Source organism: Pantherophis guttatus, chromosome 1, assembly GCF_059756535.1.
Source record: "Pantherophis guttatus breed Tessera chromosome 1, ASM5975653v1, whole genome shotgun sequence".
Taxonomy (NCBI): Eukaryota; Metazoa; Chordata; class Lepidosauria; order Squamata; family Colubridae; genus Pantherophis; species Pantherophis guttatus.
The window spans coordinates 96502075-96630450 of NC_142063.1; the positions used below are offsets into that span (position 1 = coordinate 96502075).

Genomic DNA, 128376 nt, shown 5'->3' on the forward strand with positions numbered 1-128376 from the left:
CCTTTTGGCAGCCCTGCGTGCTCGAGCATTGAGGAGAGGCTCCTCCACTTTGCTCTCTCCACTTGAAGGAGCCTCTGGAGGTTCTGAAGGCCCTGGCTGAGTCTCTGGCACCACATCCTCTTTAGCCTCCGCGCTGTCCAACGTGAGCGCCGACCGCACCGGCTGCTGGCGCGACACCACACCAGCCTCCTTGTCATCGGGATCAGCCACGATCCGCGCAGGCCGCTGGCGGGCCACAACACCCGTAGCCATGGAGTTCACTAAGTAGGAAAGAGAAGCTGCAAACAAACAAAAAAAAGTCCATAGCCATTTACCAGTACTTCAGTGGTTCTTATTTAATCTTCCCTTTCTTCACATCAGCCTTTAGGTCTGTAGTTTTCAAAATCAATCCTACTAATTGATTAGTAGGCTAATCCTACATAGAAGTACACTATTTTTAATATATTTATCTTGCTGAACAGCAAGAAAAATAATTGATATCATAGGTTAGGCAGGGTTGGTCCAAAAGCTTTCCTCAACTTCAACAACAATTAGAGAGAGAGATCCTATATAAAACAGATCTTCAATTATCAGAGAAACATGGCAAATGTATGCATTTAGGTAAACATGAATTTTAATAGATCTGAAATCTACATTTGATACAGAAATGAAGCTGTTAGCATAATAGTATGTTTTTCCTATATTTTTTCAAATGCAATAAATATCAGATATAATCTATAGGTTCTGTTGCATATTACCTTCATAGCAATAATATATCTCCATGAGAAATATAAGGAAGGTTCAATTTATGTAAGCTATGTAATGCTTGGGTATGAATATTATCAAACAACTGCATGTTCATAATATATATTTTTATAATATAGAAATAGCTCTTCAGTTAAAACATAACTTGCAAGAAATATATCCACGCATTTTGCAAAATCACAGAAAGCACCTTCAATTGTCAACCACTTGTAGATTTGAAAATGGAAGGAACTCAGTATCCATGAGTCATTTGTTGATCAAATACCTAGTTTGTAATTTTGATCAAAATGCACTTCAAAAACTTCATTTTGTGGTTTGACAAGTTCATAAGAAAACACAATTAACAAAATCACAATTTGCAGAAAGCACCTTCAAGTTAGGCAATGCACTCGGGATGTTCAAGCATGGATATTATGGATATATAGGCTTCCTCCCCCTTGTATCACAGGGGCCTATTTGCCAAGAACATACAGCTATATATCTAGCCCATCATCTTGAACCAAGAGGAAAACATAACTCTTGTCTGATGAGAAACCAGGTGCGTTTGTGCTATGTAGTCTCCTTTCAGAGATACAATTGACAAAACTTCTTCAGAAATATATCTGGGAAAATGAAGTACATGAATAGAGTGGGTTGAATTCCACTTCACTTTCTTAATCTAACATATATGTAGATTAAGCTGCTGCAATTCTGCATAACTGAAAGTTCTGCTTTCACTTAGAACAGGGGTCGGCAACCTTAAACACTCAAATATCCACAAAGGTCCTAACCGGCAGCCCCCATTCAATTCTGGAGCTGACCGGAAGTCCACTTCCCCCACCATAGAGTCTCCTCCTAGCACGGCGTCCTTTTTCCTCTACCTATCCTAACCGAAAGCCCTATCAATTGTGGAGCCGACCAGTGACAGAGAGCTGCAGCAGAGGGATGAAAGAGCGACATGCGGCTCTAGAGCCGCAGATTGCTGACCCCTGACTTAGAAACTCAAATTACAATATAATACTGTTTCCACACATACACACACCAACTACTGGTTTCTACGTGGTCTGATTAGAAATGGAAAGATGCTTTTTGGGTTTTTTGGTACAATTTTGCTTACTTTACTTTTTGCTGACTAATTAAATTTTTTTCAAGAATTTATCCCTTTAGTGGATAAAACACAAACCTTATTTATAAAACTAAACAGTTAAGTTGTATCCAATAATAACAAGGGATGCTTATTGTTTCATTTTTACATTGAAAATGTTATCCTATTATGAGAGAATTGATTTTTTTTTAAAAAATTGCTTGTTTGCATTTTGTGTAAGTTGGCTAGATTGGCCACAAGAGTTCAAGTTTGTCACTGTTGTGCTTTTTTTTTCTTTTTTTTTTTTTAAAAAGGATCATAAATGGTTGGCATGATGTAACTTCCCCCTTCCCCCTTACTTAGCATAAATAATGACTTGGTGAGGAATTGTTGCTTTTCTTGGCTATTCCAACCTTTTCCTCTTCACGATATTAACTTTGATTTTGCAATGTAAGCATTCAGCATCCAGCTTTTCCCTGGAGCTTCTGCGAAACATGTTGGTGTTCAAGGAGGTTAAATCAAACTGAACATAAATCCAGAATCCAATATCCAAAAGAATTTTAGAGAATGGTCACTTGCTGAGCTAGGGTCTACTCAATATCTCTGAATCTTAAACATAAAATCCTGTCTCCTGACAATGGGCAAAGTTCAAGGATCAAGAATTCATAGAAAACTAGTCCCCTTCAACATATCATAAAATAGTTTAGACACATTTTATATATCATCTATATCACAATCCTCATTCAAGGAAAAATGGCATGCAACAAATCACATTCGAATATATGAACAAAGGTTTTACTTGGGCATATAACCGCTCAAAAACAATTCTTATAGTAATTTGAGCAACCCTCTAAAATACCTCATGGCAAATTTACTACAAGTGAAGTTTTGGATAAAATTGGATCTGGGCCCTTGAATACTGTCTCAGCTTCTGGAAGGCAAAAGGCATGACCTTATATCACGTGAACAGTTTTCTTTGAACTACAAAAACAAAGTTACTGTGTAATACCTAAAGACACTAAATGAAAGATCTATTCAAAATCAGAATCTAACTTTATAAAATATGTAGAGAGTATTATTTTACATTTATCATTTTCCACAGAGAATACATTTTTAAACTGCTCTAAAATTTCAGTACAAAATAAGTGTAAATCAAGTTGAATAAAAATATATTATACTAAAAATTTATACTTTTATCTGTATATAAGCTAATTCTGTTGCTCAAAACCAACAGTACAGCATTGTCTGGTTTTCTGTAAATGTTTAGAATTTCTCATTCATCTGAGGTATTCAGAAAACAAGTTAAACATAAACACTTCTCTTTCTGAGTTTTTGTTATTTCTTTTGTATTTCTTTAAACCTTCTATCTTACTATTATCAATTATATTCTTTCCTTTTCATTAAGTAAACAAAGCTTATTTTTATTTTCTTTCAGTACCCTGGCAGAACTAACCCTATTTATATTTCCAATGTTTATAGCACCGTACTGACTGTCTTGCTGTATATTTTCCACACTTTTAAAGTATGTACATATTTCGTACCTCAGTCTTTGCAAGTAAACAAGAGTATTTTACCACCAAAGATACTATACTGTATATTATTTTAAGTGCACAGTTGCATATATTCATGCAGACTTTATAGGAATGAAAAATATGTGGAATGTATATAATGGGAACAAAAAGTTGGCCCCTTATAGTGACACAAGTTGTTTTATTTGCATCATCAAACTATACACCGTCTCTCTCTCTCTCTTCCTTCCCCTCCTTCCTTCCCTTCATATCCTTTGAATCATAAATAAAATGAATCATTTGTCCCAAATAAACATTTGGCATGCAGGGAGGAGGGGGGAGAGAGAAAGAGAGAGAGAGTGTACAGTAGAATCCATAAATTAATTAAACTGACAAATTTCAACTTATTTCATTCTACGGACCATCTACACCAGTGGTTCTCAACCTTCCTAATGCTGTGACCCTTTAATAGAGTTCCTCATGTTGTGGTGACCCCCAACCATAAAATTATTCCTAAAACCATTGAAAATATGTGTTTTCCTATGGTCTTAGGCGACCCCTGTGAAAGGGTCATTCGACCCCCAAAGGGGTCCCGACCCACAGGTTGAGAACCACTGATCTACACCTTAAAGAGCAATTTGTGGCATGAATGCTAAAAGTTTTTGGGTGCTGCTATAAGTAAGGGGGGCATTATTCCTATCAGTCATGACCTCTGTGACTATAAGGGAAAATACTATAGACTAGAACACTGTTTCAACTCCAGTACTGATGAAAAAGCCCAATGCGGTCAGAGTCTGGGTTTCTAATTATGTCTTTAGTGTGGCAGGGAGGAACCCTGTGACGAAAGAGAGAAGCACTAGAGAAGCTTGGGCAAATGAAACAGTGTCTTGCACAAGGAAACAGACCCTCTACAGATACATAAAAACAGTGTGCATGAGGTTTCCTCCAAATAGCTCATTGGAGCAGATTCTTATTTCTGTTTGGCAGTAATTTAGCTTAGCTTGGTTGTGGATCAGGATTTGTGTCTGGTGCTTATTCTCTAAGAAATTAAAAGACAGTTAAAACCAAGAGTTAATTCATATAGCAACCTGCTTTTTCCCAATCAAACCTATTACTTTCCGGTAGATTTCACTTTCTAATATTTCTGAATTCAAATTGTCCTAATACAAATATTTAAATTTAACAACCAAGAACATTCCAAGAAACAGTGCCCTTTCTTTTCAAGAAAGCGTAGTGTAAATTGAGAATGACTGCAAAGAAAGGAGAGCTTTTTTTGTTGTTTGGTTCCAATTTTGCCACCCGTGGCTTCCTGATGTGCTTTTCTTCATTCCAAGTTTCTGTATTTGGTGAACAGATTGTAGAGCACTCTCAGTGTTGACTTCAAGTCACAGTTGACAATGTCTAAAAAGAAGGAAAAGTGGGGGAGGGAAAGAAAGGTGAGCTTTTCAAATAACCTGAAATCACAGTGAGCAAATTAAAAGGCCCACATTGGGAAGAAACATAATCACACATTTGTATTTATAGGCCAAAACTGCAGTTCTTCTATATAGTAAGACTACTGAAAGCTATTTGATTTTAATAGAGTTTTAGCAGCCAACCTACAGGATTATAATAAAAGCTAGCTATAAGTGACAAGTGCATTCCTTTGGAACAGGCCTTTGCAGCTTTGGACCCATGAAACCAAATGCAACCCACCAACTATCTAATTATGGCTCACTAAGTGGGCGATAGACCTTCTGGTTTTGCTGCTCACGTGGGATTACAAGCATATGGGGTGATCAGGCACTTGGCAGGCTACAAGTGGTTCAAAAGACGTGTTAGACTCAGTTGGTCAAGTTGTTCTGTAGCTCTGATTTTGTTAGTACAGCTGAAGCTGAAAACCTAGAAACCCGAACATTTCTCAGGCTTCTGCGTGGCCTAGGAGGACTTTTTGACTAAGATGAGACAACTGCTCTAGCTGGACTGCCACCATCCACTGACCAAAACCAGACGTTTAGGCTTAACATGTCTTCCATAAGCCATGTCACTCATTTTCTTGCTGCTACAGCAAAAAAGACATTGTCAGGGTCCTCCAAAACATTTGCCAGCTCTCTCATTGAGCTTCCAGTGTGTGGTTTTGGCCAGACATGGCTCTCTGCAATGGTCACCAGACTCAATACCTCTTACTAAGAATTCCTCAGAGCTGTGCATTGGAGAGCAGGCTGCCACCAAAGGCTGCTCTGAAAATTCTTCAAACTGAAGTAAGTATGGAGTTAGTTGTTCCTGGCAGTAGGTTTGGAGAACTGTGGGAGGAGCCTAATTCCAACCTGCCATTCTTGGTTTGCCCACTGAGGCTGGGATGTATGCTGAATGTGAGCCAGTCCTGCAACTTGTCTCAAGCCTTATCTTATCTCAGTGAATATCCATTTGGTTCTGAATGTCAATACTGAACACAGGATTTCTAAATGGACTAGCAAGTCCTTTTATGCTCTTCGGGATACCATAACGATTTACTTTTCAAGAATGATAGAATCTAAACTTGCAGCCCTGACTCTGCAAATTGGACAACTATCTTCAGGGAAGTCTTTTGGCAAACCATACAGAGATAGTTTACATTCCTCCAGGAATGTAATGTCTCATTGTGCCAGTTTCACCTACAGCTCTGGAATTTCTTATTGATCTCCCAAGCAAGGATTAACTAGATCTGCCTAAGTTTGCCCAAGATCTGCCCAAGTTTAAGTTTCTGAGATAGACTAAATTCAATTGGGTTTGCTGCTCAGAAACAAGGTAGCATTAAAATCAAGAAGAGGTATTTTAAACATTTGAACAAGAATTCAATAATGAGTCTAATTACTGTACTCAAGATTGAACATTTATCAGAAACCAAACAAAAGAAAAAAAATAAACTTTGGATATTTTGAGTGGGATAGCAACAGCATTTAGGCTTATATACCATCCTATAATGCTTTATAGCACTCTCTTGGCAGTTTACAATGCAGGAGTATTATTTGCATATTGCCCCCCACAATCTGGGTCCTCATTTTAGCAGCCTCAGATGGATAGAAGGCTGAGTCAACCTTGAGCTCTGTCAGGATTGAACTCTACGCTGTGGACAGTTAGCCTGCAATATTGCACTTTAACCACTGCGCCGCCACTACCATGGATAACAGCTGGATTTAGTTTATTTTTGGTTTTAGCCTCATACCCTCATGATGAGTAGGCTGACCACTTCCCAAATTCCCAGAAATGGTCCAGGGCTAACTGAGTATTCTGGAACTCTCAGTCCAATTCCATCAGAGCACTTTCTGGGCAAGCATGAAAACCAAATGCTATTTTAAAGACCACCATTATATTTTTTCTCTCTTTGGGCTCCATGCACACTACAACATATTCATACTATGCATCAGGCCGGTACTAGGGAAAGATTCTAATTTATTGTGTGTTGTCTTTGGCAAATACATTCTATATTAAGATATTAAGAAGAACTGAATATGAGATTGGATCTGCTGCCTTGATTGCTTTCGAGACCGCTTATGTGTTTAGAACACAGATTAATACAACATTTGATTTATTCTGTCAGTTGCAGGTGCACAGAAGGCATTTTAAAATAGTTTGTTAAATGACCATTATAGCTTCAGGTTATTTAAATATTGGTTATTTCAAAACCTTGACAATGAGATCCCAAGGGCAGCTTGTGGAAACTTCAATGCCCCCCCCCCTTTTGTAATGCCTGTCAGGCTTTCTGCATTATCAGATTATCTTTTTCTTTTAATCCTTGTTTTCTTAAAGAGAAGTGGTAGGATGAAATGCTCCAAAGCAAAAATGCAACCCTTCAGCATTCCTCTTCCCCTCCCCTCCCCGAATACTTCTATTCTCCATAAAAATGAGGATGAATGTGTGAAGAACAGTGCAATGTCTATCATTGAGAATTGGTGCCCATGAAGGGGGGTTGGTGTAATGGACTACAATGAAGCAGCAGTTTCCCAGGAAGTGGGGAACACATTCCAGAAAGGGGGGTGAGACAAGAGGTGGCACAGCCTGGAATTGGTTGGAGACAGAGGAAGAGTTGAGATAGCCATTCCCTAGAATCTTCCGGGATATATTAGTTAGGGCGAGAGTAGAATCTGGCAAGATTCTGTCTATTGTGGTGTAGGCTACTAAATAACTAAATTCTGGCTGAATCGCTCCTCATCATTCTTGGGCTTAGCCTGACATAAAAAGGATACATGTAAGCCATACTAGGAGCACAGAGTGGCATTTCATAGTTTGGACACACACACACATCCACACAACTAGCTTTTTAACTGGTTATGCCAACAATTTCAACTTGTAAGGGCAACTCTCCCGCTGCAAACGTTTTATAAGAATGGCCAACACACTCTTAAATGTCCTACTGGGCCAAAAAGGCCAAGGGCTCTGCTTTTGTCAATCATTCTTGGTAGAAAGGACAATGTTACAGTTTTGAGGAAAGATATTGCTAGATATTGAGTGGCAGTAAAAATAAATGATTTTTACACGGTTTACAAAAAACTTATGCTGAACTTGCCTCTTTATTTATAAGAATTTGCCTCTTTAAAGCTGCTTGAATGCTGGGTGAGGAACATTTTATTTCATTGGTGACAAAGGTGCCCGTTCTGTTCTAGACAAAAGATCTGATATCCAATTTCTTATTCTGTTCCTGTTCCTAACTATTTTTTCATTCAGAAAAACAAGGGAAGAATTTAAAAGCTATTTTATATGCACTCCGCAATTATTAAAATGCTTTTCAATACACGGGTGCTTGCTGGAAAATTTAAGCATAGGCATTGTGCCCAGATGTAACAACATATAAAACAGATGTGTTTTTCCATTCATATTGAACAGGAAATTTCATATTAAGCATGTTAATAATTGTACATGAATGCTGAAATGTCTGTATGGTTTGATTTATACCAGAGGGGGAAAAATCAACCATTTCTCTAAGCAATAAGTACCTGAAAAACTGAAATGCTGTAATAACATTAATGGGCCATAAGGGATAGGGAATCGTAATGTTTCTCCATTTTCAGCCTAACTCTACAATTCCCACTCTATCTTCACTCAGTTGGACTGATGCCACAAGGCAAACTTGAATCCATAAGTAGATAGATAACACAAAGTAGCTCCTGCTAATCTTAACTCGCAGCGTTTCTATTAGTTGTTGTTTTTAGGACATTTTTAAAAATCCAATCCCCCCCTCCCCCCAACACCTTTTAAAGGAAAAAGTGATTTAGGGTGAAATAGTATTAAAATAGCAAATCCTAGAGGACAGGTAATTGTATTTGCCAGAGAAAATGGAGTGAATTGTCGTAAGTTATACCTAAGACAAAATACTACAGCAAATAGATTAATATAAGTGATACACATTTTGTCCCACTTCTACAAAGTGCCATGTCCAGATGGGAAATAGTATATTCAGGGTATGCCCTATTCTATGCTGACAAACTGTAACATTTCCATGGCTATCAACAAAGTCACTGAATCCTAATCTGAGTTGATGTTGAACTTCATAGAATCCCACAATCCCGAATGGTGATTTCAGTCATATTAGAGAGCTGCACAAGGATGAGCAGAACAGCCCCTCCCCCAAACCCCCCCATGATTTCTGGAATTACCCTTGCCACCTATGTGTTTGGCATTAAATTCATCAATGGAGCTCTTGACAGATTCCGGAAAATAATTATTTCAATCACCTATATTCTGAATGTATAGGTCGTCCTCAATATTATAACAGAGTCTGCTCAATAATCAAGTGATGATGGCTGTAAAGCAGGTTGGTCATGTGACCAACCCAATTTTAATGACCTATATTGTGCAGTCACTAAGCAAATAACAATAGCACTTAGACTTATACACTGCTTTACAGTGCTTTACAGCCTTCTCTAAGAAGTTTACAGAGTCAGCATATTGCCTCCAACGATCTGGGTCCTCATTTTACCCACCTCGGAAGGATGGAAGGCTGAGTCAACCTTGAGCTGTTGAGACTCGACTGCTGGCAGCTGGCAGTCAGAATTAGCTGCAGTACTGCATTCTAACCACTGTGCCACATGCTGCAGTTGTTAAGCAAATGCCACAATTGTTAAGTGAATCGACACTTTGGTGCCAATTTTACTAAAAAACAACTGCTTCTTTTGACAAAACAATCATAAAACATGGTCACGTAATCGCAGCACCCTGTAAGTGGCCATCAATGGGGCCTGGTTGCCCAGCACCTGAAGTGCAGTCATTGGACCATCAGAACATGGCATATGGATTAGACTCCAGGTAGGTCTGTTGGAACTTTGGTCGCTAAGCGAATCAATTGTAAATTGAGAATTTACCTGTATCAGTTACCTGTGGGAAATCTTGTGATTATGGTAGGATTATGATAAGTAAATGTCCTTTTAAAAGTCTTATAAAATCTGTATTTACAGAAAGAAGATCATTGATACTATTTCTGGAAATCATCAAAGCTATTCTAAAGATAAGATTTGGAAATTATCAAATTTCTTCTGGGCTGAAAAAAAAAGAGAAACTTTTAAGATCTACTTAAGATATTAGAATTTCATTTGTTTGTGTTTCTAAGAACATAACAAATAGCAGTGGAAAATTAATTAATCCTCATAATTAGGAGACTATCAAATGAAAATAGGCATTTATTTCCTATGAAACCTTCCCTAAAATTTTAGGCGGCTTCATCAATGAAATGCATCCTCAAGACATTCAACAAATACCTTCTGGCCTTGGTTTTGGTTTTTCCAGCCCTCCATCTTGCATTAACTCAAATGCAAATGAGACATTGAGTACCTGATGGGTTAATTAAGAGAAAGCAATTATTCATAATTCTAGACTTGTTTACTAATACGACATAGCATAATGAAGCAGAATAATACTATAAAAATAGAAGAGTGACATTCATTTAATCTTTATTTAAATCAAGTGTTATTGAGGTTTTTTGTGCAGTGCTATGAACTCTTTTAGGATGATGACCAGTATAAACATAAATAGCCAAATTAATTCTTCTTTAAATGCATAAAAGTTTACCTTTTGTTCAAAACTGTCAGGAGTTAGAAAAAAGCTGTGAAGAGGCACAAAATAACCTTCAAGAAGACCCATCAGCAGCACCAGGTATACACCATCTGCAAACTTTTAAAAATAACACTTTTTTAGATCTAATCTTGTAAAGATCACTCTTTGACATGATAAAAAAGTAATTTCTTGTTTTTAAAGTTTTGTAAGTATAAACAGTGATGCAACACAGACATTCCTGTCATTAAGAATGGTAGAACTCAGGTACTTATAAGTGGTTCAGAAGGGCTGAAGCACCTGACCAAGGGAAGCTCAATCATATTATAAATATCTGATATGACTTCAAGCAAACCAAGTTTCTGTTGTCCACGTTACATAAAAAGTATTAACATATGTGGCATCCTAGCAAAAGATTTAAAAAATAGCTTCCTTTGAGCTGAATTTGATTTCAAATGACTTCTGCAGACACATCCATACAATTCTCTTGGCTTGGTATGAAAATGACTTGTCATCACCTTTTTTTCTGGTTTTGTTTTATTTTTATTTTGCAAATTTAGCCACTAGCCCTGGATTTCCTATAAAATAGTAAGCAGGAATACTCCTGTTTTTTAGATCAGCCTAGGTCCATTACGAAGTGCTACCATTTGCTCAAACAGCAATTCTACCTGAAAGCATTTTTAATACACAAGACAAATCACTGCAGGTTTGCTGGCATGCTTTAGATTGTTTTTATTCTGCTTTTATTATTTTTCTAAATAACTCAAGGCAGTGAACATATTTAATGTTCCTTCCTCCTCATACTTTCCTGACAGAATTCAGAATTTTCCTGAATTCACTATAAACTGAATTCACTGCCATTCAAAAGTCAAGGGATTTTTTTAAAAATACGGTACATGTATTGTTTTTTTCTATATTTAATGAAAGAGAAGAGACAAGGCTCTTTGCTTTAATTTAAAAGGAGCAGAAATAGGAAAAAACGACAACCCTATTGTTGTATTTTAGCATACAATTTGGACCACATAATAAACCAGAGTTCAGGGTAATGCTCAAACTATGTGTTATATCACCATAGTCATTTTCATTTTAGCACCATTGCTTACCATCATCAGTTTAACCTCCTTTAGTCAGATCCTAATTATTTCATTCCTCTGCCACAAATCCTCTTTCATTTTAAATCCCCATTATTGAAACACTGCCTTTCAGATGTTATTGACCCTTAGCCTCTGGCAAAGCAATCCATCTCTCCATTCGGCTAATGCCACTTTCAATAGCATATTTTGGGGGACTTCCAGTAGATTTTGAGTCAGAAAATGACAATTGGGTAAACAATGTGACATGTCAACCACCAAAACAAAGGAACGTTATTCTTTTCCCATTTGAATATCACAAGATTGTAATTTTCCTCAGTATCTTATTTTTTTTCTCCTCTTCCTAAATGCATACAAATTTCTTTATATGTCACAGAAAAAGGAATACAATTCCTGCCAAAACTTCCTTCCTATCACCAGCTTTCACGCAGATGGTTTCATGGGAAAAACTTGGGGTGGGGGTGGGGGGGGGGAAACGACACACCAATGAAGACAATGAAAAACTGTGCCAAATATAATATGGCTGCTGGACTTTTCACTGGGGTATTCAAGAAGAGGGGCTAGTTTTAGATTTCTAAATTGGATTAAAGGCATCATTGTTTCTTAGGAGGCAAATATTTTACTGCTTTTATTTTAAAGCAGGGCATTAAAAAAAACCCTACAATACACAGTAGCTCTATGATAGTCTCAACTTCGGCAGCATAGATTCATGCTCTGGTTAAAAATGGCATTTTCTTCTCCATGGGAATTTTCAAAACTTTAACTCCAATTATTGTTTTTTTGTTTTTTTTTTAATGGAGAAATCAAGTGTAGATATGGTGGATTTTCTAGCAAATGCAAACAAAACAAGATTTTTGTGATTCTATGAATTTTCTTTTGATACAGTGAAGAAAAAGAAGGTGTTCTCTATTATGGAATATTAATATAAATGCACATTATGACATATTTTCTCCTGGTATATTCACAGAACCTGGCAGATCAAACAGCCCAGTCCATTATTGTTACATAAAACCAAAAGGTTCTAGTTTAGCCATTCCATACTTGGTCAGATGGATTCTGTCATCTAGCCAGCAAACATATTCAAAGTTTTCTGACTTTTTCATATGGATGGCTTAGCTTTCATTTAATCTATTCTTACCACAAATATTTTAGTCATTCTATTATGTATCATGTTATAGCTTTGTTGTTAACCAACAAGAGCCCAATTTGATTGTATCCTTCTACAAATTTAATAAATGAAAAAGTATCTAACAATAGCCATAGTTTCAGCTAGTAAACATGATTTTTGTTTTGAACCCATGATATAATTGTAAAAAAATGAAGGAAGGACAAGAAAATAAAAGATAATGCTCCAATATATTTTCACCTCCATTGATTACATGGTACAAATTGGAATAATGTTAAGAAACTCTTCTACTTTTCTAAATACACCTATATAATCCTACCTGGGTTTCTAGTTCCGTAACTTCCAGATTCAGCTTATTGAGGTGCTTATTCACAAAAGTAATAAGAGTCTAGAAATTAAGAACATAAGCTTTAAAGTTTTTAAAAACAGAGTCCTGTAAAACATGCACTCTGAGCTTTAAAATAATTTAGCATTTAGTAAATCCGCTTGTTTGTTGGCTTTTGAGAAAGAGGAAAATGCTATGGAACTCCATCCCAACTACTGAATAAAGAATGATTACATATTGCTGGGAAATATTTATCACACACACACACACACACACACACACACACACACACACACACACATATATATATATATATATATATATATATATATATATATATATATATATATATATATATATATATATATATGTTTTCTCAGGTTTTCGCGGGTGTTTGTATGTAGGTCTTTGGTTATTCGGGTCTTCTCCCACGTAAAATTGGAAGTGTCTTGGCGACGTTTCGACGAAGTCTCATTCGTCATCTTCAGGCTGGTGTTCTCGGCTTCGTGCTTCCAGGAGCAATATTCCAGGATTGCTCCTGGAAGCACGAAGCCGAGAACACCAGCCTGAAGATGACGAATGAGACTTTGTCGAAACGTCACCAAGACACTTCTAATTTTACGTGGGAGAAGACCTGAATAACCAAAGACCTACATATATATATATATATATATATATATATATATATATATATATATACACACACATACACACACACATATACATATACATATATATATGTAGAAGAAGCGATAGACATCACGATCTCCGGAACGTTTAGAAGTTTAAAAAATTATATATATATATATATATGATATAAAGGTATTGTTGCAACAGGATAATACTTCAACAGAATAACTGAGGAAAGAAAATAACATTTGAGCCACAAATAAACTGTTGTAAAGTGGAATGCCACTGTTTTCTCTTCAAGGAAGCTGTGCTGATCTAGATCAACTGGAGATCATATAATACAAATGTGTGAAATGGCAATTTCGGTATTTCACTCCTTTTCTATACCACCTTTCACCAGAAATAATGTACAGAAAAGCATTTGCATTTATATTATGAAATACTTATTTTATGTAGTGGGGAAAACTGGTAAGACTTCTTAGATTTCAATAAGGTGCTCTTTCATATGGCGATTTTCTTTTACACTACCTCCAGTGCATATTCAGAAGGATCAATAGGAAGCCAGAAAGCCAAGAGAGAATTGAAGTACTTATACGGAGGGAGATATGATGGGAGGCAAGAGGCAAGTGGTTTCCAGGGAAACATTGGAAAACTGGTGCCAAATATTTCCTCAGCCCAAATCCTAGGTACCAGAATGCCGAAGGCCTTGATCTGAAACTGACATTGCTGAATGGCACATCCATGTGTAGTATAATCAGGTCCTCTACATATGAAGGACAAAGTACACCTGGAATGTGTTGCTGAAATCTAGTTGGGCACAGATGTGGGGGGGAGTCCCCTTGTCTAAGATGTACCTGGCTATATTTTGGCTATTCCACCAGTCCAAAGTCTAAAGCTTTAGGAGTAAGAATGGGAATGATCCTCCAAAATACAATAGTGACTAGATACTGTGCTGCACTGATAACTGGAGGAGAGAGTGCACGTCTATGTAACTTAGCATCAGAGATAACTTGTAGTGCCTATTCTACTGCCTAGCACCCTCCCTGCTTAAGCTGTTTGACATTATGGCTGACTCATGGCTGATTTGCCTTGATTTTTGGGGCTCTGGGATTTTAATATCCTTGACTTGAAGGTAGGTTTGGGATTACATAATTTCTATAAAGTATGGGATTTTGTTTGCAAATCACACATACTATAGAGGCCCACTGGGTTAGCCTTTATTTAGAGAAGTAGGAATGTGATCTGAAAATCAAAGACATTACTCCCAGTTCTTTGCCACAGTCGACTCATTTCCTGGCTGATGATGCCAGTTGGCACCATGGATTAAAATGGTCAGATACAGACACAGTATGGATACTACTGGAGCAATAGCAATTGCTGGGAATTTTCTCAAAAGTTTGGATAGCAGTTCAGCTATGCACTTAGTCAATTAACTTCTACAAAACGCAGAGATTATTTCAACTGCTGTAATTTGAAAGAGTATCCTTTAGATCTTGAGGAGCTGTTTGGTTAATCATGGAACTTCATTGTCTAATGATCCTTCAGCTCTATATGGTAGCAGTAAGGTTGGGAAAAGTGTTAGTACTTTCCACACTTAAAGTTGGAAAAAGTGTTAGTACTTCCCACCCTGGTGATTGCTATCTAGCAGTCTTATTAGATAGTAGTTACCCATTTCTTTTTGCAAGGTGTTTGGTCAGAAAAGCTTCCCTATACTTTTTTTGCAAGGTATTTTGTAACCCAAATAATTTTGAATTAGATGCCACATGAACAGAATCCAGTGAGATGACAGTGGCAGTATCTTGTGAACATATCTTGGATTTACTCAAAATATAAATATTAAAGAAGTGGACAATGTTCTTGGTTACAGGTCACCTTTGGAACTGATTCCTGCTTCACCTAACTAGTGTAAATTGGGGGTTGGGTTCAAGGTATTGTGAAGGTTTTTTTGAAGAGGGGGTAATGCCATGCACCTTGATATACATATATGGTGGTGTATTGTTCCTCAAGAGACCATCCCTCTTGGCCTCAAGTTGAGGAACTTGAAATGTACATACTTTGCTCTGTACCTAGATGACACACTGCAATTAAAAGCATACAACAAAAACTAACATGTGGAATGTCTTGGCAACATCAAAGTTTAGTTCTAATTACATTCACTGAGTTTCTAAGACAGTTAAATTGCACGTGTCAAAAACACTTTTGACTCACCTTTTTAACAACATTGAGTTTGTCTGGAGCATGGTCAAACAGTGTGTCAAATGCATCTCGTTCTGCAATACAGTTGATGAGAACAACCTGCTAAATGCTACATTACTGAAGCATAGGAATTTCAAAACCAGAAGGTCATCGACAGTCATCTACATTTAGTAAGAAATATTTGGTCTAGCCAAATAATCCTTGGCCATTATTTACCAAATGCACATTCACGTCAATCTATTTTGAATGTTCTCTAGCCATGCAGATTAGAAAGTATAACGAAGTATTGATTTAAGAAATGTAATTATTTTCTAATTATTAAGAAAGTATTCTTCTTTGGAAGAAATGTACATTTACAGATCAATTAAGAAAATTCAGAATGTGAACTTAATTGACTTTGAATTATATAATATTATTAGTTGGAGAATATTTACAAACATCTACAAAATGTCGACAATCAATGTGTACTTACCATGCCGTCCTGACATTGCCCTATAGAAAAGAAATAATGCAATTATTTGTATGAGTTCTCTTAAGAGTCATTTAATACATTTTGTTCAATGCAGAAATAGGCAAAGCAAATTAAACATGCACCTGCTAATTACATTCAAAACAGAAAAGTTTGACTCTGAAAATTCCATTAAAACAAGCCACAGAAGGCTTGAATGACCAAGGAGTAGGAGGTCTATAAATCTGGTGCCACTAACTAAGAAAGCCCTTACCTGAATTGTTTCTAATTGGACTTCTCTCTAAGTTGGCACTCACAAAAACTCCTTAAAACATATATGGGGAAATTACCTTCTTGTTTAAGGAATTACTTGATTTTAAAGCTTCCTACATTGAGAACATCTCCACATCTTTACATTATTTCTATTCTTTATTATTTGGAGTGAAGCCTGTTTGAAATTTCCATTAATGGAACCCGTAATCTACAAGGAAGATTTGGTAAAGCTGGCATGTCTTAACCTTACTTGACTTACTCAGTATTGCCAGTTATTTCCTCTTGGATCTGTCGGGACTGGAGGATTCCTTCTCGTTTCTGAAAAAAATAACAATAATTAGCTATAAAATAGACTATATTTAAATTGTAAGATTATGTCCTCTCTAGTTTCTTTCCTTATTTATACTTTTATTAACTATTAATTCTAAGATGGGAATCTTCCTGAAGGAACCCTGACTCATGTATATAAGGATAGCTCAACAGGAATTTTTGTAAGTTAATGGCAAGCATTCCTTATGGCTGAATATTCATGTTACTCTTATACCTATTCTAGGGGAAGGTCAGAAATTTTAAATTGGAAACAGAAGGCAGCATAAGATCCATGATACAAGATGGGCCGAGAAGAGACTAGATGGAGACCTATATTTTAACCTCATGGAGAGTGGGGATAGACGACTATTTTTACCTGGTCATTACTGTGAATGTATTCATAACTCTTCTCCCATTTCCACATTAATAAATGCTTTTTTAATTACAAAAAAATTCTACATAAACATTCACGTTTAAATAGTTTTTTTTTTCTCAAAACCTGGAATTTCTAACATGCTTTCTGTCAAAGTAAGCATTTCCAAGTAAATTTCCAAATAATAATTGGAAATTGGTTTGAAAATCGGAATAAGCATTTTGATTTAGTTTTGAAATAAGAACAACAAACTCCAACAGACAGACACATTCTATTCTGCATTTTTTTCCTGGAAGGTACACTTCACACCTTGTGGAAATGTGCAAGAAGCTTTACATATTCCTACACCAGTGCTTTCCAACTATGGCATATTCCAGATCTGGGGATTTCAGTTCACAAGAGCGTTGATTGCCAAGAATTCTGGGAGCTGCATGCCACAACACTGCCAGTTGCTAAGTCTGGAAAACTCTGCCCTACCCTTATAAGGATGGCAGTGGTGAAAAGGGAGATTCTCCAGAAGCAAAATTCAGAAGAAAAGCCAGTTAAATATCTAAATAAGAGAATTTATAAGGCTAATTGAATTAGTCTGAATACATGTGCAGCTTCCAAAAAGAAACAGTCCAAAGCCAAGGAACTACAATAGTTTATTAAGATGGCTTTGGGGGCAAGGGAAAGACATGCTGCCTAGGGAACAATCAGGAGAGAGAGAGGGAGAGAGAGGGAGAGGGAGAGGGAGAGAGAGAGAGAGAGAGAAAGAGAGAGAGAGAGAAAGCTGTAGTCACTTAACTGTCAGAGAAAGAAATTTAGGAAGGACTTGCCCGAATTGGTGAGATGGTTAAAAATGGCAGTGGGAAGTTAACACTTGCAGATTTCCAAGATTCTGTTAATGTAGCCTTACAATAAAGTGGAATTAGTTCATCTTGCTGTGTTTCCTGTCTGGTTTACTTGGGAGTGCTGACAGAAATGTTCTCAACACACCGAGAAGCAATAGCAGGGAGAAACAGAGCTCATTCCCTGGCTGAACAGTCAATACTTATGTCTGTATATATTGAATGCATTTACCTACAGTGCAGTGAATATATAAAAAATTGTGAATATATATAAAAATTGTGGCCTGGCATGACAAAATCAGGATCCTGACAGTAGGCAGGAATCTGCTATCACCAGGGTTCTCTCTGAAATTCCCAGTTTGCTTCCATGTGGCTTTGTGACATGCTTCCATGTCCTCTGCCTTTTATAGAAAGAAGGACTTCAAAGTAGGGTGATTATTCACTACAGTGTTAGGATAATAATGGAAGCTGGTTCTATTACTCCTAGTGTAATTCTACAAATGTGGCATTTTGTCCTACTCATTTGGTGATGTATTCTCATATTTTTTAAGTCTTAACTACAAGAATCAAAAGGTACCCCCCCCCTTCCACTTGAAGTAATTCTTGAATAAAACCCAGGGAACTACTTTCAAGCAGGTATTGTTGCATTTGTTTTCCAAACAGCCACAAGCCAGAAGCCACAATCTCACTTGTGTATGGTTACTTATAAGAAATATAAGCTTCTTCTGCCTGTTATTTTAAGGAGACAGAAAACAGCTGGTCTTAGAAATATTTATCACAGAAGCTAGAATATTCACAGGCTCTTTCTCCAGAAAAAAAAAATATCTGAAGAACTGACAAGAGCAAATTCAGTAAAAATAATAATAATTTTAAACAGTGAATTTGAAATCGTACGCAGGTCATAGGACTGGCAGGCATTCACGAACTGATAGAAAGATCTATATTATTTGCCAGGTTGAACATGTAATATCAAAAGAGGCATTTATTAAACTTGTGTTCAGTGAGCAAATACAAATATTTGAAGTAGAAAGTAGAGCCATGCAAATCCTTTGAGGGAAATGCTTTCAACCCAGGGGAGCATATACAAAGCATCTCTTTTCAAATTGCAAAGCAGACGCCTCTGTTTCCTGGCTTTTACAAGCTGCTTTCCACATGTGTTTGCACAAGTTGCCACTTCGTTTCACATTTCCCTCGGTAAAGCAAAATGCATGTGCACACGTATGCAGACAGAGTTGGGAACAGCTTCTGAAGCAGCAATGTAAGCCTGGAAATTGGCAGACCCTTTTGTGATTTGAAAATTTTGATTTGTGTGCATATTCTTTCAGAAGATTTATGTAGTCCCAGTAGAATGCCACAAATGGAGCAAGACAACCAGAAAGGTGAAAAATATTAACTTTAGGACTCTTGCATGACAACCACAGTGTTACAATTTGCCAAAATCTGATTTAACCTTTACTATATTAATGTTACCGTTCCGCTGTTATGCTATCAGTAATGACAACAGTGCACTCAGCTCTAAAAAAGAAATGCTGTGCTTTTGACTTTTTTTCTCACTGAAGAAAGTTCAACCAGAAACATGCCTTTTTTTCCTTATACTTTCTCTGGTTTCAACAGGATACAGAAATACATTCATTCATTCATACCTGGACAACCACAACTTGAATAGACACATGATCTGGCAGCCTGATGGGGGCCCGAAAATACTGCGACAATGCAACCAAAAGATGCAGTATTGCAACCAGGCTTTTTGCATGGACAGCTGAAAGAGAGGAACTGAAATATTTACTTCCCAACTGCTATATCAGTATGCAGACTATTTTATCCTTTAACACTTTGCCCACTAGAGATTAATCCAAGGGTATTTTTGTCTGTTTCTCTTTCCTGCCATAAATCAATGGATCTTATAAAAACAACTAAATCAACATTGTTCCAGTGGGTTAGGTGTTGCATGCTCCTTGTGATTTAAGAGGTTTGGGCAGCTGAATTAAGTACTATCTATGGATACCTCGGTAACATTCCTTTATCTGCACTATTCCAATGTTGATTTATAAAATATGAGAAGGATATTTTTTAATTCATAACATGCACTTAATTTAGTTTTAAGTATCATAATGTCTGCAGGAAGATGAATGAGTCCATTTAGCTCGTACCCTTGAGCAATAATTTACTAAACAGAATGACTCAAACATTCCTCACAAACTTGTTAAAAGATCTTTCACAGCAGGCTTTGTATATGTACTCAACACTAACAGGGCTGCAAGGTATCAAAAGACTTATTATAGGAAATTTCTAATCTGCAGCCATCAAAAGAAATAATTCATAACTATATTCCAGCACTATTATCATTATTATTCTCTTAACGGGATATCCATGAATGCCATGTCAAAGTATTTGATGTTAAGCATGCTTCAATTTAAAATTAATCACATGTTATTGAACAACAATGTAACAGTACTAATGATCTATTCAACTGTATTGTTTGTCTATCTTTGATAAAAGGTCTTTTGCAAACTACTGTGAAATAGTTCCAAACAATAGATTTATTTTTTTTAGGCTACCTATAGGACAAACATGCTTAAGCAAAACAGCCTAATGTATATAGAAGTAATTTCAGTCTTTATGGACGATGATCCAGCACAATATTTAGGATAAAGCCTGGAGTATTGTCTCATATAAGGAAGTCCTTGACTTACAACCATAATGAACCCAAATTTCTGTTATATGTCATGATGGTTGGAAGCTGAGGCAGCCACATGATATTTTTTGCAGCAATTGTTAAATGAATGTTAAGTGATCATTAAGCAAATGTGGGAGTTGATAAACTAGCCCATTGTCCAGTGCTTTTTGCCGAAAATCAGAACAAAACACTGGTTTCTGGCAAAAATGTTGTAAAACGTAGTCATATAACTATGGGATGCTACAAATGGTCATAAATGTGGGTCAGCTGTCAAGTGCCCAAAATTCAATCAAATGGCTGGGGGGAGAGGCAAAGGCTGCCATTAGAAATTTGGATATATATCTTTTGGGGGAGGGGGGGAGAATCCATCATAACTTCAAATGGTACTAAGTGAGTGGTCTAAGTTGGAGATTCTCCTGTACTTGATTTGGATGAAAGAATTCTAGTGTTAATATCCTTTTAGCCAGGAATACTTCTGGGAAAGTCATTTTTTTGTCAACCTAACTCAGCTAACCAGGAATTGAAAGGGATAAACAGAAGCATCTCTTGGACATGTTTATAAATTCTTTGCGAAATTTAAGGAGGAAAATGTATTAAAGGATTTGCTCCAAAATTTGTGAGAAAATTCTCTGGGCAACAGACAATACGAAAAATAACAACATTACATAGACTAGACTTTTTATTTTCCTGTGAATCAACTCCTTTGGATTTTCTTGGATATAAGTCTTTTTCGCACTTATTATTCTACAAAGCCCCATAGCAAATTATATCAGAAACCAGAAAAAAAGACCTCTCCAGTTTTGAACAAAATATTCCTTGACGAATGCAACACTTTGCCTTCATTCATGAATGCTACATGGCATGTACAATTGGAATTTAAACTTATCAACATTTTTGTACAAAACATTTCTGGCTTTTTTCTTATTTAATAAATTTAACACAATTTTAATGCAATATGTATAGTACAAATTCTACTGTAAATAAATAACTTACAGTCCACATTCCATTTGATGCTCCTTGGAGGAAGCTTAAGGGTTTCATTGATCTTTTCAAGTACTGTCTGTAGCTTCTGTTTCTGAGCTATTTCAGACTGTGTGACTTCAGCCACATTGAGTTTCTCACTCTCAAGCTTCTCTGAAGTGATAATGGAAGAAAAAACAAGTCTTTGCCTCAACTCCATGTACCAAGTTCAATGTGAAGACATTCTGTTCCACATATTCCAAAATGGATTTTCTATAGAGAAACTAATTTAAAATTTCAAAAGTAACCACTGACAATTCACCTAGCAAATCTAAGTACAGTAAGGAAAACCTTTCCTTCTATTGCAGATTTCAATACTTTTAATAAAGCACAGTTATTTCAATACATTTTACAATTATTTCTTCTAAATATCATATCTGACAGTATTGACTAATGAGGTTCCTGGATAAAACAATCTAGAATATTTTACTAATGTTAATTATAGTAACGCTTTTTCAAAACTTTATAGTATAGTTTTTCTCAAAAACGGCCTATAAATCTGAATGTCATCATTAAATATGGTAGCACTACAGAAAGACAAATTTCAGAATGTAACTGAAGTTTTCAAGTCAGAGAGGTCTAATTTAAGATGCTGAGTAAAAATAATTTAAAATATAATACATGGCATATAAAGATAATGGTTATTTGCTGTTTAGACATTGTGACCATTCATTGGATAAAATCTGTGAAAAGTAGGAACAAACTATTCTTAGGAAACAGAAGGCACCTATCTTTTCTTATTTCTTGGGTTTGTTTGTTTGTTTTTAAAACCACTCTGTATAAAGGCAAAATTTCATCACACTATGCATGAAAATAAAATTAGTTCTTACCAAAGAGTTTTTGCAGTACTTGTCCATCATACATGTCTTCAGCCAGATCTTTTACAATTATTCTTTCTCCTACTAATACATCGTTAATCCAGTCTATTAATACCTTTGTTAAGAGACCAAGATTTAGCATTATTACCTATGCATCATCGCAAATGTATATTGTTCAAAAGTATGATGTTCAAAACAATAGGAAAAAACTCAACATAATTTACCAAAGATGCAGTGTATCAAGTTAAATACAAGAATTAAAATATTGATATTGAAATATTAATATTTATGACTGGTGTATGTTATATTGTATCAAATGTGTTAAGCTACATTAAAAAAAAAAGCTACCCATTTTTCAGTGTCCCAAATATTGAAGTTACTTTTATAGCAGAATCGTATTTTTCTAATCAATTATCAGTAGACATTACATCTACTTAATGATGATTGCTGGATGAGAAGTTACTGGGTAAGACTGGGTATTTAAGCATGAGGTAAAAGGTAAAGACATCCTCAAGTCACGTTCGGATCCTAGTAATCAGATGAACACAATTACGAAGGGTTTTTTTGGCAATGATTCAGAAAGGACAAACAACATCAATTTTTTTTTCAGTTTTCCAATCAGTACTAAAGATTAATATACAGTAGTTAATATACATGAAGTAAACAATGAAATAAAGAATGTTCTTCACATTCCAATATTTGCTCTCTCAGCAAATAAATCACTTACAGTAAATTCTATTTTTAGCTTTTTTTTTGTTCATAGAAGAAAATGTTGGACTAATTATTAGTCCAACTAAAATTTAGTCTAATTTTTCAAGGAGATACACTTTCCGCTATTAAAAAGCTATATGTAAGTTTTGAATAGCAGAAAAAACTCTCTTTCACTTTACGCAAAGTGGACATGGAAGTGTCTTCAAAATTATCTCAATCTCAGTAGTGAAAACTTTTGGAATAGGATGACTGTTCTTAAGCATATTGTTAGAAAAATATTAATTGCATAGAATTATTAGAACTATCATCTCTAATTTCAGCAGTGCTAGAAGTTTAGTTGATCTTTCTTTTTTCTTTTTAATCTTCAAAAGTCACTAATATTGGATTGGATGAAACGTAGGTGGTCCATTGATTTTATTAAATTCCTATCAGGCTCTCAACTCACCAAGAAAAACCTGCTACTCGTCACATGAATTAGAGTTTAGAAATTATGGTGAAACTCCCTTTGGCCAACAAAATTAACTAAATCTTATTTCCGCTTACAAAATGGGCACTCCATAACAGTTAATTTAAGGGAAAGATGATTTTCAGGAATTTCAACTATCTTTTGTAATCCTCCAAAAATCTGTTCTAGAAGCTTGAGGGTTCCCAGGAGCATATGGGAAGGACTGCAGAGTATAGGAAAAATTGGCCAAAATAGTTTCTCTATTTTGTTCCTTATTTTAGTGAATTAAAATGAAATGAAATGATCTTCCATTGATGGGATATTACTTTTTCAATTTCAGTTTATACTGTGGCATTCCCATTAAATTTAAAAATTACCTATTGTTTCTCTTAAAAACTTCAAATATGTCTGGTTTTAAATAAATTGACATTCAAACCTGGGAAAAAAACCCTCATCTCTGAAGAAATGGAACTGCAATACGCTCTTTTCTTCCCACATGCTAAAGAATATTAATTTCACAAGTCTTTGGTGCCTATGATTAAGGTTTTAAAAATGCAGATTGTTGATTTTCGGTCACTGGGTATATTTTTAATTCTGCCATAACTATGAATTATTCCCTTTTTGTTCAGCTTATTATCTGTTGTTGTATTTCAGGTTTATTTGTTTATATCTTGGAAAGTCTAACAGAGTTAAATAGCAAGATTAAAACTATTTTAAATAAATATCTAACCCATTTAGAAAATAAAATGTCAGGGAGCAATCAGTGTTAAAGCTATAATCCGCAAACTATTTTGTGCTAAAGGAATCCAGTGATTCACAAGCCATTTGACTTTAAACACAGGAAATATGTTTTACAATGAGTAAAGTCTTGAGTAAATGGTGGTAGGAGAAGGCTGGATGTGATCCAGTAACACAAAAATAAAGTTCAAGAGAATGAAACAGCTTACTTTATTTTGCCTGAATTTTATAGACTACTTTCAAAGTGAAAGAACAAGTATTACCTTCATTAGCTCCTGTAGTTTTGGGTCACTTCTTGAATTGGGATCAATCATTGTTCGAACTTCATTTTCCTCTTTGAAAAAAAAAATGGAAAGAAATGAAGAAGGAAGATTCCTCATAAAAAAAGGCATATTTATCACCATCTTAAATGAAAAAAAAAAGTATTTCAAATTACCTAACATAGTATCTTCAGGATCTAATTCAAAAGGAATTGGACTGAGTGGTAAATTTATGGCATTTATTCCTTCTTCCTGTAGTTCAGATACTGAAAGGAAAGGGGAAAAAAAGGTTAGTGAAATTTAATTTTTTTTCTTGATATTACAATGCCTTTCGGTAGTAATAACGAGTGCACTTTATGTTCTTATCCAATGTCGAGACATAATTGTAAAGTGAAGTGAGCAGGAAACAAAATGCGAAACTGAGAAATAAGAGTAAAAAGCAAAAATCATTGAGGACTTTCATGACTGCAACTTTCTGCTAACTTCCAACAAGTAATGTTAGTGGGGCTGGAAGTTGTAAATCCTGGAAAACTTGCAAGCAGACCAGAGGACTTGTGGGTAATGGCCACTGATAAAACAGTTCTATTGCAATAATCATGCAAAGAATGCATGCACCCATTAAATCATACAAAACAATGTGTTCTATACAAGTGTTTTGAAAACTGAAACCGCACCACAACACTCCCTCCTCAACCCACATCCACTCATGTGGCACCGCAGCAACCTCTCCCTAGCCTGAATCCTCTTTCCACAACACTTTACTCTGCAGTACCCACAAGTCCTCTGTCCTGCTTGCAAGTTACTCAGGACTTACAACTTCCAGCCCCACTGATATTGCTTGTTGGAAGCCAGCAGAAAGTTGCAGTCGTGGCAGGTCTTCAACAACCCATGATTTTTGCTTAACAACAGCAACAGGGAGTGTGGGATTGCAAGCAGGCCAGAGTTGTTAAGCAATACGGTCACGTGATATCTCATTTTATCATCATTTAGCTGCATCACTTAGCAATGGCAATTCAGTTCCCAATTACCCTTGTTAAGCAAGGACTACCTTAAATGTTGCACATCTAAGATGCCAGTTCTGATTTACTTCAGAATTACTGCAGAAAGAGTGCCAACTCTTATGTATGTGTAGATTTCTGCTAGGTAGATTATGGGGGATGGGGCCCAGGGAAGATATGCAATGTTTTGCAGGAATACCAATTCTCTTGCTCCCTTATATCTGTGGAACTCTTCATATTTATGGAATTGAATCTCTAATCATATTCAGCAGTAAAACTATCCCCAATTTGAAGAACCTGACACAAAAATCGACAATGAAGAATACATTCCTGTCCATCACTAATCTAGAAGCAGCTTTCTTTCCCCAAATAAAAGTATATAAATAAATTCTGCCCTTTAAAGCCCCTAGAAACTGATGAGTCTATCGGAAAGCATAAATAGCAGTGCCTGCAAGGTTTAAATTAGCTTAATTTCTTTAGTATATGCAGGCATGTCCTCCATGCTGTGCTTTATTAGACTTTTTCATGTCTTTTGATGCCTATTTATATTTCCTTTCATTAGTGATTTCAAACATTCCACCTTGAAGGCTTCTTACTACTTTATTTCAGATTATAGGGAAGAAAAAAAAGAGGAGAAGCTGCTACTAACGGTTAACAACACACTGTGCTGTTCAACAGTTATCGTTTTTTAAAGCCTGGGAAAGTTGGGGGGACAGGTCTATGTTTGCTTGGGCAAGCAATTACTGATCTTTCCTAACTAGAAAAAAGAAATGAAAGAGGAAGCCACATATATTTTCCTAATTCTGTAAACATAATCCTTATTGTTTAGGCCTTGGGTACAATGGGCTTGTTATTTGTTTAGCACAAATCTGTACCAATGTATAGTTTCGGTTTCCAGGTGCTCCAAAGAGGAGTTAATATACTTTAATTAGAACACAAAATGGGATTTGTCAAAAGCACACCTGACCACCTAAAACCTACACAAGAGCACTGAATCCAGAAGCATCCCGAAAATGCACATTGTGTTTTTAGGAATTGTGTAACCCCATCAACATCAGTGACATTCCATTACTCAAATAATATAATTTTCAATCCAAAGAAGCATCCAATTTTTTAGTATAAAGTCTGCTCTCCCTCATCCAAGAACTGAATATGTGTGGCGATTTATAAGTTCCATAGACTCCAAAACGAAGAATTAGTGGAAAATAAAAGCAGTGTTGTCTATAATGCACAAACTGTTGATAATGAGATTCATAATACAAATGGCTTATTTCAGTGGTTTACATTCAACATGTGTGCCCATAAACACATCCTCTGAGGATTATCAAACTGTGGAATGAAAGTGAATCACACAATATTACTTAGATAGACAAGACTCCTAATGTGCCTCATAAATCCAAGCCAGAAAGCTATCATAAGGGAACATCATGATCAATACTATCAAACACCAGTGAAAAACATACACGATTATTCTAGCCACATTTATTGATCAGACATACAAGTCTCCTTTCATCTCCAAAGCAGGACATACAGTAATCTAGGCTGGAGAGATCTAGGTAAAATGCTTCGCTCCAAAATTATAAAGAGTTGAGACCTTTCCTTTTTCTAGCTCATAAAGATAGTTATGAATAAATGATAGGCATTTCTAAAGGTGTCTATCAGTAAGGATTGGGCATTGGTATTTTATGCACATTACAATTATTTAATGATTTGGATGCATTTACCTGCCATGGTTCAAAGTATCTATATATCTACAATATACCTGCTGTTTTAATATTGACCTATATTGACTAGGGCAGTGTTGGCAAACTTTTTTGGCACTGAGTGCGAAAATGGGAGTGCGCGTGTGCACGCTGGAAACTGGAAGAGCAGCCGCTCAGTGCGCATGTGCACCGGCCAGCTGGTCTTCACGCACGCACACATGCCAGAAACAGGAAGACCAGGTGGCTGGTGCACATGTGCATGCTGGAAACCGGAAGAGCAGCCGCCCAGTGTGCATGTGCACGTTGGGAAAATGATCTTCTGGTTTCCAATGCGCATGCAGCTGGCCTTCACGCGTGCATGTGCGCCAGAAACTGGAAGACCAGGTGGCCGGTGCGCATGCACATGCTGAAAACAGAAAGACCATCTTCTTGGTGCATGCACGCGTGCCGGCCAGCTGCTCTTCCGGTTTCCGGTGCCTTCGCATGAGTGAAGACGACCTGGCCGGTGTGCCGGAACCTGGAAGAGCAACTGGCAATGGCTCGTGTGGAGTGCCACTTCCTGCATACCATTTCCGGCATGCATGACATAGGTTCGCCATCACGGGACTAGGGCAGCTGAACATGAATATGAATAATACTGTCTAAAAGTGGCATTGGCAATAGGTTAGTCAGACTAAGTGCATAAAGCCATCAAGTATACAGACTAACTCTGTGAACATTGAACAGAGGTAACTGTGGGAAAGAAATGGAATCCACACTGCTTAGTTACGGGAGTAACATGCCTCCAGTCCCCCCCTCTCTTCCTCCCTCCCTCCTTCCCTCCCTCTGTGTGTGTGTGTGTAAAATACCACCTCTTTTCCTATTCAGTTTTTAGAAACAATTATGCATGCAAAGACAGAATTTTATTTCATATAGGTGGAACACCTTGTGGTTTTGTTTTTTAATCAAGTTTAACAATTATTGTTTATTAATACATATTTAAAAAATAAAATAGGATGAATAAATGTTATTTATTAAAACCAATGTACCATTCTAGTTTCAAAAATAAATATATTGTAAATGTTTTATTCAGTGATATTATTATTATTATTATTATTATTATTATTATTATTATTATTATTATTGACCCATAAAGGGAAATTAATTTAGACCAGTCCCCAAACCATGCAGGCTCACTATAAAATATAGAATTAGTAGTCCAATACATCTGCAAAATATCAAATTGGGGAAGTTAATATATAGCATACCTTTCATTTTTATTGATCCTATTACTTTTTCAGAAAATGTAAGCAATTCAATATTTAAATTTGAAAAAAATCCCATGATTGACATCAAAAGGAAGTAGCAATGAAGATAAGTAAAAAAAATACTAAGAAAATGATACATATTTAGTTTGCATGAATACTTGTATGCGCACATTAGATTTCATTTAGTTTGTGTAATTTTAAAAATATAAACACAATTGTGTGACATATGCACACAATACAAAAACTGTTTTGAGCTTAGCAACAAAATGCTAACAACTGATAATTAAATGTGTAAATGTATTATTGGGAGCAAAATAGTTATTTCACAGCCTCCATAGAAATATATTTGCAATTACACAGATGGCTGTTTATGAGGTGTTCATTCAAAACAGTATCTTCAGAATGTAAACCATACATTGTTAAACAATAAATGTCCATTCATTCTTAAAGGAAGGAAGAGGAGATGTGTTTACAACTGAAAATATTTTTCAGAAAACCATCTGTACAGAGCTAAATCCCACATCCATTAATTGCTGACTCCAAGCCAATCGCTTCTAAAAGTGAATACAGTATGCAAACAACAGGCATCAATCTGATGATGATGCATTACTACTTATTCTCAGAAATGCCCATTTTCCATGGTTGCATAATTTCTCTTTTAAATAAAACATAACTAATAAGAAGTCAGAAAAACAACAGCACAGAACTGTTTGGAATATAATGCAAATTAAGGACCTGGCACCTTGAATTTTTCTCAACTGCTCACTATTTTATTCCATCCTTGTTTTGTTCTACTTCTGATTATATGGAGCAAATTAATGTTACAAAGATATTGATTAAAGGAAAGAGTAACATAAGATGCCCACTACATAATTATTGTTCTGGCAAACACAATTAATTTTGTTGTCATTATAACGTCGATACTACTTTTATACTTGTATTTTCGCCTGAAAAGAGAAAAACAAAGTATGACTTGTGTATAGCAACCCTCCTTGTTTCCCAAGTTGTGTGGTCATATTTATTATGTTTCTATATTGCTGGATTCAAAAACAACTCCAAGTAGTTTACAACATATAACAAAATGTGGATGGTTCTTGTATGATTGCACAATAAAGTACTGATCCAGAGGCTTGAAGGGGGCAGATTTTGATTGGGGGGGGGGAGAAAGCACAAATAATTGATTGACTGACTGACTGACTGACTGACTGACTGATTGGGGTAAATACACCACTTCAATCCAAGCGGTTTATAGCCTCTTGCATGACTAGATTCTCAAATGGCAAAACTGGCTGGGTTTGGGTGAACTTTGGGAAGAAGAGAGAAGAAATCCTAGATAATAAAATAGAAAAGCTGGGTTTATAATGTATGCATGTATCTTTTAAACAGAAAACCTGAATCTATAATGTGCAGGCAATGTTTCAATGGTCTTAAATATTAAGGATGAAAGGAGAGCCAGATTCAAAGGACTAAATATAGATTGGATTTTTCATTAGGCACATAGACAGCACCTGACCTAAAAACCAATATCCAAGTACAACTTTTCCTGGGGTTGTGCCTCATCTGGGGAAAGCAGCAGTGTGAGCCCAAGAAAAGACACAGCTGGCTTTAAGGTGGTTCCAATAATGTTACACAGGCAGGCATGTGTCTTCTGAATCACATTTTGTGTTTCAGTCTGAAACTCTGGCAGTCCTACTAGGTTGTATTTCTGTGAATGGGAATGCTGGAACAAGAGCTGTACTGAAGCAAAGAAGAATTCGATCAATTTTCCTTTTACTCTGCAGCCTTTTGTACCACTTCTCATATTCTCTGGAGGACCACATATTCCACCAGGTCAGCACTGGAAGAAGATGGGATTGGCAAAAATTACCTTTTCCCATTTCCAGTAGGACAGCCCATTTGGGAAGTCTGCTCATGATTTGCATCCAACCCCACTGTGATTCTGAAATAATCTGAGTACACATATTCAGCACATATCATTTAAAGCCAGTAGTAGAACTGTTATCACTGTCAACTATTCTCTTTCTAGCTAGGAAATTCACTCTTTAAAAACTTCAGCTTTAAATACCATAAACATGCATGTACAATGATATTAGTTTATGCCCTATATTTTCCTCATTTATGTGTGTGTGCGGGTTAAAACTTGTAGGACACATGCAACTGTTCACAATAGAGGCTCTTGAACACATTCAAAGGAGTTCCTGATCTTCACATTGGGAAACCTCATCAAACACGTTCAGAAATAATAATGCACAACTGTGAGAGGTCAGCTATTCCCAGAATAAAGAGGACCTAAAATTAAAAAGTGATTTTAAAAACAAAAGTTGTTATTCTAAAACATGAAGCAATTTTGACTGAGTTGGGAGGGGGCTGCATTATGAAAAACATCTATTTCCAAGTTTCTTTTGTATGGCCCTGCATTTTAGTTATTGCTGATCTGAGATTGTTGGGATTAATATTCCACATTTCTTTGGAAAGGAAAAAAACCCCACATTTTTCAGTTTATTTGAGGTAATATCATTAAACTGTTGACCTCAATAGCTGTTACTACCACAATATCACAGCAAGGTAATGCAACATATAAACAGTATTAGCTAGCAGAAAAATTAAAATGTAGCAACCAAAAAAAAAATATCCAAATCCTTTGGGCAGATAATCAGTCACAGCAATAAGCCTGAAAAAAAAAATCAGCAAGCACTGCAGCATCCCTTACCTTTGAGGCAAAATGCTCCACATCCCATTGTACACTATCCAAGTCATCATTTTAACAGCTAAGAAATCCTCTTCTTAACCGCTCTCTCTTTTGCTGTCTTGCATAGCTGTATTATGCATCCGAATCCATTTCTTGACAGAATACTCAATGCATATTGCACCTCTAAGCTCAATGCATTATAGAGTTGACTGACTGCCTATATAATTTAATATGATACCACAAGAGACTCGTACACCATCTGCAGAGCAAACAAAGTTTGCCAGTCTCATTTTGGCAAAATTTCATTCTGGAAAGCTGAACGTTTGACATACTGTGCAACATCGTTTATCCAACTAGCTTACAGAATTCTTCAGTCATTAAATTTTATTAGGATGAATATTATTATAGCAGCAGTGAAGGCTGGGAGTGCATATACTGAGAAACAAGGGAGCAGCACAAGGTAAACTGCCCCCTCCTTTTCTCTTCAGTTCTCTTTTCACTGCTTGATCAATAGCTACCCTCATAATACAACTATCAGAATCACCCATTTCTTCTTTCCTGGATTGCCTGCTTTTTTTCTCTTGCACCTACTTTGTTTTTCTCCTCTCTATTTCCTATTTATGCCCTCACACAGAAGAAGAGGTTTAAAAGTACCTCTCTCTATTTAATAGTTTCAAACCAATCTGCAGGTCTTCACACTGACATTCGGGTAAATATAAGTCAACTACATGCTATACATGACTGATTCATGTGCTTTGGTTTAGTGTGATGTTTCAAGCATCCCTAATGATTTAGATTATGTGTGGATTATGGCTTGCTCAAAAAAATTGATTTATATCTTAACCTGCATAGTCAATGAGTACTTTGATTGTAATGTAACTTTTGGGCTCTATCTTTAGATCCTGCTCCTGCTCTTCTCAGTTCTCACTCAAAGACAAATAATGGACAAACCTGCAAAGTGGAAGGGAAAACTGATAACACAATTTCCTGCTTTGTCTTCTCTTTTCAGAAACAGGCAACCTCTCTCGGAAAAGCATGTTTATGAAAAATCTGAAAAAAGCTTCAAGCATCTCTGAGATTTCCCCCCCTTTTCTGTATTTGTCACACATCATTCTCAACAATGGAGAAATCATGTGATAGAGTCAGCTGAGTCCTCCCCCCCTTTTTTTTCTGTAATGGTGCCAAAAGGGAGATGGTAATCTATGACAGGCACCGGAGTTAAATGGTTGAGTATGTTTGGGAGGGTTGGGGGAATGAAGGTTGTGGAAGGAGCAGAGAGGATCTTCTGGTAATTAGCAGGAAGGATAATTGGTGCCTCCAGAGCAGTTGGGGAGGAATGGTCCTGTGGGAGACCATTCAAAATTAGAATAAAAAATGGTCCAAGAGCTGGAGAGGAAGCTAGAGCTGGAGCTGACTGACTAGATCCAGAAATCAGCTCTTGCTGGTAACCATAGCAATGATACCAATGACCATAGCATATGCTGGATTGGAGCCACCCATCAGCTGCTGAGTGCTGGGCTGCCAGGTGCTAGTGTGGTGGTAAGGAACTTGTCTGGTGGTAGAAGCAATACTTATTATTGACTGGTCTCTGGGGTGATGGAGGCTATCCAGTATATCCAGCCTCAGTGAGCTGGAGTACTGGTAGAAAGCAGGGATTGGAGCAAGACCAGGCTAATGCGTGAGAAAACTCTTCTTCTATGTTCTGCCTTTTCCAATGTCTTACTATATTTCATTTTCAGTTCGTATTTTAAGGGATTAAATATATAACAATATTACAAGTTCTAAACTTCAGTTAAAATTGCAGAGCTCCATAAGGAGGGCTTTTTTTAAAAAAAAAGTCTGAATTTACCACCTCCTGAACTACACCATAGCAAATCAATTATATAATCAGTTCCAAAACTGAAACATCCAGACCATCTCACCTAAAATTTCAGAGGAGTAGAATTACATTTATGATGTTTGAAAAACATTTCAATTTCCTCTATCACATTTATTTAGGGTACAAGATGTTCCTGTGATATCCCTGTCTCAGAAAAAAACAGAAGTTCTCAGTCTTACTTGAAGTCTGTTCTTTCCATTTCTTATATGTTTTTTTCCTCCCATCCAATTAACATCTTAATTAAAAACTGAAACTTTATCAAGAAGGAATGAAAACTTTGTGAGATGGTTTTGGTCATCAAAAGTTCAAAGGTAACGTAACACTAATAGGTTAATTTGTGAAAATTGACGAATACAATATCTGCCGTATAGCACTTTTAGTAACATAACAAATAAATATAGAAATAGGACTGGAATGGTTGGTTAAAAGGTTTTGTTCCTTGAAGAGGAAATTGAATTAAACCATATAATGCCAATTACTGTCATTACCAATTATATTATGCCTTCCTAGAAATAATGCAGATGCAAAATTCTAAAGTTACCTAGATGTTTGATGTTAATAGGATAAAATTATCTAGGCCATGAGAAAATCCAGATAGTAGTGGAAAGAAAATACATTTCCCCCTCAAATTATGTATTTTCCAATTGAATAACTACATACTTCAGAGCACTAATTGTACAAGAAGCAATGTGCCTCCAATGTATATATAGCAATATGCCCATTTAGTATTTTTATTATTTTGCAAATAAAGATTATTTTAAAGAAATCTGGCAATTTTTCTCTTTTTGAAATTTATCACAACAAATCAAATCCACAGTATTGTGATACTTTTAGCCATAAAATTGTGAAAATAAAAATTATTTTAGGGAGGACATAAAAAATATTTCCTTCCTTCCTTCCTTCCCTTCCCCTCCCCTGAATGAATTCTGAAGATGGTTCTAATACAGCAATGCTTATGCATAGTGTTTTCTAATTTCTTCGCTAGTTTGACTAGGGTCAAATGATGCATCAATATAGGTGATACCTTTGTTCAAGAGAACAAATTTCCAATATGGTTTTGAAGACATACATTAGCTACAGTGGTAGGGCCTGCCTTCTCTTATCATTTTAAACATAGTGTTATATAGTAAACATGATAAGAGAAATACCAGTAGTACTCTACAAGCAACTGAATAAATCTATGAAACCTTTTCACCTGGAAAAGGGAAAAGTAATAACTAAAAGAACTGCATTTACAGAAAAATTCTCACAAGCAAGGATTTAATTTGTCTTTATAAATATTTCCTGTAAGTACAACACTTTGGTAAATTTTATTCTTTTTCTACTCTTACAAATCATTTCATTTTTTAAAAGTTTAGAATATAAAAATATGTACCTTGAAAATAAGCTTAAGATCTACATTTTGGAAATACAATTAGTCAATTGATACACTTGTATATAGTTTATACTATTTCAGTGCAAATAAATGTTATTTCTAGTTATCATGGCTAATAAATAACTAACTTCTTATGTGTAATACACTGCATTTTGTCTCTAAAATCAGATTCTTTTGGCTTGTTTCATATGTACTCTGCCCCTTGTGGCAAACATTAATGCCCATGAGGACTATGTATGTATAAAATCTGAAGTTAATTTTGTAGGATAGTTCTTGTTAGCAACAAACATAAAAAAATCAAGGTGGGGGCCACAATTTCACGATTGAAATCCTGCTCTTATTTTTGGGTGTTACACCTGCAATCCAAGTTAAAAGGCTGGGGCTTTGTATACTTGAAAATGGCCATTGTAAACCCTCTCCCACTGGCTCTTGCCAGCAAATTTTGGTCAAAAATTTAGATCATTGCAGTGTCTTTCCTACAAACCCCAGAATAACATTTTAATTAGATTCCTCATCACTTTTATTGCCACATCAAGCCCTGTTTTAGTCATATAATTTACAAGCAATCTTATTTTAAATTCTGTATGCTGTATGAGTGATTATAAAAAACAAACTAGAATATAAATGAGGTAGAGATAATGGGCAGAGATGAGTACTGGAATATATTTAAAGTGCTGTTAACAGGCATGTCATCTTTCCCTTAATTTGTCATGGAAGAAGTATAATACATGATTTGTGGGTTTTTCAGCAAGTAACAAAGAGACAGCTTTTTATTAAAGCTATGAAATTAAAAAATATGATTTGTTTAGTAATCTTATCCAGGAAATACACTTGAGTAGGGTAGGGGACGCCGTTGTTAGACTAGCCTAACAAATGTTAGAAAGAAATGACAGATACTTCAGACCTCATCTGTTTCTATCTCTTTCTATGACCGCTCACCCAAAATAGAATACAAAATCCTAATTTTTTTCCTCAGTATGTCCATATAGGACAGCAATTTGGAAAGCTCGTGGCTCCTCTACTCTAGGTCTCCTTTCTCCTTGTTTGTCACATGCTTATTACATATTACATATATGCACATAGATATTACATAGAGACAAAGATATGGCCACTGCTGGTAAACAGGTTGGAAATAATTCCAGAAACCATATTCCATCTGTTTTTCCAATCTTGTTCTAAGACTGCATTTGGATCTTTCTAAGTTATTGGCAACTCCAAAACCTTCTATTTTTTTCCCTAAGGATTACTTGTTTCTCTTTTGCATACCTTCCTTGTTATGGGTCTACTTTGCTTATTTTTTTATTCTTCCCAAATCAAGTGAAATCCCAATAATTCTGGGAGATTGCTAAAAGGTCTGTTTGTCCTGCTACCACCACTAAACCCTTTTTTTGGTTTAAAAATTCTTTTCGTTTGTCTTTTGTTTCCTTTTGTTTCTGAGGCAATGTGACCAGGTGGAACATGCAAAAGATATAGAAACAGTAGAGTTTTTGTGTTGACATTTAAATGAACAAACAAATTACTGGTTAATTAAATGTTTTGTCACTTTTACCCCACATTCTTTCCTTTATTCAGACAGAATTTGTCATGGGCCAGTATGACAAGATCCAGTATTACAGGATCACAACCTATTTATTGATCTCTGCTCCTAAACAGTTTTGTGATTTATATAGAAATATTTGTATATCATTGTTGTCAGTGTCTTCTAAATCTAAAATGATGAATAGGAGGGGAGGGAAAAGCCATAAAATTAGAAAGGAAAAATTGCACCTTGCCTCTAGCAACAGTCTTATAAAAATGTATCAATATTCTAAGTGGTATTAATAATTCAGCATGTTCAGTGAATGTTGAATTGGAGAAAAGCTTTCCCTTCATGTTTTGCATCTAACGTTTTCTCTGTGCACACATAAATATGTGGCTGCCATCTCAGCAATGAAAAAGAGTCAAAATTTTAGTTAGACTATGTGCATTAGCTCAAACCTTTAATCTTGGCAGCAATCTGAGGCTGGCTAGAACACACGTGCGAGTTATTCTTGATATAGGAAGATGCTCTCATCAAATTTCTATTATGTAAGTAGACTTTCTCTAGGAGTTGTTTTTTTTTTTTTGATAATTTCATTGTTGGTGTCTGTTTGCTCATGGTAGCAAGGCACAAGGGAATATAAACATCACATTCATCCAATTTCATGTTGTAGCCATATGAAACAGCTCCAAGAATGAGATGTTTCTCAGATATCTAAGCTGTTTTGGAACTGCTTGATATAAAACAAAGAATAGTACAATACATGCAGTATATAAGGATAGATAGATTTGGAACTTTATCCTTATTTACTATATATAATTATGTAATTAGATTATGCTATTCTTTGTTTTATACCCGCCTCTATCATCCATCCATCCATCATCCATCCATCATCCATCCATCCATCCATCCATCCATCCATCCACACACACACACACTTTTGATGGAATGCATTCTAACTTTCTTTGAAAATGGATATATTGATAAATAGGTGTATATACACATATATACAGGTAGTTCTCAATTTACAACCACAATTGAGCCCCAAATGTATGTTGCTAAGTAAGACATTTGTTGGGTGAATTTTGCCACATTTTATGACCTTTCTTGCCAAAGTTGTTAAGTGAATCACTGAAGTTGTTATGTTAGTGACATAGTTGTTAAGTGAATCTGACTTTATCATTGATTTTATTTGCTCAGGAGGTTGCAAAAGGTGATCACACGAATCACATAAATGTAAGTAACAATTGCCAAGAGCCTGAATTTTGATCATGTGACCATAGGGATGCTGCAATGGTTGTAACTGAAAAATGGTCATAAATCACTTTTTTCAGTGCCACTGTAACTTTGAACTATCACTAAATGAACTGTTGTAAATGGAGGACTATCTGTACAGAGTTCACAATTCCACATACTCTAAATAACTCAAGGTGGATTATAATCCATAAAGTAGGTAATAAAATAAAGTGAAATGAAAATCACAATATTTAATTAAATGTAAATAACTATAATAAATAGAGACATCGGCTTTTACAAAGAATAATAGGGTCCGCTAACTTTTAAGTTCTGATTGCAAAAATAATACCTGAGCTTTCTCCTAGTACTGAAATGAAACTAAGACTGATGATAGCCAACTTCGTGAGAGAAACATTCCAAAATCAGGATATTCCTCTCCTAAGTAATCCACTGCAGATTTCTCCCCTGCCTCAGTTTTCAGACCATAATATTTTGTTAGGTACAAACTGGAAGAAGCATTTTCCCTCAAGCATCAAGGTTTTTTGTATGGGCATCTCTGAGCAGGCAACCTTCTACATTAGAAGATACATATATAATCGAAACCGCCTATCTTCTACTATTCTTGGACAGTTGACCAAATTCTCAGATGCAATTTCCACCTCCTTTTGAGGTTAAATAGGTAGAAAAGATCTTGCTAAATGCTTTTCTTCTTGGAAATTTCCTGGGAGTAGTGTGGCAGTGAGAAGGCCCATTTCAGGATAGAATAAAATCTTCTAAAAACTTCTGTCTATAATGTAGTAAGTAGGCAGAGGGATACTGTGTGTATATATGTTATTTATCCTGGATAATTCAAAGTGTTACTCTGATATCTCTCAATTAAAAAGGAAAAAAAGGAGTTGGTGGTAGTGCATACCAGTGAAAGCAATCACTGTTGTGTTACTTGGGCTGGCCAGATGGTGTGTGAAACCCTTACAAGTTTAAATGTCATTACTAAAACCAGATACTACATGGTTTTCAGTTCCTAACCTTAATTGCCTATGGCCTAGAAACAGGTTATCAGGTGCAGGAAATAAAGAGACAGGATAGAATTCAAAAGCAGTATGAGTTTACTCCATGCAACCTTATACACAAGAGTCTGATTTACTAATGATCAAGGAAAATTGATGCCACATAAGAGTAAATGAACTTCATGGAGGGGGGCTGGACTTTGGTCTCTTACAGGGGCATAGAAACTCCAAACTGATGATGAATGTGACCCCAACCTCAGGCTCAGAAGGGTCATCTGTTACACAGATGGCCTTCCAGAGATTGCTATACAACACTTTAGTAACAATGGAAAAGAATATATGTAGCCCAAGGTTGAACTATGGAATTCTTGGCAATTTCTGAGCTTGGTTATTTGCTTGCACTGATGATGTTTTTATTACCTAGTCTAGTAATAAAACATCTGCAAGCAAATAACCAAGCTCAGAGAGAACCAAGGACTCCGTTTTAGTAACATCAACCAGCATGCTGGAAGTTGTAGTTTAATACTAATAGGTGGTCCACCAGCTCCAGCTCCTTGAATTTGGGAAGAACAGATCGTTTCCAGACCAAGCAACTTTTGTTATAATAGAGGGGAAAATATTTATTTCCAGAGTGTTTTCACAGAACATGTAAAATATATAAAATGCAAAGTGCCTACCATTTTTAAAAATATCCTCACAACTCCCAGCTTCTTAAGTCATCACCCAATGAACATAACTAGTATGTTAAAATAACACTGACAGATGACCTAAAAATGTTTGCAAAATCCTGTCCCTCTCTAGAGGGTACAGAAAACCCAACAGGAACCTGCAAATGACACAAAGAAATAGCTGAATGGTAATGGACGCAAACCAAGGCAGCCTGCATCTGAGAAGATTAAGGGTTTTAAACAGAAGGCAGGAAAAAGTCAAAAGAACAAGTTAAAATAGCTAATAGGAAGTAAAACAATGGTGAGGTAGTATTTCCCTCTTTATGATGGGTAAAGAAGAATGAGTGCTCTGGGAATCACTGAATCAGAGTTGGCCTAGTTCAATCTAGTATGCAATGAAATAGGCCAATGTGTTGAAAGTGAAATTATTTGGGAGTTGGTCTACATAATTAACAGATGGTTTGACTACTGTAAAAAAAGGATGTTGCAGCAGTAAAATTATATTAAAAAGAGCATGTCGGTGCATAGATTTCCAACTACATTTGTTGCCTTGATTCTAGTGTCTTTAGCTCCTGGTTGATCTTCTAGGGATTAATCATTTTTATTATTATTATGCTTGCATTGTTTTATTCACAAAAAATCATTGTGTGCTACGTTAAATACAGCATATTAAAATGATTATGATTAGGAAAAAAGAATAGTATTACAGATTTAAAAAAAAAAGATGCTCGAAGCACCATGGGAACACGAAAGTAACACGTGTCTGTGTGAAACTCTCTAAATGCACATTTTCTTGGGATTATGGGCCAGTTGTAGCAACCATGCAACCCCAGGAAAAGGTGTGATTACATTAGGGGGTTAGAGGCAGGGGCCACATTTTCATATACCCCCATTCTGAAGCATCTTTTTGCCCTTCTGAAGCACTTCCAAGCTGTGCTGTTTTCACTTATGCAATAGTCTTTTTATTAGCTCAGCTTTAAAAAAAAAAACCAAGGCAAGAAATAAAAGTGTTTACAATAAAAACAAGTTAAATGGGAAATATTTTGGCTTCTCTCAGACATTGCTATTGAGTTTTGATCCTAAGAACATTTCTTCTGGAACAATTTTCATTTAATCCTCTTATGATTCACATATATCCCATGTGCCTTGATTTATAATATGCAGATTGGCTTACTTTTTTGAGATATCTGCCTTGTTCATAGATGAAGGTTTGGTTTCTGAATGGTGCTTCATGCCTGGATAAATACAAACAATCTGTTTAGCCCTGCGGTGAGAGATTCTCTCATTTAGTCTCCATTTGCTTATGCTCCCTTGGGATTTTCACCCTCAGTTGCTCTTGCCTCTGAAAGAAGTTGATAATTTTGGCCGGAGCAACTCCCAAAGGGTTAGGGAAGTTTGAACAGCTGGGCATTCGGAGGAGCACCTGCATGCAAATGCAGTCCAAAAGGGAACCCTCCAGCCAGAAGTAAATGACCTGACATTAACCATCAGTAAGTGGAAGGAAATGAAAGATATAAAGGAAAATGATAAGAAACAAAAGGACTTTACAGAACAGAGTGCACAGCTTTTCATTTGTATTTCTCATTTACGCATTTACAAATCGCAGAATCGAGGCTTGATCCCATCTAAGGGAGAGGGGAAAAAACCCAGTTTTATTCAGATAGGTTTTTGAATTTATAGTGCTAATCCAGAGACCTATGACTAAAAATAAGCAACAGTCTGCCTAATTGGTTTGGCACAAGCTTAGCTTCTGATTGAAATCAAAGCTATATTAATAGCAGGTGTATGCTTTCTGTTAGACAGCACAAAAAGAAAAAAAAAATCCTGAACCCTTTCTTTTTAATTAGGAACTGTGCTTGAAGTCAATACACTTGGCTTCTCAGCCTGCCTACTTTAAAAGGGGCAAGGGAGAAGGATAATTTATGTAAGGTTTATATGAATCATGTTCTATACACACACACGATGATGCATAAAGGAATGAAGTGGGAAAGCCTGAGAGTGAAACAAATCACATCTGATTTATTTCAGACCTAACACTTAAGTTCAAGGCTCTAAAGCAAAGACTTAAATAGGCAATGTTAGAGAATTCTCTTGCAGCATCGCCAACATTTCAGTATTCGCTCTTTATCTGTGGGATCAAGTCTGTTAGGAAGGTTTGGTAAGTGTTACTCAGCTATCATTCCTGGTTATGTACATCTGTGGTCAATTTTCCACGCTTTTTCCCATAAAAGGTAAATTAGGCGCTGTACTTGCAACACGGTAATCTAAACAATATGAACAATGTTACAGTTAAAGACCATCTGGCTCATCTAGTATTGCTCCGAATGTTTAACTCCTTGGAGTAAAATATGAACATTCAATAAGAGATGTTTTACTTGTTCCAATAGTTTCCAGGTAGCCAGAGTGCATGGTTTACCAGGACCTTTTGTCCTTACTTCTCTTCTCTCTTCCTGTATCACCCTATCAGCTGCTAGAAAACATTTATTCAATTCTTTTGGGAAATAGTATCTTGGCTCCTTTTATAGGGAATGTACTGTATATTACTGCAGCTTTATAATTAAAAGGAGTGAACATTTTTTTTAGGTAATCGTATGGGTGAAAAGAAGACCCAAGTGAATATTTCTCTCTCTCTCTCTCTCTCTCTCTCTCTCTCTCTCTCTCTCTCTCTCTCTCAAACTACGATCAAACTGTGGCTTGTTGTCACATCTCAATCTGCGTCAAACAATTAAAATACCGTAATATAGATCACTGGAGTCTTTGTTTCAGAAACGCATAAGCCCCATCTGAACAGAGGCACGTTACAGACCTTCTTTCTAATTTTGCAAGAAAAGAGTTAAATGTTATCTCCACAAATCATGCAGCTGTACAAACTCTGGCTGCCTGAACAAAAGAGCAGAATTTGGCTCCAAAGACTCCTTTTCTCGACAACTTTGTTAAAGAAAATGAGAAAGCGTATTTCGACCGTTTCATAACTTCTCTTTTTCCTATTTTTTTTCCCCAAAATGAATTTTGTTTCAATGGGGGAAGAAGCAAGGGGTTAAATCTAATCTTATACATTTTGTCTGAACATTAACTGGAATACAAAGGGAATTTTCACATTCATTGGGCTTGTTTAGCTTTAAGTCCCTATGGCTACTTTAAAAACACAAACGCGGCCATATCTGGTTTCCACATAAACATTCAGCTTAAACCATCTCTTTTTCCACCTACTGATTTTTTCAGTGTTAATGTTAGCTCTCTCCTTCCTTTTTACTAAATGATACTTATATTAATCCCCCCACACCCAGATGTTAACTGAAATTTATACAATTGTGTGTGTGTGTGTGTGGCCTCCAAAATGGATAAACAATTTGCATTTGAATATATGTTTTACAATTATAAATAAGAATTGTAGTTTCATCAAAGCTTCACTTATTATTATTCAATTTCAAATTTGAACTGATTTAACATTTTAAAAGTCATAATTAGGAATTTCTTTATTGAATGGAAAATGTGAGGAGATTTACAGGTAGCCCTCAACCTAAACCAGCAGTCACCAACTGGTGGTCCGTGGACCACTGGTGGTCCACAAGTAAATTTTGGTGGTCCGCAGAAAAATCTTTGCATTTTTGCATTTTTTATATTGCACTAAATCAGGGATCCTCAAACTATGGCCCTTGGGCTGGATACGGCCTACCAAAGCAATTAATCCCACTTGCTGATGGGATGGGGTCCTTCAGGTATTTACCTTGGCTGCCTGTTTAGTAGCTCCCTCCTTGGGAGTCCAGGTGCTTCAATGAGCGGTGCACGAAACTTCAGCCAGGCTCTTCAAGAGACAGAGTTTGCAAGGGGGGTGGCATCTAGTGCCCGGCTGGCTACAAGACAAACATTCATTCTTGGTCATATTTGAGATTCCTAGCTGCAATGGACAACAACGCTAGGGTTGACCCCGGGTGTTTCTCTTTGCTAACAGGCAGCCACACTAAGTGCCTGAAGGACCCCATCGCGTCACTAATTCATATTAGTGGTCCACGGGATTGAAAGTTATGAATTTAGTGGTCCCTGAAGTCCGAAAGGTTGGTGACCCCTGACCTAAACAACCACTTGTTCAGTGACCGTTCAAAGTCACAACAACACTGAAAAAGTGACTTAGGGCCATTTTTCCACTTAGAACCACTGTAGCATTTCCATGGTCACGTGATCAAAATTTGGATGCTTGGCAACTGGCTATTTATGACGGCTGCAGTGTCCCAGGGTCATGTGATCACCTTTTGCAAACTTCTGACAAGCAAAGCCTGATGGGGAGTTTTAAGGGTTAAATTTTAAATTTTTTAGATTTTATTTTGTATTGTGGCTTTTGTTTTTATTATTGTGAGCCGCCCTGAGTCCATTGGGAGATAGGGCAGCATATAAGCCGAATAAAATAAATAAATAAATAAATAAAGCCAATGGAGAAGCCAGACTTACTTTACAATGTTACTAACTTAACAACTGCAGTGATTCACTGAACAACCGTGACGAGAAAGATTGTGGAATGGAGCAAAACTCACTTAATCACTGTCTCATTTAGCAGCAGAAATTTTGGGCTCAATTTTGATCGTAAGTCCTTCCAAGTGGTATTTCATTATAATTAGAATTTTAGATCATGTCACATGCTTATTTGAAATTAGTAAAATACCACTTGGAAGATAGAAAAAAAAAACCCACCTCTTGACACATTCTTACTTTATATGTAACCATCTATGATTCATCTAGAATTAAAGTACTTACATTAAATTTCATGGAAATTTGCATTTGTCATGACTAATATTCCACTGGTTTTTATGACAATTAAATATGATTAACACCACCTGGGAATAACCCATTGTATTCCAGTGTATACAAATCACATATGATTACTCAATACTACCGGGTCTAACAACTATGTATTTCACTGTTATATTCCTTTAATGGAGTTGTATCTAAAATATTTTTTTCTTGTCTTACCACTTCTTGGCTTGTCAAGAATTTTCCGTTCCTGGATGTTTCCTAGACTTTTTCCCAGGAGAGATCACTCTTATTATACTATTTTTACATTTTCTAAATGTATTTTTTTGTCTAACTTGAATACAATTGAATTCTGCCTCTCTAGAAGCATCAAAATATAGATTTCTCTCTCCCATTCCTTACGTAGTGTCTGTATGAAAAATTGTCCTGCTCATATCTTTCATGGTGAACCTAATACTCAGTAATTCAATAACTTTTGCTTATTTTTAATTTCAAAAACTATGCAAAACTTGTTCTGTTGTACTTAACTTTAAATAAATGCACTATTATATTATAGGCAGTGTGGCTTATTCCTTTCTAGAAGTGTAATTTTGTGTTTTAAAATGGAAAAAAAACCATTTTAAACTTAGTGTCAGTACAATGCTTTATTTTGTTTCCCCTTTCAAAGACTACTTCAGTCCGTATTTTGACATTCCGATTATTTAATGACATTTTTTTAAAACAGACCCCAAGTGTATGAGTGAGAAAGATTATTGCCAAGAGAATATTGCAGCTGATTGGCTGTCTCTGGATTTAGCATTCATTATTTAAGTTAAATGCATATTATAAAACCTTGGATATTATATTGACTCATCCTCTTTAATTTTCAATTTCCGGTAAAAGAATCCATTAGTTTTTGGCACCAGATAAGTTGCATCAAAAGGGAAATGACTGTGTTTTTTCTTCTATTTCTTTTGTTCTACCGTAATCAGAATAACATTTATAAATACAGAATTTCTATATATGTTTATTCCATAATCACCACTGTGTTCATCAGGGTCCAATGAGGATATGATTGCAGGCTAAATTTATATCTTGACTATTTCTGTAAGACTCTTATTTAAGATTTCTATTGTTCCATAAGCAAGGACACAGATTAACAATTCTTGGAATTATTCCTGTATGCAATCATATATCAAAAGTAAAAATAAAATGAATGTTCTATATTTTTAGTGATCGAAAAAGGTGGATGAAAAAGAAGTTATATATGCTCTGAGAGTATTGAGAAATGGTAAGGTATAGATGATACAACTGAAGAAATATTGACTCTTGGATAAAATTGACATTCAATTAAGAAATTGGTCTATATGTTTGAGATTTCCTTGGATCATCCTCTTCTTTGTAAATCAAAGTATTACATGCTTCTTCCTGTGTAATTTCTTTTTGTCTGTTGGATGTTGTTCATCAGTCTTAATAGAAGCTCTAACAGTTCTTCTAGATCGCTTGATTTAGGGAATATATATAACAAAATGAATAGCCTTTAATTATGGAATGTTTTGCTTGGCATGGGATTGAAGGTGGCTTACTGAGTTCAGTAAGAATAGTATAAATGGAAGAAAAGCATGTATGAAATTAAATGGGATGTTTACTGAATGGTTTGCCACTGAGGATAGAGTAAGAAAAGGTTATATGATGTCACCTTAGTTTGCTGCATAATTATATATGGAAAGTCCCAAAGGTGCTTTTTCAAAAGGCAACTGAGCTTCCTTTGTTTTTCCTTGGAATGGGGTGTTGGTCCTACCTGACACACTCCTTCTTGGCATGTTGGAAACAGCAGTCAGGAATGGGTTAACTCCATCTGTCTTCAGCTGGACTGAGTCTGCAATTTGTTAAACCATGCCTCTTCCTGTTGCCTCCCAGCTTTTGACAAAGGCGTCGATCCAGACCGACATGTAAATCTGTAAATAAACACAAACAGCCCTCCCTGCCTCCCCAGGATTGGACATCAAAGTGGGTGGGGCTGACTGCTGTTTCCAACGTGCTGAGAAGGAGCATCTCAGGTAGGACCAATGCCCCTTCTCCAGAATGGTTGGAAACAGCAGTCAAGAATGGTGACATACCAAAGCTTGCTGTCCTATTGGGAGGAAGTAGGTCAGTCCTGGGTTCCCCGCTCTGTATGAACTGTCTGGAGCACCCGCCTGCCAAAGGCAGCCTCAGCCAAGGCATAAGCATCTAGCTTATAGTGGCAGATAAATGGTGATGGGGATGACCAAGTAGCAGCCCGGCAGACTTCCTCTAGGGAAGCTTGAGTAGCCCAAGCAGCCGAAGTGGCTGCGCTCCAAGTTGAATGCACTGTAATGCGTCTTGGAACCAGCAAGGCCTGTGTCTCATATGCCTGAGCAATGCACGCTCTAATCCACCTCCACAAGGTAGATGACATGACCTTATACCCCAAAGTGGCTGGTTGGAAGGATATGAAAAGGGATTCTGTTTTCCGTATGGAAGCGGTCCTTTTTACATAGATGTGAAGAGCCCTCCGCACATCCAATGTATGCCATGTGCGTTCCAATCAGTGTACCAGCTCAGGACAAAAATTGGGCAATACAAGTTCCTGAGCCCTGTGGAACCATGTGTTAATTTTCAGGATGAAGGTTGGATCCAGGCATAATATCACCCTGTCAGGATGGAAAATACAAAGGTCCTGTCTGATAGATAGAGCAGCCAGTTCCAATATTCACTGGGCAGAAGTGATGGCAACCAGAAACACTACCTTGAAGGACAAAAAATGGAGACTGACCTCCTGCAACGGCTCAAAGGGAGCCCTGGTGAGGGAGTATAAGACTCTGGTCAAGCTCCATGTGGGGAATCAGTATACCACGGGAGGCCTAAGATTAGACGCACCTCTGAGAAACTGCCGTATCACAGGGTGCTATGATCGGGAATTCCTAGTTCCACATGTCAAAATAGAGGACAGGGCTGCCACCTGTCTCCTCAGAGTGTTTGGAGCTAGTCCCCTACCTAATCAATGGGAGGGGAGGGAAGGCATAAAGCAGGCTGGAAGGCCATGGAATGCATAGGGCATCCACTGCTCAGCCCCCAGTTGGAAACCTGGTGAAATATCTTGGCAGTTGGTGATTGGCCTGGGTAGCAAACAGGTCGACTATCGGGAGGCCAAAACGGTCCAACAACTCCTGGAACAGGGACGGATGCAGATGCCACTCTGTGTGGTTAACTGACACTTGGCTGAGCCAGTCTGCCATCACATTTGTTACCCCCGATATATGTGTGGCTCGAATGGACTGCAGGTGAGTCTCTGTCCAGAGGCCCAGATGTTTGGCCTCCTCCATGAGTGGCCTGGAATGGGTCCCTCCAAGGCGATTTATGTGGGCTTTGGCAGCCACATTGTCAAAATCAGGATGTCCTTGCCTGAGACCACGTTTCTGAAGTTCCAGAGAGCTAAGTGAATAGCTCTAAGCAGCCCCCTTTGGGAGGATGGGATGAGTAGTCATTTGTAGCACCTGAAAAGACAACTCCTGCCACCCTGAAAGGACCTTTTGGGTGGGTACCTTTGTCCCTGCCTACCCTGCCTGTCTTGTTGTTGACCTTGCCTGGAGGTATATTGGCCTTGTGACCTTGTGACTACGGCCCACCAAAACCGCTGTCCGGCCCTTGAAAGGGCTGGGGACGAGAGTATGGCCCCAGATGGGACTCAGCCCTACGGGCCAAGCTAGGCAGGGACTTTCGTTTATCTATGGACTCTACCAGAAGTGCATCCAGGGACTCTCCAAACAATTAGTTTCTGGAATACGGGGCAGAAACCAGTCTCCATTTACTCCTGGCTTTGGCTTGCCACTGGTGTAGCCAGAGGAGATGCCAAGTTGTTACAGAGGAGCCTATGGATTTTGCCAGAAACCTGGAGGCATTCAGCGTGGCATCAGACAAAAACTCCATATCTCGCCATGATTTTGTTAAGATCGTGATGTGATCTAGTGTCATCAGCTGGCAGTTGTCGTTGTAGTTGTGGTAACCAGAATAGAGAAGCTCTGTTAAAAAACGATGCTGCTGAAGAGGCTTTAACAGCCCAGGCGGCTGCCAGATGGGCCTTGACCAAAGACTTTTCTGCTCTCTTATCCTCTGGATGGAGGATTTCCTCAGGAGGGCCTGTTAAGACTGACTGAGATGTCAGAACCACCACTGGGGCATCAATAGAAGGGACTTGAAGCGCCCTACTAAGCTCAGTCCTAGAGTTGTATAGGATTTGCCAAACTACTGGGGTTGGGCCCTGACCCTGGAGGGGTTCACTGCCTTTGTACAACATCCAGAAAAATTCTGGGTGCTGAAACCTCCTCTGATTCTATGGTGGGTTCCGCCAATAGTGGATTTGCAGGGTCAGCTGACCCCTGTGCAGGCTCTGGAGAAACCTGAGTAATGCCCAGCTTGGTGGAAGTCTTGGCCTTGTGGAGTAAAGATTTAAATATATGAGGGTGAAACAACCTCACAAAAGTAGGCTGGTCTGACAAAAGACAAATCCTCAGACAAATCAAGATCACGAATGCATTTCCTTACCCGACAGGGAAGCTTGACTGGAGGATGCCTGGGAATATTCCAGATTGTGGTGGAAATCCCAAGGACCAGGAAATTCAGAGACCACTAATTCTGCTTTCTGTTGAAGCCCCGCTGCAATGCCTTGTTTAATTGCTTCAGAAATCAGGGCCGCCATGCTGACTGGGATTAGTGGTTCCGAATGCACTTGTGAGTGGAGTCCTGCGGATGTGGGTGTAAAGGTAGCCTCAGCAGAAGAAGCCCTCTATGTAACAGGCTGTAACAGGCTGTAACAGGCCCAGATAGATTCTGGTTCTAGCGCAGTGCCAAACAGCAAATCCTTATTGTCAGGAAGATTAGGGGCCAGTTACCCTGGTTCATCAGGAGACCATACAGCAGTAGAGGTCCCCTCAAGAGAATCATCTTGCTCTGGGGGAACTGAAATGATCAGAAGAGAAGATGCCTGCTCCATATCCTGGAGGCTTCTGGCTTTCTTCTCCACATCTCTTTGAGCTTTTTTGATAGCTCTATGGCCCTGGCCTTCGTTCCTCAGCCTTGGAAGGCTTTTTGCGAGGCTTGGAAGAAAGATGAGCCTCCCCTTTTGAAGGCCTAGCTTCCGAAGGCTCTACTGTTGATCCTCCTCTGGGAGCATACGCACTGGGCTGTAGTAGAAGCAGTAGATTGAGGGTCTTTAATCTATACTTAAATGAAGTTTAAGTATAGTCTAGACAAGCGGTCCCCAACCTTTCGGGCATAAGGGACTGGCATAAGGGCATAAGGGGTGGTTTTGCATGCTGCCTGCATCCTGCGGATGGGGCTTTGCCTGTTTTGTTTTTTTTATTGCAAAAGTTTTACAATTACATTTTCACCCCTTTTCTCCCCCACCCCCCCCAAACTTCCCAACCTCCCTAACCCTCCCTAACCCTCCCCTCCCCCCAGACTTCCCTATAATACTCATACTCATAAAGAACCCTAATATAACACTTATATATAAACTTGAACCCCTCCCTCCCCTGTATAATTTTTCTCTTTACCTCATTACATTAAAAAATTTCCAATACATTATTTTCAAATAAAAGCTATTTGATACTTTCTAGTTTGATATTTGTTCTGAACATATTCTATCCACTTTTTCCATTCCCATTCATAAGTCTCTTGTGAACAATCTTTTAAATATGCTGAAATCTTCGCCATCTCTGCAAAACTGGCCATCTTCAAAGTCCATTCCTCGATAGTGGGCAAAGCTTCATTCTTCCAGTATTTACCTATCAACAATCTTGCTGCTGTTATCATATACAATATCAATTTTGTTTCACCCAATGTAAAACCCTTAACTATACCCAATAAAAACAGTTGTGGAGAAAATTGAATTTTTTTCTTCAAAACATTCTGCATGACCCACCAAATTTTTATCCAAAAAGCCTTAACTTTCCTACAGGTCCACCAAACATGATAATACGTAGCATCCAAACATTCACATCTCCAACATTTTGGCTGAACATTAGGGTACATACATGACAACTTTTTGGGATCTAAATGCCATCTATAAAACATTTTATAGAAATTTTCCCTCAGATTCTGCGACTGTGTAAATTTAACATTCTGAACCCAAATTTTTTCCCATGTTTCCAGCATCACTGGTTCTTCAAAATTCTGTGCCCACTTAATCATACAGTCTTTAACTAATTCGGTTTCTGAGTCTCTTTCTAGCAAAACATTATAAAGCCTTTTGATATGCATTGGACCTTTCTCTCTTATATGTCTAACCAATTCTTCCTCATGCAACATAATACCAGTTTTTTGGTCCTCTTTCCATCTCAATTGTAATTGATTATATTGTAGCCAAGTTAAATTAATCCCTTCGTCCAACAGTGTCTGCAATGTCTTCAGCTGCCATCTGCCCGCATCTGTAAAAAGAACCTCTTTATATAACCCCCCCCCCCCCCGAGTGACATTATATTTGTATTCCACAAAGTATGACCAAGATCCAACCATAGCGGTATTTTATAATCCCATTTAAGTCGGTGCTTCTTCCAAACTCTCATCAAAGAATCTCTAAGTATATGACTTTTAAATACTTTATCTACTTTGTCGTCGTAAAATAAGTAAGCATGCCATCCAAATTCAAGATCAAAACTTTCTGCATTCAATATTCCAGTCTTTTTCCTTCCAAACCAATCACTTGTTAAAGTTAAAGCTGCTGCATCATAATATAACTATAGGTTTGGAAGTTTAAGACCTCCTCTTTCTGGAACATCTTGCATAATTTTCAATTTCACTCTCGGCTTCTTCTCGTTCCAGACAAACTTATTCACTCCAGATTGCCAAACTTTCAATTGTTTATCACTTTTAAGCACCGGAATCATTTGAAACAAAAAAAGAAATCTTGGCAAAATGTTCATCTTAACTGCTGCTATTCTTCCAAGTAGAGACAGCTGCAGTTTTTTCCAAGTCTCCATATCTTTCTGCACCTCTCGCCACAACACCTCATAGTTATTTTGAAACAATTTCATATTTGATTCTGCAACCTGAACTCCTAGATATTTTACCTTAGGTACAGTCTCAAAACCTGCCCTCCTTTCAAGCTCATGTTTACGATCTTGTGTCATGTTTTTAGCTATCATTTTAGTCTTTTTTGGATTCAATCTAAAACCTGAAACTTTACCATAGTCTTGTATAATGTCCTTCATCAAGATTATTGATTCCATTGGTTGTGATAGGGTAACAACCAGATCATCTGCAAATGCCTTTATTCTGTAATCCTCTTGCCTAATCTTTATACCTCTCAAGATATTAGAGTCCTGTATTGTATTTAACAAGACTTCTAGTGTTAAAATAAATAAAAGTGGGGACAGCGGACATCCCTGTCTTGTTCCTTTTTCAATTTTAAACTCTGTTGTCAGACTTCCATTAATAATGATCTGTGCCTTTTGCTCTTGATAAATTGCCGAAATCGCCTGTATAAATTGATCCCCAAAGTCCATCTTTTTCAAAGTCTTTAATAGAAAATTCCAATCCACTCTGTCAAAGGCCTTCTCTGCATCCAAGAAGACCAGCACTGCAGGGATCTGTTTATTCTTCTCAAGATATTCCAATAAATCTATTACTTGCCTTACATTGTCCTTCATATATCTGCCCTCGATAAATCCCGCTTGATCATCATGAATCACCTTCTGAATTACTGGCATCAACCTGTTGGCTAGTACTTTCGCAAAAAATTTATAATCTGTATTCAAAAGAGATATTGGTCTATAGTTCTCTGGTTTTTTAGGACCGATTTGTTCTTTTGGTATCAAAGATATGTAAGCTGTTGTCCATGATGGGGGTATTTTACCCCCTTGCTGAATATTGCAAAATAAATCTCTAAGTTGTTCCACCATTTCAGCTTGCAAAGTTTTATAATACACTGCAGTCAAGCCATCCGTGCCAGGAGCTTTGGCTGTTTTTAACTGTTTAATTGCTACTATTATCTCCTCCTCTGTTATAGGATAATTCATTCTTTCCTTTTGTTGATCAGTAATTTTTGTAACTCTTTTATCGTTTAAATATTTTTCTATAAGTCCATTCTGCACCTCCTCTTTAGCATATAATTTAGTATAATAGTCCACAAAAGCTTCTTTAATTAATTTTTGTTGAAAGATTTCTTTCCCTCCAATATCAATACTATCAATAGTCCGTATACTTTGTTTTTTCCTCAATGTGTAAGCCAGCCATCTGCCCGGTTTATTAGCGTTACAAAACGCTACCCTCCACGCCGGTGTTGCACCCCGATCTGGCAGCCGCCATTTTGAATCTAGTTAGGCAGACTGGGCCCAGAGGCCTTGGAACAAAAAGGCCCCTTGTAAAGCAGCAGGTGGAGCCTCCAATCGCTCCTACTCACTCACTCGCTCGATCCCAGATCCGAAGTTGTTTGTCCAAGGCTGATGTTCCCAAGGGCCAGCGGTTCAGAGCCTAGCTTGTGAGTGCTGCCCTGTGCCGATTACTGTGGCACTGATGGGAACAAGGCGGATAAGCAGGGGGCCCATCTGCCTCACCCCACTGGCTTGCGAGCCCCAGGCTCCTCAGCAAGTGTAGTAATGGCGCGGAATGTGCTTTGTGCTTCAAGGCTTGCGCCATGGAGCAAGCTTGTGCGCGCCGCCCTCGCCTCTGCTGCGATTCCGCAGATCGATGACAACCAAAGGAGAGTGGCTGTAGAAATGATCCCCTGACCAGTGCTGCGGAGCCGAAGCTCGTGAGCGCTGCCCAATCGGCCTTGCCAGCTGGCAGCCGGCCTTGCCAGCCCTCAGAGATTTTGGGCTAAGCCCTACATGCTGGAATCAGATGTAAAGGAATTCTCTACCAGCCGAACTGGGAGTTGTTTGTGGAGTTTTATCTTCTGAACCGTTGGAAAAATGGTAATCAGGAAGGATTAGATCTTAAACACATCTTGTCCAGACGGGACTGAGTCGAATGCTGGGAGGCAACAGGAAGAGGCATGGTTTAACAAATTGTAGACTCAGTCCAGATGGAGTTAACCCATTCCTGACTGCTGTTTCCAACCGTTCTGGAGAAGTTTCGCTTCTTACTGGACTGGAAATGAGATTGTGATTTTGATATGCAGATGATATGCTGTTGGCTAAAACTCAAAAATGATTTGCAGTAAATATTAAACTGTATAGTTTAACATGTGATGATATGAAAAACTGGGAATATGATTATGTGTATTTAGATATGCAGATGATATCATGTTGTTGGCTAAAATGTGTGGATATATCAGCAGAAACAAAAATAAGTAAAATGTGCTGGGAACCAGAAATTAGAGGGTCAAGAATGGTGGATGATTTAAGAATGAGAATTGAGTAAATTAAGGATAAGAATTGAATAAAAAAGGGAGTGTCACTACATTTGAGTGTTTTGCTCATCCAGAGAGAATGAACTGTGATCAGACTACAAAAATATTATATGAAAAGTAAACAGGTAGAGAGAATGGGGTAAACCAAGTCATGCATGACCAAGTGATACTATTTTTTTCGATAGGGAATGCTCTTATCAAAATGCAAAAGTATTATTTATAAAAAAAATACAAAATATACCAATGGGAGGCAAAGATAGTCACAATTTAGTCTCCAACCCAAACACAGACAAGCTATATAGTTTCATTCCAACACAGATGTTTTTGTGGCATATTTTCCAAGGAACAAGCCAAAATATTGCATTGGAATCAGTCCTTATAAACATGACATGTTTATAGATATGCACATTGAAGTCTGTCATACATTAATTTTCTAGAGTGGTATTGAGATCTAAAAAGCAGATGTGGTATTTTTTTAAAAACACCAACTGTTTTATTTATCAATAAAAATTCCCTACTTTGTGAATTTTCAGTTCTTTACAATATGGCATAATGGTACAAATAAGAACTTGCTTATCAGCTACGTTTCCACAGAGCAGCGATTCCTACATGAACTAAGATTAATAATTTTCTCCTCGAATATTTCTTTATCTATGGGAATTATGGTTGAAGCATAAATCCTGTAGTTATAGCACGCAGGAGAATATCAGAATCAAATGGATGAACCAAATTAATGTATATTTCTACACATAAATTACCTACCCAAATGGGAGTTCCTATACGAGTTGGTGGCTAGTAGATAAAATAAAACAATCCATATAGTACTACAGATACCATAACCGTACAGGATCATAGTTATGGAGAAGTAGCTTCTTATTATTCCAAATAAATCTTATGAGAGCATTTAGAACTTAAAATGACATAGATAGGTCCTGTTACTCAGGTCCTTCCTGTCCATAATAAACAGAGGGAAATAAAAATGGGGACAGATTTCAATTGACATTTTTATTATGAATCTATCAAACATAATTTTAAAAAGTGAAAAACAAATATAACATGAAGCCAATTTATAAATCTTAAAAATATGTGTATGCCCCAAACAACTAAACTCTTTCAGAATAAAAATTAACTTGTGTTGTAAGAAACTTTCCATTCTGTTGTATCAATATATGAAATAGTTCAAAATTTTAATTTGATATGTTCATCAGAAAAACATAATGCTTGCATTACGTTACCTTCAAGCAACTATAATGTACTGTAGTGTTTCAATATAAATTTAGATGCTGTAGCAGCATTAAGTCACTGTACTGATTAGAAACTGAATTAGGAGCAGTAAGAGAAAGAGATCAAGTCCAGTTTCTACCATTGAAGCCTACTGATTGACTTTCTTTTTGTTTAATCTCCTGTGTAGGATAGCTGTTCTGGAAAAAAATGGAGTACAGAATTCTATGTAGGTTATTCTGAACTACCAAACATTATAAATTTAATAAAGAAAGAAATATCAGTGGGTGGTTTATGCATGTTACTATCTTTATCCCAAGAACTCAAAACATGACAAAAGGAAATATTTAGATTAAGTAACTCAGCAGGTAATCTGCAGTTTGCTTTAGCTGTTATAACAGAACAAAATGAACAATCTTTTATACTACTAATACATTTCTACTACACATACATTTACTGAACAATAGCATTTAACTACAGGACAACTTCAGTGGACCAGTGCTTAGCAATCAAAAGATTTATTCTTTTTATGAAACAAAATACAAGAATGTCAAGAAGTATGTTTAAATTGCAACTGAAAATATATGGGTATGAAAGGAAAGCATTCCCCTGTTCTTTTTCCCATGACTCACAGACTCCGGTTATACCTACGGATTTTCACAATGCTTTAGATTTATGATTGAAGCAGTAGATTGAGGGTCTTTTATCTTCAGGTTAAATGAAGTTTAAGTATAGTCTAGACAAGCGGTCCCCAACCTTTCGGGCATAAGGGACTGGCATAAGGGCATAAGGGGTGGTTTTGCATGCTGCCTGCATCCTGCGGATGGGGCTTTGCCTGTTTGAACGGCCTAATTTCTGGCATGCCGTGGCCCAGTGCCAGTCCACGGACCAGGGGTTGGGGACCCCAGTCTAGACTAATCCAATTTTCCAATTTGCTGGCCTGTGTTCTCATAAGCTCAGTATATAGTCTAAGCATTTTTAAGGATAACAATGATCTTTAATTTGCAGAAGTATCTCCATTGACAAACCAGTTGGTATCTCCCTGTCCCCCGTAGCGTTAAGACTTATTAAAAAGCTTTGCCCAACAAGATGGAAGCCAGCTAATTAAAATTAAATTAAGTTCCAAATCTACCCAACAGATTTTGGACAAGGCACTTCCAGATCCACTGTTTGGTTAAACTCACAATTCACTTTTTATCATCACTTGCATCTTTTTCTTTAATTCCCAAAAGCAGCAAAAGGTTTTGAAGACATATTTTCATGTCGTGATTTCTCAGGCAGAAAATGTTAATAAATAGTGAAAAACCAATACGAACTGCCAAATGCCTTACATTCTGATGCACGACACATAAGCCAGAATGGCACCCAAATAGTTGATTCCTGTAAGATCTTTAGAACAAGTTCACTTTAGTATGCTGTCTATCATTGTATCAAACAAATTGGATATAAAAAAATAGACAAGTTCATGTTTTTACCTGCATAAATAATAAAACTGTAAGAAGAGGAATAAAATACCATTTGCCTGAAAGCAACAACTGGTGAGACAACAAAATAAACAAAGTGCTAGAAAAGGAAGAAGTTAAAGTGGTCTGGGACTTTAGAATTCAAACAGACAAATACCTGCCATATAACATCCCAGACTGGAGAACTGTCAATAAGAATGACAAAAAAGTCTGAATAGTGGACACTGCAGTACCTGGGGACAGCAGAATAGAAGAGAAAGAATTGGAGAAAATCACAAAATAGAAAGACCTGCAAACAGAAGTAGAATGACAGTGGCAAAAGAAAGCAAAGCTAGTACCAATACTAATAGGTGCCCTGGATGAAATTACAAAACATTTGGAGCACTATTTGTCAATGCCGATACCATCGGTGTTGACAAAATCACCACCAGTCAATTGCAAAAGTCAGCTGTACTTGGGAACAGCTTGCATCCTACGACGATACCTTCAACATCATCAAACAACATCTGCCTATCCCAGGTCTTTGGGAAGGGTTCAGTGTTCATTTTTCAGTGTACGTGATACCACTGTTCCACGAGCTGCATTGACTTCCAATATGCTTCCAGGTGCAAATTCAAGATACTGGTAGTTACCTTTAAAGTCCTTCATGCCTTAGTATTTGACTACTATAGGATCATCTCTCCCCAATTGTTTCTATCTATCCAACCCAGTTTGGCAGAAGGAGCATACTCTGAATGTCAGCTGGCAGGGCCAATGTGGAAGGTCTTTTCTGCCAGGGGTTCCACCCTGTGGAACATCATTCCATCTGAGATTAGGTTAGCCCTGACCCTGCTGGTCTTTCCCAAGGCCCTAAAAACCTGGTTTTGTGCCGGGACCTGGAGGCCTAGAAGTGTGACCGAGCCCATATCTTGTCTTCATTGACATTTTTTTTATAAACGTCAGCTGTTGTGTACTTTTATTTTATATTATTTGTTTTTATCTATTTTATTTTAAACTGCTACACATGAGAGATGGGCAGCTATTGAAATCAAATAAATAGAGACTTGTTTAAGGTGACCAGAAGCCTATCTCCTGTTTTGATTCCTGCCAGAAGCTCCAAACTGTGCTAACTTGATTCGTCTGTGCTGCAGCACAATGCAGGAGTGGTCAGTACTTAAAAGAATTTAGCCACATCATGCAGAGCAAATGTTTTCAGGTGTAGTAGTGAGAACCACCATGTAATTTCATGTGCAATTACCTGCTCTTTCCCCTCTTTGTAAGAAAAAAAATCAAAAGAAATGAACGAAATCTCAAAAATCCTGTCTGTTCCCTCTGGAAATCTCTGGAATTCTCAAGTGAGAATGTGAAGATGTTAGGAAACTTTGGCCATTTAAAGATTAATTTTGGAGGTCTGATAGTGCCATTTTACATGCTTGTCATGGCATGTATAGGCCACACACTGACCATTTCTGCAGTACTAGAAATTAGGAAGACAAGGAAGTTTTCAAACAATGGTAATCTCCTTCGTTCTAGGCCTTGGACACTGAAAATCTCAAGATTATAGTAAAATGCTGGTAGTAACTCAGAATTCATACAGTTACTTTGCTGGATCTACCCACTATACTCATGTATGGACATGAGATGATGGTACACTCAGTAGTCCGTTCCACTTACCTTCGCTACCAGTTCTGAATTGGGAGTGCATGTGCATGCGCTTGCTTTGCTCGTGCGTGGCACTTCTGCGCATGCGCAGTGACCATGATGACATCCGGGTGGGTGGGCAGAGCTACCCACCACCACCACTACTGGTTCGCCCAACCTGGGGCGAACCGGTACAAACCCACCACTGGTACACTCAACAACTACTTCTGAAAAATATGGAAGAATGGGAAAGGAATAGGTGCCGCTTTCCTGGAAGTTCTTCTTTTCGCTATATTTCTCTTCACAATTATAAGCATCCAGAATTATCTCTTAAAATAGCAAAAGAATAATGTAAAATAGAAGCAAAGTCATTCATTTTAGAAAGCAGATTAGAATGTTGAATCTTATGATACAGCTTTGCATCCTTTTTAGGTTAGAGAAAGAACAAGCTAGGCCTTTGAAAAGCGTTATATGATTCAAAAGAAAGAAAGAAATTGACAACAGAGAGCTAGGCAGAAACAAAGCAATCGATATAACCAATGGAAAACCAAAGTGAGAGAACTGAGGTAGTTAGGTGAGAGATGATCAATTATTATTATGGAATCAGAGAAGAAGAAAAAACATACTTCTCAAATTTTATGAATGAAAAGCAGCAACTTTATTTGGGCAAAGACTGGTAAGAATTAAAACCCAACACAAAATTGTTGAATATGTTCAACAGAATTTATGTCAATAGATAGGACAAACAAATGAGACAGAAAAACAAGACTTAGTGGAAAGTATATGTGAACATTAGTCTTGGCAACTGTTTGATACAGTAGTGAGTCATCTAGCAGAAATATCCGACAGCTAAACAGATAATGAAATGGTTACATATAGGGGGGGAACATCTGGGTTGCATATGATATGATACAAGAACAATGAGTAGATCACAAAAAGTAGCTTTATCATGTGTCATTAATGTTTTAGGGCCGTGATGGCGAACCTGTGGCACGTGGAGCCATATCTGTGGGCATGCAAGTATTGCCCTACCTCAGTCCAGTGCGCATGTGCACGCTGGCCATCTGGTTTTCAGGCCCTCTGGGCCCACTGGAACTCAAGAAATGGGCTGTTTCCAGCCTCCGGAGGGCCTCCAGGGGGGTGGGGAAGGCCGTTTTTGCACTCCCCTGGCTCCAAGAAAGTCTTTGGAGCCTGGGGAGGGTGAAAAATGGGCCTACCATGCTCACCGTGCCCTCGTGTACCAAAAGCGGGGGAGCGGGGGGATGTCAAACGCACATGTGCGGGGGGACAGGGTGCATTGAATTATGGGTGTGGGCATGCGGGCGCTCGATCCCCCACACTCCCCCCGCTTTTGCCACGCGAAGGCAAAAAGGTTAGCCATCACTGTTCTAGGGTTTTGGATCTTCAGTATTCCAGGAACAAAAGCATGTTGTAAGGGATGGAGGAAGGTTGGTGGGGGGAAGGGTTTGGAATTGCCAAGCTGTGAGCTGGTGGTATGAGGGCAATCTCCAGGACGATATATTGGTGGTCTCCAGTAAATGAAGAGCTGGACAAGATGGTGCAACCAAACAGCTCCTTCTGGTAGCAAAATGTAACCAAAGCAATGCTCCTGATCAGCTGTTTTGTGTTGCTTGGCATTGGGTGGAGGTACACACCGTTAAATATCTAAAGGTGCAGCTACAGAGCTGTGGTGATTCCCAACAAGATAACAGCAAAAGCAGTGTGTTCACTAGAGGTTGACCTCCCTCCTGAGAGACAATGGCAAAGCAATCCCAAGAGGTCTGTCAATTCTTGGCATTTCAGAGGATGTAGGCATCTCAGTGATGACACTCAGGGGCAACAAGAATGAGATTGGGATAATGGATGTATTGGAGAGCTGCTACTAGGTTTGTAACACTGGGCATCATCTAGCTTCTTTTCTGCAAGCAGTGACTGGATTTAGAAGGACAGGAAAAAATACTGTGTATTCCATCTATCAGCAGTATGTCTCAGGAGTGTGGTCACCTATGATATTAAAAAATCTGGATTGTGGAAGGAAACAGATTTTTTAGACAGAAGATTTCAGAAAATGGTGTTGAGGTATAATAGCTGTTCTCCCTCCTGATTGGGGGGTGGGGCAGCATTGGTGATACCTACTTGCTGTGGTTTTGGATTAAGTATCATTAAACAAAATGGAGCTTTTGAATAAATACCAGATATACTGTACAATACTTAAGAAGAAGTTTATACAGGTAATATAATTTAGTTATTAGATGTACGTACTTTAGCAATTTCATCTTAGGGTTGTTGTTTTTTTTAGAAAATTAGGAATTTGAAGGCAACATAAACAAAATACTAAAGCAACTCAAAACCAAAACAAGCTCATATAACAACATTGCAATAACACTGTAAATTGTCAAATCAAGCAATTGACAAGGAGAACTTTCTCTTATTCATATCACAATCAAATATAGTGTTTTTTCAGAAGCCTGTAAATAATTATTAACAAGTGTACCTCTCCATGACTATACATATTTAATCATTTCTTTAAAAATCTGTTCATCCATTATTGTCACCAAAACTTACCTTGTTGTGCTGGTTACTGGAGCCACCTGGTGCCCTAAGGAGCACCTGCAGCTTATAAAACTTGAAATTAGAAAATTTACTGCAGGACAAGCTCATTGGTAGCAAAAATGGATCAAATTTCTACATTTGACAGATTCCATATCCATAGTTTTAGGAATAATGTTTCAGTGGGCAATTTATTAATGTACAAAGATTTTGTTATATCTTTAGAAAAATCTTATTGCATGTACTATTGGGGTCTACTTGTTGGTTTTAGGATTGCATATTTCTTTACATAATACTGAATAATGAAATTTTATTATTAAAAAGAGACAAATTAATTAACGGCTTTTTTAAAAAATGAAGATACATTGAAATTTGGTATGGGAGAAAGTCCCTGTGAACAGACATTTAACAATTTATTTACCATAGATTTGGCATTGCACTACCAAAATCTCCACCTCCTAGAAACTTGGAGAAAATTGTAGCTTGGAGTTATTTTAAATACACTATGATCAATATGTTCTGAGAATAAATCATAAGAACAGAACGATCAAAACACAACTACTCTACTGAGTCAATTTGATAACTGAGAAATGTATATTAAGCCCATTCAGTCAATGCCTAATTCCCTTATCCTATGATATGAAAATCTAATGCTAGAAATGAACGATTTTGACTCCATTTTATGCAAATTCACTCTTCAGATCTCAGTCTTGCAAGATAATATGTCCTGAGGATATAGCAATTCAACAGAAATACATAGTAAGCAGCCACAAAACAACCAAGATCATCTTAAAGAATAACACTGTTGAATAGATTCAGAATTTTTATGGATTACCGTCTATTTTGTCTAATGAATGTAGCATAAACAAGGTAGTACAGTCATATGAATGGACTAATTCAAGGGAGAGGGTGCCCGTTATTCATAAATGTCCATTAAATGCTACAGCATATTATTGCAGCAACTTACATCATTTCCATAATGACATCATTACACTAATAATACCAATTATATCATTTGCATCAATTTGTATAATGATGTCTTTACCAAAAGATGCAAATCATTGAGGAAATTATTCCATTGCATGCATGAATAATAATCCACTGTATCAAAGTTTCATTGTATGATACATTAAGACTCTGCAAATTCTTTTAAAGAATTGCTTATGTGAATTTCGTTGTATGGGTATACTGTGTATATATGTACAATGACAATAAACTTTATATATATATATATATATATATATATATATATATATATATATATATATATATATATATATTCCTGTTTTAATATCCGCTTCCAAACTAGGCAATTTCCAGAGTTGCAACAATTTTTTTTTTCCAGTTCTGCAACAGCTATGCTAGGATTGTAGAACTCCTTGCCAATTTACTACATATTATCCGGAGGTATTTCAGACTCTTCCCTCGAATTCTCAGTTTTAAACTTTATTATATATATATATATTAAAATTCAACACAAAGATGACTTTTTGTTTTGCAATGAGTTATTTTCCTATAACTTGTTATACTCCAAAATGCTGGATTTCAAAGCCTGTAACTCCCTATTTGGATCTACAAAAAATGAAATTTAAAGTACCAATTTGCCTATTTACAACATGAATGATTTTATAACTTTTTATAAAAGTTATATTCCTTTTTAAAATATTATATTGCTCAGGGATCAAAATGTATCCATTAGAGATATCCTGTATTCTAAAAAGGAGGGGGGGTATAGATTGTCAGCATTTCAGTTGTCTTATAAGTATTGGCAATTTTTAACCTAATTAAATCATTGACTTCGTGTATTCTCCTCATTCAATGAGGTTTACAATTAGTACAGCACAGTTTACCACTAAACCTTTTTTTTTTTTTTTGGATAAACCTAAAATGATTTTACCACTTACTAGTTTCCCTGGCATTCAGCCATTTGGCTGAAAATAATATCACTTCCCAGAACATTCCCCCTAAACACACCTTTGAAAAAAGGTTATATAAGTTTGTTTTAGATATAGCATGTGTTATGCCTTCCTTTTAATAGACATAGTTAGACACCATTTTCAACAGCACAGCAATAATGAAGCCATGGCAACAAATACAATCATTTAAATCCCCTTATTTTCAATGGTTTTGGAAGTACAAAGCTGGTCACTAAATTGTATGCCAAACTACAATTACTAAATTCTAAATTACCAAATTCTACCAAACTAAGTACAGATGGTTCTTACTTAACAGCCACAATTGGGACTGGCAATTCTGTCAATAAAGCAGATAAATCACATGACCAGAATGGACTTATGATGTCATTTGGTTATTAAATCAGGTATCACATGATCACAACATGTGACTTTACTTTCATGTTCTCCATTAATTCTCTTAACACTTAAGAAGCTTGGCTAGACTTGTTTGAAAACACTTGGCTACAATGTAATCTCTACTGTAGCCAAGAATAGGAAACCTTTTCCTATTCTTCCAAATTTAGGTATCCTTGGAGCAGCATCTGCTGGCTGACAAACAGAATATTCAGAAAGCAACAGTTACTTTTTATTATATTAATTTATTTGCCAACAATTTCAATCTAACATTCCCTTCTCTACTGAAATAGAAACATCATTACGTAAATCCAAATATTTATATTATTTACCCAGGGTATCTACTATTAAAAATATTCAGGGCAAATTTTATTAAAGACTTGGATTTAATAAATGAAGATTTTTATGTTCAGACTTGGTATTTATGACAGTGAATCAAAGATTACTGGGAAACATAATTATATTTAAATAAGTTATTTCAAAAACACATATGGCTAGGCTACTTGTCAATCTGCACTTTTCTATCTTCAGGAAATAATAGATACCACTTAACTCATAAAAGCTGGAAACTCTCCCAGTCTTGATGGCTATCCTGTGAAGCAATATAGGACATACATTTTTTTCTCTGCATACAATGAAGGTTTATAATGCTGCTTTCCAACATGAGACTGTTTTCAGTTTCTACTAATTGTGCAAGCCATTATCCGATTTTCGTGATATACACTGATGCCAATGTTTTGATAGCAATCCTGGCATGTAAACTATAGATAGCCTTAAATTATCCATCCTGGGTATTTTGGTTGCATTTCATTGGATGCAGACAATCTTTAATATGGCATAGTTTTAGAGCTGGTTTTGCCAAATATAAATTTCCTTTTTTGTTTTTAAGAAAGAGGTATTCTAATTCCTTTGCAGGGAACAAGTTATTTTCCTATCAAGATTCTCATGAAATTATCAGAGGCTTTTCTTCTTATATTTAATTTCATACACACTAGCCTGTCTAACCAGGCAGTCAAAGGATATTTTGGGCATAATGAAAGCAGTTGAACACTTTGTTATTATTATATATTTGGGAGAATGTTGAACCAAAGTAAAATTTTGATCCTTATTCACATCATAACTTTAAACTTTAGGTGAATTCCAGTTTGAAAACAGGTGTATTTTAAAGTCAGGGGGTAAAAGGATTATTAAAATTTTAAATTATCTTATAATTTTAAACTACTTGAGCTGTGGCAAGAGGAAATTAAAAGTAAAGGTTTCCCCTCTCCAGTCATGTCTTACTCTATGAGGCAGTGCTCATCTCCATTGTTTAGCCAAGGGAGCCAGCATTGTCCGAAGACGCTTCTATGGTCTATGCTATGGCTAGCATGACTATAGGACAGGGGTCAGCAACCTTAAACACTCAAAGAGTCACAAAGGTCCTAACCAGAAGGCCCCGTTCAACTCTGGAGCCAACTGGAAGCCAGTTTCCCCACCAAAGAGTCTCCTCCTAGCACGGCATCCTTTTTCCTCTACCTGTCCTAACCGAAAGCCCTATCAGTTGTGGAGTCAAATAGCAACAGGGAGCTGCAGCAGAGGAATGAAAGAGCCACATGCGGCTCCAGAGCCGCAGGTTGCTGACCCCTGCTATAGAGTGAGGCATGGACCACGGTTACATTCCCACCAAAGTGGTATCTATTTATCGACTTGCATTTGCATTTTTTGGCAGATTGGCAGGAGCTTGGGCAGGAACAGGAGCTCACCCTGTCACACAGCATTTGGGTCTCAAACCCAGGCTGTCAGTTTTCCAGCTGACAAGTTCAGGGTCTTTAACTGCTGAGCCATCACTTCCCTCAAGAGGAAATTATATGGTCTAAAACTACGGAATGGCAAAATATTCAATGAAAACAACTTTTGATTTCACAGTTTGGTCTAGGACTATCTACTGCATCCAAATCTTGGAATTACAATCTTTATTGAAATGAGGGAATGAGGTTGAAAGCACCCTTAGCCAACCCATAGTGTGAGTGGGGTAAGCGGAAGAAGAGGAAAGGAAGAGACAACAAGCAGACATGGAAACACAGAAGTGGAAGGCACCTCAGAATTCTTCTAGTCCAAACCCCTGCTCAAAGCAGGAGCCTTACATCGTTGTAGTCAAATGGTTAGCCAGTCTATTTTTGAAAACCTCTGTGATGGAGCACCCACAACTCTAGGAGGCAAGCTATTTCATTGAGTAAGTGTTCTCACTGTCAGAAAATGTCTCCTTATTCTAGATTGGATATCTCTTTAACAAGCTTCCACCCATTACTTCTTGTCCTGCCCTCAGGTGCTTTGGAGTTCTGAATTCTGTTAATCCTTATCAATAGTGCTGTTACTTGACTAGATTCCCGTGCATAGACATGAATAATAAATCAATATAACTGGAACTTAACATATGGCCCTATTCTTTCATGGCTGACAACAGCCAGTTTATTCAGCCTTCTGATTATCTGATATTATTTGCAGATTACAATACCAGATTTACCTGTTGGATAGGGCAAAATGCAGCATTTTTCAGCTGCACCAGCAAAATAAGCAGCCAGGCCAAAAAAACATATGAAATATTACAAAAGTTCGAGCCAGAGTAATTTTTCTTCTACTATCAGAATCAAATAAGCCTATGATAAGAGTGGGCAAATTATTTCAATTGAAGTCATATCAATTGGGGATACTGTCTGAGGCCGTATACTACATCATAATTGTCCTCCATATAATTTATAGGGCCAAAGTGTCTGTTTTTCATCTGTTCCTACATCAATTTAAGCAATTTTGATCTTTGCTCTCCCTTGGTAAATGTATCACAGCTTTCTAAGACTGTCAGGCTCCAATTGTTAAGATCCTCTAAGGCAGGTTATTACAAGATGTGAATTTTTGATGTCTGCCAGTCAAATCCAGAAATGCTGAAGGAGAAAAATGAATTATGGCTTTACTTACCCTGGCAAACTATAATATAACATAATGAAATACTACAAGAAAGGGGAAAAGGATAGAGGAAAATTATTTTCTTCTACCATTATCTCAAAGACTTCCTTGCTAATGATTCTAATATCATAAAGAGATTTAAAGTAAACTGTACCTCTAAGTATCCCAAAAGATCTCTGCAAATATCATGGTTTCATAGATGTATATCCTCTTCGTAAGAGAATTGAGAATGTGCTAATCACATGTTATGAATGCATGAATAACTCTTTCTATAATCATCCTACTTACACAGCAACTCCGTTAATTAATACCAGTATTTGCAGTTATATTCCACCCAATACCTGCTCACTATATTTATTTGTAAATGAGTAGAATACTTCATGAAACTACCAAGGTGACTTCAGGTCACAAATGGCTGTATGGTAATTAAAATTAATAAGATATTTATGTTGCCGTGTTCTTTAAGGTGTTTTAGAATATAGTGGAAGTGACCAATTAGCTTAAGTAATGAAAACATGGACTCTTCATTTATTTTTAAAGTATTTTATACATTACTTTTCATACTGCTTTGATTATAGGATACTGTATAATCAAGCTTAATGTAATTATGTAAAACACAGTAATAAAAACAGATTCAGAGTTAATATAACATACTGTATATTGGATAGCAAAAAATGTATTTGCCTGTACACAAAAAGATTACAATAATGATATCAAATAAATCACTAGTGTAGACAGTCTGTAATAACTACTATACTGCTAAAGGAACCATTATGAAATTGGAAAGTAGATGCTTAGTTTAACAGTCTCTCAGAGTTTATAAATATGACTAGCTGATAATATGGATGGTCTTTGAATCAAATGCAATGTAACAATTATTTTAAAACAATTTCAATAAACTGAATAGGAGTGACATAGGACATATACAGCTCCAAAACATTTTATTTCCAAGAAAATACATGTTTAAAGACCTGGTAGCAAAAAAAGAAAAAAGACGGCTAGTCTATGAATTAAAGCCACTGATGGATTTTGTTAAATAAAAATTCCCAGTGCTATCTATGGAACCTGTAATTTTCAGGACAATCACTAGAACCATCTGTGAGGTGAAGCCTTCTCCAAATCCTTGCATTATCAGAGTACAAACACTCCCAAAATTACTCCCAAAGTCTTCAAAATCTTTTCCTTATTCCTTCATATTTATTGATCCAAGGTAGTTTTAATCATTTTTTGAACTAAGGCTGTCATGACACATGACCTAAATAACCCTTCTCCAACCACCTGTGAGAGGAGATGTTGAGGTTTAGTGATTAAGACAGCATTTCTCACCCTTGGCAACTTTAAGATGTGTGAATTTTAACTCTGAATTCCCCAGCCAACATCCTCAAATTACAACCAGAACTGGGACCAGAATTTCCATTCCTAAACAAAGTAGTTATTGAGTTGCGCCCAATTTTACAACATTTTTGCATGGTGATCAAGCGAATCTCTTGTTAAGTGAATGTTGCAGTCCTTAAACGAATCCAGTTTCCCCCATTGACTTTGCTTGTCAGAAACTGCAACCATTGTAAATATATGCCAATTGCCAAATGCCAAAATTTGGATCATGTGACTGTGAAGATGCTGCAGTCAAGGGTATAAGTGTGAGGACCAGTTATAAGTAACTTTTTTCAGTGCCATTGTAACTTTGAATGGTGGCTAAACAAACGGTTGCAAGTAAAGGATTACCTGTTTTCTTTTTACATATTAGACATACCCCACATTACAGTTTAGGCTAGGGGTGTCAAATTCGTGTTGTCACAGCAGCGTCACATGACGTATCAGGACTTTTTCCCCCTTCACTAAACCAGGTATGGGCGTGGCCAGCACGTGACGCATCCGGCCCACGAATTTCACAGCCCTGGTTTAAGTTAATCCTTTTCTCCTCTCACATGTTGCTTTAAACAGCTTGGTAGCTGCTTCTAACATAGGTTTCTCTCTATTAATACAGGGCGGATTCTAATCACTCACTGGTCAGTCATATCACTTTACAAGCAAGCATACATTATTAGCACAGGGCACAATAATCTGTATGCAGTTACATAAACTATATGCATTAGATCCTTATGAAGCCTAATTTCAGAATGGGACTACAGTAAATCAGATCATATTTTCATTTTACATTAAATCTGTTCTGTCTTTACACAAGATGCTATTTATTAGCATTTTATTGGATTTAGATGACCCTGCGTGACTTACCTGTCGAAAGTACTGTGTTTCCCGGAAAATAAGACCCAACTGGAAAATAAGCCCTGCCTCAAAAATAAGCCCCACTTAAGATCATCAGACAGACAGACACATTTAGTACCGTATTTGCCCGAAAATGAGACCTAAACGGAAAATAAGCCTTAATGCGTCTTTTGGAGTAAAAATTAATATAAGACCCAGTCTTATTTTTGGGGAAACACAGGTAAGAAACCATAAAGTGAAGGGGGAAAATGTACATCTGGAAAAAGAAAACATTCCAACGCACCAGGGGAAAAAGCGAACAGAGCTTAGAGAAACCATCTTAACCCCAGCCATGGAGCAAATTCAGGTTTTCAGAAAATCTGGAACAACTAGAAGGATACTGTTCCTGAGGCCAGGGTGCCAAAACAGAGAATGCATACTTCCCAGGTCCTAATAAGTGATATTGTTTAAATGAAGGGACTTGTGAGTGCTACAGTCTAATCTTACTGAGAGAACAAATAGCTGGTCCCTCAAATAACCATGTCCTAATGCCATGAAGGACTTTCTGGGTCATAACCAATACCTTGAATTCTCCATAAAAACCAGGTGGCAATCACTGCAGCTCATGAAGCAGCGGTGTCACATGGCTGTAAAAAGGCAAACTCACCACTGCTTATGTTATTGCATTCTGGACCAGCTCTAACTTCCAAATGGTCTTTGAGAACATCCCCATGTAGTTTATTGAAGTAGTCCATTTGTGAGGTGTTTAGGGGATGAATAAGTGTCTGAATGGCATCCTACTCTAGGAATGGATACAATTGGTGCACCATATGTACCTGTGCAAAGATCTTCTTGACCACAGCTGCCACCTGCCCTTTGAGCAGATGGATCTAAGCCTTTTGTTCCAGATCTAAAGTTTCTATGAAGACCTGCTTTCATACTTTACCTGGAGCTCTGTCTCTGAAGCATATACTGTAAAGCTCCGTCAGCTGCATCCACTTCTCACATCTTTTTCTTTTGTTGATGAATGGACACAGCAAATCAGAGAGAAATTTGCAATCAACTCACCTTGTGGTGAGATGGGCAGCAAATAAATTTAACTGAATGAATGAATGAATGAATGAATGAATGAATGAATGAATGAATGAATGAATGAATAAAACTACATACAAAAATCATCTTAAATTAGCCTGTCTAAAATCTGGCCTGGCTATTCCTTAAGAAAAGCTGGCTTTGCTGCAAATTGTATTCATTTCTGTTCCTCTCATTCAAAATAAGCCTCTGATCCACTTTCTATGAATACTATTCAAAACTGCCTAGCATCCATTTATTCATTCAATTTATACAGCTGTCCATCTCAAATACATAGCAATAGCACTCAGACTTATATAGTGCTTTACAGCCCTCTCTAAGTGGTTTACAGAGTCAGCATATTGCCCCCAACAATCTGGGTCCTCATTTTATCATGACTCTGGACAGCTAACAACAAATAAATACAAGATTAAAACACCCTTTCTCAAAAAATTATAAAGAACATATACAGCAACCAACACAATTAACATAACCATGATACAGGCTCAACTATGTTCTCAGAGCCCTAGATTTTATCAACAAAACCATGTTTATAGAAATCCAACAGGACTGAGGCAAATCTAATTTCTAGGGCAACAATTTTCCAGAGAGAGGTGTCACATCTGGGTACTGCCAGATGACCCTCCCTGCAACCCAATGCCTTTCCTTCTGAATTAACAGGAAAAGTAGATGTAACAATAGACAGACCTGCACTATTTTGGTGGGGAAAATATTTACAAGCCCTTCGAACAATTCAATTTTAAAGCAGAATATACTGAAAACTCCTACAAACTTCTGCAATATATAGCCCACTTAATAGTCCCAGGATAATTTAACCTACTCAGAAATTTGTTTTCATTCTAATATAAAAGGGAAGAAAAGTTATTAAGTACTTCTGATTACCTCCATGGCCTCCTCGAGCAGACTGGGAATATACAAACCTCAAAGTGGATCAGATGGTCTTTATGCACCATAATATTCAGTGTGTTCTCTAAACACATATAAATTCCAATCACAATATAGTCTGGCACAGATATTCAAAAATTGAACCCTAGAATGTGGTACGTATTCCCCCGCAAGTGCCCATGTTAGAGGCAATCTGCTGGTGATAGGTAACCTTGCTGTCAGTCTTGTCTGTCATTATTGATTTACACCAAAGAAGATTTCTTAGGAAGTGGTTTACTTCGAATATAATTTGAAAACCACTTCAACTGAAACGGACGGATTACAGCATGTATAATCAGTTACTGCAGTATGAGTGTTCCCTAGATCCCAGATCAGAAGGGAAAAAACAGAACTAAAGGGTAATTTTCAGAATGGCGTTCTTTACAACATATTTATTTGCTGACCGTTCAGCTTAAAAACTTTACAGAAAGAATCATCTGCAATTCTCTAGATGTTGTTGGATTTGAATTCCTATCATCTTTGACCACTGTGTTCCCCGAATTAGCTGAAGCCAAACCTATTTTAGGCTACCTGCCATTACATTCATGGATATGATACTAAGGGGGAAAGCAATTTGCAACCCTCCAAATGTTGGATTTTCCCTTCTATGAACCTGCTTCAGAATCAAAAATGACATGATTTTCACTGAGGACACGGTGAGCTAGAAGCCCCTGAAGGGCCAGAGGCAGCCTTACAGCTAAAATTGGTGGCCAGTGGATGGAGACAGCTGCCACTCAAGAGTAGACTGTAGGAACAGGAATTTTTGCAGTTGGCTATGAGTAGAGCAGCTGGGTGTGAAGATTCCATCTATGCCCCATTCATCTCTCTCAGTGTAAAGGATATCATGGAAAAGGAACAAGTTCTATTTGATAAAACTGAAATTGATTTGAATTTAGATTTTAAAATGACAGGCTCCAAAAATATGGGGAAAATGATATACTAGATATACAAATGAAACAAGTTGTTTTAATAACTAAAAAAGAGACATTCGAATAATCTGATAATAGATAAGTGATTATTAAGTTATAAATAATGAGTGACTTAGTTCATTTTCCTCTACTGTATTTACAAATTTTAAAATTTTGAAAGACTTGGTGAGGGGAAAAAGACACCACATTCTAGGACATTATTTGAAGAAAATAAAGATCAAGATAGTTAAAAGTAAAGAGAAGGAATATAAAGTTGTTTTATTTGATCAAGATAAAAAAAGATGTTATTTCTGGCAATCTTTAATGGACTTTGCTGACCAAGATAAGTCAAGACAAGTCTTTAGATAAGAGATGTGACATAGGATGAAGAGATTGTAAATTGTTAAAATTGTTTAAACTTATTGTGACACAGGGGAAAGTAACTTCTTTATACTTTTACTTTCTTTGCTATGTTTTTTCTTGTTTCTTCTTCTATGTGCATGTGTATTCTTTTCTACACTTTTTATTATTTGTAGCTTGTAGTAGTATTGATTTGCATAACCTTAATAAAATTATTTTGAAAAAGTAACCAAAGATGACCTAACTGAAACAGCTTTACTTGGCAATTTCTAGAGATTTTCATTTCTATCTCTGTGTTCTGGAAGACAGAGGAACTGTGAAATTAGCTTTTCTTCCAGATCCACAGTGGGTCATGGATTATTCTGGATACTTACATAAGAATTACCAAGATCCACTAAGATACCGTAACTTTAAACATATTATGCTTTAAGGCCCAACAAGCCATCGCGTACTCTACAAATCCAGACACTGTGGCTTGTACATCATGGTTTATTTCTTCATAATGTGAACTCTCTTAACTGTACTTTATTCAATAACCCATATTCAAAACCCATGTAGTTTGCTAATGGGACCGTGTGTCTTGCAAACCTAGAAATCTGGGTTGAGAGTTTCAATTTTAAACACAGATCCTCATGCAATATCCTCCCCTTCCCCCCCCCCCTTCTCAAGTTATGGGATGCTCTCAATAAAGGTTCCCCCCCCCCCCCATAACAATCTTGACCCAGATGATGCCTTGCCCTAAAACCCCTTCTCCTCTTCCATCACCTTCTTCTGACTGGAGTTTTGCCAACCCAAAGAAATAAGAAACCACGAGCAGAAAAGACACAAAGCCTTTTTGACTTGGCAGAGTCCAGCTGGCTATGGGGCGGCGGAGAGGCGCGCTGCTGCCAACTTCCCCACCCAGCCACCCACGCACCCACCCCACCCCGGCCACCGGGCACACGCTATGGAGCCCCGCGCATTCCCATTGCGAGAAGTAAGCCCTTTCCGGTAGGCAGGGGACGGTGACGTCTCTCTCAGGCCCTTTCCACTATAAGGCCCGCGAGCTCCCAGGCGGGCGAAAACAATGAGCCAAGCGGAACATTGCCAGCCAGCCAGCTAGTCAGCCAGCCAGCAGTAACCTGGCCGCCACTCTCAGGGCTTTATGCCAAAGGAGAATTTTGCACGTTATGGACGGCCAACTTCTCGGTGCAAGAAAGCAAAAGGAGTTGCCGGAAGAGCTTCATCATCAACTCCCCAGCAGCGCTTCAGGGGACAACATTTTTTCAGCATGACGCGCCACAGAGGCGCACCCAGCCCGCCGGCCCCGCCAAGGCGCCTCTTCCCAAACCCCGCGGGGTCCGGGTTGGAGGGCAGCGCGGGCCACCTTTGCCTCCTCTTCTTCCCCCCACCCCTCCTTTCTCTCGCCCCTCCCCTCGCCCCATTAAAGGCACCGCGCGCGCTTGCGGAGCTTGGGTTACCTTCTTTGGCTTTTTTCCTCCTGGCCAGGGTACCTCCGAGCTTTCCGAGGAAGGAGTCGTCTTTCTTCCGGGAAGGGGGCGACTTGGGGGTCGGAGACTTGGGGGAAGAAGGCGATTTCTGAGGAGAGGTTGCCATGGCGGTGACTCCTACCAAAAGGCGGCCGAGCCTGGTTGGGGGGGGGGGAAACGAAAGCGGAGAGGCTTCGCTCGACTCAGTCACCAGCGGGCTCGTCCCTATTCCCAACGGAAGCGGAATTATTCCAAGCATCTGAGGCTGCTCTGGGTCTGCTGTTCCTTCCCTCCCTCCCTCGGTCCTCCTTCCCTCCCTCCCGCGCACACCCAGAGAAGGAGGTTTTTCACCCTCTGGCAACCACGCGCAGAGCCCCGATCGGCTCGGTTGGACAGCCCGCCGCTGCTCGTTTCCCGCTTCCCTTTCCTCCGTCCGCAAAGCCCAGAGATTGAGAGCGTTCGAGGCTTCGGCTCTGCCCCTTCATCTTCGGCGGGACCCGCAGGTTGACTTAAAAGATGCCTTAAAAGATCCTGGGCAAATATACCAGGAAAAGGTCCCGGCGTGTCCACCGCCTGCTTAGGCATAACGTGTGCCACCCCCCCATCCTACTACCTTAAGGTCTACTACTACTTGACAGGAAAGTCGGTGGAGTTGAATCTTAAGTTTTCAACTCTTCACGTCTAAGCTGTTCGTTTCACTTGCAAAAAGGGAAGATCCTGCGTGTCTCCGTTCTGAATAAAGTAAAACTCGTGTCTTTAGTTGCACTTGCAAGGGGCGACCGCGCAACTTAGCAAGCTTCGGCCCTTTCACTCCTCCTGGGATGATTTATTCCACCATACCTGCATCACCGGCCGGGACACTTTCAAAAAGTAGCGTAGTCTGTGCTCCCGGAAAACATTTCCCGCGACGTCATTTCCTAGCCCAGTTTCAGTTACGCATACTGCGTCTGTATTCTTTGATCAATATCAAAACTAAGTCTTTGTTCCACTCGATAAATTATATCAGGGGTCTCCCACCTTGACAACTTTAAGACTTGTGGACTTCAACTCCCAGAGTTCCTCAGCCAGCTTGGCTGGCTGAGGAACTCTGGGAGTTGAAGTCCACAAGTCTTAAACTTGCCAAAGTTTCTTTCCACTCCACGGCTCATTTTTATTCTCCACCCCGGTGGTGGTGGGGGCTGGATCGGCGAGGATACAGAATGTGCCGACGCCGGATCTTGAGTTAAGAATTCAAATGTCGTGTTAGAGGAGGTGTTGAAAGGGGACTGGAAAAAGATGTTTAATGCAGCTTCTTTGATTTTGAAGGCTAAGCAAGCAACCCAGGAAGTAACGGAACGCAAAGTTGAATAAAAGTGGGAGTTACTCTTTCTGCTTGTAGGAGGAGCTGCTTCACGTGGCACAAGTCTGTATGTCTCTGCTGCCAGCTGGTATTAAGCAACTGGGCCATTTCCGAGATGTTGGTAGGTGGGAGAAATCAGCCCAATAAAAGGTTGAATTTTAGTCAACGTTTACATGAGACCATTGGAAAAGGTCATAAATGTGGTCAGATATCATTGGTATGTTGATATTACAGGCCAGCTTTAGGTTTCACCCCCTGGCTGAAGAAGTACCGTGGAGGTCCTTTCCTGGTATCTGAAGGTCTGAATGAGGAGAATCAGGGTTTAGGCCAGGGGTGAAATCCAGCAGGTTCTGACAGGTTCTGGAGAACCGGTAGCGGAAATTTTGAGCAGTTCGGAGAACTGGCAAATACTACCTCTGGCTGGCCCCAGAGTGGGGTGGGAATGGGGATTTTGCAGTATCCTTCCCCCAGGAGTGGGGTGGGAATGGGGATTTTGCAGTATCCTTCCCCTGCCATGCCCAGCAAGCCACACCCACAGAACCAGTAGTTTTTAACAAACTGGATTTCACCACTGGTTTAGGCTTGAATCTAGCAAGATCAAATCACTTTGGTTTTAATAGCATGCTGCTCATCATGAGTTACTTGAAGGAATGACACTTTCCCAGCTGTATCTAACCCATGGTCTCTCCTGGACTGTTAGCTCCTGCTCGGTGAACAATTGTGGCCATGAGGGCCTTTTATTTAGGGTTCACTTTAGATATCCAAAAGCAAATCTTTATAGCAAACTCTTCCTTGCAGACCACTCAGTGAAAGGCAATCAATTGTGTCCAAAGTTACTGAAACTAAGTAACAAAGGATAAATATTATCAAATAATTACAACTAAAATCACCATTTTTAGACTTTACTGATTAAGAATGGTGTGGTGTCCTAGTGGTGAAAACACCCGCCTCCCACTTGGAAGGTTGAGAGTTCAATCCTAAGTAGCAGCAGATGGTTTTCTCCTAGCCCCCCCCCCCCAAAAAAAATTGGTTGTGAACTCTGTGTGACATCATGAAGAGCATCCGGCCAGTAAACGTTCAGTTCCATCCAGTCGTGTCCCCCCCCAACTCTACACCAAATTAAGGGATTACAGGGTCATAAAAAGAAATTATTGCCCTCGAAGATAATTGATGCTAGGAACTTTGCGGTTTACTGTATATAGTCAACAAAACCCTAATCTGCTAAACAGGGCCTTTGTTGCATTTACATCAAGTAATATGCTATTTGTATCAGAATCTGGTTAATTTCTTTCCCACCAGTCAGGAACCATAGATTTTTGCATGTAAAAGTTTTGTACAGTACTTGATAGTCTTAAGCAGAAGCAACAGTGCCTTTTATGCATATTTTACATAAACAAGTTTTTTTAAAATATTTCCATTTGGAATAGTAAACAAAGATGTTCAGAAACAACTATCCTGTTGTCCTACATCTGTCATGCAAGTTTTAAAAAACAAACTTACAAAAATAACAGTAAACCAATATTTTTTTAATTATTTGTTTCAGTACAAATAGCCTACTTAATCTCTTTACATCTTGTTCAGAATAAACACTTATATATTAAATTACAATGTACAAAGTACAAATATCTACCACAGTTTTAACGTTTAATATGTATAGTGACTTAGTTTGCAAACACATCTTATAAATTGCATTTGCTTAACAGCACACTGATTCCTTTTTGTTGTTCTTTATTTACAATATACATATACAGTATAATTTCTAATTAATTGTAACTGTTCATAGTTACAATGGCATTCCATTCACAAGGATACCATCCTCCACCTCAAGAATTCATGTAAAATGTTAAGTGGTATGAAGTGGTACGTATTTCAATCACTGAAAGATCTTTCATCATCCATCAACAAGATATGTTTACAAATGAGAAACACGGATCGAAGGTTTGTGTTTGTGCTGCGGTTTGTAACTATCAAGTATTCTTAGAATTAAAAATCCAGGAAGTAGAACACAAAAACCATTCTAGTATTACTTCCTCAGTGGAACTGTATTAGATAAGGCCCAGTTACTATTCAATCATTCTTTTTCCACAAAGGCCAATGCTATTTTTATATTACCAATTGGAACATTATTCCTTTCCCTTACAGTTGTACTGTGCAATAAAATGTTGATCCTAATTTATTTGATTGATTTATTTGATTTCTATAAGCCCCCCCCCTTCCACAAGTGACTGGACAGCATACATTGTAATAATACATTACACTGTATTATGCTGGAAGGACAATTGTTTTCTGAGAACTTTGGAACATAGAATAACAGTTGGAAGTAACCTTGGAGGTTATCTAGTCCAACTCCCTGCTTGAGCAGAAGAGTCTATACCATTTCAGACAAATGGATGCCCAATCTCTTCTTGAAAGCCTCCAGTGATGGGGCACCCACAAATGTAAGCTGTTCCAGAGGTTTAGTGTTCTCACTGTTAGCAACTGTATGCATCCTTCCGTGTTTATATTTGTCAAGCAGTATAAACTTATAAAATATAGTTCTTTGGTTTATTGAAACTTCCTGTTTCTTCCAGAAAATACTGTTAGCATTCTTCTGTTTCTTTCCTCATGTTCCTTATTCATCAATTAGGCCCTGCTACAAATACAAAAGTTAAAAGTTAATATCATTTTTCTATTGCATTAAATAGCGCTTTGGATTTATTATATTTAGTATTAGTGTAACAAAAGTGGGGAAACCAGAATCAGGACCAGTTTTGTCTAGTTATGCTGTGGTGTCCATGAATACCATCAGACATGGAATATATAAAATGCTCACCAAGCATTTGTGAGCAGGTTGCCCACCTGTATTGCTGTATATGTTGACTTTTATACCCCATCAGGGATGCTGTTCAAGCAGGGATTTATAGACAAACTTGCTAAATGAACAATGTACAAAAAGCTGCCATTCATACACTGGCACAGACTTTCATTCAACAGTCAGTTCATAGTACCAACAGGAACATTTCTGAACCCATCCTTTGCCCGTAATCCAGATAATGAATGTTAAATAAAACCCTATGTAAGAATTATTTGATGAAGAGTCATTTCGAACTGTCTTTTCCCTATCCTACCAAATACCTGAATTGCTTTTAAATTTTCTTTAAAAATGATGGCTCAGAAGTTGATTGACTTTTTAGAACATATGCTCTAAAAACTTCCAACTCTGTTATTTAAATATACATTCAGTTTCAGTACCTCTCACACTACTTCCTCATGGGATAAGCAATGCTATGCAAAGAGCAAGAAGTAGAGAGTGAAGCAAATGAAAATCAGAAGGTAAAATGAAAATCTAACTAAATCTGGTTTACACAAACACGGGAGACCTTCAAACATGGGTTTGAAGGTCTCCATACCTTCAAACCCATGCTTTCACCAGATCATGCATTGCCTTTTGTATTTAAAACCTCTAATTTATCTATTTTTCATGATTCAGTTCCATTCAGCTCTTTGTGAAGACTGAGTTTCTTTATTTTCCCCTTGCTCTCAACCCATTTACCCTTTCTCCATATATTCCTTTTCTGATTTGATTCTCACCCACTTGATTTATTACAAAACATCTCAACTTTGCTCATACTGATTTCTCACTTTCATATTACTAGATTCATCAGCCTTTCATTCTTCACCACATAAGAAACAATAAATAATATTTTATTTTATTTTATTAAATGTATTTGCCACCCATCTTACCATAGGGCAGTGACGGCTAACCTTTTTGCCATCGAGTGCCAAAAGCGGGGGGAGCGCAGGGGGGAGTCATGCATGCATGTGCCCACACCCATAATTCAATGCCCCCTGTGCCCCGCCCCCCCATGCATGTGAACGTGACCACACCTGCACTTCCCCCGCTTTTGGCACACAACGGCAAAAAAGTTACCGGTGGGCCCAGTAGGCCTGTTTTTCACCCTCCCCAGGCTCCAGAGGCTTTCTTGGAGACTGGGGAGGATGAAAACGGCCTTCCCCAGTCCCCCATAGGCCCCTCTGGTGGGCCCAGAAGGCCTAAAAATCAGTTGGCCTGCATGCACATGCATGCTGCAGCTGAGGTAAGACAACACTCGCGTGCCCACAGATGTGGCTCCACGTGCCACAGGTTCACCATCACGGCCATAGGGTAACTCTCAGCAACTTACAATATCAAAATAATCCATTCCTACTGTGTTAGGGAATTAAAACAGGTCACTTCGGCAAATTCAGTATTACCAACAGTCATACAAGTTTGCTTGTAGCAATGTACAGGTAGTACTCACTTATTGACCATTCAGTGACTATTCAGGGTTATGACAACACTGAACAAGGAAACTTGTAACCAGTCCTGAAAACTGGCCATCATAGCATCCCCATGGTCACACAATCACAATTCAAGTGCTTGGCATCCCATAGTCATACAATTGTCTTCTGAGACTTTCACAGCCAGCTTCTGACAAATAAAGTCAATGGGGAAGCTGACAGGAAGTCACAAATCATGGTCATGTAATGTTGCACTTAATGACCCATGGTGATTCACTTAACAACCTCACCTGGAAATGAAAAACTACTGTTGTAAGTAAGGAGTGATTTTTCTCCCTTACAACTGTGTTGCTTGGCGATAGAGTTACCAGTCTCGGTGTGTTTAGAAAATGAGCACTAACTGTACCCATTTTCAGGTGACATATATTGATTTTGTATGCAAAATAAACCTTATACCAATACCTTAAATATCTACTTCTTCATGAATAGTTAGTTTTCTATCTCGGTCCTCCTCCAGTCATTCTGACGATCTTCTAGTTCTATCTCTTTGGCTCTGGAACAAGAACAAGATCCCACTATGAGGACTGATCATTTAATAACTCCTACCATTCTACACAAAGTTGATCAAGATCCTTATTTTTTTCAGCAATGCAATAAAAGGTGTTCAAGTTCATTTCCATTTCTATCATTTTTGATTTCATCATCATTGGCATCCTTCAGTCTTAAGAGACTATGGTATCATGCTCTGGAAAGAGGTCCTAAAACAGCATCTAGTGTGACTAAAAAGGCCAATTCGAGAGTGGCAATCCCTTCCACACTGACGGCAGATACATTCTGTCCCCTGCCCAGCCCCCAGATTTCATTGCTTCCGGAACTGCCTCTTTGCTTCAGCCTGCCGAACAAGTGTCTCTTCAAATTGGAGAAGGCCGTGCTGCGTCTTTAGCCTCCAAGCTGAACGATCAGAGGTCAAGGTTTCCCAGTTGTTAATGTCCATTCCCAGGGCCTTTAGGTCCCTCTTGCAGATATCCTTATATCGCAGCTGTGGTCTCCCTCTGAAGTGCTTTCCCTGCACTAATTCTCCATACAGGAGATCTTTCAGAATCCGACCATCAGCCATTCTCACGACATGCCCAAGCCAGCGTACACGTCGCTGTTTCAATAGTGTATACATGCTAGAAATTCCAGCACATTCCAAGACTGCGCTATTTGGAATGTTGTCCTGCCAGGTGATGCCAAGAATTCATCGGAGACAGTGCATATTTTTGATCTATGCACCTATTAACTTGGCCAGTTTTGAAAACCCTGCCTCCCATGAGATTGAAATATGCTTTTCTTGGTGAGCATGTAAGTCACGCACAAAATTTTTTGTCAAAAAATAGGTTGAGGTGTGGTATAATGTCCCCTGGAGTGATTCTTCCCTCTAATATAGGTAATTCTCAACTTATAACCAAAGTTACAATGGCACTGAAAAAGTTGCTTATAATTGGTCCTCACACTTACGACCTCTTCAGCATGACCATGGTCATGGATCAAAATTTAGCCACTTGGCCACCGGCATCCTGGGGTAATGTGATTGCCATTTGCGACCTTCCCAACCAGCTTCTGATGAGTCATCAGGGGAAGCCATCTTTGCTTAATGGCCACATGATTCACTTAAGAATGCAGTGACTTGCTTAACAACCATGGGAAACAGGTTGTAAAATCAGACACAAGTCATTTAACAGTCCCCTTGCTTATCAGTGGAAATTCTAGTCCCAGTTGTGGCCATAAATCAAGGATTATCTGTATATGACAGCCCTTATTCTTCTTGCCTTGAGAAAACCACTGAAACTTAGCTTTTTAGCCAGATATTGAGGTCCAGATGTGTGGAGTCTTTTAGTTGTTTAATTATCAAGTTTAGGTCACTTTTTATATATTGGAGTGTTTTAATGATGTAGGTCATTCTTTTTTTGGATCATTCTTCACAAATTTGTTTATTTATTTATTTATTTTATTTATTTGTTCAACTTGTATGCCGCCTTTCTCCGAAGACTCAAGGCGGCTTACAATGCATTTAAAAACCATATATAAAACATTAAAAGTTAAACCATTAAAAACAATTAAAACCCATTCACACTATTCATGGCCGCCCACATTGTTGTGTGCCACCCACATTATTAGAGTTGAATAGTCTTATAAACGCAATAAATAGAATAAGAAATGGGATATGAAAACAGTATCAGGAAGCAAAATAGGAAATATACAGCTTTGTACAGCTTTGTACAAATGTACAGCCCATGAATGAATATATCACAGCAATAAAATGTACAAATGGTTTAAGATTAGGATTGACTATGATTGTCTTATCTCAGTTCAAAAGTAAAAAGTATAAAAGGCCTTCCTTCCTTCCTTCCCTCCCTCCCTCCCTTCGTTCGTTCCTTCCTTCCTTCCTTCCTTCCTTCCTCCCTCCCTCCCTCCCTAAATTCCTTTCCTTTCTTCCCTCCCTCCCTCCTTCCCTCCCTCCCTCCCTCCTTTTCTTCCCTTCCCTCCCTCCCTTCCTTCCTTTCTTCCTTCCTTTCCTTCCTTCCTTCCCTCCATCCTTCCCTTCTTCCCTTTCCTTCCTTCCTTCCTTCCTTCCTTCCTTCCTTCCTTCCTTCCTTCCTTCCTTCCTTCCTGTAAAGATTTCAAATCAGCATGAAAGTATGAAAGTATGCTTAGAAGTTATTCCATCAAAGCCTTTCACTAAGGATAGTATAAAAAAGATTAACTAACCTCAAACCAAAATAAAAATGCATATGCAAGGGGTAACACAGCAGTTTAGCTCAGTAAGGGACATATGTATGCTGGAAAGAGAAAATCTTCTGACATCCATAAATATTCACATACATACAGTACATATATCCTCACCATTGATGCAAACTGCCAATTCTGACTTACATGGTCAAGAGTTCAGCTTCATAGCGCGTTAATCTGTTCTTTTCCAGTACTAGTTCAAACCATTCATGTAATAATTCAGATTCATCTTGCGTGCTTGACTCTGTTTAAGAAATTTTTTAAAAATGCCAGAATTAGTTTTTTTCCCCATCCCAAAAATTGCATCAAGTATAGAGAAGTAGTGCTGATTAAAAATATCTTTTTCTAAAATACTCCCAGTTGCATTTTCTAAGCATTTTCAAATATTACAGCTGCTGAACTGAAAGCTAGCAGTCCCAAAGGTGCTTTTTTTTTTCAACTGGACTTTCTGGTTTTTCTTTGAAGACGTTTCTTCCAAGCTGAGCTGAAGAACCTTCTTGGATGAGAAGCGACACTTCTTCAAAGAAAAGCCAGAAAGTCCAGTTGCCTCTTGGAAAAAAAAAAAAACCCACACCTTTGGGACAACCATGACCTGGATGATTGAGAATCTCCATAGACATGAAGGCTAGAAGACATATTATTAAAAAATTAAAGTCCAGTTTTGACCTCAAAAGGTTGTTTCACACAGCAGCATGCAAGTGCTGTTATCCAGCATGGGAGCCAGCAGAAAACAATGCTGGCTTAACAAGGAGCTGATCACATTTTCAGGAATGAAGCAGAATAGAGGTCTTGTCTGCACCGGAAAAGAGGGTGAATTAAGAGCCCTAGTGAAGAATGTCTTCTTTAGGACTAGCTATGACCATGTCTCTATGGGGTTGGAGACATGACACCAAAGGAGCCGGTCTCCTCCTCCTTTTCCTTCACTTCTCCTGCCACCAATGGTAAGAAAAGCAGAAGACAAGTATGGGAGAAACAGGCCTTCTGCTCCCTGTTCTCCAATTGTACAAAATGATCACTCTAAGAAATTAGACCACTGTTCTTCGCTGCAGCTATTTCCCATTTTTCCTGCCATGTGTGGCAGGAGAAACAACTTGCCACAGACCGACCAGTTGGCATACCTTTTGCTGAAAGGGCAAAACCTGCTACTTTTGAAGTGAAGCAAAGGGGTGGGGGGGAAGGGCTGTAAGGCAGAGACAAGTCGAAAATAATATTGTGTATTCATGTCCAGCAAGGATATACAGCATATAAACCCGTACTCTCACTTATTTAAAATGCTTTTTTTCCCAATAGCTTCCAAGACTTTTCAAACCAGATTTTTGAGAAACTCTCAAGGATAGCATGAAAGCAGAGGATATCCTATGGTTTGTTTCCACCATCTGTATTTCAAAGATTATCTCTGGAACATGTTATGCATGCTTAGTTGTTCACACAACCAGCCCCTGCATTTTTGTAAATGCTCAAGGGTTTGTCGCATGGTCCCACCTCAGTCTGGGACACTTCCAATTTGTGGTTTATAGTACAGCCAAAATACAACCTTATACTGATATATCACATTAGAAACCTGTACTTTCAGTAGCTCTCACACAAAGTGGAGATGGATAGAACAATAAAGTGAAACAACCAGATTTCTCTTTTGATATCCCATTGCTAGTGATGGAATATGAACCTTTATAAAAGCTTTAGGGAAACAGGGATTTCAGAATTCAGCTGATGTTCTAGCTGTCCTAAAATTAAGTTGCACAGAATTTAAATCGGTGCCTAAAGGAGAGGCTGCTCCAGAAGCACTTTAAAAGAAAAAAAGGAACAGACTGATCACAATTAATCTCATCCATGCCCCAGTAATAATTAATGGTATTCATAAGGCTAAGATTATTTGAGGTTTTTCTAATGCATACGTGGTTGTTGCTCCAGTTGTGATCCTCTTAGACACATTTTACTCAGTGCCTTTAGAGCACTTTATTTCACCCTCCATACTCTCTTATTCAGTCCAGCAGCTAATGAGTAATTCCCCCTAACAAAAGAGCCTTTCATTTCACTCTCACACAATTATTAGAGGGGAGTTACATTAATGTCATGGAAGACTACTGTTTGCAGGCCTGTCTCTAAATTTGGTTATTAAGAACCTTTGCAGCTCAATAATATTGCTTAACTGTGATGATTTTCTAATTACCATAATAACACCTATTAAATCACTTGAACTCCATAAGCACAGCCCTGCCTAAATACAGCTTAATCTAATAAGACCTGGTTATTTATTAAGCAATAAAGTACTATATTTCTAAAGGCTGAATGAATGGAACCGTAAGAGCTGTAACCATACATTAACAACATAAACATGGTTATAAGCAACGTCCCCAAATTAATAATTTTCTAAGGTTGTTTGCCAAATCTACGTGTAAGGTTGACAAATGAGAACTAATCAGTCCCTCTTTTAGAACACCAGCTTCTGTCAATCAATCAATAGAGAATAGGAAAAAACTGACCCTTAAAGGAATTAAATTACTAATGAAGGGAATGGAGCAGAAATCTTCCATCTCCCAAGCCATGCCAAGTAAATAATGGCATAACAATTTAGCAGGCCTAACAAGAAGTCTGTACATTTTTGAATGCCACAAATATTCAGTTCTTAAGACTTTGGGGAAGCTTAACCCATCGGTTCCATCCAAATGAGAAGCCTTGGTTTCAGTGGTGGGTTGCCCCCAGTTCGCACTGGTTCTATAGAACCGGTAGTAAAACCGGCGGAAGGCTCCTCCCACCGACCCCGACGTCATCAAAATTGTGAGCGCGCGCATGCGGCCCCGTTGCAAACCGGTAGTAAAGGTAACTAGAACCCACCACTGCTTGGTTTGCTTTTTGTTATAGTAGATAGAAATGCTTTTGACAAAGACTCTTGTAGTAGGTCTTCATATTATTTGCTATGGTCTTCTTGTTTGGTGCCCTTTTATAAGAAACTGTTGCTACCATTGACTTAGTGCAGATGGAGAAGTGAAATTCCAGATCAGGAAGAATGGAGATGATCAAGCACCTCTGATGTATAATTTACAAGGTTGCATATGAGCTGGAAAGATCAGCACAATTCCATTCCAACAAGGTACTCAGAGCAAGCAACCAGCCTTCCTGGGGGAAACGTGGAATATGGCCAGCTCACAGCAAGAAATTTATGCTGAGCACAAGGCAAATCTAAAGTCTCTCTCTCACAAGACAAAATGCATGATGAAGGCAGGAATTTTTAAAAGGTACCACCTGCTGTGGGCTGAAAAGTAATTTGGCATACTTTGGAACAATTAAGTAACTGTTTGCTCTTCCAGCCATCTGTTAAAAAAAAAAGAAGAAGTACCATTGCTGTGCAATGAAAACCAGTATGCTATCATGTCATGCTTTAGAGCATGAGCTCTAAAGCTGCTAGAAAACATATTCAGTCCTACCTATGGCATCATCAAATTTCCTGTGCTTTAGATGTGCTGGTGCCAACAGTGATGCCCAAAGGCATCCTGATGCCTCCGGGCACTGCACTTCGTTCTGCCCACTAAGACAGGGGTCTCTAACTTTGGCAACTTTAAGACATGTGGACTTCAACTCCCAGAATTCCCCTGCCAGCATGGTCCACAAAGTTTTCACGTTTGGAGAGCCCTGCACTAAGCAAATGGTCTCCAGTGCCTACTCAGAACTCTTCTTCCTTCTCCCCCACTCCTCCCCCCAGTCTTTCTATAATGTAATGTTGGTGTCACTGAAGGGAAAGGTGTCTTCTTAGGAAGGGAGGAGATGTGAAAGTAATAAAAGTGAAAGAGGGAGAGGGTGACTGAATGTAAAAGAAAATAGTTCCTTCACCTTTCTCTTATTCTTTTTGATACCAAAGTATAATTTGTACTGGTCTTCAACCACTATAAATCAAATTGATTGATTGATCACAAGTATAAAGTGCTAGAATTCTACCCTCTTTTAAATTTTGCCTCTTCTGATAGAAATGTGTAGTTATATGAGATATGCTAAAATAGCCCATAAGAATACAGATTTACAGTCACTTCCTGAACCAAGTAATCTATGGATCTCGTCTATTTAAGAGGAGATCAGTGGTGGGTTGCCCCCAGTTCGGATCGGTTCGCAAGAACCGGTAGTAAAACTGTCGGGAGGCTCCACCCACCAACCCTGATGTCATCAGGAAGCTTCTGTGCCTGTGCAGAAATGCACACGTGAGCGGCCCCGTTGCAAACTGGTAGTAAAGGTAAGTAGAACCCACCCCTGGAGGAGATCCTTCAATAATACTGGTCTGAGATGTAGCCAAAATTCCTTTTCCATTCCAGTATCTGTTTGTTTCAGTGAGTAGATTTAAATAATGACCTGCTTTCCTGCATTCATTTGGGGGGTGGGGGGTGGGGGAGCGGGGAGGGAATTGGGATTAGCTGTCCAAGTTTGCTTGTTTGTTTATTTAATAATATTTATGCTGCCCATCTCACCTATAAGGTGACTCTGGGCAGCTTTAAATTGATCACTAAATAATCATGAGCAGTGGATAACTGAGCTTGATTCTGGATGACTTCATCAATATGTCTGTGTTGATATTTTCGCACCAATATAGAAGTGAATTGCCATTTTCTTTTAATTCCCCAATCTAGCCTACGAGCTGGAATTTTCTTGTGGCCTCTCGAACACTAACTAAACTGCCACCTACTCTGGCTGCTCACTGGTATTAGGTGGTTGGGCATCGTCCTGTATATCTCAAGATTAGCCATGTTGTCCCCAACAATCATTATATTATATTATTATATAATATTATTATATTATGTATCATATATTACATTATATGATACCAAGGCGGAAAGTTGTCACATTATCAAAAATGCCCACAAGCCTAAAAGTTTCCTATATCCTATTCTATTCCAATCTATTCTAGGAGGATAAAAAGTTAAATGCAACTGAATTTTCTTACAACTTCTCAAACAGCTTCAGGAGGGCTGGCATATTCTTCAGATCACAGATTTTTCTGTCATTCTCACCTGCTTCTCCTCGTAGTTCCCTCTCCAACTGAACACCATACACCTCAAGAGCTCTCTGTTTCTCTTCCACTTCTTCCAATAACCGTTGGATAGCCTGGACAAACGAATAAATAAATCTAAGAAATAAAATCTACGAAGTTGCTACTCTGGTATACAGATAGTCCTCGACTTACAAACACAATTGAGCCCAAAATTTCTGTTGCTAAGTGAGACATGTGTCTTGCCCCATTTTATGATCTTGCTTGCTACAGCTGTTAAGTGAATCACTGCAGTTGTTCAGATAGTAACATGGTTGTTAAGTGAAGAGAGCCATGGTAGTACAGTGGTCTAAGGCACCCTGTTATTAAGCTGGTTATTAAGACCAGCTGCCTGCAATTACTGCAGGTTTGAATCTCGCCAAGGCTCAAGGTTGACTCAGCCTTCCATCCTTTCTAAGGTAGGTAAATGGAGGACCCAGTTGTGGGGGCAATAAGCTGATTTTGTATAAATATACAAAAGAATGAAGGCTATTGCTTAGCGCATTGTAAGCCGCCCTGAGTCTCCGGAGAAGGGCGGCATATAAATCAAATTTTTTTTAAAAAAAAATATGGCTTCCCCATTGACTTTGCTTGCCAGAAGGTCACAAAAGGTGATCATATGACCCTGGACCCTGTAATGGTCATAAATGTGAGTCAGTTGCCATATGAGTCATTTTGATCACATGACTGTGAGGATGCTGCAATGTCTTAAGTGTGAAAAATGTTGTCGTAAGTCACTTTTTTCAATTCTATTGTAATTTTGAATAACACTAAATGAACTATTGTAAATTGAGGACTTCATGGCTCTCTATTCAATGAGACCAGAGTGTCAAACTCACATCGTCATAACAGCATCACATGACATATCGAGACTTTTCCCCCCTTCGCTAAACCAGGTGTGGGCGTGGCCAGTGTGTGATGTATCCAGCCTGTGGGCTGGGAGTTTGACAGCCCTGAATTAGACATTGACTCATTATGATGATACTGCTATTTTCCTAACTGTTACATGGGAGATATGGGAACTAAATATAGGTTAACATGTTTCATTAACATACACCTTTGGGTGTTTTTCTATGTCTCTATCCCAAGAAAATATATTTAAACACAGACTAAGACATATATAAGTTTCTGCTGTCAAATATTGTCAGGAACCACAATAGTACCAACAGAAGTGCCTAACTGTTCTTTAGCAGTCATGCAACTGTGATAATAGCTACAATCTATTCCATCAGAAAAAACACTAAGATTGCCCACAATAACAGCACACATTTATAAATAAGAGTCTGGTTGAAGAGCTTCTAAGGCCCACAAATTTTGTCAGTAAAATGAATTGATGAATATAAAGCCATCAGTCTAAGAAAAAAAAATTAACACAGGTAAAAATGAAAATATATAAAACTCAAAAGAAAGAAATTAATATAAAATTTTGAGACCTGTGGAGAGATAGATATTGCATAAAGAAGTACAGAACTGGGCAACCAGTTTGGTTTAGTGGTTAAGGTTAAGGAACAAAGATACTGTGAGTTCTAGTCCCACTTTAGGCATGAAAAACTGTCTGGGTGACTTTGGGCCAGCCATTCTCTCTTAGCCCAACTCATGGTATCATTGTGAGGAAAATAGGAAGAGGAAGGAGTTTGGATTAGTGGCGAATACCTGTAGCTTGGGTGTAGGATAAGGGTGAAGGTTTGTTTTCTGAGCTTGTGGGTTGGTTTCCAAACATTTCATTATTAGGCTAGCTAACATCTTCAGCAGAGTTTAGGGGATATCAGTGTCACTGTTCTTCTGTTTATAAGGGCGTGAGTGTGTCAAGTGAGGGTCTTGTGATGCGTAGGTGTGAGTCATCAGTGAGAGGTCTTGTGATAGGGAGGTTACATCAGGTCAAGGTCATTGGGAGGTGAACTGTTAGCGGGGGGGAGTTACATGGGTTGGTTGAGGGTCAGTGCTGTCTCTGGTTGGCTGTGTGGTTGATTTGCGTTCTGAGGGGTTTGTAGGCTGATTGTAGGTCAATATGTCTGTTGATAGAATTGCTTGTGGAGTGCGAGGCTTCGCTGAACTCATGAGCATGATGGATGGTACCATGGCCAAGGAAGGAGGATGGGGTATTAGGTATGTTTACCACATTGAGTAATTTATAAGCAATAATAAAGGTGGGATAAAAAACAAATAAATAAGTCTAGACATGGAGCAGATAGAAGAAATGACAAAGAGAGGTCTTGTTCTCTACCAGAAAATGTCTTCAGGATAGGTAAATAAAAATCATATCAAATTTCTTGTAAAGAGAACAGTGAAGGAACATATGGCTCCACTGAGCCATCTCCGTAAGGACATACTAAGCATTAATGAAGGGGAATATTTTTGCAGTTTCCCAATAATATGGCAGAAGGCAATGCATCCAAACTGGCCAAATATTTTACTGTCGAATACATTACATGAAGGGTAAGAAACTAAAATACCTGTGCTTTGTGAAGTCTTTTTAGTTCCTTTTGTTTAACCAGTTGCTTTGTTTCTTTTGCCAACTTTTTGTTCCTTCTAAGAGTATTTTTAACCTGCAAAAATAAACAAGAACACATACTGTACCAAAGGAAATCAATACTTTGTACTTAGCCACAGATTTCCATAGACTTTCTTTGAATGTGAATGTTAAGTAGCCTTTGACTATGTTTGCTGGGCACAATCCTGAGTCATTTGTTCTCATCAATAAAGGCCTAACCGCAGTCTTAGTTAGGGATTAACATTTTCTGTCGATAATCGAAATGGTAATATTCTGTCAATTAAGATAAAACACCACATTTATAAAATCAGGGTAATAATCCTGGTGGTTCTAAAGTAAACATTAGGGAATCGGGCATTACATTCAGATCTTCTTTAACTTACCACTGCTGCAAAATATTAAAGCATTTACTCCACCGTGAAAAGAAAAAATAGGCATACCTTCATGCCTTAATGCAAAATAATATTTAAAATGTCAGTGTAGATGTTTTATTTATTATGCTGTTCTGATTACAAACTAAAAGAATAAAAATAGCAATAAAATGCAATGCTAGCTACTTACAAGGACAATGTAAAACTTATCCTGTCATAATGGTTGGTCTATAGAGATCATTCTATAAGGGGCTTTGCTCAAAGGGTCTCTCTCAGTGGTGAAATCCAAATATTTTTACTACTGGTTCTGTGGGTATGGCCTGGTGGGCCTGGTGTGGCTTGGTAGGCTTGGCTTGGTAGGTGTGGCAGGGGAAGGATACTGCAAAATGTCCATTCCCACCCCACTCCAGGGGAAGGATACTGCAAAATGTCCATTCCCACCCCACTCCAGGGGAAGGATATTGCAAAATCTCCATTCCCACCCTACTCTGGGGCCAGCCAGAGGAGGTAGATTCTCCGAACTACTCAAAATTTCCACTACCTGTTCTCCAGAACCTGTCCAAACCTGCTGGATTTCACCCCTGGTCTCTCTGCTCCTTGATATTGTAAAAGATCTAAAACCACTGAAAGGGTATTGCTGCAGTTGCTCTGAGATTCTGCATGGTCACCCAAGCATCCATTTGGCCAGGATAAAATGACCTTTGAGTTGCTGTAGCTTCAAGGAGCAGATGGAGAGCAGTATTTTGCTAGTAAACAAAGTGTCTCTTCAAGTGATTTTATATTTGGTTTCTCCACCTCCTCCTCCTCCTCACCATCATCATCATCTCCAGATAATCAGCCATGTCTAACTACCCACAGCAAGTTCATAAATAGTAGTGGCAGCAAAGTAATGTCTTCTAGCACCTGCAGAAGAAATATGGCCACCCAGCACTACTCTGGTACTGCTTTTTCATGCAGGAGTCAATCTACTGTGTTCTCACCCTTCAATGCATGACACAGTATACTGGGATATCAAATGGCATCAATGAGACATACTTTCAGAGCTCAGCCAAACAGATTAATTTCCTCAGAAAAATAAATATCATAATTCAAATTCTGATGATAGCAAGCCCCAATACTGCTTCCAAAAAAACAGATGCCAATTTTACAGTGCTTGATTCTGGTGCTGAGGATTTAAACCTAGAATTAAAAGCAAACCCACCCAGTCTTTCCGAACCTAGAAGATTACAGCTAGAAAGCCAGAGTCTAGCCTTGTGAAAGACCTGTGTTGTGGGATCAGTTTGGGAACAATGTCAGATTTAAGTAGCATTTGAGAATTCCTGTGACCAGAATCTTTTTATTACAAAATATTCACCGCTTTTAAATTCAAATCTGAGTTTCCAGCCTCCTTTGTTTTTACACAATTTTCTACCATTTAATTTATCTTCTATAATTCTATTTTTTATGTCAGTACTGTTTTATCATGCATTGTAATCCTTTTTCTTTATTGTTTTATTGGGTCTCTACTTATTTTTAATCTTGCTCCCAGTTATTTGTGCATAGTCTGGCACTGGGACCCTCTCACTGGCACTGAGACTATTTCACAGTCTCTTGTCTACAGTTGTCACTCTAGGTTTTCTTGGAATAGCTGCCATACTGTTGGGTCTTTTTCAGTGCAGTTAGTGCACAAGAGTTTGTTATAGTCTTTGTCAACTGGGTATGCCAATGTTCTGGGCCTCCATTTGCCAAGCCAGGCTTAGTTTAGTGCCTGTGCTCTGGGTTGTTTGGAGTAATTGCTAATACCGAGGGCTTGGTTTCCTGCTGGTGTCTAGATATCCAGTGTAATTGCCACTGATGCTTAATTTCCTGCCAGCACTCTGGGATTTTTATTCTGCTATCATTAACACTCTCCTGTTCAACTCCCTGCAAGCTGCTTTCCCTATCACCACCATTTTCCTGTTCGGCCAACCATCTTTAAGACTTCAGTTTCTTACATCTTCTTTCCAACTTTTCTGTGTTCTTGTTTCTTCTCCCTCGGTGTCACCATAACCAAGCCCCTGTCTAAAAGATTGGCTCATCCAATCTAAAAGGGTAGTCAAAGTCGGTAAAGGGGGGAAAGAGAGGGGATGGTATTTGGCCACCATGTTTCCATCATTTTTCCTTCTATGTAGTACCTCTCAAGGAAAGCAACGTAAGAGAAAAGAAGAGAAGGCAGAGCTGGGGGCATGGGGCAGTGGAGTTAAATAGGTCATCATTTTAGAGTCCTTACATTGCCACAAATTATCCAAGTCAGCCCTCCTTGAATTTTGTTACCCATATCTAGTGCCAATTTAGTGCTGACGGTTAGTTGACTAGAGGTTTGTGTATAGATTTGAATAAATCTTCTGTGCTGCAAGTTAACATATGGTCCTGATCGTTTGTGCCTGACAACCATTTGCCTTAAGCTGAGAATATGCAGGATCAAAACCTGACAAAATAAGGCTGCAGAGTTTCAGCTGTATTTGGTGTGGAACGTAGAGGATTAGTATATTTATGACTGCTCAGCAGTTTTATGCTCTGCTTGAGCAACATTTGGTGGTAGCCCATTCTTGGTGCTGAGCATCTTTTACCTGTTCCCTTGACACTTTGATCCTGTGGGTTTGACCATATTCTATATTTCACCCCTTGGAATTCTCACAGTGGATGGCCAACTCAAATTCTGCATCCTTATAATACCAGTGAAAGACTGTGGACTGATTTATAGTCTTACCATTGGCATGGCTAGTAAGAGAATTGATTTACAGCAGTTCTATTTAACTCCCTGCTAGCATCTCATTAGGCTGTGAAACATATTCCCTTTGTCTTTTCTGCAGGAGGTCATTTAACAGGGTGACCGTAGCTGAGTTTGTTCCAAAATCAGGCTGGAAGCCAGACTGAAAAGGACTGTGTTAATAGGATTCTTCCAAGAATGTCAGCAGTTTTACAGGCAATATTTTCTCAAGCACCTTGCCTGTAAATGGGTTTTTGTAACATGGCTGTAGTTGGTGAAAGTTGCCTGTATTTAGTTATCTTTTGCTTCAGGAATGGATGTTCCACTTAGTCATTCCCCTTTCGTAACATGAGTAAACCACAATGGAATAAGAGAACATGTAATGGGCTAGAAAGCTGTAATCATCTTGCTATATCCTCAAGCCTTAGCAATCGAAAGCAGATTCATATAATTAGACCAAATTATGCCAGATATTTCAGTATTATCTGTAGCATTCAAGTTGGGTAGTAAAGGATTTTATCTTTAAAACACCTTATGCAGATTGAGTTTGTTGGAGTAGATGAAAATAGACCCTTGAGCAAACTGAAGCCTTCTAATAGGCAATTACCTGAGATGCAATGGAGTAAGTAAGCCTTCTTTATAATCTTCATGACCTACAAGAGGCATGATTGTATCTACTCAACTGCATGTCATCTTCCAAGTGGGTCTGACACTCCTTTTGCTGTAGTTGTTTGCTGATGCTGCAGTGCTTCATTGTGGGAATTCGCCAGAAAACAAGGAAAAAGCACCGATGCTACAGCACCAAAAATGGTAAGATTGTGTCAACAGTCTGTTCTATTTTTCCATTACAGAATCATAAGTTTTGGTTTCTGGAAAATCTTCCTAGGCAAACACTATTGAGCAATAGAGGCAATGGACACTATGAGACCATACTCTCCAGGTAGAGTGATCTGTCTTAACCAGTTGGATAGCCTTAATACCCTTAATATGCAGCTGACCTAATTTGAAGAAAAAATTCATCCTAAAGTTCTATAACTTTGCATCAAAGTCCAGCTTAGGTTCCTCAGCCAAGGAGAATATCAGACCACCAAATAATATCCGCCATCTTGACCAACACCATGCAAAATGCTTTAGACAGCCAAATTAGGCTTTTTGGTAAATGAATTGGCATTTCCTATGGATCACTGAGAATCCATCCTCAAATCCCACTGCTGGGCTAAAGCTACACTGAAAATACAGATGGACAAAGCAGTGTCGAGACCACAGAATCCAGGTTTCAGTAATACATGCCACATTATTTTCTTTTCCCACACAGAGAGACACAGCCTCACAGTTTTCTCAGAGTGACAGCCCTCCTTGATGTGGCCAAAGTTAATTTTGCCTTCATGCTGTTCTCCCACCCAGAAATTTCTGGCAAAGCCTCTACTTTGCCCTGAAAGTCAACCATGCAAATTGTTTTCTATCACCTCTTGCTTCCTTTCTTCTAAGTTAGCCAGAGGCTGTAGAAGCTATGAGGTGAGGCAGGGAATGAGCAAGTGGAATCTGCTCTCAGAAAGAAGCTTCACATCTGCCTTTCCAGGTTAGTGGCTATTACTATTTTCGTTGGTTGGCTTATTGGCTAACTTCAAGAGTTCGTCTTTCATGGAGCTCCACTAGTGAAACAGCTGATACCAGCCACAAATGACTGAAATAGCTGAGATTTTGTACTATCAGAGAGACAGAGCAAACCAGAAGATTATCTTAGATTTGGTTGCTACTCATATTCTAGAGGGAAATAGGAAAACCTTAGATAGATGTATTTTAAAAAGAGAAGTTCAAATCATATTAAAAACAAAAAAGGGATTCAATATTACTTCAAGAGTATTGATAACCTATGTAAAACACTGCAATGATTGTCCCAATTTCATACAAGCTTAGTGAATGGAAGATGGATGGATTGTAGACTCCAGAGACTTGACGGACAACTGTGACAGATAATGGTGAGAGATGGTTGCTGAAATAGATGGTCTGGTGACTGTAGTGAAATAACATAAAGTCTTCATGGGGACAATCTTACTGTCTTCTTAGCAGCATTAAGGAAATGATTTTCAGTGTGATTTTTTTTCAGCTTCCCAGTCTAACTTACAACCCTTAGTTACTCATTTCATCAGGTCATCCTGAGCTTCTGAGACCAAACAAGGTCAGCCAGGTGTTTTGTGTCCAACCTTTGTCTTATTATTATTGTTATATTGATTGCACTCCTTTTGAGACAGTGGGGCAGTTTTTAGTCTGGTGCCTTTAATCGCTACACTAAAATGGTGCTTGCTTTCTCATTCTCTCTGTCTCTATACATCAGCGTTTCCCAGTCTTTCCAGCTGCATGGACCACCAGCGGCTGTGGTTGGGTGGGTCTACTTATCTTAACTACCGGTTCACAATGGGACCACATGCACAGATCACCCATGATGACGTTGGGGCAGGTGGGTGGAGCCTCCCACCGGTTTTACTACCGGTTCTAAAGAACCGGACAGAACCGGGAGCAACCCACTAATGGGTGGGATGGGATGGTTTCACGTGCGCAATCTAATCCCCTGCATGCACAAATGAAACTTTACACACTCGCCTACCGCTTGTGCAGCTGGTTCCCAATGGACCATGGCAGGGGTGGGTTCTACTTACCTTTACTACCAATTCGCAGCGGGGCCATGCGCGCGCGCGCTCGCTTCACTCGTGCACTCGCACGTTCTTCTGCGCATGCATAGAAGCGTTTTGGTGACGTCGGGGTTGGTGGGTGGGGCCTCCCGCCGGTTTGACTACCGGTTCTATAGAACCGGTGTGAACCTGGGGCAACCCACCACTGGACCATGGCCCAGGAGTTGGGGACCCCATTCTACACATATGTACACAAACATAGTACATAAATAATTTAACACAACCCTAACTTAGATATATATATAAAAAGGCAAAGGTTCAAGGTACATGTACATGGCATATGTGCTAGCTTAAATCTTCCTTTCTTTTTGATATCAGTCACTTATGTCTTCTAATCTAGTACAACCTTTTATCAATGGTGTAGTGGTCATTACACTTGCCTTGCAAATATAAGATTACTGGTTCAAAACCTGGAACAAATTAAAAATAAATACAATTTTTCTTTCCTTGAGGTACCTACATGTCTCTGCCCCCCCTTTTTTTAAAATAAAAAAAATCACTATAATGCACTGTTTCTTAATTCCTCCAGTTGCTGGAGTCTTTACTGTATCTTTAGATTTATTTAAAAACAAATGAACAGATAACTCCACGGGTACTCTCCCTCTGGCAGTAAATTTATTTCACTGATTTAAATTGCTATGTTTAATACAATGTTTTCTTTTATACTTATATTAAATTATTTCCCTTTTTGTACCTCTTTTCAATATCCCATAGCATCCTCTGTGCATCCCATCTGTTGCCTGTTTTATTTGTTTCTCCATGTAATGTTTTTTTCCAAAGTTCTCTACATGTTTCTGCTGGCTTGAGTTTTTTCTTTCTTTATTAAATTTGTATGACTCGGCAGTTCACCAGTAAATTCATACTTTATGTAAAATAATATGTAGGAGAATATTTTAACAATTAGGTGTGTAGGTCATCAGCAGTTATTTTGATTTAAGTTAAATGAGAAACAGAGAGACCTCCTACAGCCATTCAAAGCAACCCACAAGGACAATCCACAAGGATGGACTATATTTTTGTGGCTAAGTGCCATATTCAGTCATGCAATATGCAGAAAAGCCAAGTTCAAAGAGCTGGCAGGGCCTGGAAAAAAAGTAGGTGGAACTGGAGCTAAAAAGGGCTGGGCATAAATATTTGATAAATGAAAAGCATCGACAAAAAGCAGTAGCCTGCCAGATTCTTCCAAGAAATAGTAAGAAAGCTTCAGCAGCTGGCAGACCACACATTCTTGTATATATAAATATATACCATCCCTGAAATGAAAGTATATACATGCCTACATACTCTGTCTCCCTCCCTTGGCTCTCAGTGCACATAAAAAGAAAAGATACATTCATTAAGAATCATAAGGTATAACACTTAATGATAGTCATAGGGTACAAATGATACAATCAACAAAATTACAGTCATACAGTCATAAGTGGAAGGGGATGGGTGGTGGGAATGATGAGAAGATTAATAGTAGTGCAGACTTAGTAAATAGTTTGACGGTGTTGAGGGAATTATTTGTTTAGCAGAGTGATGGCATTCGGGAAAAAACTGTTCTTGTAGTTCCCTAGACACAAATTAGATTCCAGGGAAGGTTACTTTTAAAATTTAAGTCCATCAAATAAGCTCTGCTACAAAGAAATTGAAATCATAGAATATTATTGCCTATTTAATCATTTAAATGTGTTTATTATTTTATTATTGCACCTAATGGACTCTCTTCAGCCAATTTTAGTTGTTCTCTGTTACCTAAACTTATTAATGTGGTATTCCATTTGTCTGAAATGGTATAGGGCTTCCTGCTTGAGCAGGGGGTTGGACTAGAAGACCTCCAAGGTCCCTTCCAATTCTGTTATCTGTTATCTTAAGGAGTCCTGTAGAAAAATAGCAGGTCATTCCTGCTGCCTCTGTGGAAGACTGGTTAAACTATTATCTCCTTTCCCCTTAAAATTCTTCAACATGCTATTAAAGAGACAAATGGATGATTGCATTAAATGTCAATCATTTTTGTAATCAAGTGAAAACAGCAAATGTTTGAGAGGAAATAGCCTTCAATAACTTACCAAGAGTTGCGATGAAGGCTTACATTCCCATTCATCATCAGAGGAGGATGAGTAATAGCCAGTTGTTGCTTGTTTCTTGGCAGGTAGACCTTTAGATCCTAAAAGAGAATCAAACGGCTCAATGACATTTATTGCCTTTATTCTTTTCCTAGGATCCGACTGCACCTGCTCATAGCTTCTCAAAGCTAGACCAAACTACAATTTGTAAACCTGATTACATTAATTACATTTTGGCTACTGTTCAAGGCCTTCACTGCCTGGCAATCCTGTGCTCATCCTCACAATATGAATATATCAAATTTTATGTGCAAACAATGGCTCACCCTATATTAAAAATTAGGCCTGCTCTTAAAATGCATATCACAATTTAGCCACGTTATCTCACACCACGGGGCATAAATAAATGAACCAAGGCTGAGCCAGCTCTTAAACAAATTACTCTTATGTGGCTTGTAGCATCTGGCACCCATTTTTCTTCTGTGACATCTGCTCAGTGTAAAATAGCCGGCGTCAGAATGTCTGGTCATATTTTAAAAGAAGTCACAAATATAATCAGAAACAAATGGACGTCTTGATGGAGGCTTTATCACTCAGCCTTCTGCAGCATAAATATTTCATTAATGAGATCTAAATAAATGTCACTTATATTTTCACTCTTTCAATCTCTACCACAGCAGGTATTTAACAATAGTTGCTGTTTATAAGCAGAAACATTGCAACACTGAAGAAAGCTTGATGGGAAAGGAAGGAGGATTTCTGAGAATAACTTGCATTCCATATTGATTTCATTATTATGCCCTTGTTACTAAGTCATCAACATTATGTTTTAACAGGAACTGAACCTGCCCTCCTAACAATTTACTTGTCTAATACGTGTACCCCTCCACTTGATAAATTAAACAACAGAAGCACAAGGAACATCTGCTACTGCACTTAATTTGCTGCAAGATTAATGATTAACACCTGGATTCACTTATGTTCAGAGCATGAGTGACAAGGACACATTGTTTAAGATGATTGAGAGCTTCTTGCTTAATTTCAGATGAGTAAGTGTGAATTTGCTGTAACTGATGGCAGGAACGCATGTTGCACAGGCATAGAGAGATGTTCCTTTGCTTTGGAGGGACAAAACACTATTTGGGAGGGCTTAGCCACACAATGGAAGGTTATGATCCAGGAAGGTTATTTTTCAATGTGCTGCTTTCAACAGGTCATTCTGCTACTGTGCATTTTAAGCCAAAGAGAGCATAAAAGAGCAGTACCCACCATTAAGGCCAGGAGCCATAGCTAGAGAAAATGCCCTGATAATTCACAGAGTGACAGAAAAACATACCAGACAAAAATTGCGAAGGAGAGCAAAATTCCATATTACAGGTTATGTTAAATAGGACCCTGACTCACACATCTTTAAGGATGACAGAGTTATCCAAATAGGAGCAGAATATATTTTGTATTCCTGCGGCTTACAGCATGCTAAAATGTGCAAGGAGTACTGAAGGACCCTTGAGAAAAGGCAATTCCCTGCAACAATGCCATTTTTGAAATGCATTCAAATACATTTCATGAAAGAATTCCATGAAATCCAGCTGGAAATAAAATCAAAGTTCATTAATCATTTTACATTAGAATCCATTGGGGGTAAATTTGCATTGAAAGAAAGAAACTTCAGAGCAAAGTCCAAAAATGAGAAGGAAGTCAGTGTCTTTTTGTGTGTACACTCAAAATGGGTTTGACTTAGCAATCAACTTTATAGCACTTGACATTCCTTCAGAATCTCAAGCAATGCTAGAATTCTAGGGGAGGGGTTAGGTTATACTAACAGAAGAGATTAAAAATCAGGATCAGGGAACAGTAGCAGATCTTACTACAAGTATAGTCCTATCACATAATGCTACAATAATCGCTGAGCCTAAAAATAGGAAGGGTCTCCTCGTCTGTCTATATCCTGTGAATGAGTCACCCCTCCTCCTCACCCACAAGCAACTGATCCATGCCCAACCTAATGATTCCATGAGATTATTAGATAGCTATTAGATGAGTAATAGTTAAGGGATGCAAGAATTTAAATCATTTGCCGTCTTCAGAACTGAAAGAAAATCTGGGCCTGTATATTTTCTACTAAACAAAGATTGCTAGAAATTCTCTGTCTCTCTGATTTTTCTATATTATTCTGCATTATTTTGTATTATTATGCATTTTTATGATTTCCATTCCATTTCATAGAAAAGGAAGTGCTTTCAAAACAATATAAAAGAAGAGAAAAACATCTGGAAATCTTTCATTGTCCTGTATGGAGTTCTTGCATCTAATTTAAATATGATGAAATTGTCAGATTATTCATGAACTGGCAGAGACATGGGTAACAAGGCCAGCCAATGAATAGGCATAGCAACTAAATCAGCCAATGGGAGCTGAGACAGACTGGAGCCAGGGCGTGCCTTAGTCTGCAGCTTCTGTGTCTGTGCAGAGAATTGAAACTGACACTAAGCAGTCTGTGCATGCTGTCTGCTCTGCTGAAATGAAACTAATTGTTCTCTCCTGCCTTGTGTGAACTTGTCTTCTGATCTGAGCTGAAATGAAACTCTTCTCTACTGTTGGTTTTGTATATACTGTATATTCTTGTATATAAAGAAGTTTCTTATTTAAATCATTCCTGCTGAATCAGTCTACCTTTGTGCTTTCTGGATTTAATTTCTGCAACAAACTCTGACAGAAATTGATGGGTAAATTTGAGCATCCTGAGTTTCAGCATACAGTTTTGGGCAGTCTGCCATGCTAGACCTCTACATGTAACATTACCACTCTCCATTATTTTCTTTATAAAATGGGCCTGCAAACCTCTCTAACTTCTTACATTTCAATTATATCTCATCAGACATCAGAGAAAGAACATTTTCTATGAAGAAAGTTTCAGTCTAGGACATGAGCAATGAAGAAGACTGCAGAACACTGGATAAATATGAAAAAAGTGATCACGAGCCAATCCTCTGTTCCCTTTCAAAAATAATGGAAGTTCAAGTGCAGCATCAAAAGGAACTCTAAAAACATTTACAAAATATAGCAGTAGCACTTAGACTTATATAGCAGCGCATCCCTCCCCCCAACCTTTTGGGCACCAGGGACTGGTCCCTTGGAGAGAGGTTTTTCTATGGACCGGAGGGGGCATGTTTTTTTTGCAGTCTGCATCCCACAGATGGGACTTCACTTGTTTGCACAGCCCAGTTTCTGGCATGCTGTGAACCGGTGCCTGTCCATGGACTGAGGGTGGGGGACCCCTGTTATATACCATTTTACAGTGCTTTACAGCCCTCTCTAAGCAGTTTCCAGATTCAGCATCTTGCACCCAACAATCTGGGTCCTCATTTTACCGACCTTGGAAGGCTGAGTCAACCTTGAGCTGGTCAGAATCAAATTGCTGGAAGTCGGCAGAATTAGCCTGCAATACTGCATTCTAACCACTGCGCCACCACGGCTCTTCTAAAGCAGGGGTCTCCAACCTTGGCAACTTTAAGCCTGGTGGACTTCAACTGCCAGAATTCCTTTGCCAGCAAAGCTGGGGAGTTGAAGTCTGGGAGTTGAAGTCCTTCAGGCTTAAAGTTGCCAAGGTTAGAGACCCCTGTTCTAAAGAACATTCTAAAGCATCCTGACCTAAAAATCCAGAATTTCTTTCACAGGGAAAATTGGAGGACAGATCCCAGTATGTAGTATAATAAAATACAGCCTATGTTTCAAATGAAAAATATGTCATCCTTAATTTAAAATATTTTTAAATAGAATGCTTACCCAAATATTCTCCTTTGGAAGAATCACTTAGTACTTTATCAACATCAAAGATGGTAGTGGGAGACACAGCTGGCATTAACAAAGGGCTTTTAATGCTGTCATCCTCATTATTCCTCAAATTGCTGAACAGATTCCACACATTGTTCCTCTGAACTGGACCATCTAGTATAGCATTATCACTTTTCTTTTTGTGCCTTAAAGATGGATGCAGCATGTTCTTTTCATTACAATGAATATATGACTTCCGAGTGTTTTCTTTAAGGGTAAATCTTTCTAAAAGCGTGGGAACATCAACTTTATTAGAGTAAGAATGTCCGTGGTGAGTACCTCTGGATGATGTCAGATGCACATCGTATTTTGGGAAATATGAGCTTCTATCATCATACCGAATATCTTCAATTGAACCGGGAAAATTAGAGATAACTGAACTCCTAGGTTCAAGGCCCTGTTCTGTAGGATTCAACATAAATAACTCTTGCATTTGTGCACTGGAGTTTTCCTGATACCTAGTGTTTTTCAGATTTTCAGGATGAGCCAGGTTATGAGAGAAATTAAAAGTATTTTCCAGAGAAAGTTTGTTATGTACATCCTGGCTTTTTTCCAGACCTTCTAATATGGATTTTCTAATGACATTAGCCATTAACTTCAGTGACAGTTTAGGCTGAGCAGCAATGGGACATTTATCAACATATTTTGGAAATTGCTGCTCAGGGTCCCAAACTGGCAAAAGGTTATCTGAGAATTCAGGAGACCTAGCATAACTAGGTTGCTTTGGAATGTGTTCATCTTGACTAAAATACGGATTCTTTGGCCCCGGAATTCCTTGTCCTTGGTGAGCAATTCTTGTCCCTTCTGGTTGAGAATTCTTCAGAGCACGGGTTAATTTCCTCATTATTTTACTTTTAGCTTTGTTTAAGGGTTTGCCTTGCTGTTCCCTGGCAGGCGCCGAAGCAATTTTATCTCCTTCATCAAGGTTTACGGAGGATGTATCTGAGTTTTTTGTAAATAGTCTTGAAGTCAGTTGCTGACTGTTTACTGCCTCATTTCCTAAATATTGTTCATCAGTACCACAGTGGTTGATGCCAGGTTTAAGAGAACTGGGAATGGTAGCCCAATCAGCATGAGAAAGGGATTCACTAGGTGCCACTGGATAGCTATCTACACAGCAGAAATGAGGAACATAGAAAGGAATTTGTCCAGGTTCATTGGTGCTTTTTTCTTTGCAGTGAAATTCTGTGGTGTGAGGTTGGAAATGTGCTTTCGTTTCTGGAATGTTGTTGGGATATGTCAGCTGTAAGGAATGCATAAAATGATTATTTTTAGAGGAAAAATGTAGCTCCTCAGCCATGCTTCTATCTGGGAGGATTTTGAAACAAATCAGTTCTAAAAATGCACATATAAATATCAAGGCAACAGAGAGAGCTGAAAACCATTAAAAAGATGAAGACCATTCCAATAAAAACAGAAAAGGAACAGTGTTGATGGTGATGTTAGCCAAAGTCCTCTGAGAGCAATAAAAATATTTGTGGAGTTGTAATTGTAGGAGTCTTTATTTGCAGTAGGCTGCCTCATAGCTAGATAACACACAGCCCTCCTAATTGTGTCTTCCAACTACACCTGATTATTATGAGATGCTTATTCCTCAACTGCATGGCTCAACAAACACATAACTTGTCTAAGTGAAAAGCTGGCCTACATTGAATGGATGGGTGGGTGGGTGGGTGGGTGGATGGACCTTAGCAATTTTCTGCTGCACTTAGCTGCAAAGGTCTGAAACAAGAATCTCCAGCCAAATTGAAGTAGTAACAAGAACAGTGAATTATGCAGTGTGGTGGAATAATCAATAGCATCTCTTTGACCCTGACTGGACGGGACTATTGGCCAGGTGAAATTTAGCCCACAACTTTCATTTTTTATAAATTGATTAAAAGCTTTAAACCCCATAACTTGAATTCTTCCCAGTACAGAGTGTTCTTTTTTGAACTTTGGAAACATATCATTCACTAGAGGAAACCCAACAGTGAAATGGAGGACAGAGAGGAATCTTTCTAAATTTCCTCACCAATTCCTCCAAAAATCTGCTCTGGAAGGCACGTTATGGGGGAACTTTGTTGCTTTTCTTAATAGGATCCCTAAAATATACAGCTCTGCAAGTATAACTATGGTAGAAAGGAGATTACATGTATAGTTTTCTTCCTGCTATAAAAAATCTACAGCAAGTTAAGACATTTATGGACAAGAGAACATTGTTCTGTGCAACTCTGCTTTTTCATTTCTGGACTAGCCACTCATATGAAACCCCATAACCTCAAAGCAGTCCTCAAACAAAGCTCAATGTTATCTGAAGTCTGTCTAGCCATTGTCAACGTCTATCACATCTCATCCTAATGGGCCCTAATTGTAGCAGTGGAAGAAAAGGTATTTTAACATAGAGCATTTCCCTTTTTTGCCATCTTATTGGATGGCTGTATGGAAGCTATATTGAAGGAGATCAGTGAAACGTGGGATGTGATTAACTCTGTTCCTATATCTCTTATAATAGATATGGTCTATTTTAATAAATGGTTGTAAGGAAACATAATAGATGCCGTTTCCTGCATGGGAATGTTTTGCAAGGTATGATATATAGAAATATTTAAAGAATTAAAATTATATTTAGATAAGAGACATCAATTGGCAGTGGCCCCCACTTAAAGTCAATGCTTGTTTGACCCTCATTTTCAAGAAACTAAAAAGTTTATAGTCATGTCCTTGTAAAAGCAGAGATCATGTTAAATATCACATTTGTTACCATACCATTGAGACAGGATATATGCTTTTTATTAACTGAAAAATGCAGGGGACAGTTTTTTATTCATTTTTTTCCAGTGGTGAAATATAAAATTTGTTACTACCAGTTCTGTGGGCGCGGCTTTGTGGGGGGTAATGTGACTGGGTGGGTGTGGCCAACTTTTTGTTTTTTTACTTTTAAAAGCATTTTTTCTACAACCTCTTCTAAAAGCATAGAAAAAATACTTTTAAAAGTAAAAAAAAAGGCTTCTGATGATTGCGTGGCTCAGCTGGGCGTGGGGGAGGGCAGGGATTTTTGCTACCAGTTCTTCGAACCAACCACCGCCATCGCTACCGGATCAGGTGATCCGATCCGAACCGGGAGCATTTCACCCCTGGATTTTTCTATTTGCAGTACATTTATTATACCAACAAATTTATTATACAAATTCTGAAACAACTACCAGGAATTCTGGTTGCAGAAAATTCTATGGAATGAGACTGTTCCATCTCCAAGTAACAACTTGCAAATTGTTCTATTTGAATTTTTGTTAATATTTAATATGGCTTTCAAATAGACACTAGAGCTTGGCTTGTTAAACCTGGTACAGTTGGCAAAGTCAGAGGCTATTAACAGTGTCCAGAATTTTTCAAAGGTCATTCTTAGAAAAATTATCAGGCAATATAATGATGCCTTTCCTGGAGTTGAGACACGGAAGAAAGCAACGTCATTCTGTTTTTGTGTACTTTTTTCATAGCCTGCCCACCCTGGGTGCATCTATGTGAGTGAAAAGAAAACAGAACAAAAGCAGGTTTGCTATCCTGCTGTTTTGTAAGATTAGCTAGGCTAACATTCTTCACCAACCTTGTTGGAAAGGTGCCAAACTGAAGTGGAACACGTTCGCATTTTGGGAGGAGGGCTATGTGTTGAAGAATCCATCAACTACTGTTGCAAATATTTGAAGGGGAGCAGTTGGAAACAGGAAAAAAATGAAGAAGAAAAAAAAGGATGCTAATGCCCAAGAACCTCTGAGTAAATAGAGTGGAAAGGATGGTCAGGAGACTGGAGAAGGAGGAAGGGAAATAAAGGTAGGGCTGGAAAGACAGACAGACAAGGTGAATTTGAGAGAAAGCAGCTGAAAATGTGATGGAGAAAAAAACGGAAGTGCAACAGTGGGTGAATGGGGTGGGGAAGGGGAAGAGGCAGTGACAGAGGTGCAATCAAAGATCTGCCCATTTTTAATGTGCATCAGTACAAACATGGGCAATGCTTTGATTGGACTGCTGCAGTTGCCATCTTGGTTTTTTTTTTTTTAACCATACCCTGTGGACACCCCTGATATGGGGCGAGGGAGCATAATGGGCAGAATCTAACCATTTGTAGTTGTGTGCCAGGTAGCTGTGTAGTTACGAGGCATAGAAGCGAGCAACTGAACAGGGAAAGCCACCAGTGAAGTTCGACAGGGAAGCTCAAGGGATAGTTATTGTTTTAAAAAAATTGTCTAAATTAAATCCACACTTTCCCATCCCACATGAAACGGGAACAAGTAAACCCTTCTGCTTCCATTATCTTTAAAAACAAGCCTTAGGACAGATGGGCAAGAGTCTACAGTTGTGACCCGCCATACTTGTGATTTGTTTGTATTTCCGGCATATATACGATCTGGAACGAGTTTTTTTCATTGCTGAATAAGAATAGTACTTTCCAATGAGAGTAGCACAAAGGGCACCAGCCTTTGTTGTTGTTATTGTTGTTCTGTCTCATAAATCAGAGTACAGCATGGACTCAGGGATGCTGGATTATACAGGGAGTCAGACTTTACTTTACTTTACTTTTATTAGATTTCTATACCGCCCTTCTCCCGAAGGACTCAGGGCGGTGTACAGCCATATTAAAACACATAAAATTTACAAAATTTAAAAACCATTAAAATCAAATATACAAAAATTTGGCCCACAAATTAAAAAACTTACATACACCCATTAAAATTCATATTCATGTTAGGCCAGCCCGGCTTGTTGAAACAAGAGGGTCTTCAGGGCGCGGCGAAAGGTGCGCAGGTCGGGGATCATACGCACATCTAGGGGCAGCTCGTTCCAGAGGGCTGGTGCCTCCACAGAGAAGGCTCTCTCCCTGGGCATCGCCAGTCGACATTGTTTGGCCGATGGCACCCTGAGGAGCCCCTTTCTGTGGGAGCGTATTGGCCGGTGGGAGGCTGTTGGCGGCAGAAGGCGGTCTCATATATACCCCGGTCCTAAGCCATGGAGTGCTTTAAAGGTGGTGACCAATACCTTGAATCGCACCTGGAAGACCACTGGGAGCCAGTGCAGCTCACGCAGGAGAGGTGTTACGTGGGTGTGATGAGTTGCCCCCATAATCACCCGCACGGCCGCATTCTGGACCAGTTGGAGCCTCCGAGTGCTCTTCAAGGGGAGCCCCATGTAGAGAGCGTTACAGTAGTCCAGACAGGACGTGATGAGAGCATGAGTGACCATGCACAGGGCATCCCAGTCCAGAAAGGGACGCAACTGGCGTATCAGGTGAACCTGATAAAAAGCTCCCCTGGTCACGGTCGTCATATGATCTTCCAAAGACAGCCATGTATCCAGGAGAACACCCAAGTTGCGAGCCCTCTCTGAGGGGGCCAAGATCTCGCCTCCAATAGTCAGCGATGGAACCAGCTAACTATACCGGGACGCCGGGAGCCACAGCCACTCATCTTGGAAGGATTGAGTCTGAGCTTGTTTCTCCCCATCCAGATCCGCACGGCCTCCAGGCACCGGGACATCACGTCAAGGGCATCATTGGGATGGTCTGGGGTGGAGATGTACAGCTGGGTGTCGTCAGCATACTGGTGGAGCTTCATCCCGAAACCACGGATGATATCACCCAGCAGCTTCACATAAATGTTGAACAGAAGGGGCGAGAGGACTGACCCTTGCGGCACCCCACAAACAAGGCGCCTCGAGGTCGACCTCTGTCCCCCTGCCAACACAAACTGCATACGGTCGGGGAGGAAGGAGGAGAACTACCGCAAAACGGTGCCCCCCAGTCCCAACCCCTCCAATCGTTGCAGCATGATACCATGGCCGATGGTATCAAAAGCCGCTGAGAGGTCTACTAGGACCAGGACAGAGGAACAGCCCCTGTCCCGAGCCCTCCAGAGATCATCAACCAATGCGACCAATGCCATTTCCGTGCTGTACCCCGGCCTGAAGCCCGACTGGAACGGATCCAGATAGACAGCTTCATCCAGGTACTGGGGAAGTTGTCACGCCACCACACTCTCAACAACCTTCGCAACAAAGTGAAGGTTGGAGACTGGACGGTAGTTCACTAGTACAGCCGGGTCCAGGGAGGGCTTCTTGAGGAGGGGCTTCACCACCGCCTCTTTCAGAGAGATAAGGAAGAAACCCTCACTCAAAGAAGCATTAATAATCCCCTGGAGCCAACCTCGTGTAATTGCCCAGGAGGCCAGCACCAACCAGGAGGAACACGGGTCCAATAAACATGTGGCAGCACTAAGCCTACCCAGAATCCTGTCCACGTCCTCGGGAGTCACAGGGTCAAACCCCTCCCAGATAACATTCACAAGACCCACCTCCGTCACCCCATCTGGATCTACCCAATCTGAGTCCAGGCCTTCCTGAATCTGAGTGACTTTGTCATGCAGGAATTGCACAAAATCCTCAGCCCTGCCCTGCAAGAGGTCTTCCCTCGCTCCCAGATGAAGGAGGGAGCGGGTCACCCTAAACAGGGCTGCTGGGCGGTTTTCTGCAGACCCGATAAGAGCGGAAAAATAGTTAGATTTTGCCGCTCTTATCACCACTAGGTAGATCTTAATATGAGACCTCACCAGTGTTCGGTCAGATTCGGAGCGGCTGGCCCTCCAGTTGCTCTCCAGGCATCTTTTCCGGTGCTTCATCTCCCTCAGCTCCTCGGAGAACCAGGGAGCCATCTGGGATCGGCACCGGGTCAGAGGCTGCAAAGGCACGATGCGGTCCAAAGCTCCAGCAGCCATCCTATCCCAGGCAGCCGCCAGTTCTTCAGCCGAGTCGTGTGCCAGACCCTCAGGGAATGGCCCAAGCTCCATCAGGAACCTATCCGGATCCATCAGGCGCCTAGGGCGGAACCACCTTGTCAGTTCTGCCTCCCTGCGGCGAGGTGTGGCGGTACGAAAGTCGAGTTGAAGGAGTGAGTGATTTGACCATGACAAGGGTTCAATAACTATATCCCCTATTTCTAGATCGCTCAACCACTGACCTGAGACAAAACACAAGTCCAGAGTGTGTCTCCCCGTGTGGGTAGGGCCATGAACTAACTGGGTCAGGTCCATGGCCGTCATGGAAGCCATGAACTCCCGAGTTGCCCCAGATGCTTCACCAACAGATGGCAGATTGAAGTCTGGGGGTATCAACCGCCACCCTGGCTATCATGTTGAGCAGCTCGGGCAGGGCCGCTGCCACATGGCAGGGAGCCAAGTATGCAATCAGCAGGCCCATCTGCACCCCACTACCCCACTTCACAAGGAGGGGCTCACATCTGGCTATCTGAGGTACAGTGGCTTCCCTCGGACAAAGACCTTCCTAATAATAACCGCCACCCCCTGCCCCTTCCCTGAGTCCTCGGCTGATGGAATGCATGGAAACCTGGTGCGCATAATTCAACGAGGGGAACCCCCCCTCTTGACCCAACCAGGTCTCCGTAATACCCGCCAGGTCCGCACCCTCCTCCTGCACCAGATCACAAATGAGGGGGGCTTTATTTACAACGGACCTGGCGTTGCACAACATCAACTGAAGGCCCAGGCCCTGAGGGTCTGAGCAACCCAGGGAACGAGAAGAGCATTGGGGGTCGGAGCGCGCAATCGCTCGAAGATAGCGAGTGCACACTCCCACAACACGATATGGCCCCCTGCTCCCACTTGATAATCCCTTCAGTCCCTTCCAACTTTATGATTATATAATTCATATTAAGGTATTTGGAGAAAAGCATAGTAACATTGGACAACCAGTATTGTTCATCTATTGGTTGTCCAACCAATTAAGATCAGACAATCAGTTGTCTGAAATGGTTTAGAGTCTCTTGCTTGAGCAGGGGATTGGACTAGAAGACCTCCAAGGTTCTTTCCAACTCTATTATTCTGTTATTAAGAATTGCCTATCTGACAAGGTTAGAGATACGGGGTTGAGGAGAGATTCTGCCTCACTAGAACTCAAAACAGTGTTCAGGCTCTTGCAGGATAAAAGGCTTTAAATTTTCAGGGAAGAAGAGCCTGGATCCCTGAAGGCCAAGAGCAGATGCACCCTTCAAGAAGTTAATAGAAGAGCTATAGTAGTTAATTACTCACTCTACAAGCAATTAAAACAAATGTGTGCTGGGGGACTGATTGAAGTGTCCCTGTCTGCTAACATCAAAACTCAGGGATGTAAGAGGACAATTTCTAACATCTCCACTGAAATGTTTATAGTCTGCTAATTCATGTATGACAAATGATACTGCAAGGAACAGTCATTTTCCCTTTCCAATACCATATTTCAAGTGCACTGATGCCCTTAGCTGCACAGCGCAAATGTTGTAACATAGATTGAAGCTTTCTGAATGGCAAATCTATCTCACTGTGTTTTAACATTGTTCACTTAAATGTTAAACAGTGTATGTTAACAAAAAAATAATAATGATGATACAGCAGGTTCAAAACAGTGTGCTGCCCTCTTTTGGTCACTTACCTCTGTCTTAAAGCAACTCTCCTCAAAGTCTTGCTGAAGACTGGCAGAAGCATCCTTTGAAGATGGTCCACTTATCTTGTTGTACGAAAGAGGAAAATCTATAAAAAGACAAATGAGTTGTTCAGTTAAAATGATGGTGGTGGACATTTCTACTTAGCATGTTTAATCTAAAGAAGAGAAAGCTAACAGGAGAACTGATAGCAGCCTTCCAAGACTTGAAGAGTTGTCAGAGGGAAGGGATTATGGATTTATTCTTTAGGGATCCCTAAGTGAAACAGATGGTTGGAAGATTTACAGAAGGAGATCCCATTCAAAAGAAGGAAGAATCTCCCAATTGTAAGAACTGTTAAGTAGTGGAACAGTCATGGGTGAGCCATTACCAAGGTTTTAAATAAAAAGACTGGATATTTGTCTTGGAAAGGATGAGAATACCTGTCCTGGGCAATGGGTTGCACTAGAAGGTTTCTGATACTACTACAGTGAAGTGCTTCTGGATTGAAAGGATTGAATGGTGACATCACAATTGCCTGGGGGATGCCCAATTGGGGGCTCCTTTCATATCCCCATTAAGTTGCCCATTGAAGTGGTACCCATTTATCTACTTGAGATCATGCACTTTTGAACTGTTGGATTGGCAGGGTGTGGAGCGTATGACAGGAGCTCACTCCATCCCGCAGCAGCAACTGGGTCTCAAACATGAGCCTGCCAATCGTCAGCCCAGCTTAACCTAATGAGCCACCATGCTCCTACAAGACCTCTGATGATTCTAGGGTTATGATTATGCCCTTAGTTCTGAAATATGCAGTAAAGTGCATATTGGCTATGCATATTGCCTTTTAGGACACATGGATATTTCATGGAGAAAAACTGAGAGGAAAAAAGACCAGACTTCGTATTTCTCTGTACCTGTTTCTTTAAAATCCAATGCCTAGTATGGCTACAGTCCTAACATGATGTCATAGGCAGACCATCCAGCCACAGTCTAATGGTTGGGCGAGATTATTCTCTCCTATTGTAAATCTACAACAGCCTGTCATGCAGGCATTTATACGGCTTCCTCTCTATATCCCTCTAACCCCGCCTTAAGAATTGTGGAGCAGAATTTTCACTGCTGGCCTGCTTCCCACCAACCTTCAGATTTCTTCACAATGGAATTCAAGGCCAGGCAGCTCTTCTCTTTATTGACTGAATGGCTCAGCTCAGCTCCTGGTGGTGCCAATTAAGCTCAGCGGGGGACACAAGCAGCAGCTGTCAAAGACTTGTTGTCGTTCCCCCCCCCCTTCATGCACCAGTAATGGTGGAAATGTTTTGTTCTCTGCAACATGGGAAGCAACGGACCCTTCACCCTTTCAATAGGAATTCTTGGCTCACATACTGTTTGTTAGTGGAATAGTAAATGCCAAAAATATTTGTCCAGATTTGGATGCGTGCAACACTTGTACTGCTTTTTGAAGCAAGTGACATCATTTCAGCTGAAGCCTGCCCAAATTATCTCTCCACCCCTTTGTCTCTTGTTTTTTTTTCTTGTCATAAACTCAAAGAATATCCCCAGGTTCAGTATTCCAGGTGCGTCTTTGATGTATTGAATACGTATTGGGGGAAGTCGGAAAAAAAATGAAGCTAAATATGATGGATATTGACTGATCCATATAGCCCCATGCAAACTAGTTTGTAACAGCAAGGTGTGCACCACTGATTCAGTGGTGATTGCCCCTGGTTTGGACCGGTTCGCAAGAACTGGTAGTAAAACCAGTAGGAGGCTCCGCCCACTGACCCAGATGTCATCAAAGTTGATTTGCGCGTTCACAGAAGCTTCTGCACATGCGCAGAAGAGCGCACATGGGCGCGATGTGAACCGGTAGTAAAGATAAGTAGAACCCACCCCTGAACTGATTTCATTTTCAAGTGCCTCCTGTCTTCTCCACCTATGAACATCATGTAATCTATGCAACATACCTAAATCTGAAATCTTTAAAGGTACAATTGTTTTCTGAATTGAGAGCCAGCACTTAACATACTGAAAGCCATATTACAAAAAAGATAAAAATGCAAGTAGGACCAGGAGAAAACCGAACCTAGTTATCTGTTAATTTAAATATAACTAAACTTACATACAGTGAATAAGCCATGTTTAACAATTTGCTTCTTTTATGTAGGCTTTGGGACAGTTCCCAAATTCACCCCGATTTAAAGAGAATAATACATTTTGTACTTCCAAAAATTAAAAAGAGTAACAGTCAAATACTAAAACAATGATGTATTTTGAAATTCTAGAAGTCTAACCATTAGGATTCCTGGTTTTCACCCAAATAAAATATAATTATTGAGTTGGGCAGAATATTTTAATCGTAGGTAATAATTCATTCTAGTAAATAGATTAGCTTGAACATGTTAACATTCAATACCTTCTTCCCACAAGCTTTTAGCTCCCTCTGGAGACGCCTCATCAAACACACAGGGGAAATTTTTTAAAATACAAAACGACAGCAGAATTAATAAGCAGCATTTTAAACACAGACTTAATTGAGAAGAACAAATTAAAAATGAGGTGGCGGTAGTTTTGCCACCTGCCTCTCTCTCTCCTTTGTAAAAGCATTAAGATTTTTGCAAATTGTTTATTCGTTAGTTCGTGTGCTAATTGGACAGCTAGGGCAAACATGGCTTTTTATATCTAAATGTAATACAAAAATGTAATCAAAGGCACGATTACCAATAAAGGAAAATATTTGTAGATACAAATAAAGGCACCGTTATTCATTATTTGTGGAATTACCTTAAAGTGAACGTGCATCATGAATTCAGGAATAAGATGCATGTCAGAACATTTTGCATGATGTCAAAAGCTGGGCTCGCCTGCTAGAGCAAGGCAGTGGCCTCTGGTGGCAAATGCTTGACGATGGGAGGGTAGCGGAAAATGAAGCATTACTCGTATTGCACCATGTGACCTAGGAATAGAATGGCATGCCCTCCTTCCCTAACCTGAGCTCCGGAGTGCTTCAAAAAATTAAGTGTGCAATGGGTGATATGGGTGGGAGAGACCTGATGGGGTAGAAAACAGGCCCAGACTTGCAGGGCCCCTGAGGGACCAGAAGCAAAGCACAGGGTACCTCAGGGGAGTAGGGCCTGCACTAAGCTTCCCAGGGCCTCCCCTGGGGCCCCTGAGGCCCCAGGGGCCACTGTGCTCCACTTAATGACCTGCACTTTTGTTTAACAATCCAAACAGCTGTTAACATCTTCCTGCACTTAGCAGCTATCCAACTGTAATGAGCAGGATCCATCCCAGTTGAGTCAGGGAGGAAGTAAGGGTAGTTCATTTATGTTGTATGACAAAGGGAATCTGGACAGGGTTAATCTGCAAGGCAATAATCAGAAACGTGATTGCAGAAATATTATTTTTTAAATACAGTCAGGTCCATAAATATTGGGACATCGACACAATTCTAACATCTTTGGCTCTATACACCACCACAATGGAGTTGGAATGAAACAAACACAATGTGCGTTAACTGTAGACTGTCAGCTTTAATTTGAGGGTATGTACATCCAACTCAGGTGAACGGTGTAGGACTTACAGCAGTTTGCATATGTGCCTCCCACTTGTTAAGGGACCAAAAGTAATGGGACAGAATAATAATCATAAATCAAACTTTCCCTTCTTAATACTTGGTTGCAAATCCTTTGCAGTCAATCACAGCCTGAAGTCTGGAATGCATAGACATCACCAGACGCTGGGTTTCATCCCTGGTGATGCTCTGCCAGGCCTCTACTGCAACTGTCTTCAGTTCCTGCTTGTTCTTGGGGCATTTTCCCTTCAGTTTTGTCTTCAGCAAGTGAAATGCATGCTCAATGGGATTCAGGTCAGGTGATTGACTTGGCCATTGCATAACATTCCACTTCTGTCCCTTCAAAAACTCTTTGGTTGCTTTTGCAGTATGCTTTGGGTCATTGTCCATCTGCACTGTGAAGCGCCGTCCAATGAGTTCTGCAGCATTTGGCTGAATGTGAGCAGATAATATTGCCCGAAACACTTCAGAATTCATCCTGCTGCTTTTGTCAGCAGTCACATCATCAATAAATACAAGAGAACCAGTTCCATTGGCAGCCATACATGCCCACACCATGACACTACCACCACCATGCTTCACTGATGAGGTGGTATGCTTAGGATCATGAGCAATTCCTTTCCTTATCTATACTCTTCTCTTCCCATCACTCTGGTACAAGTTGATCTTGGTCTCATCTGTCCATAGGATCTTGTTCCAGAACTGTGAAGGCTTTGTTAGATGTTGTTTGGCAAACTCTAATCTGGCCTTCCTGTTTTTGAGGCTCACCAATGGTTTACATCTTGTGGTGAACCCTCTCTATTCACTCTGGTGAAGTCTTCTCTTGATTGTTGACTTCGACACACATACACCTACCTCCTGGAGAGTGTTCTTGATCTGGCCAACTGTTGTGAAGGGTGTTTTCTTCACCAGGGAAATAATTCTTCGGTCATCCACCACACTTGTTTTCCGTGGTCTCCCAGGTCTTTTGGTGTTGCTGAGCTCACCGGTGCATTCCTTCTTTTTGAGAATGTTTCAAACAGTTGTTTTGGCCACGCCTAATGTTCTTGGGTTTGTTTTGTTTCTTCAGCCTAATGATGGCTTGCTTCACTGATAGTGACAGCTCTTTGGATCTCATCTTGAGAGTTGACAGCAACAGATTCCAAATGCAAATAGCACACTTGAAATGAACTCTGGGCCTTTTATCTGCACATTGTAATTGGGGTAATGAGGGACTATCACACACCTGGCCATGGAACAGCTGAGAAGCCAATTGTCCCATTACTTTTGGTCCCTTAACAAGTGGGAGACACATATACAAACTGCTGTAAGTCCTAAACCGTTCACCTGAGTTGGATGTACATACCCTCAAATTAAAGCTGACAGTCTGCAGTTAACGCACATTGTGTTTGTTTCATTCCAACTCCATTGTGGTGGTGTATAGAGCCAAAGATGTTAGAATTGTGTCGATGTCCCAATATTTATGGACCTGACTGTATGTATCATTTGAAGGTTAAAAAAATATATGTGATACTTGTCTGCATTTCTTTAAACAAAATGTGTCTTTTCACAATCATATAATCACAAGGTATTGCAGGTGCTACCTTTGTGTACTTGTGTGCTCCAGATGATATAGAATCATAGACTCATAAGGCTGGAAGGGACTTTGGAGATCTTCTAGTCCAAACTGCTCCCCAAGGCAGGAGTCCTTATTCCATCCTGGACAAATGGTTGTTCTTCAAAACTTCCAATGATGGAGCACCCACAATTGCCAGAAACAAGATGTTCCATTGATTAATTGCTCTCACTCACAAGAAATTCCTCCTTAGCTCCAGTTGAATCTTTCTCTAATAAGTTTCTACCCATTGGGCCTTATCCTACCGCCGTGATGGCAAACCTATGGCAGGTGTGCCACAGACTCCTAGAGAGGCTCTAGAGGCTGGGGACAGCAAAAAACGTCACTTCCTGTCCCACCGGGAGTTGGGAAATGGGTCCTTTCAGGCCTCTGGAGGGCCTCCGAGGGAGTGGGAAAGGCTGTTTTCTGCCTCCGCAGATGCATAGAGAGGATCTGGAGCCAAAAATGGGCCTACCAGGCCATCGCATGCCAGGAGCAGGGGGGAGGAGGGTTGCGCTCATGCACGGGGGGGCGCATAGAATTATGGGTGTGGGCACGCGCACACGCGAACCTCCCCCATCCCCCCCACCCTTCTCCTGGCATGCAATGGCAAAAAGGTTAGCCATCACTGTCCTACCGTCAAGTTCTTTGGAGAATAAATTGAACCCTTCATGTCTGTGACAGCCTCTTAAGTATTGGAAGACTGCTATCATGTCTCCCTTCTAAGCTTCTCTTCTGGCCAGTTCTGACCAGTTCTGGAGAACTGGTAGTGGACATTTTGAGTAGTTTGGAGAACCGGTAAATACCACCTCTGATTGGCCCTACCGCCATCTATTCTCTGCCTCCTGAGTCCCAGCTGATCAGGAGGAATGGGGATTTTGTAGTAACCTTCCCCTGGATTGGGGTGGAAATGGAGATTTTACAGTATCCTTCCCCTGCCATGCCACCAAGCCACACCCACCAAGCCATGCCACGCCCATCAAGCCACGCCCACAGAACCGGTAGTAAAAAAATTTGAAACCCACCACTGGACTAACTGTACTGGCTGTCAAATCTAGGTTGCTTTTCAGATACAGGGATAGCTACTCCTCCCCTTGCTAGTATCAAAGATCTAAGTATCAGTCCAGAACCTTCCACACCATTCTTCAGAAGGTGAAATAGATAGTAACTTTGCCTCAAGCAAAACATGTTTTCAGCCAGCCTTTTCTGAGACGTCCAAGATGCTAAAGATGATACGACTTTTTTTTCTCAGCAGTAAGAATGGAACTCAAAAGAGCTGAGACAGATCAGGCTGCACAATAGGTGATTCCCAGGCCAGGTGGACTAAGCCGTGTTCTATGGAGGAAAATGAAGAAATCTCCTATCTAAGGGTAATGTAAATGAATGCACAATGTACTTTAAACATAAAGATACATTCACAATGTTTTCCCAGCATTGTGAATGGGCTCAAATGCCTGCTTTGTTGATCGAGGCTTGGGAACAGCTGAAAACTAAAATATTTATAATATATCAAAAAGTCTGCCGGCTCTAGTTTCTACAATAAAGCTTGCACATTCTTCTTGCTAGGTTAGACTTATGACCAATTATTAAGAATACATCGAAAAGAGAGAGGAGAAATAAAGCAAACCAAGAAGATCCATGTTAGTTATCCAGTGCAACAGTACTAAATAATACTAAATAAAATACTAAATAAAAATAAAATAAATAAATAACATAAAATAAAAATACCCAATTTTGCAAAGCTTCTTCTCTGGTAACATTGAATTGTTAACTAGGGCATACCAAACCTTTGCCTGACCAATTCTCAAATACAGCTCGTCTGCCTGGAATCCACACTGTATATCAGACATTAATACAATTGAGCGGGTCCAGAGGTATTTCACGAGAAGAGTACTCCACTCTTCTACTCACAATAGAATCCTTTATGCCACCAGGCTTGAAATTTTGGGCTTGGACAACCTGGAACTGCACCACCTGCGGTCTGATCTAAGCATAGTACACAAAATTGTCTGCTACAACGTCTTACCTATCAACAACTTATTCAGCTTCAACCTCAATAATACACAGGCAAACAATCGATACAAACTCAAGGTAAACCGCTCCAAACTCGATTGCAGAAAATACGACTTCAGCAACAGAGTGGTCAACGCCTGAAATGCTTTACCCGACTCCATTGTTACATCAAACTCCCACAGCTTCAACCTTAAACTGTCTACCGTGGACCTCACCCCATTCCTAAGAGGTCCGTAAAGGGAGCGTGCATAAGCGCACCAGCGTGCCTACCATCCCTGTCCTACTGTCCCCATTTATTTGTATTCATTTCCTTTGTTCATGTCCATGTTCACATTCATACCTGCTATCTTGTACATGTTTGACAAACTAATAAATAACTAAAATAACTAAATACTACAAAATTCATATTGCAGGTATTACAAAGTCCATCCTATGTGGCCCTAATGTCTTTGAAACTCTGAGGAGGAAAAACTGCTTTACAAATAGCCAACAGGAACAGGGGAGCAAAATATTTTTTAAAAAAGGATTATGTGGCTTTCCCACATGTTATCTCTTATATCAAAGCCATTTCCTTAAAAGTAATTATAATCAAGTCATAAGACTAGGTGGACATCATAGGTAGTTCTCGACTGACAACCATTCTTTTAGCAACTGTTTGAAGTTACCACAGCACTGAAAAAAGTGACTTACAACTTGTCCTCACACTTATGACTTTTGCAGCATCCCCATAGTCATGTGAACAAAATGTGGGGGTTTGGCAACCATATGTTGCAGAATCAGTTGCAGAATCCCAGGTAATCACAGTTTGTGACCTTCTCAACTGAATTGCCACAAGCACACTCAATGGGGGAAGCTGGGTTCAGTTAACAACCTATGTGATTCACTTAATACAGGGGTGTCAAACTCAGTTTCATTGAGGGCCGCATCAGAGTTGTGTTTGATCTCGAGGTGAGTGTGGAGTGGGTATGGCCAGACTGGGCATGGCCAGCTCGATGTCACTCATGTCAGGGGCACCTGTGGCAGCCCGAGTGCTCTGCCAGCAAAAACAGGCTCCCGAGCTCCGTTTCCGGCTGCACTGATCTCCTGAAACTCTCTGCCAGTGAAAATGGAGCTCAGAAGGGCCACACGCGGCCCTTCCAAGCTCCATTTTTGCAGGCAAAGGGTTTCAGGAGGCTGTCACAGCCGGAAACAGAGCTTGGGAGCCAGCTTTTGCTGGCAGAGGCACCACAGGCTGGTCCTTCATTGTTTCCAGGGTGGCCCCGTGGCCCATATCTAAGCACCCCATAGGCTGGATCTGGTCTGCTGGCCTTGAATTTGACACCCCTGAAGTGATTGGGTTAACATCCGTAGCACAAAGGTCGCAAAATTGGCATAAATGAAAGTAGAACATAAATGAAACTGTTGAATGGGAGAATGTAGCTAAAGGAGTAATTGCATTACATGATTTAGTCAGATTATATCTTACTTGATTGAATTTTCTTTTTCCAGTTCTGATATTTTTTTGATGAAGAAGAGTCACGAAGACTGTAGGCTCGTTGTAATGCTAGAGGGGAAAGATTGGGAAAAAACAGCTACAAAAGGCGTTTGTTAAAACACAGAAAGTTCCAAACCTTAACAATAAACACACTGAGATTTTAAATTTGGATTTGTTTTGCTTGGATATATGTCTTGGAGTTATTCCATAACTGGAGAGTAAAATTTGGCATCCTACCCCTCCTTATCATCCATATTTGATAAAGCCAGCTGCAGTTGGTAGCAATAAAAAATTCAGTCAAGTCTTCACAGAATAGTTCACTCAAGAAGTTTACATTTCAGGTAGAAGAGTTCAAAATTACTATTTTTCTAAGGCAACGACGCCTCACCGTTTTAAGTGGACAGATAAATATTTAAAAATCAGCCACTAGGGGCCAGTGTTCTACAACCTGTTTTTCCCTTAGAAAGGCCATGGCTCAGTGGTTTAATTCTTAATTTATTCCATTTTTGTAGAATGGTACAGTATAGCACAAGAACTCATTTATGCCCAGCCATTTCTATATCTCTATTGTTTCTCTTGCCTGTAGGGTTTTTTTCCCCCCACTCCAAAACGAGGGAGAAAATGAAACATTTGTTTTTCATTGGTCGAAGTTATATAATTCTCACAACTGACTTTAAGGGGAAAAAATCCTAGTGATCAAGCAAACAATGACAGTGCAAAACAGAGCAATGTGGAGATAGAAAGCTAAGGATAAGGGAGGCCCCAAAGGGGAAAGTACATTATGTACCAGGGAATCCTGTGGATCACTTTGGAAAAAAACAGTGCGGAAGCTGAAGTGGTGGGCCGGGGTGGGGGTGGGGGGGTAAGTGTCAGAATTTGTTGCTGCACACACAATCAGACAATTCAGCAGGATTCAAAACTTCTTTATATATACATAATAACACATAAGGCAAATATACAATACCCATGCTGGGTTTTCCAACGTGGTAGAGAGAAGAGATTGTAAGTAGGTAGAAACACAGGCCGGGGGCAGCAGAGACAAGACTTCTTCTATATACAGAACAGTTGAGCTAAGCCACGCCCAGGCACCAAACTGTTTCAGTTACCAAACAGCCCTTATTGGCTGACCTGTTGCTATGCCTATTCCAGTTCATGAATATATCTATACTGACAGTAAGGAGGGGTTATGACTCTCTGTATGTGTTTGTGTGTGGGAGAGGGAAGATGCATGGCTGTTATTCCATGGGAGTGACTTCAGTGGGATACTTTGCATCTCATTACTGTGCATTTCAAAAGCTTTCCTTTAAAAAGAGGAAATTTAATTTGTATAGATTCTTGGCTGCTGTTAAGTCCTTGACTTAACAACAGTTCATTTAGTGACCGTTCGAAATTGCAACCACACTGAAAAAAGATATTTTCTTTTTGTATCCTGTTAGAGAAACATCTGTCACTACCTAGGATTGCACTCTCAACCTTCCGAATGGGAGGTGAGCATCTTCACCTGTAGGCTACCACGCCACTCAATTCAACCACATTACATCTTCTGAACCTCATAACACATGGTCAATGGGGATGTCTTGAATTGTTTCAGTGCCTTTTGGTGGAATTAGAGAGATTTGGTGCTTAGAGAAACTTACCATTAGCAGCTTTGGATTTTTCAAGGCGATCATTTCCCTTCTCCAAATTTGTGGTGACCAGTGGAGATCTCTTTGAAGATGGGAGACAATTCCAGATGGGCTTAGGCAATGGCAACATTTCTTCTGAGGATGCTAAAATGGCTGAATTTCCAAAAACATCAGATTCTAGATCTGAGCTAAGAATCAAAGAGTAGAAAGATATGGTTGTCTTAAGCATGACCAGCAAGTGATACAAAACAACTAATCAACAATTCACACATGTATGGTATCTTTCCCCTACTTAGGTAATAAGCATCATTGGTTGACTTTGCCAAAGTTTTTCTTTTGACAGGTGTTCTATTTCTGGACATGTGCCCTCCAGATGTGTTGAATTACAACTGCCATAACTCTCAGCCAGCAAAAATGAAAGAAAACAACATCCTCTCAACTCACATTACTGAAAGCCTATCAAGTTATTGATAATTCTTCAGAAAAAAAGAACTGCTAATGACGGAACTGGCAGGACAAAAGTTGAAGAAACTCAGTGCAAAGGAAACCAGGAAATATATACTGTATACTTGTATTCTACAAGCTGCTTTCTTGAAAACTTCAATAGCTCTTACATACTGTAATTTTTATTGCTGTTTTTGTCAAAGATAATCTGGATTTAATCCCCCACCCCACCCTGTATGACTCAGACTGTGTGGGATGCAAAGATTTCCTGCCAGTGAATCATATGCCCACAAGATCTTTCATCATTCATCCTTCTCTCATATCGTCCTTTATTTACTCTGACAACTGGGTTCTATCATTTCTGGATCCAGTTCGTTCGAGGAAGTAAATCTGCATTAGTAACCAGTACCTGCTTCCATCACTAGTTACCACGACTTGAACTGCCAGAGGTTTGTGATGAGCTTTTTCTTCTTCTGGGGTTACTTTGACTAAAGTCCATTCAGAAGAGGCCAAGGAGCTTCTCAAGTCAAGATGGGAGATATTCTTGCACTTCTTCAGAGACATGGAGTCATCTACTGGACAGTTGTAATACTCTAGAAAAGATAAAGAACATGAAAACTTGTCCCACGTCCATTTTTGAACATTAACATTGTTCATCCAGGATGCCCAAAATGTGGAAAAGTCAAGTCAACCATCTTTTAAACACAGTTTATCTATAGAGGAAGATATGCTTAAAATTAATTTATATGTCCATTGTTTAAAAATGCCCTTCCTTCAATATGAAGGATGTCCTTCAATATGTCTAATGATAAATATTTTTGCTGCAGTAACTGGAGCAAAATAGTTGTCCTCATTTCTCTTTGACTTTCTCATGTAGCAGAGAACTGAAAGGTAACAACCAATAGACAAACTATGCCTGAATTGGGGTCCGGGGTCCTGCTGCTACCTGTTTCTAGGAACAATGATCAAACATTCCATTCTTCCTGATTGTAGCCTTGTCTAATGTTCTCCACTTGAGCTGCTTCTGTTATCAGGACCTGCAGGATTATCCACCTCAAACAGATCCTATCTGTTCAGTTTGCATATCCTGTGTAGATGCTGAGGGTCACACCCCCCCCCCAATGCATATTTGTGGAGGAAGGGCCAGAAATCAGTACCTTTCACTTATAATCCTTAGACTCAGGAACAGCTTTATTCTAGAAAACTCTAATATATCTTCCCTCCCAGTATTTAAGAAGTCAGTAAAAGCAGAGTTGTTTAGAAGAGCCTTCAATAATCATGTTCAGTTGGGAGATACCCAATGTAATTATTAACTAATTAGTTAATTATGAGATACCCAATAACGAGATTAATTTTAATTATGTGTAGTTTTACAGTTTCATTATAAGGTTGAACATTTATGATGTAAGATTTAAAGAGGCCCTAGGGATTGTGGCAATACCAAAACAAACAAACAAACAAACAAACAAACAAACAAACACACAAGGAGTTCTCTCACCTAAAAACCTTTCCCTTGTTTCACATAGATCTGACTCTAGTTTCTTTTCTGATTCTCCCATCAACTTTTTAAAGAAAAAAATCAAAAATAGAACTTGGCTCTGCAAGGCTGTCTCTGAACCAGGAGTTCACCATAATAAACAGCTTAACTGCAGAAACTGCCTTGGCCATGAATTTCCATTCCCTGTGGTCAAAAAGGCTGACATTCATGGCCGTCTGTTGTCCCTGATGGGAACAACGGGGATCAGGATGGATGGATGGATGGCACTGGTCCAGATATATTTCAACTTCACGCTTTGGGAGAAACTACTCACAATCTTACAACATGTGGCAATCTCTGCGCTACTGTACTTGGGATAATCCGCAGGTTCCCCCAGATTAAGATCATCCTGAACAACCAGATTTAGTTTCTGGGCAATGCAGCCAACATGAATTAACTGAGTCTGACAGGTTGCTATTTATACATTGGGTTCACTGTCTCTGACCACAAAGCCTCCATTGAGATTTTTATGCCCAGTCAACTCTCTAGCATACAATTTTCACGGATTCATTAATTTTTTAAATGAACAATATCATGAAACAACACCAACCTATATTTGAGTGCTTCATCATTGGATGCATTGGTGACTACAACAGCAGCTTCCCTTCATTTTCATCCTATTACCAGCATTCCATAATGAATAGCAATAGCAATTAAACTTATATACTACCTCATAGTGCTTTACAGCCCTCTCTAATCAGTGTACAGAGTCAGCAACAACCTGTCCTCCTTTTACTGGCTTTGGAAGGATGGAAGATTGAGTCAACCTTGAGCCAGTGAGGATCGAACCTCTGGCAGTGAGCAGAGTCAGGCTGCAATACTTCATTCTAACCACTGCACCACCACAGCTCTTTGAAGGAGAGATGAGAAGTACTTACTCCTTACATTCTCCTCCTTGACTGGACTAAATACCTGAGATGAAGGATTGAAGCTTGCTGTTTACAATGTGATGGCCTAGAAACCCGTAGTCCATGAGTATCTAGTTTAGGCATAGAATCCCAAGGGGCTTGTTCTTTCTCAGCTGAACTCACCTTGCAAGGTTATTGTTGTGGGGAAAATAGATGGCACGAAGAACTCTCTTGCCCTATTAAGAATGGAGCATGAGGGGTTCCAATAGTCAGGGCTTTCAGATGGAGAAGCCCCCAAACTCCAGTTTTTTCCACCAGCTGAATGGCTGGTTATCTAACGTCAGCACCTGTATGACAGCACATGTTACATCTCATCTTTTTGAACCTGCCATATGCCAACAGATGCCTTTTTGAACCATTGCAAGGAAAAGAGCCGCCTCGCCACTATAGTACCTGACAGGGGTGGGTTCTACTTACCTTTACGACTGGTTCGCAACGAGGCTGCGCATGCGCAGAACCTTCCTGATGATGTTGGAGTTGATGGGCGGAGCCACCCGCCGATTTTACTACTGGTTCTATAGAACCGGTCCGAACCGGGGGCAACCCACCACTGGTACCTGATGCTGCCAGAAAAGGAAAAGATACCTAGAAAAAGCCTAAATAGCTACTTGAATATCATTGGCATTGAAAGATGGCTGAAGTTCCTCATGTCCCATCCCTGCAACTATGCCATACAGTGGTGGCAGAAGGCACAGCAGGGATCTGGTCATTTTGAAGTGGTCCTATACTTGCTCTGGTTGCCCAGCATGCCAATTTTATAGTAATGGATGGTCCTGCCTGGATCTTCACAACCATCACATGCCACAAACTAAGATTTAGGAAAGGGCAGTTCGTCTTGACCCTTGCCTTCAGCCCTACAGTGTTGCCAAGGGGAGGGATGTTATTGCCTGATGCATCCATATCTTGAATTTTGCATGAAATAATAACTAAAAATCTTTGAGGGTAATAGTCAACCCTGGGGACTTCTAGCTGCTTTGTGGCTTTGTACCTTCTCCATGGAAATGTTTCCCTCTGGAGTTTGGATACCACTTTCACAAAACCACTTGCCGAGTGTCCAAAACATGCCCAGAATGGCCATTGCTGCCACGTGCTATGCAACATTTCATTTTGTGTAAATCAATGTAAGCAAAACAAAAAGCAATTGTCTTGCAGTCTCCTTGATTAACTTTTCTATTAGTCAGACTTTGGGGGCTTCCTAACAGAAGAAAAATGTTGAAGATCACCCATTTCGATGAGTTTATTTCCACCGAAATCAGCGGAACTAAAATGGCATTAAGTTCAAATTCTTCAATTTGCTCTTCCTTCAGCATGTTTATTCAGGATTTTCTGCACCTTAAAGCAGACTAACTAAAATGTCTGTATGGAATTGTATGTTACTCCCAGAAGCTCTCATTCATTTCAGGGACAACTTTTTTCAAACAAAATATTACTTCCACACGTTTGAAAGTTTAAGCGTGAAATGCCAAAAATATTAAGGAAATCCTATCATTATAAATATCTATAATTTATTCCATGTTGGTGATTATATGGAAGTGATTTACCATTGCCTCCTTCCAGAAATATTCCCCCCCCCAATATCCCACTCTAATCTCAGTTCTACAATTTCTTGATTGTCTCCCATCCAGCTTACTTACCAGATTAACATTCCTTAGCTTTATGAGAGCAACCAAGACCAGCTAAGTGGCTAAATTTTAATTACTGAGTATCCTGATTTGGGAGATCCTGATCAGCATATAGCCAACTTTAGACATCCAGGTACAAACCTTCTGGGTTTTTGTTTGTTTGTTTGTTTGTTTTTTAAATCTGATTTATATGCTGCCCTTCTCTGAAGACTCAGGGCGGCTTACAATGCGTTAAGCAATAGCCTTCATACTTTTGTATATTTATACAAAATCAGCTTATTGCCCCCACAATCTGGGTCCTCATTTTACCTACCTTAGAAAGGATGGAAGGCTGAGTCAACCTTGAGCCTGGTGAGATTTGAACTTGCAGTAATTGCAGGCAGCTGATGTTAATAACAGTGCTTTAGTCTACTGCGCTACCAGTTTTCTAAAGACAATGTCCAGAGTGTAATGCCTCATCTCTGTCTCCCAGGTAGGTTGGTTTGGTTAAAAAAACCCAAATTCCTTCTCATCTGCAAATATATTTTTCTGGTTGTTGTTTTTACTTTTTAATAGTTCTCTTTTCTATCTGGGAGTTCTCTAAAATGAAGAAGGCTGAAAGAGCTTAAAGCAAACGTTCAGGTTTAATGCTGGGGCTTCTCACAGGAGGAAGGAGGCATTTCATCTTTGGCTCACTCACACAACAACACTAGTGGGACATGATCTCATCTGGGGTTGCGATTCAGGGACTTCCTTTCCCATAATTACAGGCATCTGAAGCTGAGCGTTGGGCTGCCAGATACCACACAGAGTTACAGTGTTTAGTTAGAGGATTGTTATGTATGGATCAAAGATTACTTTTCAGCTTTTAAAAAACATTTACTTGTAGTTAAATCTAACATCTGGCTTATTATATCAAGGAATGTCCTTAGGGTATGGTTAAAAAAATTAAGATGACTGACTACAATGGTGCAATCAAAGCTCTGTCTATTATGTGTGACATAAATAACAAAACAGGCAGAGTCTCAACGGTGCCATTATGGCCACCATTTTGACTTTTTCTTTTAACCACACTCTGTGGACACTCCTGACAATATCTATTACTTCGAAGACTTTAATCCAAATAATACTGTCTTCTTCTAGATTTTCCTAAACTCGAGCCCTTTTTTACTTTCAGATAGATTAAAACTGAAACAGTTTGGGAGATGTTAGCTCACATATAGCGTATCACTGTAGCAGTGAGCACAATCAAAAAGTTCTCCAAGATCAGCCGAGCGAGATGCAACATGCTGAAAGTCTCACCTTACTAAGAACATCTTCGGTAATGCTTTAGAGGTCTGAAACTGTAGTGAAATTCAACTTTTTTTACTATCGGTTCTGTGGGCGTGGCTTGGTGGGCGTGGCAGGGGAAGGATACTGCAAAATCTCCATTCCCACCCCACTCCAGGGGAAGGATACTGAAAAATCCCATTCCCTTCCCACTCCTGGGGGAAGGATATTGCAAAATCTCCATTCCTCTGGGGTCAGCCAGAGGTGGTATTTGCCGGTTCTCCAAACTACTCAAAATTTCCGCTATGGTTCTCCATAACCTGTCAGATCTTCTGGATTTCACCCCTGGTCTGAAAGCTTTAAAGTGCTTGGTTTTGTATCAGAACACATAATCCATACATCAAAGAGCAGAAAAGCAACAGGCTGTTAGAGTTTGACAGAGCTCATATGTGGAACAATTCTGAGTGACCATTTAAGCATATCATTATTGGTGCTTTCTTTGTACCTTTTGTGAGTGCCTTTCTTTCAGCTGGCACATGATAATTTGGTTTGGAAAAAGATGCTCAGCTCCCAAAAGAAATTTGTGACAAGGCCACCTATGAAGAAGTGCAGTCATCCTCCAGATCCGGGCTGGTCTGTGACCATAGTTTGTCCTTGCAATTGTTCTTCCCTAATGCTGATGACCAGCTTCTATTGACGGACAGGCTGTGATCACAACAAACTCTAGTCCAGTTATCCTAGCTTTATTTTCAGTAACCTCACACAGCCTCTTTGTTGCAAGTACTGAAAAAGACAGCAGGTAAGAAGATCCTAAACAACTGGCATTTTTATGTTACTCCCCTTAAAAATAAAAAAGACAGGGGTTGGGGGAAACATCCTAAACCTGAAAGTCAAAAACCAATACTGAGCAGCAACAGAAGGGCTTTTCAAGAAAGCAATAGCTTTCTCTCCTCCAATAACGATTACACACCTTTAGCACCATTGCCAAGCAGTAAAGTGGCATGATTGTAAACCAGAAACAATTAAGATGTTCTCATCATCAATGGATTCATTTAAATGTTACTGGTGCACTTCAGCTTCATTTATTCATTGGCCCCCAAATGTACTTAACATCGTCTAATTGGTCTGGGAAGCATATTAAAGCATTACAAACTCATATCTCTGAGCATCATAGTATCATAATAAAAGCTCCATAATATGGAGCATATGTGGCAGAGTTCATGAATTTGAAGATGCACAAAACTGAATGTAAAAAGCCTGTGTCCTTAATTTAAGAAAAATAAACGAATAAAACGAAGTCACAAAAAGTTCCAAATTATATGTGTAGCTAATGTACTGCAACATTCTGTCATTGATCGAGGATACATTCAGACTGCTGGAAATGTAGGAAAAGCAGCTGAAATGATGGGAGGAGAAGGAGGAAGAGGATTGGAATTATTCCCATACAAAGATTATAACATGGTTGGAAGTGTTTTAGTTGAATAACAAGAAAGTCAAGATAGAGAGTATCAAGTGAAGCATAATGCAATCAATCATTCAGTCAACCAATCACTCAGCCTTGCTCCTTTTCTTACCCAGTATAACTTGATTGACCCAGTCTATAACACTACAGTAGTGAAATAAAGTTCTTATCACATAGAATTCATTGCCACAATATAGTTTTAATTCATTAGACAAATTCTTGGAGGATTAGCTATTCATGATGGATGTTCATAAGGAAATGTTCAGATTCAACATCCCCTGACTGTCAATTGTCTGAGAACAGTAACAGGAGACTTTCTTCTTTGGGACATGACCTGGATAACTGAGAATCTCTACAGACTTTTAGCAGGAGAAGACAAAGCTCATTGCCTTTGTACTGGTTTCCTGAAGAATAGAATAACAGAATAACAGAGTTGGAAGGGACCTTGGAGATCTTCTAGTCCAACCTCCTGCCTAGGCAGGAAACCCTACACCACTTCAGACAAATGGTTATCCAATATCTTCTTTAAAACTTCCAGTGTTGGAGCATCCACAACTTCTAGAGGCAAGTTGATCCACTGATTAATTGTTCTGACTATCAGGAAATTTTTCCTTAGTTCTAGGTTGCTTCTCTCCTTTAGTTTCCCCCCATTGCTTCTTGTTCTACCCTCAGGTGCTTTGGAGAATAGCTTGACTCCCTCTTCTTTGTGGCAGCCCCTGAGATTTTGGAACATTGCTATCATGTCACCTCTGGTCCTTCTTTTCATTAAGCTAGATATACCCAGTTCCTGCAACTGTTCTTCATATGTTTTAGCCTCCAGTCCAGTGGTGGGATTCAGCCAGTTCGCACCACTTCGAGAGAACCGGTTGTTAACTTTCTGAGCTCTTTGGTGAACTGGTTGTTGAAAGAAATCATTTGGGGAAGGAACTGGTTGTTAAATTACTTGAACCCCACCACTGCTCCAGTCCCCAAATCATCTTTGTTGCTCTTCTCTGCACTCTTTCTAGAGTTTTACATCATGGCGACCAAAACTGGATGCAATATTCCAAGTGTGGCCTTACCAAGGCATTATAAAGTGGTATTAACACTTCACGTGATCTTGATTCTATCCCTCTGTTTATGCAGCCCAGAACTGACATTTTACCAGCTTCATCACTAAGCTCGTTTTCTTTTCTTCCCCTCCAAAAGTTTGATTAATGGAACTTTGATGGGACATTATTGTTTTTCATATGAGACTTTCTTGTGGTGCCTCCAGATGTACTGAGACCAGTTTGTGCAGGGTTAGTTTAATTGCATTCTGTTTAGACCATGATATTAAAGTTATGTAAAACAGTTGGACTGAGCAAAGGCTTTTTAAATATGGGACACATTACAGCCTTCTTTAGAGATCACAGAAGCTCTTCCTCACTCCACAAGTGTTGATTATTGTTCTCTTGCAGTCTCCTGCCATCTCATGGGAGGTCTTAACCAGCTATAAGAGCAGGAATCCCCTCTCAAAAATGGTGGAATTACATTGTATTCCTCCAGTGAGTCTCAGGAAGTTTCCACTTCCTTAGACTCACAGACTCAAAATTACTCACAGGCCCAGATTACTTCAAAGATGTGGCCCCAATTATTTCTGTTTATATTGTCCAACTGCTCTTGAATTTGTTTTGTTGGCCAAAGGCTGCAATAATGTTTTATGCCATTTAAATGTGAGCAATTTTTCCCTCTAAAAGGAAGCAGGTTTCTTAAAAAGGATAGTTGGATGGCATTCAGCCAATGATCTTTTTAAAGCAACTTTTCCTAAAAGGAAGCAAGCTACTTTTCCTAAAAGGAAGCAAGTTTCTTAAAAAGGACCATTGAGTGGCATTCAGCCAATATAATAAGGACCACAAAATATTTATTTTTGCCTATCCACTCTGTAAGTTTGAATGTGACTCAGACTCAAGATAAATCTTTTTCCAACAGTGGTCTATGTTTCTCCGACACTGCTGCATTACCCTCCATTTCAATATACTATTCTGGTACAATCTGGCCCACTCCCTGGATTATTCTTTATTCCAGAGAGTGTCAGCCAAACTGCCTACCAGATCCTCATGAAACTCCCCAACAGCCATCTGAAAACCCACAGGATCTATTAGATACCTGCAGTAGAAGGACTCAGTCTAATAGATCCTTCCTCTCTGTGGAGGGGATGTTGCAAAGAATTATCTGTCCATGATGAGGGACAAAGTTCAATGCCTTCTCTTTTAAATCACATTTTCTCCGCCCTGAGCTGAAAACTAGATTTAGTATATGGCCTTTAATGTGTTCTGGATCCTTGATTCACATCTGTCATGGTAGCTATGACCTTCTGGATCATTCTAGACCCCTTGCTCTGGGAAGGTAGATTGATGTCCCCAACACTACTGGCTGGGGATCTCCCCCACCAGAAATCAGCTTAAATAGCCTGGCAGGAATGCCACTGAATGGCAGGGGGGATGGTACTCAAGCAGCAAATCCGACTGATACTTCTGGCTCAGCTCAGGTCCACATCACTACATCAGATTATTTGTGACATAATGCCTTTTGATGCCAACAGTTTTGGAAAGGACAACAACCACCCCCCCTACACATTTTATATTTTACCAAATCTAGAAAAAGTGTATATTTTCCCCAGAAAATATACACTGTGTAGTTCCAGACAGCAGAAGTATTATAAAATGAGATGAGGTTTTTTGCTAGAAACTTTAAATAGGCTTTATTGCCTATAGAAAGGAATATCAGGAGCCCTAATAAGAATTATAAATAAATTAGAGAGGATGATTCCTTAAGGAGACAGAAAGCATAAAGCTGTGAACAT

The 128376-nt window shown here is 39.1% G+C and overlaps 2 protein-coding genes across 4 annotated transcripts; both read right to left on the reverse strand.

Moving 5' to 3' along the window:
• Positions 1 to 591: 591 nt before the first annotated feature.
• Positions 592 to 73020, reverse strand: PARVA (parvin alpha). Of its 3 annotated transcripts, none has more exons than XM_087878668.1 (14): positions 72908 to 73020; positions 72059 to 72292; positions 24764 to 24853; positions 24591 to 24661; positions 22446 to 22548; positions 21589 to 21729; positions 19562 to 19677; positions 16666 to 16724; positions 16158 to 16177; positions 15698 to 15759; positions 12854 to 12922; positions 10336 to 10437; positions 10026 to 10098; positions 592 to 4716 (listed from the first exon to the last, which is right to left on the reverse strand). In XM_087878668.1, exons 2-14 carry the CDS (start codon positions 72192 to 72194, stop codon positions 4640 to 4642), a joined length of 1119 nt encoding a protein of 372 aa, XP_087734794.1. In that variant the 5' UTR covers positions 72195 to 72292; positions 72908 to 73020; the 3' UTR covers positions 592 to 4639. The 3 variants fall into 3 exon arrangements, with proteins under 3 accessions (XP_087734794.1, XP_087734797.1, XP_034272998.2); XM_087878671.1 differs by having other exon boundaries at positions 72059 to 72225; positions 72908 to 73008; XM_034417107.3 differs by lacking the exon at positions 72908 to 73020 and having other exon boundaries at positions 72059 to 72362.
• Positions 73021 to 75936: 2916 nt separating this feature from the next.
• On the reverse strand, positions 75937 to 87207 carry LOC148116487 (F-actin-monooxygenase MICAL2-like). The gene is made up of 5 exons (XM_087878698.1): positions 87103 to 87207; positions 85433 to 85526; positions 80583 to 80682; positions 78129 to 78219; positions 75937 to 76038 (listed from the first exon to the last, which is right to left on the reverse strand). Exons 1-4 carry the CDS (start codon positions 87190 to 87192, stop codon positions 78156 to 78158), a joined length of 348 nt encoding a protein of 115 aa, XP_087734824.1. The 5' UTR covers positions 87193 to 87207; the 3' UTR covers positions 75937 to 76038; positions 78129 to 78155.
• Positions 87208 to 128376: the final 41169 nt, after the last annotated feature.

Excerpts from the sequence above, each read along its gene's own strand:
- LOC148116487 (XM_087878698.1), bottom strand. The coding sequence starts at position 87,192 with ATGTTAGCTAGCCTAATAATGAAATGTTTGGAAACCAACCCACAAGCT. Across the intron at positions 85,527-87,102 it reads ATCCTACACCCAAGCTACAG|GCTATCCAACGGTTATTGGA; the intron begins GTATTCGCCACT and ends TCGTTTGTCCAG. Across the intron at positions 80,683-85,432 it reads GGAACTACGAGGAGAAGCAG|AGTCAAGCACGCAAGATGAA; the intron begins GTGAGAATGACA and ends TTTCTTAAACAG.
- PARVA (XM_034417107.3), bottom strand. The coding sequence starts at position 72,326 with ATGCTTGGAATAATTCCGCTTCCGTTGGGAATAGGGACGAGCCCGCTG. Across the intron at positions 15,760-16,157 it reads GGCAATGTCAGGACGGCATG|AACGAGATGCATTTGACACA; the intron begins GTAAGTACACAT and ends ACTGTATTGCAG. Across the intron at positions 12,923-15,697 it reads AACTCAATGTTGTTAAAAAG|ACTCTTATTACTTTTGTGAA; the intron begins GTGAGTCAAAAG and ends CTTAATTTCTAG.